A 144,179-nucleotide genomic window follows, 5' to 3' on the forward strand; every position below is an offset into this window, starting at 1 on the left:
GCTATGGAAATAACCTAAATGTCCATCAATGGATGAATGGATTTTTTTAAGTGTGGTATACGTACACAATGTGATACTATTCAGCCTTTTAAAAACCCAGGAAATTCTTTCATTTTTGACAATATGGATAAGCCTAGAACACATTATGTTACATGAAATAAGCCAGGTACAAAGAGACAAATACTGTATGATCTCACGTACATGTGGTATCTAAAAATGTTGAACTTACAGAGGTAGAGTGTAGAATGATGGTGGTTACTAGAGATTGGGATTGAGGGAGGAGTGGATGGGAAAGGGGAGACATTGATCAACATCAGTGAGATAAGAGGAATAAGTTCTGATATTCTATTGCACAGCACAGTGACTATAGTTAACAATAACGTATTGTATATTTCAAAACAGCAAAAAGAAAAGATTTTAAATGCTCTCACCACAAAGAAATTATAAATATTTGAGGTGATGGATATGCTAATTAGCCTAATTTTATCATTCCACAGTGTATAAATGTATTGAAACATCCCATTGTAGCCCATAATTATATACAATTCTTATTTGTCAATTAAAAATACAATAAAACTTTAAGAAAAAAATAGTGATTGAAGAGTAATTTAGAGTAAAGATGACATTTACTTGGTTCATGGTCCATTGATCCCATCTCCACCCATCACATCATCCTTTCCTTGTGAGCAAGAATATGACTTCAAAGCCTTCCCCATCCAGTGTTCCAGCTGTCATTATCAATTGACCAGAGCCGAGATACAAGCTGAAACCTATTTGGCTATCTCAGGGTTGGAGTTGCACCCACTCCAAGTGAAATATATTTTTAAGACATTTCACAAACCATGTGTAAAGGGAGGAGGGGTTACCACCAGTGGTAGGGAGGGATAGTGTAAAAGTTACTAAGAGGATTTTTGAAACAGTGAACTTACCCTAGCAGGAAATTGCGAAAGGTTCACTACGGATAGTCAGAGGGAATTCAGGTTTTCAATAATACCTGAAAGTCCAATAAAAACAAAGCCCACAATATCTCAGAACATCTCAGGCCCCCAAGCTCCCTGGCATGTACCCTCGCTAATGTCTTTTGTGTTTTTTTCCTAAAATGTACCATTCTTAAAAAATGAGAGCCAAGCTCCAGGAGATGAAATTCTACATCTCAAATACATCGAGAGTCTCAGTGCCTATAGCCCCAGCAAGCTGCAGTGATCATGAGTAACATTACAAACTTCATGGAAGACTGGTAGCCTCAGGAAGAAGCTGTCAACCCGAATTAAGACGTCAACGTATCAGATGAGGAAGGTACTGCCATGAAGCCTATTGTTGCATGCGTGTCAGGTGAAGGCCATACTAATTACTGCGTGATCCAAATATGTCTGTTCCCTACTCCTCCCAAACTAAGGTCACTGAGTTATTATGGCCTGGTGGTTTGCACTATTTTGGATTCTGCCAAGTGGCAGGTGGCCTGACAAACATGCGACTCAGCATGTTTTGTTGGGTCCCCACAGCTGTGCTGCCAATCAGTTCAGGATGGCTGCAAGTTAATGCTAATTAGCTTCTGTTGATCTGCATATTCCAACAGCCTCCCAGGATTCCCATTTTGATATGCAAGATTGCCGGTTGGGTATGTGATTGAATTAAGAAGCAAGAAAGATTTTAGTTTCCATGCGGGGATATGCGGATCTGAATCCCCAGCAGAAGCTGTTACCCTTTTGATTTATGGTTGGCAGCTCTGGCCATCAGCATGGGAGCATGGGCTCTAGGCTAGAGGGTGCTGCCCCCCTGCTTATGGAAACAACCGACGCCTTAACCTCCTAGCACTATTAGGAGTAAACATTCTTTCCATCTGCTCTGTGAACTGGCACTGGCAGTTTATTTGAGCAAGGAATCTATAGTTTTCCGTTTGATTCAAATCTATTTAGTTCAAATAATCTAAACAAAAATGTAACAGTAAAGAAGAATTATTTCCTGTGGTGTACAAAAAGTACTAATTTCAAACTGTCACTTTCAAACTCACTGGGTATCTTTGAATAAACTGCTTCACCTTCATGGCCCTCAGTTTCTCGAATGCAATGTTAGGAGGTAATGCTAGAGTCTATTAAATGAGAGAAAGTATATGACAAGGATAACAAAATGTCTGACACATATGAGCTCTTGGATATTTTAATATATTTTTATACCATAAAAAAATAAAAAGCTATACAGTGCCTTCTCTGTGCCAGCACTTTGCACATGGTTGGAGATTCAAATATGAACAAAAAATTATTCACTTCCCTCCAGGAGTACATAGTAAACAGATAATTACAATTTGATAAATAAGGTTCATTCCAACAATGATATTCTATAATTCTATTCCTTCTTTCTTTCTGCTATGACAACATGGGAACACCACGAGCTTCTGGCTTCATAATAGCTTTGTTTTCTTGAGTATGTTGCTTAACTTATCTGAGCCCGTGTTTCTCCTTCTGTAAAAACAATATACCCCACATAACATTGTTGAGTAAGTTTAATGAAATAATGCTTGTTAAAGCTACTGACACATAGTAGACATTCAGTAAACAGTATTTCCCTGATGTTTTCTTTTTTAGTGGATATTATTAGAATCACATGAGTCCAGCAAATTCTGGGGTGAAGGACAGAGGTAGAAGAAAAAGAGGTGGAAGGATTTCAGCCTTGCTAAGAAAGGAACTCAGCAGGAAACACTGCACTATGGGGGCTAATGTATTTAGATTTTGCACCTGTATTTCATCAGGGCAATGAAAATATGATCTCACTGGGTAAACATTACAAAACAATTTTCAAAAGTTTTACTTGGCTACAGCCTTAGAAAGTTCCGCTTCCCTGAAGTGATTAAATAATATTTCTTGGAAAACATTTGCTAAATATAATTTTAAGGAGAAGTTTTTTTCTCATTTTCATATTGTTGAATTTGAGGGTCCCAATTGGGATTTTGTAGGAAAAGTTACTAAAACTGTTGCTATATTTATATTTTATATTTATTACATATTGTATATTTTCATATTTGTGTGTATGTATAAATATGTATGTCTCCATTTTCTATGTATATGCATATAACACATATGAGCATATGTGTCTATATATAGTGTATGCATTTAAATCTGCATCTATGTGTATAGAAATTTATGTTCATTATGATTTGAGAATGGAGTGTATGCATATACATATGCATGTGTTTTATAATATGACACCCATATTTATCATTTATTGTAGTGGTTAAGAGCATAGATGTATAGACTCTGAAATAGACCTGAATTTGAATTTCAGCTCTATCAGTTACTGCTATGTGAGTATAGCCAAGTTATTTAATCTCTGCATCTCAGTGAATTTCTCTGTAAAATGGAGATAATAATTGTACCTACCACAAAGATTGTTGTGAGGATTAAATAGATTAACATATATGAAAATGTTTAAACAAACCTTGGCCAATAAGAAACTCTATTTTATATTATTTTAATAATTGCTATTGTTATTATGACTATTTGTGTTATTGTTATTTTTTCATGCATTTATTTGTTCTGAATCACTTTGACTTTAAGGGTTTTTTGCTTAAAACCTCAATGAAAGGCAATTTTTAAAAAGTAATATCAGAGCTTGTAGAGTTTCTGTTTTGCAAGTGGTAGATATTTTGATTAAATTTTGAAGCACATTATATCTTTGTTTTGAAAAGAATCATCTGGATATATGTATTCAGCTATGCAAATGTTAATGTAACTACTCTCCATCCCACCCCACCTCATCGCCATCCACCTTGTTGGATAACCTGAATGCATATGTTTTAGACTAAATGAAGAAATGTGCTATTTGGCAATGCAAATTAGATGTATGCTTTAGCAAAGCTATTTCCTTGCATACTTTGCTGCTACTTTGAGAGAAATATTTCTTTATTAAGGAATTTAGGCTGCAGATTATTGCTTGTTTTGACCAAGATGCATGATCAAAAGAGATTAGTAACAGAGACTTCATGACTGCAGGAAAAGAAATGCAGCCCCACCGTTTAACTCAAGTTGGGGGACAAATTGGACAAAAGGGTTGAGTGAGCTTGGCACAAGTCAAATGGGACTGGATTTGATGCTTCGCTCCTTCCTTTCCTAGTGATGTGACCTTGGTCAAGTAGTGAATTCAGAGATAAATGCCTGAGTCTTTCAAACAGTATTGATGTTGGACTGTTACCCTGTTGCATCATGGTCTTGTGGTGGCCACAGGGCCACACAGTACCTCTGCTGATGAAAGGTGGAGTTTTCTATAAAGAATGCGGACATTTACACAATCATCCTGGGAAAAATTTAATACTTGGTTTGAAATGAGAACAGGGTAGAAAATTACATATTCTATGGCTCTTGATTTGTTTCTTTAAGAAATCCATTTAACTGTGAAACTAATATTTACTAGATTCTTATTCTGGATTGGACACTAATTGGAGTGGTAGGAACAGGATGTACAAGACATGGCCTCTGTCCTTAAAATGCTGATACTTAAATGAGGGATATAAACGTGTAAACAAATAAAAACAATCAGTTTGATGGATGCTATGGCAGAGTGCAAGAAAGAGGATGAACACAGAGAAGGAAGAAATCATAAATTCTTTCCAGGAATAAGGGAAATCATCTAAAATAAGATAAAGCTTGAGCTGTCTCTTAAAAAAAAAAGGCAATTATAGCAAATGGAAAGAGGGGGAAGGGTGTTTCAAGTAAGAGGAACATTCATGAGGCAAAGGAATATAGCAAATTTGCCACTAGTTTAGTGTGCCTGGATCTTAAGACATAAAGAGAGGAATAACAAGAGCTAAGACTATGGAAGTAGCTACCCAGACCATGATGGCCTATGTCATGCTAACCTCTTGGATTTCTTTTTCTTAGTGTCAATGTGACACCATCAAAAAGTTCTAAGCAGGTGAAGGACTTATTTATATTTTCATTTTAGATAGTGCATTCTTGTAGACATATGACGCAAAAATGAGAAGAGGGAAATAACACAGGCAGGGAATTATTTAAGAGGGCAATATAGTAATAGGGATATGGAATAATAAAGGTTAGAATTAAGGAAGTGGTAATGGGAATAAATACAATTGAGTATATTTTAGAAATATTTAGGGAATAACCATCCCCTGAACTTGGAAATTGGATTTTAAAAGGACTGGGTCAAGGATAGTCCCAGATTTCTTGTTTGGAGGTTACAAATAAGTAAATATTGGAATACGGGTTGGAGAGCAAGTTGAGGAAGGATAGGATAGATGAGTCTAGTTTTGAAAATGATAAGACTTAAATGCTTTGGAGGCATTCAAATAGATACAATACAAATTAGGATAAATCGATTTGGAGCCAAATGGAGAGGTAGGGGCTAGAGGTATTGACAGGTATTCAGAAAGAATTAGAAATGGTAAGTATAGTTATGAGAGTAGATGAGATAATCCACAAAAAACTTTCAAGTGAAATGAGAATATGGACAAAGGAGGAACCAAAGGTAATGGCAATATGTACAAAGAATGATGTCTGTCATCTACTATTTACCATTTAAGTAGCATTGATCTTTCAAGATACCAAATGAATCCCTCGATTTACTGAAAGACCCTAAATTAGCTGTATGATATATGGTGCTCTTGCAGAAGCTGTTTACTTTCTCTGCCAATGTAGACCTATCTGAATCTAGAGGAAATAGCAATCTTGAGCCAGTAGAGAAAAAATAAATTAATCCTAATTTTCAATAGAAGAATTAAAAATTTGGCAACTATTGCTTTGAATGGTATTCTAGTCTGTTCTCTAAAAGACAGTGGGACACTTCACTTTCCTTTTAAAGTAAAGTAACAACCCAAAACCAGGATTCTATTATATTTAAAAAATTGTCCAGACTACAATAAAATGAGACATTAAAAGGCCCTATTTATACAGTAGTAATGAGTAATACAATCATCTCTTCGTTGTTGGTGGTTGGGGCATTTTTTAAGGCCATGAATAAAGGGTCTCCAAGTGATGTGGGCACTGTGGTTTTTCTCAGACAGTTCAATAAATATAAGATAGGACCCAGGGATAATTTAACGAGTAAGCTTAGTAGAGAATTTTGAGTGAGGAAAAACCTTAGGATGTTTCTTATGGATCAAAGACAAGTTTTAATGAATTGGGTGGAGCTGATAGAGCTCTGAAGTTTATTCTCCTTTGTACAAAGGAAATGATCTCACAGTAATAATACAAATGGTATTCATGAAATATTTTTCTTTTTACAAAAGTTAATTATGAATGAACTTCATAGCTCGTTAGATTCAGAAAGCATAATACATTTTAGTAATTGACTTATTCTCTAGGAAGGGACTTTATGAATATTTGGGGAAAGATTTGGTTGAGGATAAATTAGATGTAATGGATTCTTTTTTTAAAAAAGTCATAACAAGCATAATATATTTCTTTACTTTCAAGAATTTGAGGTCTGTTCTCTACTCTGGTGCCAGTTGAATATCAATTTGGTTGCAGTCTTCTGCCTGTCATGCCGAAATCTCATCATTTCCTAAACTTGTCTAAGTCACATGCTGTTCAAACTACCTTGGAAGCCTCCCTCTTTTCTTTCTTGGCAAATTGCTCATCCTTAAAGAACCATCACAATTTTATCTCCAGTGAAGTCTTCTCCAGTTCACACTACTGTTCCAACAACACTTTGACATCATATCCCTATATGAATGTTATCAATTTTCATTACAGTTAGCAGCCTACACATATATTTCCACAGCTGGACAGTGCCTAGCTCCATGCCTGGCACACAGCACACATTCAGGAACATTTTTTGTTATGACTACCGATTATTACCTATTCAATCCTCAATCATTATCTCTCTTATCTAAAGATATGTACATATTTATATCTAGCTATACGTCTATCTGTAATTTACACAGCGAGCTTACATATGTGATCTCCTTTTGAACTTCAAGATTACCACACAGGATTGTAAGAGTAGCTGTATTTAGTGCCATTTTTCAAATAGGGAAGGTGAGAAGCCTGAGACTCAGAAAGTCTTGCCCCATATCCATGAGAAATGAATGGAAGACAGGAAATCAACTCTCCTTTTTTGACTTTAAATCTAGTGGACTATATTAAATTAAGTGGAATTTTTAGACCATCCATGCATTCATAAATTTATTCCTTGGAGCTATTCTTTTACTTAAATAGAGCTCAGGTGTATGAAATTGGATTAATATTATTCTTAGGTTTATCACAGTCATCGATAGTTTATGCATATCCCTAATTTTATGTGTGTATGCATGGATTCATATTTGAATGATATGACTAATACACATGAATCCATCATTCAACCTTATACCTAACATATTGTCATTAGCTATCTATATCTCTATACTACTCTTTTCCCATCTCACCAACCCTTGGTTTACTGCCCAACCCTAAAGTATCCGTATTTTGAATTGCATGTTTACCATTTCTTTGTTTGTTTGTTTGTTTTTACAGTTAGTTTAGTTTTGGTTCATTTTTGCCTGTTTTGAATGTTGTATTAAAATTATATTCCATAGAGTCTTCTGGAACTAGATTTTCTTAATTCAACTTTATATTACTGATATGTATCCATACTGTTTTGATATAGTTGCAGTTTCTTGATTTTCACTCCTGAGTAATATTCCATTATATGAATATACCAGTATTTATTTAATCATTGTTTTATTTATACAAATTTGAGTCATTTCAGTTTTTTCTGTTTGTTTTTGCTGCTATGAATAATGCTGCCATGAATGATTTAACATTTTGAGGGAGCGTAATTGCCAGGTTGTAAATTATATGAATGTATAACTTTACAGGAGAATGCCAAGTTGCTTTTACAAAGTGGTTATAACAATTTATAAACCCACCAACAAAGTATGAGAGATCCTGATGATCCACATTCTCTGCAATAATTATTATTGCCAGAATTGTAATATTTTATCAAGCATGTAGATGTAAAATGGTATCTCATTTTAGTGTTGATTTGCATTTCTTCAATTGTTAATAAGATTGAGAATATCTTCAGATATCGTCCTTATGTATTTTTAAAAATTATTTGTAGAACTTCTTTTTATTTTTGATACAAACTCTCTGTCAGTCATATATATTGTCAGTATCTTTTCCTGGTTGGAATCTTGTCTTTTGAGTCTCCTGGTAGATGCTGTTTTCAAATGAATGTTAACTGTTACCAATTCACAACTACATCCTTCTCAAAAGAACTGTGCCTGGCAAATGGACATGCCTCACCCAAAAGTTTTTGTGTCCTACCCTGGGTTCAGCCTGCAACCAATAATTGATGAATACACAGATACAAGAGGCTGACTCCTTTCCCTCCAGGAAATACTTCCTCTGTGGTATAATTCATGTGCCCACAGTTTTCCATGGGATTTGGCTGACACTAGTCTCCAGCTGAAACCACATCCTTAGTCAACTCCTTCCCCTCCCTGTTTTGCTTCTTTCATTTCCCTATAGGTTCTTCCTGAGGGCATTTCCTCAATAAATCACTTGCACAAAAATCTCCATCTCAGGTTCTGCTTCTAGGAAATCCAACTTCAGATACTTTCTTTGAGGTGTCTTTTGATGAACAGTTCTGATTATAATGAAATGTATCAAATTTTTTATTTTATGGATTTTCTTTTTTAAGAATCTCTATTTACAAATCCTTCCTTACTCCAAGATCAGAAAGCTATCATTATCTGTTATTTCCTGTAAAAAATTGAAAGGTTTGCTTTGACATTTGAGTCTTTATTTATTTTGGAGTTGATTGTTTTGTAAAGTATGAGGTAGAAATTCAATGTCTCTATATGTCAGTAACTATTTTGTCCAGGTTAATTTATTGAAAATTTCTTCTTTTCCCTATCATGTATCTTTTTAGAACACTGATAGTTTAGTCAACATTTATTCCACACTTTTTAAATGCTTTTTATTTTTATTTTTTTATTATTATTATACTTTAAGTTTTAGGGTACATGTGCACAACGTGCAGGTTTGTTACATATGTATACATGTGCCATGTTGGTGTGCTGCACCCATTAACTCGTCATTCAGCATTAGGTATATCTCGCCCCTCCCCCCACCCCACAACAGTCCCCCGTGTGTGATGTTCCCCTTCCTGTGTCCCAGTGTTCTCATTGTTCAATTCCCACCTATGAGTGAGAACATGCAGTGTTTGGTTTTTTGTCCTTGCGATAGTTTGCTGAGAATGATGGTTTCCAGCTTCATCCATGTCCCTACAAAGGACATGAACTCATCATTTTTTATGGCTGCATAGTATTCCATGGTGTATATGTGCCACATTTTCTTTTTTTTTATTTTTTTAATTTTTTATTTTTTATTTTTTTATTATTATACTTTAAGTTTTAGGGTACATGTGCACATTGTGCAGGTTAGTTACATACGTATACATGTGCCATGCTGGTGTGCTGCACCCACTAACTTGTCATCTAGCATTAGGTGTATCTCCCAATGCTATCCCTCCCCCCTCCCCCCACCCCACAACAGTCCCCAGAGTGTGATGTTCCCCTTCCTGTGTCCATGTGATCTCATTGTTCAATTCCCACCTATGAGTGAGAATATGTGGTGTTTGGTTTTTTGTTCTTGTGATAGTTTACTAAGAATGATGATTTCCAATTTCATCCATGTCCCTACAAAGGACACGAACTCATCATAAACTGCTCTTAAGATCAGTGCTTGAGTTCTGTAGATGTCTGTTAGGTCTGCTTGGTGCAGAGCTGAGTTCAATTCCTGGATATCCTTGTTAACTTTCTGTCTCATTGATCTGTCTAATGTTGACAGTGGGGTGTTTAAGTCACCCATTATTGTTATGTGGGACCTAATAGACATCTACAGAACTCTCCACCCCAAATCAACAGAATACACATTCTCCTCAGCACCACATCGCACTTATTCCAAAATTGACCACATAGTTGGAAGTAAAGCACTCCTCAGCAAATGTAAAAGAACAGAAATTATAACAAACTGTCTCTCAGACCACAGTGCAATCAAACTAGAACTCAGGATTAAGAAACTCACTCAAAACTGCTCAAATACATGGAAACTGAACAACCTGCTGCTGAATGACTACTGGGTACATAACGAAATGAAGGCAGAAATAAAGATGTTCTTTGAAACCAAGAGAACAAAGACACAACATACCAGAATCTCTGGGACACATTCAAAGCAGTGTGTAGCGGGAAATTTATAGCACTACATGCCCACAAGAGAAAGCAGGAAAGATCTAAAATTGACACCCTAACATCACAATTAAAAGAACTAGAGAAGCAAGAGCAAACACATTCAAAAGCTAGCAGAAGGCAAGAAATAACTAAGATCAGAGCAGAACTGAAGGAAATAGAGACACAAAAAACCCTTCAAAAAAATCAATGAATCCAGGAGCTGGTTCTTTGAAAAGATCAACAAAATTGATAGACAGCTAGCAAGGCTAATAAAGAAGAAAAGAGAGAAGAATCAAATAGACGCAATAAAAAATGACAAAGGGGATATCACCAGCAATCCCACAGAAATACAAACTACCATCAGAGAATACTATAAACACCTCTACGCAAATAAACTAGAAAATCCAGAAGTAGTGGATAAATTCCTCAACACATACACTCTCCCAAGACTAAACCAGGAAGAAGTTGAATCTCTGAATAGACCAATAACAGGCTCTGAAATTGAGGCAATAATTAATAGCTTACCAACCAAAAAAAGTCCAGGACCAGATGGATTCATAGCCGAATTCTGCCAGAGGTACAAGGAGGAGCTGGTACCATTCCTTCTGAAACTATTCCAATCAATAGAAAAAGAGGGAATCCTCCCTAACTCATTTCATGAGGCCAGCATCATCCTGATACCAAAGCCTGGCAGAGACACAACAAAAAAAGAGAATTTTAGACCAATATCCTTGATGAACATTGATGCAAAAATCCTCAATAAAATACTGGCAAACCAAATCCAGCAACACATCAAAAAGCTTATCCACCATGATCAAGTGGGCTTCATCCCAGGGATGCAAGGCTGGTTCAACATACAAAAATCGGCAAACGTAATCCAGCATATAAATAGAACAAAAGACAAAAACCACATGATTATCACAATATGTGTAGAAAAGCCCTTTGACAAAATTCAACAACGCTTCATGCTGAAAACTCTCAATAAATTAGGTATCGTTGGGACATATCTCAAAATAATAAGAGCTATCTATGACAAACCCACAGCCAATATCATACTGAATGGACAAAAACTGGAAGTATTCCCTTTGAAAACTGGCACAAGACAGGGATGCCCTCTCTCACCACTCCTATTCAACATAGTGTTGGAAGTTCTGGCCAGGGCAATCAGGCAGGAGAAGGAAATAAAGGGCATTCAATTAGGAAAAGAGGAAGTCAAATTGTCCCTGTTTGCAGATGACATCATTGTATATCTAGAAAACCCCATTGTGTCAGCCCAAAATCTCCTTAAGCTGATAAGCAACTTCAGCAAATCTCAGGATACAAAATCAATGTGCAAAAATCACAAGCATTCTTATACACCAATAACAGATGAACAGAGAGCCAAATCATGAGTGAACTCCCATTCACAATTGCTTCAAAGAGAATAAAATACCTAGGAATCAAACTTACAAGGGACATGAAGGACCTCTTCAAGGAGAACTACAAACCACTGCTCAATGAAGTAAAAGAGGATACAAACAAATGGAAGAACATTCCATGCTCATGGGTAGGAAGAATCAATACCGTGAAAATGGCCATACTGCCCAAGGTGATTTATAGATTCAATGCCATCCCCATCAAGCCACCAATGACTTTCTTCACAGAATTGGAAAAAACTACTTTAAAGTTCATATGGAACCAAAAAAGAGCCCGCATCGCCAAGTCAATCCTAAGCCAAAAGAACAAAGCTGGAGGCATCACGCTACATGACTTCAAACTATACTACAAGGCTACAGGAACCAAAACATCATGGTACTGGTACCAAAACAGAGATATAGATCGATGGAACAGAACAGAGCCCTCAGAAATAATGTCGCATATCTACCACTATCTGATCTTTGACAAACCTGACAAAAACAAGGAATGGGGAAAGGATTCCCTATTTAATAAATGATGCTGGGGAAACTGGTTAGCCATATGTAGAAAACTGAAACTGGATCCCTTCCTTACACTTTATACAAAAATTAATTTAAGATGGATTAGAGATTTACAGGTTAGGCCTAAAACCATAAAAACCCTAGAAGAAATCCTAGGCAATACCATTCAGGACATAGGCATGGGCAAGGACTTCATGTCTAAAACACCAAAAGCAATGGCAACAAAAGCCAAAATTGACAAATGGGATCTACTTAAACTAAAGAGCTTCTGCACAGCAAAAGAAACCACCAACAGAGTGAACAGGCTACATACATAATGGGAGAAAATTTTTGCAACCTACTTATCTGACAAAGGGCTAATATCCAGAATCTACAATGAACTCAAATAAATGCTTTTTATACATGAAAGGCCTTGCATGGAGCTGGGGATATAAACATAAAATGATACAACTCCCCCTGCTGTCAGGGGCTCACACTATAGTGGGAAAGTATATATATAGTGGGAAAGTATAGTGGGAAAGTGTGTGCCATCTATCAGCAGGAGGAGTCAGGAAAAACTTCTTAGAGGTAGCGGAATGAAAAAACAGAAATTTTATATTTTAGAGAGGTGGATATTTCTTGGTGTTTCCAATTTGAAGAAAGCGCTGATTGTAAACCAGCGTATATTATTTCAGAATATTGCCTATAGTTCTATGTGACACAAAATGTGTGTACAGAAAAAAAAAGGTGTGTACCAGAAAAAATTTTAGAAATAGGCAGGAGTCGACTTATAAAGGGCTTTTTTTCTTAGTGGAACTTTGATTGTAACTCCCAGCACAACCATCTTCTCTCAACAGGTGGCCTCCACTCTTGCCACTGCCTTGGAGAGAGTAATGTAACCCATAGAGAGCCGAAATAGCCTAGTGTTTTGGACATGGACATTGGTCTATGCTTTGGTTTAAATATCCCCTCCAAAATTCACGTTGAAACTTAATACCCAATACTACAGTATTGGAGGGAAGGCTTTAAGACATGATTAAATGATGAGGGCTCTGTCTTCATGAATGAATTAATCATTCATGGGTGAATGGATTAATGGGTTAATAGATGAATGGGTTATCATGGAAAGGAAACTGGTAGCTTCATAAAAATAAAAGAGACCTGAGCTAGCACATTAGCATTCTTAGCCCCATCTCCATGTGATGCCCTGTGCTGCATCAGGATGCCACAGAGTTCCCACGAGCAAGAAGGCTCTCGACAGATGCATACCCTCAAACTTGGACTTCCCAGCCTCCATAACTGTAGGAAATAAATTTCTTTTCTTTATAAACTGCCCAGTTTCAGGTCCTTTAAAACAGAAAACAGACTAATAGAGTTTAAAAGTGGGCATGTGCTGCAAACAGGTCCGATCGGAGTCCTCCTGTAGGATTAGCATATGGAAGTTACATACCCCTGCAGGGTCTATATTTGCTTGATCATGCCAAGCACTAGGCCTACTCATATCACCTCCCTTCCCTTCCACTCTCCTTTAACAATACACATGACTCAGGTACCTGTGTTAAATGGTGTAATAACACTTTTTAGGATTCTTGAAGAAATGACATTGATATATATTTTTATTCTTGATAAAAATACAAAAAGAATACCCTTTAAAATTTTGGGTTTTTTTGCTATAAATTATTATTAGAGATTATTATAAAATTTTCAGAGAAGATTAAAAAGCATTAAGAAAATTAAAATAATTCACAGCCCCAACAATTAAAGAAAAATACAGTTAAATATTTACCGTCTTATCTTTTAGGTTCACAAATATGCAGATGTACTGGTTTAAAAAATACAATTGAATTCATTCTATTTTATAGCCAAATGTTATACCATTATTAATTTTTTATACAACACAAATTTGAATATTCAATTACCACATTTCATAGTATGGTTATACTACTTAGCCATTAGTCTGTTTTTGAGGATTTTGGTTGCTTTCAATTTTCATAATTTTAAAGAATGCTGCCATAAGCATTCAATATGTAGATCTTCTGCATTTTAGATTTTGGATTGGATAAATTCCTAATGGAATTGCTGGGACAGAGGTTATATACATTTTAGGACTCTTTCCACACGAGAACTTTGCAAATTAGACTATATGTTTTATTTCAGTGGAATATGACAAGTCTGTAGTAACAGATGATCCCAAGTCCCAGAATTTTGCAGTACTTAAAAATGCAGGGCAATCAGATTCAGCCGTACTTCAGCATTTGGGGCATAATGTGATGGGCTGATTTCTGTGCTCACACTACAGTGTTTCAGACTGATACACATTCTCCAAAGCTTCTTTTTCATAGAAACAAAATATTCTAAGATGTGCAGAGCTCAAGATTTGAAGTCTTAGTTTAAATTTTCCATGTTTCTTTGAGGGTGGGGTGGAGGGTGATGTATTTTTCCTTCCTGAAGATAGTTCTACAAATGGATTCTATAGATTGAAGGCCTATTTTTGAGAATTAACTATACCAAGAATTTTACATTTATAATCTCATTTAACCCCTTCCAATACCATTTGAGAATTTAGGTGGTATGTTAGGAAACAATACAGGTTTTGAAACCAGACCAGTTTAACTTGGCGAATCCAGGTTTTATCAATTGCTTGCTGTGTTACTTTAATTGCCTTCTGAAAAGTATTAATTTCTCTAAGGTTTATCTACAAAATCATGCAGGTATGAATAAATACCTTACCACGTATATGTTTCAATTAAATGAGAAAATGCGGGTTAAGCAATCAGCATAGTGTATCTCTGTATTAGTCTGGGATCCTCTGAGATCAGAATCTGAGGCATGTATATGGTTTATTCTGGAAGTGATTGCCAGGAACAGGACTGAAGGTTTAGGGAGGAGAACAGGAAATAAGGGAAAACTGATACAAGGATGTTTTTAAGTTGGGCACTGGTGCAGATGATTGGCTCTGAACCTTCCTTCTGTGGAGTGCTGTGAAATGCATCTTAGAACTCTTTGCCTAAGGAAAAAAAGGAGAAAAATATTTATTCTTCAGCAACCATCCCCCATAGGTTAAGAATAATCCCAGGGCATTACCTCCCCTGCATTTCCAGGTTGTGTGTATCTGTCGAGTTATGCAAAGAAGCCTGCTGCAAGACAGATGAGGGGCAAGGCACAGCTGGTTGCATTTGCACAAAACTAGTCAGAACGGGTCACTACCATAGCAGCTGGGGCAAAAGGTGGAGTCTATGAGGATTTTCAGGGACACACAAGGGGTGTCTGTATTTCCTATTGCTGTTATAACAAATTATCACGAACTTAGTGGCTTAATGCAACATAAATTTATTATTTCACAGTGCTGGAGGTTGGAAGTTCAAAAAGTGTCTCTTACGTGGCTAAAACCATGATGTTGGCAGGACTGCATTCCTTTTTATGGCTCTAGAGGAAAATCTGTTTCTTGCTTTTGCCAGCTTCTAGAGGCTGTCTTTATTCCTTGGCTCAGGCTCCCTTCCAACAGTGGTGTCACTCTGGCCTCACCTCTGTCATCATACCTCTTTCTCTAATCCTGACACTCACTTTTATGTGAACTATTGTGATTATGTTAAACCCAGCTGATAATTCATGATAATCTTCCCAATTCAAGACCCTTAATCACATCTACTAAATCTATTTTGGCATGTTAGGTGACATATTCACAGGTTTCATGGATCAGCACAGGGACATCTTTGGGAGTCATTGTTCCGCCTACCACAGGGTCAGTGTAGGCTTCTAGCACACATTTGTTAAGGTTCCCTTCTCCTACTGCTTGCTGAGTTTCCATCCTCCTCAACCCCAACTGTATTAATTAAGGTTCTCCACCAAAACAGAATCAATAGGATGTATCAATACATAATGAGATTTAATATAGGGTATTGGCTCATGCAATTGCGGAGTCTGAGAAATTACACAGTCTGCTGTCTGCAAGGTGGAGACCCAGAAATGTAGTAGAAGGGAACTACAAATGTGTAGTTCAAAGGCCTGAGAGCCAGAGACCCAGTGGCATAGATTCCAGTTTGAGACTAAGGCCTGAGAACAGAAACAATGAGAGTAGGAAAAGATCAATGTTCCAGCTCAAGCAGTCAGGCAGAGAGCCAGCAAGTTCTCTCTTCCTCCACTTTTTTGTTCTATTGAGTCCACCTACATTAAGAAGGACTATTCATTTGACACAACCTATTGATTTGCATGTTAATCTCCTCTGGAAACACTCTCATAGATACACCCCAAAATAATGTTTTAATCAGGTATCTGGACATCTTTTTAGTCAAATTTACACATATAATTCACTATCATGCAACCTGTATTAGTTCATTTTCATGCTGCTGATGAAGACACACTCGAAACTGGCAACAAAAAGAGGTTTAATTGGACTTACAGCTAGCTCCACATGGCTGTGGAGGCCTCAGAATCATGGTGGGAGGCGAAAGGTACTTCTTACATGGATGGCAAGAGAAAAATGAGGAAGAAGCAAAAGTGGAAACCCCTGATAAACCTATCAGATCTCGTGAGCCTTATTCACTATCACGAAAATAGCCTGGGGAAGACAGCCCCTATGATTCAGTTACCTCCCCCTAGGTCCCTCCCACAACACATGGGAATTCTGGGAGATACAATTCAAGTTGAGATTTGGATGGGGACACAGCCAAACCATATCACCACCTGACATAAATTCTGATAATTCACATAGCTAGTAATTGGACAGGCAAAGCCACAAATCCATATGATGTGGTTGCAAATCCATTGATTTGGGGGATTTTAGAGTCAAAATCTCATTGGTGGGCGTGGTAAAGGACAGGGTTGGTAGTACTTTTGCTAGCACAAGGGCATGTGTGATTCAGGGCTACAAGAATGAGCCAATGTGAGAGAGAAGAAATTTGACCCAAAGGCTGCACTAGAAGCCCCTCCAATTTTAGATTCCATTTCCAGTGTGATGATACTAAATTGTTTTCAATCCACAAGGAAAGAAAATTTACTGTTTTTAAGTTGTCCATAATAGATAACTTTGACTAAAAGATAAAGTTGCTAAATCTAAGACAGATCATTGTTCATCTAAAATATTAAATAAATACTGAATAAGAAATATTTTAGCATGATTTTTAACAGGACAAAACTTTGCTCAGGTTTTTGGTGAAAATCAACACTTTAATGAAATATATGGGATGAAACTAAAATACAGGTGCTCCAATCTGAATATTTATAACAAATGATTTATAACAAATGAGTAAGTGTAAAAAGTAAATAAAATAAACATCCACACAACCACCATTTAGCTTTAAAAAAAATTACATTACCAATACCTTAAGAATGCCCTTGCTTTTCTGATCCCATTCCCTACCCTATTTCCTAACTGTGATCACTACCCTGAGTCTGGTATTTATTATTCCCTTTCTTTCCTTGATAGTTTTTTTAAATAATCTACATATTTCTAAATAATATATTTTTAGTATTGTGTATAGGTGGGATGATATTGTACGAGTTGTGCTATTCAATCATGCTGACTTATATAACTCTATCTGATTCATTTGTTCATTTGTACTGCTGTGTATTAATTCACTCTTGCCAATGGATATTTGAGTTATTCCCTCTTTGGTGATATTTATTGTCTTTTTTTGTTTTTGATTCTCTCTTAAATATTACAAATTATGAACACGTTTGTACTTGACTCTTCATGCACATGTATAAATTTATTTTTTAAGTTTGAATCCAGGAAAGGAATTATTTAATTGTAAGGCAGGCACATGGACAATTTAAAAGAAAATTCTATTGATTATAAAACGTAAATAGTCACCAACAGACATGTGAGTTGTTTTATTCTACATTCTTAGCAAAACTTGATATCAGCAGGCTTTTAAATTATTGTCATTCTAGCAAATGCAAAATAGTATATTTTATGAAATGTTAAATAGATACAAATTTATGTTATGAAAGCACTTCTGTGTCTTGGTTATAAAATTTTCTTCCACCCAAAGGTCATATAGATATTCTCCTATATTGTCTTCTAAAATTAAAATAAAATCTAAAATGACTCACTTTCAAATTTAAGACTTTAACTGGAATAGATTTTTATACACAGAGAGAAATCTAATTTAATTTTTTATATAAATAACTATTTTTCTAGTATCATTAAGTTGTCTTTCCTTTACACAATTATTTGTACTGTAAGTTTTATTATATATCATTTCCATATATTTGTGGGTCTGTTTTTGCTAATTCTCTTCTGATTTAATTGATTTATTTTTCTATCTTTAAGTCAAAATTGCATTTCTAACTAAAGTGCTTTATGCAAAGATCTTGACATCCAATAGGACATGTTTTCTGCTTTCTCCTCCCATTCCTTCAGGGGTGTTTTGGCTGTTGTTAGCTCTTCCTCCTTCACAAAAATTTTAGAATCAATTTAGAATTTTAGAATTAATTTGTCAAGTTGTACAAAAGTCTTGGTAAGTTTTTGACTTAAGTTTTAAGAGAGAACTTGGTAGCTTTAAACTACTGGACTCTTTCTGTTTATGAACGTGGTATACCTTACCTTCCCATTGGTTTAAATCTCTTTTAATGTTATTAAGTTTTATAATTTTTCTTTATGTCATAAAAATCTTTCTTTTATTTCTTCTTATAAGTATACATGTGAATGGAGAGGTGAATACATTGTATTTTTGCTGTTATTGTAAATAATATCATTTTTGCATTAAATTTTCTAATTCTCATTGATTAGGCATGGGAATGCAAATTGAATTTTATATAGAGCTATTGTTTTGATCAACATTGCAAAGTTTCCTGTTCAAGTCTAGTAGTTTATCAGTACATGCTTTACATTTTATATGGAAACAATGTATATGTGAATAATAACAGCAACATTATGCTGTCCTTTTCTAACTTTTCTATCTTCTATAAAAGTATTTCTAACTTTTATATCTTCTTCTTGCTTTGGACTTCCAGAAAATTATTGAAAATAAGTAGTTATGGTGAGCATTTTTGTCTTTTGTCTTAGTCCATTCAGGCTACTATAACAAAAAACTATATACTGGGTAGCATGTAAACAACAGAAATTTATTTCTCCCAGTTCTGGAGGCTGGAGAGTCCAAGATCAAGGTGCCAGCAGAGTCAATGTCTCATGAAGACCAATTTTCTGGGTCATAGAAGATGCCTTCTAACTGTGTCTTCAGATGGTGAAAGGGGAAAGGCAGGTCTCTGGGGCCTCTTTTATAATGGCACTAGTCTTTTCCATGAGGATTCTACCCTCATGACCTAATCACCTCTCAAAAGAACCCACCTTCTTACACAATCATACAGGTGACTATGTTTTCAACATAGAATTTTGGGAAGACACAAACATTCAGGACATGGCATCTTCTATGTATTTCAACATGTACTTATTAAATATCACTTCTGATTCTAGTTTACCGTAAATTTTATCAAGCATGGATATTGAATGTCAGTGAATGCTTCTTTTATACCCGTTGAGAAGGTCATGCATTTTTCTTTTGTAATCATATGCTAATAAAATTAATTTATACTAATTGGTTTTTTAATATTAAACCTACCTTGCAGTCCTGGAGAATCTAAACATTCATAATGTATTATACATTTTTAGATTGTTCATTTATTTTTGCTAATACCATGTTAAAAATTTTAACATGAATAGAAATAATATGTATTTCTTATTACTTCCACTATTTTTAATTTTGATATCAAGTTACTCATTCAAAATTTCTGTGTTGTAAATAAAGAGTAAGTCCACTTACATCAATGGAAATTACTAATTCTACTTTCTACCACCTAATTTTTATTTGTCTTGCTTTTTCCATTTTTTCCCACGTTCTTGTCTCCCTTTAAATTGATTCAGTCTTTTCTCTATTATTAATTCTCTAATCTTCTCCAGTTGGAGAGTATACACTTTTTAGCTGACTTTGTAGTGGCCACTTATAAATATTTTGCCAAATATTTTACAAAGTTTAAAATTATCGAAGGAGGCTGAGGCAGGAGGATTGCTTGAGCCTGGGAAGTTGAGGCTGCACTAATCCATGATTGCACCACTGTGATGCTGTCTTAAAATGAAATAAAACAAAATAAAATAAAAATTTATATATTTGCTCTACTTTTGAACACTGGGAGAAGCTTACAACACTTGAACATCTAATCTCCATCCTTTTCCAAACTATATACTATTTTTGCTGAGGGTTTTAGTTCTATTTCATTTTCATAACTTCTCTAATCATTATTATTTGGTAGTTTTGTGTCGTCATTCTGAAATTTAGGTATATCCTCATATATATTAGTATCTTCATATGTCATGCCATTGCATATTAGACTTTACAATAGGGGTAATTTTCCTTCTTACTGACAATAATGCTAGTTCTGTAATTTAGTAACTTTGTGACCTTGAAGCAAATTACTTAAAGCTTTTGCGCTTCTTCAGTTTTTTCATGAAGTGGAAATAATAATAGTATTTATTTCACATCTACTGAGAAGATTATTTATATGGTTTGGCTCTGTGTACCCACCCAAATCTCATCTTGTAGCTCCCATAATTCCCATGTTGTATTAGTCCACTTTCACACTGCTGATAAAAACATACCCAAGACTGGGCAATTTACAAAAGAAAGAGATTTAATGACTTACTGTCCCACATGGCTGGGGAGGCCTTACAATCATGGCAGAAGGTAAAAGGCACATCTCACATGGTGGCAGACAAGGGAAGAGAGCTTGTACAAAGAAACTCCCCCTTATAAAACCATCAGATCTTATGACACTTATTCACTATCATAAGAACAGCACAGGAAAGTCATGCCCCCATGATTCAATTACCCCCCAACAGATCCCTCCCACAACAGGTGGGAATTTAAGATGATATTTGGGTTGGGACACAGCCAAATCATATCACACGTGGTATGATATACCAGAAAATGTGGAAGAAAATGCTATGTGGAATATTGTCAATCATCCTACTAGAGAGAAAACAAGCACTGGAGGATCTCACTGACAATTAAATGCTTAGCCCAAAGCCAGAGAGACACATTAGTTTCTCTCACAAGACACTGGCCAGAATTGGTCACATGGGAATCCAGGCAGTACAATCTTACTATGGGCCAAGAAGTCAGAGAGTTGAGACTATTCAGTGATCAGCATAAATAAATAGTATACCATCCTTTATAATTTTCTTTCATTTTTGCCTTAAAATTATACTAGCTTAATTTCCTAGATTCTTGCTTTAACTTTTTAAGTTTTTTATTCCTCTTAAGATTTCTTATTTTCTTGCCACTTTGATGGTGTATTCTGAAGTTTCATTTTATATATTATTCATTGGTTTGGGGGGAATTTGTTCATTTACCTTTTAGATGAAAGGCTTTTTTATATATCTGGTATACTCTAGTATACTGCTCCAGAGATAATGAAAATAGAAATTTTACCACTCACTTTCAAAGCCTTGAAAAAAATGATCCAAATCTTAATGGAATCATAAAACCACCTTTCTATGGTGGTCCTATTATCTAAATGTCAGGAGAACTACTCCTCATTCTATTTCTTACTAAATAACTTTGAAACCATGGTCAGATCATTTCCCCTCTCTGGACCTACTTTCCTTAACTATAAAGCATCTAGGTAGTGTAAATGACCTTTCAGGGGCTGCCCCAACATACTATTCATTTATCAGTTTATTTCACAGTAGAACATGCATTCTATAATGATTTTTAACAATCTCAAATTCCAAACCAAATATTTCTTTTTCAATGGCAGGCTTGTTGCTACTTAAAGCTTTTCATGGAAGCTCTTGACTCAAGAATGCTACAAAAATAGGCTCTTGTCCTCTTCTTGCATCTTGCAGATGTACAACATTAGCATAAAGAGATGTTGGAAAAAAGGTGCCCTCTTCTACCATGTAGTTCCTTTGCTGCTACGTGAACCTCATATATTCTCACCTCCTTCTTGAAATACTTGCAACAGAGTACATAAAGGATAGCTGAACATTCTTTGGAGAGGACAATTGTAGTTTAATCCAACCTTTGAAAAAGCTTTGCTCCTCATTCAAATTCTTTAGATGCTCTCAGTGCGTAAACTACATGTCATGGTACATACAAAAGGGAAGAGAAAAACACAATTGTCATGGTCAGTTTGAGATGCTACAACAAAAATGCCATAGACTGGTAGACTGGGTGGTTTAAACAATTACATTTATTTCTCACAGTTCCAGTATCTGGTGAGGGCTCACTTCCTTGTTTGCAGACAGCTACCTTCTTGCTGTATCCTCACATTGCTGAGGGAGGGATCCCGTGTTTCTTCCTCTTTTTATAAGGGCATTCATCTCATTATGAAGGCCTCATCCCAATGACCTAATCTAATCCTAATTACTTCCCAAAGGCCCCACCTGCAAATACCATCACATCGAGGACTAAGGTTTTACTGTATGAATTTTGTGGGGAGGTGAGGAATAGCAGATGAAACACATTTAGTCTGGAGCAACAATTAACATTGTTTTAAAAAACCACCATGTCTTTCAAAATATATGTATTTTCCCCTAATGATTACATTTATTTCTCACAACAATCCTTGAGGTAGATATTGTTATACCTCCTTTTGGATGTGAAAACTGAGTTCACAAAGGATAATTAAGAGATTCAAGACTTCACATTTGTACTGCACTGTCTACCAAAGCTCATCAGTGTTACTGAAATTACATGAGAGATATAAATCTAAGTAAATAGAACCCCCTGCCTCATGGTAATAAGTAGAAGACTCAGGTATAAGGCAAGAACAACTCCGTCAAGATGAGGAAACACAGGCATTCACATACCCGCTGATGCATGAGGATAGAGAGCATGGCCTCTGAGCTCAGGAAGACTGGATTGGTTTAATTCCCAGAGCTGAGGCTGTAGTAGATTTCTTTTTATTTTCTTTAACTTTATTTATTTATTTATTTGAGATAGAGTCTTGCTCTGTGGCCCAGGCTGGAGTATAGCGGCACAATCATAGCTCACTGCAGCCTTGAACTTCTGGGCTTAAGCAATCCTCTTGCCCCAGCCTCCCAACTAGCTAGGACTACAGGTTCATGCCACTGCACCCAGCTAATTTTTAAAATATTTTATGGAGATGAAGTTTCACTATGTTACCCAGGCTGATCTCAAACTCCTGGCCTCAAACAATCCTCCTGCTTCAGCCTCCCAAACTGCTGGAATTACAGGCATCAGCTAGTGTACTCAGCCCTTAGCTTTCTTTCTGACATAATTTTAGATTTAAAGAAAATTTAAAAATAATAATAGAAAGAATTCCAGTATATCTTCTCACAGAGTTTTTCAGTGTTAACACATTACTACATTTGTTTTATCACTCACAAACATACACATATTTTTATTGAAACATTTGAAATTAAGTTACAGACAAGATGACCATTGATTATTCAATGTGTACTTTCTAAAACAAGAACATTCTGTTACATAACCACAGTATAATTACAAAATCAGGAAATTAACACTGATCTACTTCTACCATTTAACTGTCAAATTGCCTTGGTGTTTCACTCCTTGTTCCTATATTGCTCTTTATAACAAAAGAAAAAGTTGGATTATATGTTGCTTTCAAAATAGGCCAGGCACGATGGCTCACATCTATAATCCCAGCACTTTGGGAGGCTGAGTCGGGCAGATCACCTGAGGTGAGGAGTTCGAGACCAGCCTGACCGACATGGTGAAACCCCCATATCCACTAAAAACACAAAAACTGGCCGGGCGTGGTGGCGGGCGCCTGTAGTTCCAGCTACTCAGGAGGCTGAGACAGGAGAATCACTTGAACCTGGGAGGCGGAGGTCGCAGTGAGCCAAGATTGTGCCATTGCACTCCAGCCTGGGCGACAGAGGGAGATGCTGTCTCAAAAAAAGTAAAAAGAAAAAAAAAAAAGTCTGGTGGCTGAGTGCAGTGGCTCACGCATATAATCCCAAAACTGGGAGGCCGAGGTGGGTGGACCACCTGAGGTCAGGAGTTTGAGACCAGCCTGGCCAACATGGTGAAACCCCCTCTCTACTAAAAATACAAAAAGAAGCCTGTAATCCCAGCTACTTGGGAGGCTGAGGCAGGAGAATCTCTTGAACCCAGGAGGCTGAGGTTGCAGTGAGCTGAGATTGCGCCACTGCACTCCAGCCTGGGCAACAGAGCAAGACTCTGTCTCAAAAAATAAATAAAATAAAATAATAGCTTAGTTATTTTTTAGTATACCTCTCATCGTGGGGTCATCTGGTGGTTTCTTATGATTAGTTTCAGGTTATGCACTCTTGACAGAAATAACCAAGAAGTTATGTTGTGTTTTAAACATGCATGAGGTCAGGAGGGAAATGATATTATTTGTCCTATTCGTGTAGATATTAACTTTGATCATTGGTTAAGATGATGCCTGTAGGCCTCTCCAGTGTAAACATGTCATTTTTTTCATTTGTAATAAATATTTTTTTCATTTTATTTTATTTTATTGTTGAGACAGGATCACTCTCTGTAACCCAGGCTGGAGTGCAGTGGTGCAATCTCAGCTCACTGTGGCCTCAACTTGGGGCTCAAGCGATCCCTTCTACCTCAGCCTCCTGAGTAGCTGAGAATACATACACGCACTACCACACCTGGCTAATTTTTTTTTTAGAGATGCGGTCTCACTATGTTGTCCAGGCTGCCATTGAACTCTTAAGCTCAAGTAATCCTTCCACCTCGGCCTCCCAAAGTGCTAGAATTACAGGTGTGCACCACCATGCCCAGCCTAAGTAAGTATTTTTATGGAGCAAAACTTTTGGGGCTAGATAAATATCTTAGTCCCATTAATGTTTCACCCACTAGCTTTATTATCTATTTATAATTCTTCCTTTAAGCAATTAATACTGTGATGTTTGCAAATGATTTCTCTAATTTTATCATTCCTGCCTCATTTATTAGGTGGCCTTTTACTCCAAGGAAGAGCTTTTACTTCTTCCACATTTATGTATTTGTTTATTTGTTTATATCATTCTGTATATCTGTATGGAGTTCATGTTACAAGTTTCCTAACCCTCAGGAACCTCAGTTCCTCCTCTGTAAAATGGCAATGAAAATATTTACCATCTAGGTTTGCTGTGTAGATTAAATAAGCTAATATAGGTAAGGTCCTCCAAATCATGAGAATCACATAAATTGGAGCTACTTATATTAGTAATAATAATAATAATACTTGTCTGACTTTTAATATAGTGAGAACAGTTCAGGGTCATCTTCTGTCAGTACTTTATGAACTTGAACGACCCATTTAACCTCTCTTGCTCTCATTCTTCTCACCTATAAAACAAAAGAGTTGGGTTACATGATCTCTAAATTCAACTACAATTTTAATGTAAGAAACTAAGATTCTGTACCTATAAAATATGTGTGCATAAATTCATTTTTTCCAACACCCTGTGAAGTATTCTGTATTATCTTTGCAGTATGAATATCTTTCATAACTCTTAGTGTTCTTCTAAAATTTCAAAAGACATATAATAATTTATCTCTGAATAAACAGTTTGAGTGTTCCATTTAATACTTTATATTTTAATAATGTTAGTTGGTCACAGCTATTTTCCAACTAAGCAGATGACTTTGACAAAATGTGAAATAGCTAAAGACAGATGGTTTCCAGCTCCAACTGTTTGGGTTTATTTTCCAATGCCAGCAAGGTCAGTGATCCTTCAACTGAGTGTGGCCTTAGACCACATGATGGCTATGATTTGCATATTACAGAAAGAATAGTTCAAACACTTTAAATTTCATTCTAAAACATATGAGTCACATCATAAAATGTGACCAGTATAGCTTGGAAGTTTATTATAGGTAACCTTGAACATGTCTTTGCACATTGTTGAAATGAAGAGTATATTAATAGCCAGCAAATGGATTAATCTCAGTATTAAACACTTCCCAAAGGAGAGGGTGCTGAGGTAACAGAAAGAACCCTTGAATTCCTAGGCTTAAATCTTAGTTCTTACTAGTCCTATAAACTGAGGCAAATAAGTTTCTGTGTCTTTTTACATCAAACTGAAATAACATGTGGTATGGTTTGGATTTGTGTCTCTGCCCAAATCTCATGTCAAATTGTAATTCCCAGTGGTGGAGGTGACGCCTGGTTCGAGGTGACTGGATCATGGAGGTGTTTCTCATGAATGGTTTGACACCATCCCCTTGGTGATGGTCTCATGATAGCAAGTGGATTATCATGAAATCTGGTTGTTTAGAAGTGTGTAGCACCTCACCCCTCACTCTCTCTCTTGTTCCTGCTCCTGCCATGTAAGACATGCCTGCTCCCGCTTCACTTTCTGCCATGATTCTTAGTTTCCTGAGGCCTCCCCAGAAGCTGAGCAGATGCCAGAATCATCCTGTACATCCTACAGAACTGTGAGTCAATTAAACTTCTTTTCTTTATGAATTATTCAGTCTCAAGTATTTCTTTATAGAAATCCGAGAATGGACTAATACAACATGATGGATCTCATAGGGATGTTGTGAGAAGAAAATAAGTCCATTTTAATGAGATCACCTAGCATATAAAAGTTGCCTGTATAGTGTCCAATAAATATGGGGAGAATAAAACCAGGATAAACGAGGTCCAGAATGTATAGTATAGCAATCTTTTCTTTAGGATTTTTTTTCTAAACTGAACTTGGAATTAAATTTGGAAAGTTAAGAAGTACTATGTTCCAGGTTGAGCATCTGAAGACTCAAGAGAGTAACTGCCTTATGACATACCTAGTCCAAGTCCAGCAGCAAGGCTGGGTGTGTCATAATCACCTCAGTGGTACTCAGAGTCATAAATCTTGGGCCTCATGTTGAAAATTATGCATGAGTAAATCTATAGAAAAGTCCAAGTATCTGTATTTTTAAGCACTTACCAGATGAGTTTTGTGTTTCAGAATCCCTGTTCTAGGAGACTTAAGAACAGGCTGGGCATGGTGGCTCACTCCTATAATCCCAGAACTTTGGAAGGCCAAAGCGGGCAGATCATTTGAGGTCAGGAGTTCGAGACTAGCCTGGCCAACATGGTGAAACCCCATCTCTACTAAAAAAAATTAAAAAATTTGCCAGGCGTGGTGGTGCAGGCCTGTAGTCCCAGCTGCCAGGGAGGTCAAGGCAGAAGAATCATTTGAACCCGGGAGGCAGAGATTGCAGTGAGCTGAGGTCATACCACTGGACTCTAGCATGTGTGACAGAGCAAGACTCCATCTAAGAAAAGAAAAGAAAAGAAAAGAAAAAGAACAATGAAAAACATATCAAGTAAGCCACTAGATCATCAAGTGGTACCAAGATTGGGAGCGCCTTATCAGCTACCAGGAGCACACCACTGGTGCTGACTAATGGTCTTTAATACTTAAAATTATTTCGATGAGTTGCTTCACATGTCAGGTGCAGGCTCTAGTCTCAAACTCCCTGGGTTTTACCAAGACTTTACCATTTTCCAGCTATGTCATCTTTGATAGCTAGTTAATATAACATCTTTGTGTCTGTTTCCTCATCTCTAGAATGAAGATTGTTGTAAGGTTTAAATGAGATAATTTGTGTGCAGCACCTAATAAAATGCTGGCACAGACTGACAAACAAATGGATGCTAATTGTTTAATTATCCTGAAGTTCAAATGAAGACATTTTGAACAACTATGCCTTTATATATGCCATTTCCCATGTTTGGAAGCCTTTCCCACACTTTTCCGCTTAGTAGGCTCTTCCCTAGCATTCAAGATTTAAGATTCTATGTGGGAATGTCCTTCTCTGCTCTCTGTATGTCCAGCTCTGCCCAGTGAAATCCTCCCACGAAGCAAATCTTCTTGCTATGGGAAAAAAAATTCTGATCAATTGCCTGCCAAGTCCTAATTAATCTCCACCTTTCCTGCCCTCCATCACACAGTGTATGCATGCTATCTGAATTGACCTTAGATATGTAAGTCTTCCTTGTGGTAATGTCTACTTTCTTTGGGTGAGCTGTTGGTTTCTCACATCTTTAATTGTACATGTTGACGATGCCAAGACCTGTTTCTCAAACTCATACTATTCCCCTAAGCATAAGACCCATATAGCTATCAATCTTCTGAAAATACCCTTCTTTATGTCTTGTAAACACTCCAAATTCAACATTAATAAAATCAATTTACCTTTCAACTACATTTTTTCCTATATTCTCCTTTGTGCCACTTTGGAAAATAGTTTGGCAGTTCCCCAAAATGTTAAACATATAGTAACCATATGATCCAGCAATTACACTTCTAGATATACACCTAGAAGAAATGAAAGCATATGTCCACACAAATTCATAACATTATTATTTGGAATAGCCAAAAGGTGGAAACAAACCAAATGTTCACCGACTAATGAGTAGATAAACAAAATGTGGTATATTCATACACTAAGATAATATTCAGCCATGAAAAGGAATGACATACTGATACACGGTATAATGTGCATGAACCTTGAAAAAATCATGCTAAGTAAAAGAAGCTAGACACAAGTTATATTATTCCACTTATACTAAATTTCCAGAATATACTAATCCGTAGAGACAGAAATAGATTATTGGTTGCCAAGGGATAAAGGAAGGAGGGTATGGGAAATGACTTCTAATAAGTATGAGATTTATTTTGAGGATAATGAAAATAGTCTAAATAGATTCACAGCTCTGTGACTAAATTAACAACCACTGAATTTTACAGTGAGTTTTTTGGCATTTAAGTTATATCTCAATTTTTTTAAAAAAATGATTTCCTATGATTTCCATGTATGACATCATTACTCCATCACTATTGCATTCATTAACAGTTAAAATTTTGGCAACATTTTGGCTTCCTGTCTTCCTAACATGTAAGAACATTGTCAAATACTTATAGTTCTCTCTTCAAGTTGTCCCCCTGATCCATTACCTCCAAAAAAGGGATCATCTTAAATATAAGTATAGGGGAAGAAATTAATATTCCTCTGTACTTATATAAAGCTCTATCCTTCATTTATCAGTATCAAGACATCCCTATAATAATGAGAGAACAAAATAATTGATTTGCCCAAAGGTATATAACCAAGCTGGTTTGATACCCAAGACCTTTGGTTCTAAGTCCCACATTTATTTCACTGCATTACATTGTGCAATGTTACATGAACACATGTGCAATCACTAAAAGTATCAGCAACAGGGAGGACAATCCACTGCATCTAATCCTAAAGGAAGGAAGACAAAGATCAGAGAAATATGGGTAACCTCCCATTCAGAGCTGTTAAGAGGAGAGAGAACGAACATTACTTGAAGGTCCTCTGACTTCCCCCAGCTGGAGAAGTAGGAATTGTTCAAACACCAGTCAGTTGATAAGGAAAGAGCATCCCAGCTTTGCTAATCACTACCTAATAATCACATTTTCTGAATTTCAATGTTTGTTACACAAAGCTATTTTTATATAAATTAATCATCAAAATTCTAGATCAAAGCTGCTCAATCTGGAGCTATTTTGCCCCCCAGGGGACATTCATTAATGTCTGGAGATATTTTTGTCACAATTGGGTAGGGGTTTTTTGAGGGGAGAAGTGCCACTGGCAGATAGTCAGCAGAAGCCAAAGATACTGCTAAAAATCCTACAATGCGCACAACAGCTCCCCAAACAAAGAATTGCCTAATCCAAAACGTCAGTCGTGCTGAGGTTCAGAATCACTGTTCTAAATGCATTTTTCAGTTACTAATAATTGCAAGATGTATTCCCAACTGGCAGACCTCTGTTGTTTGATTGTAGAGGACTTCCACAAAAATAATCTGTGACCCCAAGAGCCTCAGGCTTTACTCAAAATAAAGAGTTCTTGTGGATTTAATTCAGTTGAATTTAAACTCTAATGTTTACCTACTGTGCTGGAAACACAAGGCTATGAACTATTGGGGATATATGCAAATAGTTATAACATGCTCCATACCCTTTGGAAACTTATAATTTATTAAATGTGGCAAGTTCCTAGAGAATGGGGACTATGTTTTCTTAGTACCTACATGATAGGTGTTTTACAAATATTTATTAAATGAGTAAGAAAAGCCTCTCAGTAATTTTTCAAAATCTTCCCCACTTTCATAGATGTCAATGCCCAACTGCACCATCTCATTTTTGTCAGACTGCTTTGCCTTTTACTTGGTAAAGAAAAATGGAGGTTACAGCATGGACCAACTGTAGCCTCTTCATCCCCTCATTTACTTCTGGACCCATATTTTCCTCCTTTCAAGTTTAAGAAAATTAGGTGCCTCTCATCCTACACAAGGCCAACTCTTTCACTGTTTTCATATCCCTCTCTCCTAACTCTATTATCTTCCAGATCTGACCCAGTCAGTAATCAATAATACCTACTTTGTGTAAAGTACATGATTCAGCAATCAAAATATAGTACATGTTCAATGATTATAGCTTTTATATTCCCTCTCCAGTCCAAATTTCTCCAGTCTGGAAATAAAATCTCCTTTTAATCTTGTATCCACCTGTATTGTTTTTCTTCTCTTTAAAGCTTACTTTCTTTGTGTCCCTACTTTCTTATTTCTCATTCATTTTACATTCTGAAATCTTATTCTGCCTCTCCCACTCACTGAAACTACTTGTGAAGAGGCCATTCATTGATGATCTTCATGATGCAAAATTCTTAGCTGATTCTTTGACTCCTGAAGCATGTGCCCTTTCCTACAAAAATGACTGTATATACCCACACAAACAAACTTTTCATAATATTTTCAAAGAATTCACTGAGACAACTATTGATCTAGTTTAAAAGCACTGTAGTTTACAGAATTTAGTCCTCACTGGAAAACTCTGTTGCATTTAACACTGTTTTATCTCCAATGGATGCCTGAGACAAAAGATGAGGAAACATTCTACAATTACTTCTTGAGCAACTATTCCATGCCAGATGTTGTACAGCATACTAAAAGAATAGAGGTAATAGAACAAGGTCCCCCTCTCAAAGGAACTCACAATATGTATTTTTGTGAAGAAGGAGTGAGTAGCTCTGAAATTTCAAACCTGAATGCTTGGGAAAGTGGTGATGCTATTCATTGAAAAAGAGAACCAAGGGAAAGGAGTGATTTAATAATTCAGGTGCTGAGTTTAGCCTTGGACATATTATGATTGAGGAGTAAATAAGATATCCAGATGGAGAAATTCAATATTATTCAGAAATTGGTGCGAGAAAGGGTGTTGGGAGAGAAAGGGTGGTGGTTAGTGCTGTCTGGTGCTCATAAGGAAGATTTGACCAGATAAGGTGAACCTAAGTCAAGGCTGAAACTAGATAAGATTCCAAAGTTCTCATTCTTTAGATAGCCTCCCAGAAAGAAATAAAAATTTGCGGTATTTTGGCAAGAAATTCAAAATATAAGCAGATTGTGAACAAAGCCATGGTCACTGGTGTTAGATGGATGTGATGTATCTAAACCTAAATGCATAAGATGCAATGTCTGAGACCTTGAATAAATATATAACCCCATTTAAGTGCTAATATCCTCACCTAGCATATCATATTGAGAATAAGTAGTCAAATAACACATATAGAAGACTTACTATAATATACAGTACATAGTAAGGAGTAATTAAATTATAATAATATCATTATTTTTAACTATTAGGATTTGATTTAATTAAATGTCCATTTATAATTTCTTGAAGACCTGGAAGCCAAATATGCAAAATTCTCCAAATATCAATATTTTTCTGATTGTTAGACACCATGTTCAGAAAAAAGAGCCAAAAAATCATATTTAATAAAGTATAATTTCCTGGCATCAATTCCTTGAATGTTCTGTACTTTCATCTATATATAGGATGATGATATTTCATGTCCATATTTATGAGCCTAATGCTCTAAGAGTTTCTCAGTTATTTTAAAAGCTGGTTGAAATTAATAAAGTGAGCCATTTATTCATTCAACAAACACTCATTGAATGCATTCTATATGACAAGCATTGTGACAGGTGTTGGGAATACAGGACAGAGAAGACTATGATGTCACAGAGCTCACAACCTAGTAAGGTTATAAATACCATCATTTTACTAATGTGTAATTAGCTTTGATAAGCATCATGGATAAAAAATATAGAGAGTTATGAAATCATGCAGTAAAGAATCTAATCCTTTTGGAGATTCAAAGAAAGTTTCCCTGGAGAAGTGATATTTGAGCTACAATCTGAAGATTCAGTTGGGTAAAAGGCACAAGGGAAAGAGTTTTCCAGGCAGGAGAACATAATACGTTAGGACACTACATAGGGAGGGTGCAGGATAACTTCGATAAAGAGAAAAAAGAGAAAATATGGCTCTACAACTTAGTAAATGTGCTGACACATGTGCCACTCAGATTCCTGTTCAAAAAGACTTTCTCCGAGAAGCATGGCTGACTGGCAGCATCCAGACAAAGCACTCTGGATCCAGCAAAGTGTTCATAGTGAGGCCAATCTTTTGCCAAGTTGCTCCCAGCCAATGACTGAGTGCAGCATGGATACTAGAGCCAGGTCATTACCACTTGACATGAGACATGCCTCTAACAGGCAATCTTTGTTTAGGGACTTCCCATCAGCCTAGCCAACATTTTCTCATAATTGTACTGTGGTGTGAGGCTTTTCCCATTTATCCTCCTTCCTTTCCTTTCTCTTCCTACAGCTTTCAAATCCATGTAGTGATCTGAAGGCCCCTGTTCACTTTCCCTTTATCATGCACACACTTTAGATCAAATCCACATGTATAATTCTAACTTTACAGTAGGCTACCTCTGGCCTAATTTAACTTTAAAAATTGGTGGCTCTGACATAATTAAGCCCATAATGGGTAGTTCCAGAGGCATGTTCTTTTGGTGCCTCAGAGACAAGCCTTATGTCTCTGCTAGGGCCCAGTAACACACAAGGAACTCTTTTTCAAAAGACATATCATTCTCCATTGCAGATGGCATAGCCTTGCTCCAGAACCACACAGGGCTCTGCTGTGATTCTGTCAATGGGGCTTACCATAATAAATTCCATACAACATCTTTTTCCACCACTGATACTCCCAGTAACATAGGGTCTGCAAAAGCAGCAGGGTTGCTTGCACTACAGCTGAATCTGCTACCATTTTCCAAGGCCATCAATAATTCATTAGTGAGAGGGGTACCAACATCACTCCTCTGTAGGCCGGGGCTGACCGGTAGAAAAGAAATCTCAAAGCTGGGCTCCTTAGTAACCCGGGGCATGATGGAGTCCCTATGACTTGTGGTGACAATATTGAAACACCAGAAACCAGACCTACTGTGACCTGGGGATTCCCTTTGACTAGGGTTTGTTCCTAGGTCCATAATGGTGAAATCATCAAACTTACGGCATTTAATTCTCTATTGAAGATGGATGTCTTGTGCCAGGAACTATCTGTCCCCCACATTCCACTCAGGATGGCGTCCTCATTGCCAGCCAGTTAATGAGTGAGCCAGTCCCCAAATCTCTGTTTTCTCAGACCACTCTGGATGTCACCTGGTTTTCCTTTTAGAGCCTCAGAGAAGCAGACCACAAAATGGGATTCCATGCACAAAAAAATTTACTGGGGAAATGTGTAGCTACATAACAGTCAAATCCAGGAGTGGACTCAAAAGACACCACAAAGAGAAGATCATCACTAAGCTATGCGCAGTGAACCTCTTCATCCATAATATGTGGAAGGAAAAGTAGCCTGGAGTGACAATATTCAGAGTTTCTTGGGCAACAGTTATTAGTTAATTACCTGGCCAGATTGTAGACACCTGGATGTAAAAGCCTGCAAGATTAGAGACATGGCAATCTGGAATAGGGGCATGTGGATGGACAGAGAGCCATAGGGGAAGTGAGAGAACATGAAGTAACAAAAGTTTTGTTTTACACATGAACGTACATGAGAAAGCACCTACCATGGGAAAGACACTGAAGAATGAAGTAGACACAATGAGTCAGCAAGTTGACATAAGCCAGCTTCATCATTAGCCACCCCAAAACCGGTGTGATGAACACATAAATGGAGAAGCCACAGAGGCAGAAATGTAGAAATCCATGCACAGGCCAAACAGCATGGATGTTCTCTTACCAAGGCTGGTTAAACTTCTGTTGAGTCTGAATGTCCAACGCATCCAGCCATTTCATAGCAAGTTGGCCATGTTGAGTCTCTTCCATCCTAGATGGCAAGCTACTCTATGGGTTGGTTTCCCTGCTTACAGAGATTTAGCCAGTACCACAATCTGGGGACACAGGGGATGTCTGATTCACAAGCATGGAGTATCAGACAGCATAGCATCTGACAAAGGAGCCACCTCACAGTGAAAGAGATACAGGACTGGACCCATGACTACGAGATTCACCGGTTGGTTAGGAACAAAAAGTAACTATAACACTTTTAAGTACTTTTTTATATTAATGTCCACAGCATTTCCACCCAACAAAACAAAATTCAGCAAGTTTATGTGGCTTTCTAACAATAATCACCTTCCAGTTTCCAATAACATGTTCCTCATTTCCATGTGAGTTTTCACCAGAAGCACCTGTAACATTCATATTTTCACAAATAATCTCTTCAAAGCAATAAAGGCTTCAAAATTCTTCAAACCTCTACTCATTACCCAATTCTGAATTCCAAAGCCACTCCCACATTCTCAGGTACTTGTTACAGCAGCACCTCACTTTCCAGTACAAAACTCTGTATTGGTTTCCTAGGCAACAAAGTACAAAAATATAGGTGGTTTAAAACAACAGAAATGTATTGTCTCACAGTTCTGGGTGCCAGAAGTGCAAAAACAAATTGTCAGCAGGACCATGCAATCATTCCTTCTCTCTTCTAGTTTCTATTGCTTGCAGGCAATCCTTGGTATTCCTCAACTTGTAGGTATATTGCTCCAGTGGTACGGCTATCATCTCCCTGTGTGTCTTCACATTGTCTTTCCTGTGTATCTGTCTCTGTGTCCAAGCTTCCAAATTTTATAAGGATATCAGTAATACTCGATTTTAAGGACACCAGTCATATTGGATTAGAAGAACATCAGTCATACTGGATTAGGGCCCACTGTAATGACCTCACTTTAACTTTAACTCCTCTGTAAAGATTATATCCCCAAATAAGGTTACATTGTTAGTCTAACTGGGAAATAGTATCTCAACGTCTGAATCTAAAGGTACAGCACTGTGGAACTCAATTCAACCCCTAACACTATGTGAAAGACATTATTAGTTTTTTGGGCCACAATTAATGTCCAGTCCTATTTGAACATATGGTTTCCCTAGAAGGCCACAAGTTGAAAATTACTAAACTTCATCCAATGTCCTTCATTTTACAAATGGAGGAAATGAAACAAAAAACGAAACCCAAAACCTTTCATTTGAAATCCAGCCCAGTTGTGACCCTACTTCACTCCCTTGCTTACTCAATTTAAACAGAAGAGACTCCATTCGAGGTCTGTTCTTCAAGTAATTAGAAAACTCAGGTAATAAAATGCAGCATCTCTATGAACTGTAAAAGTCTTTTATTGTATACAAATATTTTTAATCAACTAAATGGAAAAAAATAGTGTTGTAGAATTATATCAGTTACGTTAGGTAAGCTATTATGTAGTAATATAAGACACTAAAATTGTATTGGCTTGCAACATCAAAGATATATTTCTCACTCACATTACATACCTGTCATGGGTCAGCTCTGTCTTTAGTCTAGTACTTTTATCTAGTCTTTTTATCTTTAGTCTAGTACTCAGAGTGAGGAGCAACCCCTTTCTGAGGTATGCAGTTTTCCTGGAAGAAAAGGAAAGGAGGCTCAGATATACAGCATCTACCTAAGACTAGACTAGCAAAATAAAAAAAAAAAAAACACCGCCATCAGCCTAACATGCAACAAGTAGCAAGCAATGGCAATATACCATTGAGGGAGGTGAAAAGGCATACTGAACGAACACATGGCACACAGCGTAGGGAAACCTTAAATGTGAGATTAAAGTAAGTACACTGAGAAAAACACTTCAGCACCACAACTCTCACCCTAAGCTCAAGGCATGTTAGATGAAAGCTTACAGTGCATTGAAGTAATCATAGCAATGAAACCTAAGCCCCATTCAACTCCTAACCAGATTTTCTCAAACCTCCACATTATTTGCCTAAAGGATAAAATGTGCATTCATTTCCAGGAGTAAATAGTATTTACTCAAGTTTCTACTGTTCTGGATGAGATAGCTGACATTTAAGATAAAATTACAAAGACACAAAATGCAAGTGAAATTGACCCATTGTCACGAGAAAAAAAATTTAACAATACAAAAATAAGAAATAACCAAAATATTGGGCTTTAAAATAATTATGGTTGATATGTTCAAGAATTTAGTGGAAAAGGTAGAAAACATATGAGCACTAGTGGGAAATTTTAGCAGACAAATAACAATGGGAGAAATATAAAAGGACTTCATCTGAGATGAAGAATTCCATTGTCAGGCTCATCATTAATTTTACACAGCCAATAAAATAATCAGTGAATTTGAAGATAAGACAATTAGAAATTTAGAAATTACCCGAATGGAAAGGAAAATATTTTTTAAGTGAAAACAAATAAATAAAGGAAATGAACAGAAAAATAGAACAGAGTATGTAAAAGCTATGTGACAATATTAAATGGTCTAACATATGTGTAACTGGAGCCCAAAAAGGAGGAGAGAGAGAGGCAGAAAGAAAAAGCTTTGAAAGAATAGCATCCAAGAATTTTGCAAAATATAACAAAAGACATCAAACCACAAATCTAAGGACCTCAGAGGACCTTGAGCAGGATAAATACTACATGTTATACTCCATTTGGCTTATTATCTCAAGAACCTTGTAAAGTAGGCAAAGTGAATATTCATATTTTATAGGTGAGGAAGGATTAAGTAGGTTTCATCCACATTCACATAGTTGGCCTCAAGGCAGAACTCTGAAAACTTCTAGGGACTTCTTTGCCCCATTTCCTTCTTTTCCTTTCCTTGAATTTTTTTTGCTGCCTCTCCCATGTACTTGCTGGGAAGTCTTGGACTTATCACTTAAATTTCACTTCTTTTTTTTTTTAAAGGACTCTATTAGTACAGGATTGATTCCTGAAAATATATTTAAAGAACCAGGACAGAACTTGGGGAATAATTCTGCACTCTACAATCCCCATGACTTTGGGGTGTGGGCACCATCTGTGAATCTGCTTTCTTTCTGAGTTATGGGCAAGATATAAGCATGGGTTTCTTCTACTCCTAGATTCCATATTTACCAGAGAATTCTATGGTTCCTGTTCCTTATAATGGCTGGAGGAGAAAGAGGAATAGGGCAGGCCTTATTTGGTGATTAACTTTTGTACATTATATTCTCCAACTGTTCTTTTTTTCCCCTAGCTTGGAAAATTATATTTGTCTAGGATATTTGTTTATTAGAGGTGATTATGCGGGAGGAGGTTTGGAGCAAATTTTTCCTTGTCTCATACTCTAACGTCTTCCAAGTATTTCTCTGTTACACCTAAGCTGTTTTTTTAAAATATAAAAATTATAATTTGATTTTTTAATTTTTAATCTTCATTTCCTCCAGTGACAGCCTACCTTTGCAGCAATACTGGTTTCTTATTTCTGAGTCTAAATGGAAAAATGTCACAGAGTAAAACAGATGTGCACAGGAAAAGGGAGAAATAAAAGCACACCAGTTTATTATATTGCATACTATCAACATTGTCATTATTGTCAATATTATTGAATCATAATTAGTTTAATAAACATTTCTTTATTGTTCCTAAAAGCAACCTATGCACATTGTATCCATAAAAGCCAAGTAAAGCATGCTGTGGACACTCTGGCAATCATCTAGCCACCTCCTAAATTATTTATGACATAGCTCCTGTATCCTTTCAGCTCCTAGCTCCTGGCCCTTAGCTTGAGGGCTTCAGGTATCCCTGAATTTTGGTTTCCCTGCCTGGGTTCAGAATACTTACCGCTGAACTATTGACTCTTCCCTTCCTGACTCTTTCAACTAAAAGTCACTACCCTTTTTTTGCCCCCAGGGACGCAAGCCTCAGCACAGATCCTGCCCAGCTGACACACAGACTATTTTCAAGGTTGGGTGATAAAAACATTGTAAGGGAATAAAGAATCAATGGCTCCAGCCAAAGTTTCTCCCGCTCTTTTTGTCTCTTTCTTTCTGTCTGAAAGAAAAAAAAGATGTGCTCCAAAGTATGCAAACATTTATTGTGAAACATACTTCCCCTTTCTGTATAAAACGATGTAAATACATCCGCTAACATATGGGTCCATGTGTTCCTTCACTAAGGTGTGATGAGACTCGGCGCGGCATATCCACCAGGTGATGGGAGCCTGCCGCGGTGCGGGCGCAAGTGTTGCTGTCTCCTGAAGCAGGTGCACGGAAGCCCATGTGAGCAGAAGGCCCTGTGAAGGAAAAGTGTGGTTACTCAGACCCACAGCTTTAACACGGGAGTATAAGGTTCCAAGTTAACTCTGTTTATTTAGCACCTTCTGTTTGAACTTACAGGGCTTTAGATCTTATTAAGTCCTAAAAAATCACCTTACAGAATAAAAATTATAGCCACATCAGCTGAGAGCTGAGGATGCAGAGATTAGGTGAACTTTCTACAGTAGTGATTCTCAAATTTTAACACCTTAAGAATCACTCAGAAGGCTGTAAAATGCAGATTAAATAGAAGAAATAAGCTCCCAGTACAGTAGGAATGATTTAGTTAATAATTTATTGCATATTTCAAAAGAGCTTGAAGAGAACATTTGTAATGTTTCCAACACAAAGAAAAGTTACATGTTTGGAGTGAAGGATATTCCAATTACCCTTATTTGATCACTACACACTGTATACAGGTATCAAAATATCACATGTACCCAAAAAAAGTATGACTATTATATATTGATAAAAATAAATAAATTTTAAAAATACACAAACTCCTGGGTATGACATGGCTCTCCCCCAACCCACGCCGAGTTTCTAATTCAGTAGTTCTGGAGTGGGGCTGTACAATTTGCATTTCAAACATGTTCCTAGTTGATACCGATGCTGCTGGTCCAAGAACCACACTTTGAAAAACACTTCTTTAACACACAATGCACATGACTGAGGTCAAAAACCCTGATAAACTAAAGTCAGAAACACCAGACAGCAGCACTCTAAAAGGTACTATTAATCAAAACCAGAAAAGAAAAGAAAGTCATCATGCTTGGGAAGAGGGACAGGGAAGAAAACTGGATACCAGGCCCATCAGACTGGAGCAGTGCTGTCAATGTTTACTTTCAAATGCTACCCTCTTAACTGCTTTACTCTTTTGTCATATAGTAAACTTAGATAACACGAAAAGATAGGACTTCCAAACAGAAATATTCTGTGTGTGTGTGTGTGTGTGTGTGTGTGTGTGTGTGTGTGTGTGTGTTAATAGGAATAGGTGAGACTCCTTACAGCTCATTGATTCATTGATTGAAGTTCTTCTAAGCATGGGCACCCCATTGGCTATGGGAGAAGCGGGAATGGACTAAAGGTACTGCTCTTGACTTTGGAGATCTCATATTCTAGCAAATGTGTCCACCCTAAATCAGATCATGACACATGCCAGACACAGAGAGAGGATGGTTTAATTAATGCTAATTTGAAAGAGGTGGTGTCAGAAGAGGCTCCATGGAGGAGGTGACATTTAAATGGATCTAGAAGGATGAGCAGGGATTTAACTGGCAGGGACATTTGAAGAATAGCATTTGTCTACTATGTGAAAAGAAAAATAGTTTTCTTTTCCAAGGAAGGAATAATTTTTCATCTCAGAATCATTTTCATCCATATTGAAAGAAACCTATTATTTAATGTCAGTAGGCTTCCAAAATGAAGGTAAAATATAGAATAGAGAGTAGTTGGAATAAATACATTTCACAAAGGCAAAATATCTCCCTGAGTAGAAAGCTTTTTTTTTTTTAATCCTTATCTCTTTCCTGCTGACATGCCTCAAGGGAGCGTTTTATTTAAAATTGTTGAATTTCCTGAATTCCACTGTGTGTTTCAGCAAACTTCTTAGAGTCAGAGTGTGAAACAAAGAAAATTTGTACTACCAAAACACCCTTAACATTCCACAGGCAGCTTATTGGTTGGAAGAATTAGCTATAGGTGTTAATAATAGTAAAATACAGTAATCATAATATGCATTGCTTTATAATTTCCACTAATAGATTTGTATTATGCTGCTTGGGCTGGTATAACAAAATACTGTAGCAGAGTGGCTTAGACAATAGAAATTTACTTCTCACAGTTTTGGAGGCTGGAAGTCCAAGATCAACATGCTGGCAGGGTTGGTATCTGGTGAGACCTTTCTTCCTGGCTTGCAGGTGGCTGCCTTCTCACTGTCCTTATGTGGCCTTTGCGCTGTGTGCACACAGAGAGAGGAATCCCTGAGAGCTCTTCTTTTTCTTGTAAGGACACCAGTCCTATCAGACTAAGGCCCCATATTAATGACCTAATTTTAACCTCAATTACCCCTTACACACCATATCTCCAAATACAGTCACATCAGGGGTTAGAGCTCAACACAAAAATTTGGGGGGGACATAATTCAGTCCACAATAATGCTGTAAGTTTCTCAAGGTTAGCTTATTTTATTTGTCCCCTGTACTTCCTAATCCATTTCCTCATACACAGTAGGCCATTTGACTTGAATGGACTCACATTTACTCCCACAGTGAATTATCCTAGCAGCACCATGAGTTGGGCAGGGGAGCTATTATTATCACCCCAAATTTACACATGAACAATCATGGATCACAGTAAGTATATAGTATACGCCAAGCACTTGTTCAAAGCTCTGCATAAATTGACTATCATTATTCTTCTTTCATTAATGAGGAAATTGAAGCCCAGAGAGGTTAAATAATTGCCCAAGATGACATTTATTAAATGGCAAAGCCAGTATTCAAACCCTGGCAGGCCAGCTCCAGACCCCACAATTTTAGCCATGACGCTATGCATCCTCTCCTGATGGCCACCAAAGTCCTGTGGCTTACCAAAGCTTTCTTATTTGGTGGCTGTATTAGTGCCCTAGGGCTGCCATAACAAGTTACCACAAACTTGGTGGCTTAAAACAATGGAGATTTATTCTCTCCCAGCGATGCAAGCCAGAAGTCCAAAATCAAAGGACTGGCAGGGCCCCATAGCTTCCATCCCTGGTCTCTTTAGCTTCTGGTGGCTCCAGGGAGCTCTTGGCTTGTAGCAGCATCACTCCGACGTCTACCTCCGTTCATACATGGCCTTATCCTGTCTCTGGGACTCTCTTCTGTGTAACTTATGTAAGAATAATTGTCATTGGATTTAGAGCCCACCTAGATAACCCAGGATAATCTCACCTGAAGATTTTTACCTTAATTACATCCACATAGTACTTTTTTTCCAAATAAGGTCACATTCACAAGTTCTGAAAGCAGAATGTGGACATACCTTTTGAGATACCACCATCGAGCCCACTACTGCACAAATAGCAACCTATAATCCAGGAAATGGAGTAATATCAATACATCCTCTGCCTGGCATTTTTTCCTAGAATCTTATCCTCTTTCCCCCTTCCCAGACTCATCCACATGGGTACTCTGGTTCCCATCATGTAAAACATGCCCAACCCTTAGTTATGAGTAGTTGACTCATGGTGCATACTAACTCAAACTTATCTAAGATGTACCTTCCCTAAGAAGTTTCAGCTTGAGACAAAGAGAGAAATGGGACAAAAGCAGGTTTTTTTATTTGGTTGGTTGGTTGCTTTGTTGTTCTTGGAAGCCATGTTTACCAGCAGGGCTGGGCTAGGTTGAGCTGAGACAAGCAAGGGACCTAGGGTACCAAACTTAGGGATTGGCACATGCAAGGCACTGAGAGTGACAGCCTCATTAAATTTGAGGCCTAAGGTGTCTTACTTGCCTCATTCTAATCCTCCTGACCTTGTTTCTTGGCATGAGCAGCAGAGGATTACAGGAGACCCTGGTGGCAGAGGCAGGGGGACAGAGATATGAAAGAGAGAGAGAACTGGTGGTATTCTAGCCACTGGTTCTAGTTTTCTTGAAGTTTAGTAAGATCTCTGTTATTTGGTTCTATTACCTGCTTCAGTATCCATATTAATATATTCTTTTTTCTAGTATTATTAATATTATTATCATGATTAGTTTAAACTTGTTTGAGTTGGTTTTCTATCATTTGCAACCAAAAGAATTCCAAACTAAAGTCTAGGTGTTTTAACCCCTTATCCTTACTTTCCCATTATTTCCTAATATGAGGAGACTGAAGCAAAGAGAGAAAGATGATTTCCATGAAGCCATAGCACCTATGAAAGTGCAAACCCTGGTCTCTGCATGACAACCTCCACGTGGTTAAGAAGGTTCTCTCAAAGACATGAAACTGGCTCCTCCTTGCTTTGGTTTTTCATAAAATTTGTATATTTTGTCCTTTCAGTGTGTAGACAGGTAGAAACTTTAATTGGTGATTTAAGAAAATCTGTATGAGCATCAGTGATCATACTACGCACTTGGGTGCTAATGAAATATATTTGGCCATTTTACCATGCACGAAGTGGGCCAGAATGCTGTGTTTTTATTATTCTACTGTGGCTGTTCATGGATTTTCTTCTTTTCTCATCCGTAGCTTTGAATATACCTGCTGCTTCTAATATGCCATTTTTAATGTTTTAGAAAAATCAAAGGGTAAATAAATTAGCATAGACCAATTAACACTTCATTTTTAAGCTTATAACCAAAACGATATAAATCCCCTCTGGAAACTGTTGATCTCACTCTGACCTCAAACACGTCTTCCTTGTATCAGAGACAGAAAAGAAAATGCTCTAAATAGAGCCACCATAAAATCATCTTCCAATACAATGCCTTCTCCTCTTCCTTCTACAAAATAGAACCTTTCGTAGAAAGATAAAAGGAATTATAGAATGTATTCAATAAGGTCAATTTTCTTCTGTCTCATTTCCTGGTTTTCTTATATGGGACATGGTTTTATTTCTGTCTATGAGCACCATCCCCTTTGAAGTTATCATCATGGACCACATAACGACGTTTCCCTCAATGACAGACCACATATACTACAGTGGTCCCAGAAGATTGTAGTACTATATTTTTATTTTTACTGTACCTTTTCTATTTTTAGATATGTTTAGATACATAACTATTACCATTGTGTTACAATTGCCTACAATATTCAGTACAGTAACGTGCTGTACAGGTTTGTAGCCTAGGGCAACAGGCTGTGCCATAGCCTAGGTTTGTGTTAAGTACACTAGATGATGTTCCCACAACATCAAAATTGCCCAGATGTATTTGTCAGAGCCTACCCACTTCATTACATGATGCATGACTGTAATAGCAATAACTGCCATTTGCTGAGTACCTCGTCTATCACAGGAATTTTACAGTCTCTCTCATTTAACCCTCACAAGCCTCTTATTTAAAAATTAACAGCCCCTTTTTATAATGAGAACTACTCCGGTTTAAGGAGGGTAAGTAGGTTGCTCAATGCCGCAGACCTAGAGAATATTAAAGCCAGGATGTAGGACCCAGCGCCTGCATTCTTTCCATGGTACCAGGCAGGGTCAGAGTGTGTCTGCCCTTTGCAAGCATTTACCTTTTCTCCAAGGGAAAGAATAAAGGAAGTCTTGGGATCTGCTGTGTTCCTGGGCAGTTCACATTGACTGGTCATCTACCTGAATTTATTTCAGAGTAGCCAAGTAATCTATTCTACTCCAACACAGCTGAGAGTATCTTCCCTGCTCCAAAACCAAGCCCAGCACCAGGTTGGTTGACTTCTGCCTGATATACATTAAGTTGATAAATTTTTCCCTGTCTCTTTTCCTGTTGCAGTCCTTAGTGCATTTTTCTTCATTTGCTAAACGTTTAATGTTCTCTTTTTCATTTTCAAACTCTTTCCCATACAGCTAGTATCTCTTTATTTCCCCTGGGCTGTTTTATTTCCCTACATTGTTCATCATATGTGATAATATTAACAATCTGTAACGGGGCTTCAGAAGACTAGCTTCTCACTTTGGCCCTTTCCAGACTGATGCGACTATGGGCAAGTCACTTTCACTCACTGAGCTTTATTGCCCTTGTTTGTTAAATGGAAAATTGCATTTTAGAGTCTCTAAGATCCTTGCCAGCTGATCCGTCTGCCAGTTTCACTACACGGTGATCTGCAAAACCCTCTCTGTTGTGAATAAATAAGACACCACCACGCCACCTCCTTCATTACTCTCTTTCCCAAAAGAAAAGTCTCCCACAGGCTGTCTTCCAAAGGTAAGAGGAGGAATTAACTTATTCTTCATACTCCTGGATGCCTTCCACATCATCATTTGACACTCATTTATTTAACTAACAATTACTGACACCTAACAGGTCAAGCCCAATGACTCTGTGTTGGCACCTAGAGATTCAGATGAGAAAAGTGCAAACCCTATCATCAGAGACACAAACTGGCACATAAGAGAAACACAGAGAGGAGAAAATCTCTCATCATGGCAGGTGCTGGCACTAAGAACATTCTTCCAGAAGTGTTTATAGTGAAGCTAAGTCTCAAAAGCTGATTAGTGAGGTGTTTAAGTGCCCAGACTCTGCAGTCAGACAGATCTAAGATCAATGTCACCTCAAATAATCACTAGCTATATGACCTTGAACAAGTTACTTGACCTTTCTATGCCTCACTTTTCTTCATCTGTAAAATGAAAATCAAATTACTAAATTCTTAGGATTTTGGAGAAGAGTAATATTTATTAACTAAAAACATAAAGTATATACTACTATGCTAAATCCCAAGAATGTTGTAGTAAGAAACACATTATAAATGTATATAATGATATTCAGTCATACATCATATAATGACATTTTGGTCAACAATGACTGCATATACAAAAGTAGTCCCATAAGATTATAATACGGTATTTTTAGTGTACCTTTCCTATGTTTAGATAGGTTTAATACACAAATACTTACCACTGTGTTACAACTGCCTGCAGTGTTCAGTATAGTAACATGCTGTACAGATTTGTAACCTAAGGGCAATAGACTATGTCATATAGTCTAGGTATATAGTGGGGTATATATACCATCTAGGTTTGTGTAAGTACACTCTATGACAGGGGTGTCCAGTCTTTTGGCTTCCCTGGGCACACTGGAAGAAGAAGAATTGTCTTGGGCCACACATAAAATACACTAACACTAATAATAGCTGATAAGCTAAAGAAAATCACAAAAAAACTCACAATGTTTTAGGAAAGTTTACAAATTTGTGTTAGGCCACATTTAAAGCTGTCCTGCTGCATGTGGCCTACAAACCGCAGGTTGGACAAACTTGATCTATGATATGTTCGCACAATGATTAAATGGCCTAATGATGCATTTCTCAGAGCATAGCCCCATCATTAAGCAACATATGAATACATACACAGACACACACATTCTCAAATGTGTGTGTGTGTGTGTGTGTGTGTGTGTGTATAGTCTCAAAAAGTTCCAGGTACGATTATAAACACTTTGTGTGTCTTAATTCATTTAATACTCACTGTGACCCTATGATTTAAGTACTATTATTATTATTCCCATTTTAGAGATGAAGAAACAGGCACAAGAAGAATAAGTGATTACTCCAAGCTGCCAGAGCCTGAATTCTGACCAAGACCGTCTGTCTCTGGAGTCTATTCTCTCAACTACTGTGCCTCCTGCCTCTACTAACCTAACCACAACCCTCTGCCACCTTGATACAGTCCTGTGAGCTCTGAAGTGCAGTAAGCCCTTGTGGAGCTGTCAGTATAGCGGAGAAACACAATCAAACAAAACAGTAATCATGAACCGTGAAATCACTTCCCGGGCTTCTGGGCTCCTGGACTGGTTTAGGACCCAGGCCTGTCCAGTTAGATTACTACATCCTATAGAGATTGGTTCAGCGATCTGCACATGACCTAAACTGACCCTAGAATTGTTGCTAGAATGAATGGGAAAGGAGAGTTCTTTTCAGTAGAGTTGGCTGGAGCTGCTAGTGCCAGGGCCAGCTTGAGCCTGAAGCCAACAGAGAAACAGGAAGAGCCATGAGACCAGGAGAAACAGATCCCTGGCAAGAACCACTCCTGCATCCTGAGCCACTCAAAGCTCTGTTTGTTTAAGCCATTTTGGTTAGGTTTCTGTCACTTTCACATGACTCCTAACACACTCCGGAAAGTATATGTAATTCACTTTACACAGTACCACTAACCACCTGGTAGCTATGTGTACAGCCGTTTTTAAAGAACAAGTAAGAGTTAATCAAATATAGAAGCAAAAATTGTTCTCGGTAGAGGAACATGAATGTGCAATAGCACAGAGGTACAAGAGATCATTGCTTATTAAAGGAGAGTGAATTCCAGAGTAATGCAGCTGTAACATCCAGACCTCATCTTATTATTGTCTTCAACTGACCTCCAGATAATTCACCTTTAATGAGAACTTCAGTAACTGGCCAGGAATTTCCCTCTTCATTTCTTTCCACACCCTGGAAAATTTTAAGCATCTACGCAGATATATTCTAATTTGCTATTTCTCCTTCATTTATAGTGAATTGGCTGAAACTGCCAGATTACTGATCTCAAGGCATTGGGTCTTTGAGATCAGCAATAACACCATGTTTCTGTAAGTCTTACTAAGCATCTTTACCAGGCTGGTCTAGTGCATCCTAGGACTCAGCCCTTCCTGATCAACCTGTCCTTCTGCATGTAAACTATTATGATGTTTATTTCATGGTAAAGAAATAGAGTCTCAGCAAGGTGATGTAGTTGACTTGAAATTGCAGTTTGGCTGTGGTGGTGCTGGGACCTGTCCCACTCCCAAGCCTATGCTTTTTGCATTATGTGGCCTTGGTTAACACTTTGGTCCTCACTGAAACATGAGATTTGGCCATAATACTATCATCCATTGCCATTGTATGATTTTCCAGAGTTCCTTTGTATACATCCTCAAACTCTTATAAAGGCTTATGGGACTGTGCCTTAATTCCACATTGAAGACAGTACAGTATCCCCACCAGTTGCCCACTGGGAGAGATGTCAATGAGAGAAAACGTGCAACAATCGGCCAAACTTCCCTTGTCAATCCCTGGCTGATTGTACTGGGGCCTCTTTGTTGGAGTCACTGGAAATGTCACTTGCAAGGGGCACATTGTAGAGGCCATGAATTTGAAATGTAGAATACCAGGTCTCTTTATGCTGTGTGACTTTCATTTCGATCAGACTAGATATCTGTTTTGTGAGCTACTTAGGAATCCATATTGCCTTTCAGTTCTTCATTATCTCATTGGACCACTGACTGAAATGGCCTCTTCACTGACCTTCCTGCTTCCACTCTTGCTTTGCACATGCCCCTTCCACACTCAAGTCCAGGAGAGCTTTCTGCACTATGATGAATTGCACATACCTTCCCTTCAACCTACTAACCTTTCCCATCTAGGTCAGGGAAAAAAGAACATATGCTGGTTATAGAGAAGCCATTTGTGCCTGAATCTATAGGATGATTCTTTCTTTATAATATAAACCCAAGGTATAGAGGAGACAAAGCAATTCTTATCAATATGTGGCCAGAATTGTTATTTTTCAAGAAATTGGGTCAAAGTCTTAGTAATAGGATAAATGATCAGGCTTCACGGAAATGCAGACTTAGGACATAAAATCTAAAATCCTTACTAATGACTGTAAGCACATCTTTATTGGCCTCTGTACCAGAGGTCACATCTTCCACCACATCCTACCCCTACTTACTGGAATAATTATTGAAATTGCATTGAAACCAGAATTCAATTTGGGGAAAATTGATATTTGTAATATTGACTGGTTTAATTCAAGAGCACAATCTTTCCATTTATTTCAAGTTTCTTTAATTTCTCTCAGTAATATTTTGTACTTTTCTGTGTAAAGTTCTCAAATAATTCATTAAATTTATCTCTAATTTTTTAATTGTTTCCAATTTATAGAAATATAATTAATTTTTGTTTATGGACTTTGAATCTCCCATTATTGTTAAATTCAATTATTAACTTCAACAGTTTGGGCTTTATTTCTCTGAAAAATGAAAGTTTTCTTTTTTCTTTTTAGTCCTTAAGCCTTTTATTGACTTTGGTCTCACCTTATTTCATTGGATAGGAACTTCAGAAAATGTTGAAAAGTGGTTGAAATAACAAATAATCATCTTGCTTCCAATTTCAAGGGGGAAACTTTCAACATTCCATGAATAAGTATGTTTCTAATAGATACCTATAAGTTTAAGTAATATCCTTCTATTCGTAGTTATAAATCTTTGGTTTTCAGTTTGCTAAGAAATTTCTTTTTTATCGTAGGTAGTGTTGACTTTTCCTTAACCTTTTGAGATAACTGTGATTTTTCCCTTTTATTTTCTTAATGCAATGATTGATTTTCAAATGTCAAACAAACTTTTATTCCTACATAAAGCCAACTTGATTGTGATGTATTATCCTTTTTTATGATTGGGAAGTCTGTTTTCTAATATTTTTCTCTACAATTTCTGTATCTCGGTTTACAAGAGAGATTGGCCTGTAATTTTTCTTTCTTGTAATATGCTTTATTGTATCTTGGTTTCAAGGTTATGCTGATCACTGCAAATAAGTTAAAACCAATTCCCCTTTTTCTAGTCTCTGAAAAGGTTTCTTGTAGAAATGATGTTAATTCTGTCCAAAACACCAAAAGCAATGGCAACCAAAGACAAAATTGACAAATGGGATCTAATTAAACTAAAGAGCTTCTGCACAGCAAAAGAAACTACCATCAGAGTGAACAGGCAACCTACAAAATGGGAGAAAATTTTTGCAACCTACTCATCTGACAAAGGGCTAATATCCAGAATCTACAATGAACTCAAACAAATTTACAAGAAAAAAACAAACAACCCCATCAAAAAGTGGGCGAAGGACATGAACAGACACTTCTCAAAAGAAGACATTTATGCAGCCAAAAAACACATGAAAAAATGCTCATCATCACTGGCCATCAGAGAAATGCAAATCAAAACCACAATGAGATACCATCTCACACCAGTTAGAATGGCAATCATTAAAAAGTAAGGAAACAACAGGTGCTGGAGAGGATGTGGAGAAATAGGAACACTTTTACACTGTTGGTGGGACTGTAAACTAGTTCAACCATTGTGGAAGTCAGTGTGGCGATTCCTCAGGGATCTAGAACTAGAAATACCATTTGACCCAGCCATCCCATTACTGGGTATATACCCAAAGGACTATAAATCATGCTGCTATAAAGACACATGCACACGTATGTTTATTGCGGCGTTATTCACAATAGCAAAGACTTGGAACCAACCCAAATGTCCAACAATGATAGACTGGATTAAGAAAATGTGGCACATATACACCATGGAATACTATGCAGCCATAAAAAAGGATGAGTTCATGTCCTTTGTAGGGACATGGATGAAATTGGAAATCATCATTCTCAGTAAACTATCGCAAGAACAAAAAACCAAACACCACATATTCTCACTCATAGGTGGGAATTGAAGAATGAGATCACATGGACACAGGAAGGGGAATATCACACTCTGGGGACTGTGGTGGGGTGGGGGTAGGGGGGGAGGGATAGCACTGGGAGATATACCTAATGCTAGATGACGAGTTAGTGGGTGCAGCGCACCAGCATGGCACATGTATACATATGTAACTAACCTGCACAATGTGCACATGTACCCTAAAACTTAAAGTATAATAAATAAAATTTTTAAAAAAAGAAAAAAATCTAAAAAAAAAAAGAAATGATGTTAATTCTTTTATAGACTTTTGAAAAGAGTTCACCCATAAAGCTATCTAGACATAGACTTTTCTTTGTGAGAAGATTTATAATTTATGGATTCAATTTCTTTAACAAATACAGGTAAATTTTATATTGATTTATTTCATTGCTAATTTCTTTAAGTTGTATATTTAAGTTGTATATTTCAAGGAATGTATCCATTTTGTCTAAATTTTCAAAGTTTGTGCATCAAGTTGTTTATAGTAGCTACTTACGATTGCTCTAATGAATTTATCTGTAGTAAAGTCCCCTTTTATTGTTATTGCTGCTATGCACCTTTCTTTCATTCTCTCTCCTTGTTTTATAAATCCTGATGAAAGTTAATCAGTTTTACTAGTTTTATCAAAAAATATATTTTGGATTGTTTGGTGTTCTGTATTATATAGTTTTATTTTATATTTCAATATTTTTTGCTGCTTATACATATTAATTACTTCCTTGTAGCTTTCTGAGGTCTGATATTATGTTTCTATCTTCTTGAGATAAATACATAGATCATTAGTTTCAGACTTTTTTATGTTGCCATATGAATTTTAAGGGAATACATTTACCCTACTAGCTTTATCTGCATCCTACAAGTTTGACAGTCATATTTTTACTACCATTTAGTTAAAAATATTTTCTAATTTTGGCTGTGATTTCTTCTTTGACCCACGTGTCCTTCAAAAAAAATTCAAATATTTGGTAATTTTTTTTAATTTTTTAAGTTTAGTTTTCATTTTTTGTTACTATTGATTTCTAGCTTAATTCTGCTTCAGACAGTGAATAGCCTATACATAGTTTCAAGTAGATAAAATTTGTTAAGATTTGCTTTTCAGCATAGCATATGGATTAACTTTGGTAAATGTTTCTGTGTACTTGAAAATTATGTGCAGTGTATAGCACATGTATACATGTAGTGTATGCACATGTGTATAGTACATCTTCTCTCGTACTTTTACCTCCATAGTTAATGAGACCTTATACTTAAAATTAGTCTTTTATAAACAGCCTGCACTTGAATATCCATCTTGAGATATTTTCACTTTTTATTGGAATATTGATAATGTAATTTGTGCTTACTGATTTGTGTGGGTTAATATCTACTATTCTACGATTTATTTTTCTTTGTTTTTTGTAATTTTTGTTCTTTTTCTCTTTTTATTGTTTTCTTTAATTTGTGGAACATTCTTTTAAGTCCTTTTTCTCTCTATCAGTGGGCTAAGAATGAATTCTTTCATTTTTCTCTTTATGGTTATCCCACAGTTTACAACACAAATCCTTACGGGTCAGAGTCTTCTAAAAGTTAATAATGTTATCACTTAACAGGAAATTCAAGGATTTTAGAATATTTAATTTACCCTCATCCTATCTTTTTTGCTACTGTTGTTATGAACTTTAACTCTACATCTATGTTAAATAAAACAACCAACTGTTATTGCTTTATACAATCTATATTTACTTAAACCCACTGTATATATTTACGCTTTTTGTTACTTTTTATTCTATTTTGCATTTTCATACTTCTGTCTTAGAGCATGTTCCTTTGCCTGAATAATTCACTTTGGTATTTCCTTTTGGTAGATTTACCTGCAATGGCTAATTGCAATAGATTTGTTTGAAAATATCTTAATTTCACCTAAACTTCTGGAGGATATTCTCATTGTAATTACAATTCTACACTGCTAATTATTTTCTTTTAGCACTTAAAATTGTTACCCCATGATCTTCTAGCTTCTATCAATTAATTCTCACCTGAGTGATCAGCATACTCAACACAACTTTAATCAAAATTCCAAAAGCCTTCTTTTGTAGGAATCAGTAAGCTGAGCCTAAAATTTATGTGAAAATGCAAAGGACCTAGAATAGCTAAACAACTTTGAAAATTACAAAAAAAAAAAACAAAGTTTGAGGACTTAAAAACTGTCTGATTTCAAGACTAACTGGGAAGATTCAGTATTCCAAACAGTTTGGTATTAGCTAAAATATATATATTATTTATATATATATTTATATTTATATATAATATATAATTTATATTTATTATATATTTTAATATATTTAGCTAATAAATATTGTTTATATGTAATTTATATTTATTATATATTATAATATTATTTTATATATTTAGCTAATATATATTATTTATATATAGTTACATATTTTATTGTTATTGGTGATTATATTTATATACATATATATGTAACAGAATAGCGAATTTAGAAGTAGGTCCGCACAAATGTGGTCAGTTGATTTCTGACAAAGATGCCAAGCCAATTAAAGGTGGAAATGAAAGTCATTCAACAAATGGTGTCGGATCAATTAGATACCAATACAAAAGTGAACACCAGATCTTACATAAACAAAATGTACTCTAAATGGATCACAAAACTAAATGTAAAACCTAAAACAAAACCTCTAAAATAATGCATATGAGAAAATGTTTTTTATCCTTGGAGGTTGGCAAAGTTTTCTTAGATAGAACACAAAGAACATGAGCCATAAAGGAAAGAAATAATATATTGAACCTCATTAAGATTTTAAGTTTTGCACTTAAAAATATGTCATTAAGAATGCCAAAAGGCAAGTCACAAAAAAATATTTCCAAAATAGACTGGGTGCAGTGGCTCATACCTGTAATCCCAACATTTTGGGAGGCTGAGGAGGCCAGAGGATCATTACAGCCCAGGAGTTCCAGACCAGCTCAGGCAGCATAGTGCAACCCCATCTCTACAAAAAATTTTAAAAAATTAGCCTGGCATGCTGGCACACACCTGTGGTCTGAGATACTCAGGAGGGTGGAGGGGGCTGAGGTGGGAGGATAGCTTGAGCCTAGGCAGTCAATGCTGCAGTGAGCCATGATTGTGCTACTCTACTCTAGTCTGGGTGACAGAGCAAGACTGTGCACTTGAAAATTATGTGTAGTGTATAGTATGTTTATATGGTACATCTTCTCCAAACAGAGCGAGACTGTTGCACATATGTATCGGCAACATATATATCAAAGGACTTCTATCACAAATATGTAACATTCTTACAAATAAGAAGATTAACAACCCATTAATAAAATGGGCAAAGATTTTAAAAGTCACTTCTAAAATAAAGATATAGTAATTGTCAAAAGGCACTTGAAAATATGTTCAACATCATTAGGCATAAATAATATTCAAATTAAAACCATAATGAAATATGCTACAAGCCTATTAGGAAGACTAAAATTTTAAAAATTAAAAATATCAAGTGTTGATGAGGATGCAGAACAGGTGGATTCTGTTTCGCCATTTAGGGAATACAAAATGGCACTACCACTTTAGAAAACTGACAGTTTCTTAAAAAGTCATACATATACCTACTAAAGAATCCAACCATTCTATTGCTAGGTATTTACCACAGAAAATCAAAAACACAGGTCAACACAAAGGTTTTCACACAAATGTTCATTTTACACAAATGTTCATAGGCAAAAGTTGAAATAGTCCAAATGTCCATCAACAGAGGAATAGATAAACTGTGGTGTAATCATGCAAGGAAACATTACTTAATAAAAAGGAATGAACTATTGATACATGCAACAAAATGAATAAATCTCAAAATTGCTATGCTGAGTAAAAGAAGCCAGGCAAAATACATACTGCATTTCCATCCATATGAAAAATTATAGGATATCCAAACTAATTACAGTAACAGAAAGCAAATCAGTTTTCTGGGGATGGGGTAGAGGATGGTTGGATTACACAGTGGCATAAGGAACTCTGAGGAGTAACAGAAATGTTTGTAATCTTTATTCCGGTGATGCTTTTACATGTATATACATACGTGGAAAATGATCACATTGTACACTTTAAATATGTACAATGTAGCAAACATCAATTATACTGCAATAATATTTTAATTAGCCATCCATCTTATTGTCCATTTGAAGGTAATGTGTCCTTTTTTTTCCTCTGACTGCTTTCAAGTTTTCCCTTCATCTTCGTATGTAGATGTTCAACAATTTTCTGTAAAGTACACACAAAACATCTGCTACAATTCTTTGTATTGATTCTTCTTGAGGTTTACAGATTTCTTCCGTTACTGTGGCTTGATGTCTTTTTTTAAGTTTTGGAAAATTCTAAGACAGTAGTTTTTCAAACACTGTTTTTCCACTGTCTTCTCCCCTCCATCACTCCTCGTCTACTGTGGCTCTAATTACACATACATGAGACCTTTCATCCATGTTCCATATTCTCTTGTACTCTTTTCTACATTGTCCATCTTTTCTCCTCTCTGCATTTCTGATATTTTCTATGAAATTATCTTCCAGTACATTTAACCTTCTTTCCTCTATGTCCAATCTGCTTTAAGCCTAGTCTATTAACTGTTTAATTTCATAAATTACATTTTTCACTGTAGACTTTCTTTTTTAACTTTTATTTTAAGTTCAGGGTACATGCGCAAGATGTGCAGGTTTGTTACATAGGTAAACATGTGCCATGGTGGTTTGCTGCACAGATCATTCCATCAGCTAGATATTAAGCCCAGCGTCCATTAGCTATTCTTCCTGATGCTCTCCCTCCTCCCAGCCCCACCCTCTGACAGGTCCCAGAGTGTGTTGTATCCACCCCATGTGTCCATATGTTCTCATCATTCACCTCTAACTTATAAGTGAGAACAGGTGGTATTTGGTTTTCTGTTCCTGCATTAGTTTGCTGAGGACTAATCCATGAGGATTTGTCCATCTCTATCCATGTCTCTGCAAAGGACATGATCTCATTCATGTCATCCATGTCCAACTCTATCCATGTCCCTGCAAAGGACATGATCTTGTTCCTTTTTATGGCTGCATAGTATTCCATGGTATATATGTGCCACATTTTCTTTATGCAGTCTACTATTGATGCGCATTTAGGTTTTCTGGACTTTCTATTTGATTCTTTTTATAGGTTTGTTTCCCTAATGAAATATTTTATCTTAGATGTCTGGAGGAATTTTATATTCTACAAGATGCATATAAGAAAATACAATCAACTGGATGACTTAAGCAGCAGGTATTTATTGCTCACAGTTATGGAACCTAGGAAGTGTAAGATTAATGTGCCAGCAGATTTAATTCCTTGTGAGGACCCTCCTTCTGGCTTGCACACCTTCTCTCTGTGTCTTCACATGGTCAAGAGAAGCAGCTTCTGCATCTTATAAGAACACCAGTCCCATTCTGGGGCTCTACTCTCATGATCTCATTTAACCTAATTACCCCCCAATGTGATTGGGGCTTGGGGGACAAACAAATGAATTTGGAGGAACACAAACATCTATTCCTTAACAATGCCCTTTGAGTTTAATTTTACTATAGTCAGAGGTTTGTTTCATTGCTATGCACTTAATTCATTCCAAGTGAAAGTGAATCCGAATATATAAAAGTAAGCTAGCTTTCTGATTGCTGATTTTACTATGCTGTTCTCTAAAAAGCTTTTCTTTAACATCTTTTTCTTCTAACAAAAATGACAAACCATTTTGCAAACAAAAATGATTTTCACTATTTCATGTGTCCTGAAATCCTTTGAGTTGCCTCCATTTTATTGGGTGGATAAGCAGACCCATCCACACTTTTTATCCAGTCTTTTGTTGAAGTATACTACAGAAAAAATACAGTCTAACAGTTAGAAGATACAGATTCTTAGTCCCAACTCTGACACTTACTAGCTTTGTGGTCTTCATAAACTCATATAAATTCTATGAATCTCTATCTTAGTGTTTCTCAAATGTGAAAAATTGTATTACTTATTTTTTCCCTTCCGTTTTAACAAAGGTATTTTTGGGGTACATAAGACAAAGAATGTAAAAGTGCTTTGTAAAATCTAACATATCTAAAATAACTATTCAATAAATATTTTGAATAAATACCAGATAATATCCTATGATGTAAAAATGATATAACCTTAGGAAAATTTGGGAATCCAGATCTCAAACACAGATCTCTTACTGCAAAGCCTATAATCTCAGCCATTACATCACACCACATCTCAATGAAGCAATTCTGTGAGATAGGATGTAATACTTTTCCAAATGAACGCCACACAGAATATCTGACAATTGACCCCATACGGAACTATGATGAAAAACCTAAGCAAAGAACTAAAAATACATAGTTTATATTAAATTAACTTTATTGATAAACGATATTTCCTTGCTCTTTTTATCCACCTTCTTTATTATTGCCCTTTTTTCTTGCTCTCTTTAATATTCTAGCCTTGCCCTTCCAATCTGAAAACATGACTCTGGTGCTTTCTTTTCTCCAAATGAAACTCCTTTTCCTGGATATAAATCACATTGCTTTGAACACGATCAGATCCTTTCCTGAAAACATACATTATATGAGAGGAGAGAAGGTAATTGGAGAAGGAAAAAGGTAGAACCTCACTACTGTTCACTATTCTTAAGAGTAAATTCAGGCCAACTCGCTACTGCCAGTCAAGTCATCCCATTTGTAGATGAAGACAGCCTGGAGGAAGTAGACAAGGGTGGAAAGTAGAGGAAATGTTTGCAGATGTAAGAGACAAAGTTTTGCACAGTGATGACTGGTCACAGAGGTTAAAAACCAGATATCCAAAGTCATATTTATTTCTGTGATTCAGAAATCTATCTGCCTCTAGTGATTTAAAACTTGTGGGTTTGAATATGTTACAGGCAGATTGAACTCACTTCTGCTTTTCACAGCCCCCAACAAACCTGACTGAATTTCATCAAAACTACATTCACCCATTTACCTTGATCCTGAGACATGTGAGTTTGTGACGTTTATGGGCTTAGGTGAAACCTGTACACTTTACTTTCTTTTGAAGTTACCTCTTTTCTAACTGGAATAGGATCATATTTTCTGCCATGACCCTGTTCTTTCCAACTTATAGAATGTACAAGTGCCTTGTAAAGTCTAACATATCTAGTTGAATATTATAATACCCTTTTGTTATAAACCACTAACCATAGATACCTTACCTTCTAAATTGATCTAAGTTGAATATTAAGGACAACCATTATGATGTAGAAACTGGCTTTGAGAATAAATACAAAAAGCAAAAGCTTAATTGGATAGTACCAATTTTCCTTGTGGTCCATTTGGTCATCATTTCATTCTGCAGCCCTAGTGAAGTGGTGTGTATGTTGCAGTTACTGTATTTGCTATGACATCATGATGGGTGCATTTTATATTTCACAGACTGCATAATAGCTATTACGCTTTCTAAACAAGTATCTGAAAAGCCCATTCCAGTCAGTTTCTCAGATATAGTACCCCAAAGCAAATTCTTTTTTAAAAAATGGCTCAAAATATGTACACATTTACAGTGTAATGTTTACATCATTTAACATTGTGAACATGAAGAGGAAATCTCCTCATCTGCATTGACTGAGTGTTAAGCATTTCCAAGTTGAGTAAAAGGGTATATTGTGATGAGAGGTTCACAGTTTAGGGAAGTCCTAGACAATCTCCTAACTTTCCTTACTGTAGTTGTCTCTGCTATTGGAAATGAAAGGAAAATTCATCTATGTTGTGTAGTCAGAAGTAGAGATGCTTCCATCTCTGTTTCTGGTTCAAAGTTTCTGTGAAATTCTTAGAAGATCTTCCTGTCTTCTTGGATATAATGCACTGGGGGATGAAAGGAGAGAGGCACGGGGAAGTGGCATACAGGAAAATCCATTTCACCAAACACATAAAAATGATCTGCGTGTGAGCATTCTAAAGGAAATGGAAGCCATATGTTTCTGATTCATTTACATGTAATCCATCAAAATATTATTTTGTAAGGATAGTTAATGTACAAGAAACCTGCCAAGCCTTCTTATAAACATTTTTCCAAAAATCCAGCTGCATTGATGCAGCTGTGTAAGAAGTTATACTGGAAAGATGGAACTTGTTTCAAAGTCTCAAGCACATTTTAAACTCCCCAAGGGGTGCCTGGCATGATAGCAATAGCACAGGCTTTGGAGTTGAATAGACCTGGATTTAAAACCTGGATTATTTCTTTTTTTTTTTTTTTTTTTTTTTTTTTTTTTGAGATGGAGTCTTGCTGTGTCACCCAGGCTGAGTGCAGTGGTGCAATCTCTGCTCACTGCAAGCTCCACCTCCAGAGTAGCTGGGACTACAGGCGCCCACCACCATGCCTGGCTTTTTTGTTTGTTTGTTTGTTTTGTATTTTTTAGTAGAGGCAAGGTTTCACCATGTTAGCCAGGATGGTCTCGATCTCCTGACCTCGTGATCTGCCCACCTCGGCCTCCCAGAGTGTTGGGATTACAGGCATGCGCCACCGTGCCTGGCCAAAACCTGGATTATTTCTCATTAACCTTTTTCATAAAAAAAATATTTCTTGGCCAGGCACTGTGGCTTACACCTGTAATCCCAGCATTTTGGGAGGCTGAGGCAGGCGAATCACGAGGTCAGGAGTTCGAGACCAGCCTGGCCAATATGGTGAAACCCCATCTCTACTAAAAATACGAAAATTAGCCAGGCATGGTGGCGTGCACCTGTAGTCCCAGTTACTCGGGAGGCTGAGGCAGGAGAATCACTTGAACCTGGGAGGCAGAGGTTGCAGTGAGTGGAGATTGCACCACTGACTCCAGCCTGGGCAATAGAGCGAGACTCTGTCTCTAAATAGATAGATAGATAAATAAATAAATAAATAAATATCTCATATATATATATATATATATATATATTTCTCTATATTTATTTGTTTGTTTAGTGTCTAATTTGTGCCAGGCAGAAGATGTGATACTGAATTAGGGATACAGTAGTGGACAAATAGAATAAACTAGATCCCTCTTTTCATTAATCTAGTTACTCAATTTATCTGAGCTTGTATTTTCTTATTCTGAGAAATGGAGATGATAATGCTCATCCTTAAAAGTCTTCACCATTCAGTAAGTAACCCAACTCCTGGCATGAAAAATACACTCAATGAAAGGAGTTATTTTCCATTTTCAACCTTTTTCTATTTGAAGCCACTTTCCCACTTCAATCTGTCTGCACATACACCCTTACAGACGGTCCCTGCTCCTCTAGCACCCACAAAGACCACAATCATTGGAATGCTTCACATTTGTTTGTCTCATTGTCCACTAGGTCAAAGGGCCACTTTCTCTGAAATGCATAGCAATACATGTTAGACTGGAAGAACTAAATAACAATTTGCCTTGGGAATACACGGGGAACGCATATACTTTGGAGTCAGGACAAACTGGACTTAAATTTTCTATTTTCCATTCATAATCTTTTTTATCTTGGTCACATTTCTGAGCTTTGGTTTCTACATCAGTAAAATGGGATTAAAATTACCTAATGTGCAGTGTTGCTGGGACTAATTCAATAGGATAATACATGGAAGGTGTCTAGCCCAATAATGGCAGATCTTATTACTTCCATAGAGAGTAAATCAAAATGTTTTATTTCAAGGGTTTAATGTCCAAAACCATAATATTGCAACCATCTTGGTAGATCATAACCTGTTTAACACTTGAACTGTAGGCAACCTGAAAAACTCATCAACTCCACCCACTGAACACATTTTTTTTTTAATACTTTAAGTATTAGGGTACATGTGAACAACATGCAGGTTGGTTACATATGTATACGTGTGCCATGTTGGTGTGCTGCACCCATTAACTCGTCATTTAACATCAGGTATATCTCCTAATGCTATCCTTCCCCCGTCCCCCCACCCCACAACAGGCCCCGGTGTGTGATGTTCCCCTTCCTGTGTCCACATGTTCTCATTGTTCAGTTCCCACCTATGAGTGAGAACATGCGGTGTTCGGTTTTTTGTCCTTGAGATAGTTTGCTGAGAATGATGGTTTCCAGCTTCATCCATGTCCCTACAAAGGACATGAACTCATCCTTTTTTATGGCTGCATAGTATTCCATGGTGTATATGTGCCACATTTTCTTAATCCAGTCTATCACTGTTGGACATTTGGGTTGGTTCCAAGTCTTTGCTATTGTGAATAGTGCTGCAATAAACATACGTGTGCATGTGTCTTTATAGCAGCATGATTTATAATCCTTTGGGTATATACCCAGTAATGGGATGGCTGGGTCAAATGGTATTTCTAGTTCTAGATCCCTGAGGAATCGCCACACTGACTTCCACAATGGTTGAATTAGTTTACAGTCCCACCAATCAGTGTAAAAGTGTTCCTATTTCTCCACATCCTCTCCAGCACGTATGTATAGCTATTAAGTCTCTTGAAGATGCCCAAGGTTAAATTTTTTTTAGCAAGAATGCAATAATCACTTGACATGTGGTTTGCTATTCTCCATTAATATTTTCATTGCAGACATTACTAATCAATCACAAAAAACTTTTCCACTGAACATATACAGCCTCAAAATTCTTTTCTCAGCATTTGATGCAGCCACTACCAATCATATAGAGCTGGCAAGTAATGTACCCCTATCTGTATACTTGATTTAATACATCAAATAGGTTGCATGATCCACTCTTTTGAAATATCAAGTCTATTTAACAGACATTTATTTAGCACTTACTGTGTGTCTGGTCATGGAGTTATAGAGACAAGTAAACTATCACTCTATCAGATGTACTACAAGTCCAAATGAATAATTGCTAAATAGGGATATGAATTACAACAGAGAAGTGTTGTTGAATTAAAAGAAAGGAGGATTTGTTTTTGTCCTACTTGTTAGCTCCTCTATTCGAAGTGACAAGAATACAACTAGCAAATTGTAAAGCTCAAAAACTATTAATTGAATGAGTGAGAATGTATGTGGTTAGCACCTACTTTGTGCCTCCTGTATCTACTCTGTTCATTTGATATGGTTTTCCTTTCAAGAATGATGCACAGTAGGTGGAAAAGTTGGGGGGTATCAAAAGGAGGATCAGCACAAATGCTGATAAGACCTTATCAAAGGATAAGACCATTTCTGCCAGAGAGAAGAAGGAAGAGATTCATGCTTAGGCAGAAGAAGTGACCTAAGCAAATACAAAGTATGAAAGTTCACAGCCTAACAGTGCTTTATATTTTTGCAGATTTGGAATATATGTCTAGCCAGATCACCTCCTAAGCTTGGACAACCAGATAAGAAACAATGCCTGTGGCCAAGTGGAACAGAGTTACGTCAAAGAAAGTGATGAAAGATGCCAAGGAGAGAAGCTGTTCTTCGTTGTTTTTGGACTTTACTAATGCTATTTTTCCCGGCAGTCACCGCTGCTTGCCTGATCATTAGCACCCAAACATCTTGTTTGTTTCTACCAGACGGAAGTAATATACAATTATGCAAATTATCTTAACTCCAAGTAAGGAATCACAGGCCAGTCAATAATGTTGATGTATTATGAAAGGGCAGCTCCTCCTGGAAGAAATAACATGAAGAGCTGATCATAAGCAAACATTTTGAAGCCTGCAGAGGACTGGTCCCTGCAGCGCAATCTATTATCATATTTCCACATAATTAGTTTGTTTTCCACTTGAAATCAAAAAACGATTCGACATTGCCTTCCCTGCCTCAGGATGGAAGAGCTTCCAGTGGAATTCTCCTGCGAAGGTTCATATGGTGAATAATTAGTGAGAATTAATCTGTGGAAATTAAAGTTTGGAATATTGTAGAACTCATGAATAGTGCATGGGGCAATTGGGTGGAGGAAGAGAAGAGCAGCACTTCATGGTAGACAATCACAGATGACTGCTGGCAATCCGTTTTTTAATCAGTGCTGTGCGAGCCAGGGGGTTGGATATGGCTACAGTCTGTGGAGAAATACTGTCAAATTTTTACAGGCAGGACAAGGAAACATTTCCAGAGATGCCTATCTCTAAGCTCATTTTGGTAGTTTTTACTTGGAAGAGATGCCCTGGAATCAGAGGGATTTTCTCCAACTGATGCTGATGGCATTAACTACTTTCATCCTTGCAACTGCACGGATTTTATTACCTTTGTCTTTGATTTTCTTGTCCCCATTTTACTGATGAGAAAACTGGAGTCACCAGCTTCTAAGTGATCCTTCTGACGCACTGAGATCAGAAGGCAAGTCTTCCTGATTACAAAAGCCAATAGCTAAAGCGTAAAATTCTAGCATGAGCTGGAATCAGAGTGGTGGAGTTTCAAATTTTTAATCCATCTAAGTATCAGTTTCCTCAACTGAAAAGTGATGACATTACATATTTTATAAAGTTTTATGAGGGCTACATGAAATAGTACAAACAAAGCCTTCACATAGGATCTGCACATAATAAAGACACACTATATTTACATGAAAAAATTAATATAAATCCATTCTCCCAGATTACTCTGACACTCAAATATATAAGCGTCTTATTATGCTTTGGAAATAATTCCCTCAAATGATTTCAGGATCAAGTTATAACTTCCTTTCTCCTACATCCCTATGGTGGCAGTTTTCCCAAGCATCTGTTTACCTAAAAATAAATTTAAATGGAAAATTTGCAAGTGATCAGGGTTAATGTCTCCAATTATTAAGTGACTGGAAAAATGGTACAGCAGGAACACACAGCAGGGGAGCATTTTTTAGATGTAGAACGCAAAGAATTTTTTGTAGATTATAGAATGGTTTTATTTTCCAAGGCTGTAGCTCACTTGAGCAATAGTTGCCTGTGATTACTAGAACAATATGGTCACCAGAGCTCAAAATACAGTAAGAATAAAAGAAACAGAGCACATGTCCAAAGAAACAAACAGTTTATTTTTCCCCAATTATAAATGTAAAACTTGATATAGAAGAAAAGTACGTGAAAGTAAAAGAAAAAGCTCACCATAACCTTAAAGATCTTTCCCGTTAAAGTTTTTGACATTTTGTGTGTTTTCTGCCAATTTTTTTTTTCTGGGCATAATTTTCCATAATTGTTGTCATACTGCATCTGCAATTTAAATTTTCCCTTTCACTTAAAATAGTAAGATAAGCATTTTTACAAAGGTTCTAATAACATGAGCATTTTTTAAAAATAAGGCACAATCAATATAAAGAATGATAGTTGCTCTTAAAACAAGGAATTGTTTTCAGATTCAAGGATCACCTTTTGTTTCTTTCTCAGAGAGAGTGGTTTCCAATCCAAATGCACATTTGCCTCTCAGGCATCTGTTGGATTTGGAAGAGGTTCCCAGATTGAGTTGAGAAATGGTCATTACAGTTAAGCTGCAACTTCAATCTTCAAAATGAATGAATGGATCCAGTCCAGTCCTTTGGCTGGGACCCAGTCTTTAAAATCCAGCAGAACAATGAATATGTGGCTTCACAGCCAGCTGGTATCAGACTTGGGCAGGGAGAGTGTCAAAATATTAGTGACTTTTTTACATTTGTCAAAGCTGAGGCCAATACAAGAAATGCAGACAGCTTGCAAATGTGGGTTGTGCACCAAAGGGTTTTTGTGTGTGTGTTTTTTTCAATCCTGCCCACCGGATGTCAACATTTCCTTGCTTTCTGATTATTTCTGCAGCAAAGACAGAGTGAAATATCTTTTACTTTGAATATGAAAACTGCTATAGATTTATCATCAACACATCAACCACTAATTTATTATACTGGGGCAATGTACTCAACTGGAATAAAGGGGCCATCAGCATTTCCATGGCAATTCTTCCTTTTCTTTCCTTGGTTTATAACTCATCTGCTTACTCAGTTGTTCCTGAACCTGGCAGGCAAGGTCTCAGTGGGAGAATAAATATATTTATACAAAATGTTTAAGAAAGGCTGCCCACATTGAGTTAGAAAAATAAGCATATGCTAGTGCTGTCTGGCACTCTCTTTGCAATTCCTGTATCTTTCCAAAAGGAAAAAAAAAATCTACAACAGAACATTTTATTTTATTTTTAAAAGAAACATTGTTGGCAGCCAACGTGCAATATGGGCTTGATGGGATTTTTTTTCTCCTCTTTATCTTTTCCTTTGCCTTTTTCAAAAAAACTATATGGAACAACAAGCTAATTGCTTCCAGAGTAAAATAAATCAATTATTAACAGGCAAATGTAGCTGAGTTATCTCTTTGCCCATCTCTTTTCCATATTCCTTGGATGAAAGTAGATGATTTCATGCACATGACAATTCAGGGTTGTATGCACCTGGTGAGAGAAAGAGTATGGGGCACCCCTGTGTCTGGTATCTAGGATTCATTTAAACAATGTTTCATCCCTTCCCCATTTTTGCTGCATCAAATAAATGAAGAAGTCAGAGCCTATAGAGCTACTAACAATGACAACAAAAAAATGCATAATATTTCCACAATATTTATAGCTTATGAGGTGCTTGCATAGTCATTAGGTCATTCAAGAATCACCGTATCCTAGTGAGCTAGTTATTATTATAATTATTCTCATTTTGCTGATGAGAAAACTGAAGGTCTGAAAAGTTAAGTAATTTTTCCAAAGATACAGCATTTTGAATGACTGACCAGACACAAGAAAAGCAATGATGGTGTTGATATTTGATAATATTGAACTTTACCTGAGCCCTGTGCTCCTGGAAAACAGCAAAAGTTAAGACATTCCCTTATCCTAATATGTACCCCAAGAATAGCTTACTGCAAAGAACTACTCTTCTGCACATAACTTAAAAAAGACCTGTGAATGACTCCTTTTTTGCCTTTGACAAGGCTGGACACAGATCCTCCAAATTCCCACCCTTTGCCTCATAAATGATTAGCTTAACTGTTTCTTTCCACTCACCAACCTGGACAAAATGCCTACCAATTTGATTTGCTTAAACTATACTCAAGTGTCTCACCTCTCCCCAGGTCTCTTATCTTTGATCCTCTGCTGAGCAATGGAACTTGGAGCAACCTCTCCTTACTGTCCCCTCCTGAAAATCAGCTGAAATGGGGAGACAGGGGAAGGGATATCAACTGTCTCATCATGCCACTCACTTACCCACTTTCCACGCCCCATACCTGTTCTTTCTAGCCTTGTTTATTCCTTGCCATAAAGAACAAAAAAAGCTGTCCTCTGCCTGACATTTGAGATGGAGATCTTAGGGTCATTAATCTATTGCAATTGTCTACCTTTTCTATTGCAATATTTTAAAAATAAAATCTCCATTTACTTAAGTCCAGATTTGTTTTTATTTGATATGTTAGCAATAATGATTGTTAACATATGTGTAGTCCTCAGAATTAATAAGCATTTTGAAAAGAATCATAACCTCTATTTGTATAGTGCTAAATGCTTCCCCATTAATTATAATTTCAAAATGACTCTTTATCATCCAGAGGACAATTAATACCCCTTTCTAAAAATAAAGTCACTGATGATGAGAAATAAAGTGACTTATCCAAAGTCACAGAGTCTAGGGAATTGAAGTAAAATGGACAATTCTGACCAAGGACATAAGCCTTCTTCTTCCTGGTTTACTATTCTTTCACTCACCACATGAACATAAGCCAGGCCAGGTTTATACTCACTTGAAAAAGGTCAGTCTTTTGTAGATTGACAATACAGACAATGAAGCTTACTCTGTGGGCTCTTTGCTTACACAGGCCCCTTTCAAAACCTAAATTTTGATTAACACAGTAATTTTTTTCTTAGTCACCCATCAACTGTATAATCTTCAAGTGCCACAAAACCTGGATCTACTCCTGAGAATAATGCCAATATGTTGTGTTTTTAGAAGCATACTCACATGGCTCTACTCACAAAAATCACTTTTTCCAGATAGTGCAATGCCAAAATTTTCACAAAGACAGTTTTTTATTGACTGTTTCTCAACATTTGTTCTGTGTCATGCTAAATTTATTAGATATTAGCAGATGATCCACAAAAAGAGAATTGGCAGTCAAACCAAAGAGTATCAATAAGCAAAGGCTTTTTAAAAATCTGTAGGACTCCTTGGTTCTTTTAATATGTTAACCAGTATAGTGATTCTCAAGAATTATTTTTAAAGAGACCATCTTCTTGTACTAACCTTCCCAAAAGCAAACTTAAGAAATGCTGGATTAAGGAATTGAGTCTCTAAGGAACCTCTGTTTAAAAGGAAATACACAATATAGAGCCATAAAATAAGCTAATAAAAGCCTTTTTAACTTTAGGGTAAGTCAATCTATCAGGCAAATTCTAGGTTCTTAGCAAGAATCTAATGCAAAAGAAGAGCAGAGAAAGATCCATTTTGATAAGTAGCCAATAAGGAGTTTGGACCCAGATGATGCCTTCATGAGCAGGCCAGGTAAAGCCCCCAGTGTGTGGAAGCATTTTGTCTAGAATAAAAAACAAGCCCAAGAAGACACAGGGCACTTGAAAAATAGAAGCCCTCCAAAAAAAAAAGAGGTGACAGTTCAGCAGGCATGGATTTTTCCCACTTGAAGGGCACCAACTAGTACATAAGCAAAATTTTTTAGAGAAAATACAGTTTTTTTCAACTTCTATTTTCGAATCGGAGGGTGCATGTGTAGATTTGTTATAAAGGTATACTGAGTGATGTTGAGGTTTGGAGTACAAATGAATCCATCACCCAGGTAATAAAATGTGTCATTTTTCAACCCTTGCCCTCCTCCCTCTCTCCCCTCTCTAATTGTCCGCAGTGTCTGCTGTTCCCATCTGTATGTCCACGTGTACCATCGTTTTGCTCCCACTTATTAGGGAGAACAAAGGGTATTTGGTTTTCTGTTTCTGCGTTAGTTCACTCAGAGTAATGGCCTCCAGCTGCATCCATGTTGCTGCAAAAGCCACGATTTTGTTCTTCTTTATGTCTGCATAGTATTCCATGATATACATGTACCACATTTTCTTTATCCAATCCACAGTTGATGGGAAACTGAGTTGATTCCATGGCTTTGCTATTGTGTTGTTTTAAAAATTATCATTTGCTTCTTTATAAAGCAGCTGTAGTTTGGGAAAAGAGCACCTGATATAAAGTCCAACAGGTAGGATTTTTAATACCAGCTCTTCTACTTCTAGATGTATGAAATGGAACAAGGCTCTTTATCTTCATTAGCCTCAATTTCTCCATTTGATTGAAGAGACAATAGTATTTAACTCAACAGATGTTTTTAATTCAGTGGGATGCTTCCTGAGAAAGAGCAAAGTTCAGAAACTAACATATGATAGAGCACTAAAAATATATGTGTTGGGTCTGAACTACAACTCTGGGAGGTAGATATTTTATTACTTCCATTCCATAGAAGAGGAAAGAGAGGCTCAGAAAAGTAATGTTGAATTCTTTGTTCGACATTTTTCAGCTAGAAAGCAGAAGAGAAGAGGCTCAAATCCTGACTACTGATTTTGAATCTTCTCTTCTTTCCACATGCCATGTGCTTCTTTTTGTAAGTTTGCCTTGGGTCACTCCTAAAGAAAGAATCATGAAATAACTAAAAGGTGCCTGAAGATGTGGTTTGGATCCCTTCAGAGAAAGGATCAAAACTGGTCATTCAGCAGGTGAGAAGCCTACAAGGTAAAGCCCCCACTCCTAACACCTTAGCGGCAGACACCCCGTAGTCTGGCTACTACCTGCTTCTCTATGTGCTTACCTACCACTTCATCATCTTGTTATTTGAGCTCCAATCATACTACACTTGTGCTTCCCAGAATATACCTGCTCTTTTGCATTCCACTTGGCTTGTTCATGCTGCCTAAACCTGACTTTCTTCTCCCTACCATTTCTCACCAAGGTAATTATTACTTTTCTGTCATGACTCAGTTTAGCTGATGCCTCCTGCAAGCTTCCTCTGACATTCCTAGACCAGGTTTAAGGAACTCCCTCTTTGTTGACATAGCAACCTGCCCAAACCTCTACTATGGTACTGAACACACTGAAGTACAGGTTTTGGTTTGTATGTCTCCCCATCTACATAGCTGTTTCTTATGGAAATGTTGCTGCAAGAAACAGAAGCCTATCGAATTCTCTTAAGACCTCACTGAAATCTAAAAGCAAAAATGAACAATCAGGTCTCAAGAAGGTCAAAAATAAAGCCTTCCCAGAGACCTGAGCAACACAGATGGACATCTGTGTTCTACCATTTACACAACTCAGGGGCCAACTCCCTTACCCTTTATTCCTTTAATTCGAACTTCTGAGAAATATAAACTAACTGCACTGGGCCAGATGTCTAACTATGAACCAACAGCTGTGTCCAGAAGAGGGGATAGACTATTATGAACATGGACATCTGACCCATGCCCTTATTAAGAATGTGGGGCATTTCTGTGAAGTAGTGTGCAGGCGGAACAGGGCCTCTGATCATGTAACCTAGAATTGGAGAACTGAAGAATAGGGACAATCTCTTAGCCATCTCTATATTCCCATTGGCTAGCACAGTGAGAGAACATCATAGGCACCCTGAAAATATAAATAATGGGAGTGATGACTTTTATCATTTAGAGAGCCAGCAGCACTCCATGAGTCCAGCTCCCTTCTCTCCAAATAGATGAGACCTTGAGTTAGGAGAGATTAATTTCATTTGGCCATCAGGCAGGAGTGCTCACTTGGCAATTTTTAAATGCAAATCCAATTGTGGATTGCTCACAAAGTAATTCTGCTTATTTTCTCCTTTTTTTTTTTGAAAGAATTGACTAGGATGCAAATGCAATTACAAGGGATAATGACCGCCACCAGTTATATTAAAACGTCAGATATAAAGTACAAGTAATTACCTGCCCTTCAAGAAAATCTTGATGTATGGACCCCCAAAGTCATTATACAGTCCATTCATCAACATTTATTCAATACCCACCATGTATACAATATTGTACTAAATGCATAGGAAGCTTGCAAAGGAAAGTGAAAACCAGCTTCTCCTCTTAGAAAGTATAGAAAGTTCTGCTCTGGAATAGGTTGTTTGTGACCAGGGAACAGATTATAGTTAACCAATTCACACTGTAGTCACATAGTATACTTTGGTAAATGTTTGAAAGGGTAGGGAGATTTAGCTTGAAGAATAAAACATTAAAGAGAAAAGCAGTATTCATTCAACAAATACTTATTAAGCAAGAATTATGCACCACTCATTGTTCTAGGTACTTGGTGTATTCCTGTGGCCCTTGTATTCTTTTGCAGAAAGGCAGATAATAAACAATCAAATAAACATGATAATTTCATAATAATATTTATAGTGATAAGAGCTACATGGAAACTCGAAGAAGATGCTGCAATAAAACCAACATATTGCTTTAAAGTATAAGTCCTCACTTAACATTGTTGATAGGTTCTTGGAAACTGCAATGTTAAGTGAAATGATGTACTGTATGCCATAGGAATCTAACTCTTTGTAAAACTGGTTTTGTTATACAGTACATTGTCTCACTTAAAATCACAGTTTCCAAGAACACTACTGACGATGTTAAGCGAGGATTTACTGTAGCTGCTTTAGATAGGGTAGTCAGCGATGGATGCTCCGAGCTGACTCCCGCATAAGGAGGAACCAGCCATGAAGAAGTTTCTAGGCTCAACAGCAAGTGCAAAGTCCCCAGTAAGTGAATGAGCTTAGTTTTCAAGGATCAGAAAAAAGACACATGCAGCTAGGATGAATTACTGAGTAGAAAAGTGATAAAGATGGATTCACAAAATTAGGCAATCATCAGCCCGTGTAGTTTGCAGAACACAGTAAGAAGTTTGTATTGTTTCTTAAATGTAATGAAACATCATTGAAGGGCTTTAAGTAACAAAATGACTTGACATAATTTTAGGAAGATCACTATGACTATCTTGGGGAGAATAGATTGTGGATTGTAAGGATTCAAAAATCCAAGCAAGGACAAGATCTGGATGTCTCATAATAGTCCAGGAGAGACATAATGGTGTCTTGACCTAGGGTGGTGATGGGGAGAGGTTGACAGAATCAGGATATATTTCAGACTTACATGTGGATAGGATATGATGGGAGGAGAAAAAAATCATGGAAACATTTTAGAATATGAACTTAAATAACTGAATAGGGAGTGGCGCCATCAATGACAATGGAGATGATTTTGGTGGGGGAATCAAAAATTTGTGTTGAGGCAGGAAAAGTTTGAGATGCCAAGTGGAAACGCCAAGTGACAGCTCAGATAAAAGCCAAGGTCAAGTTATTGACATGTAGATGTATGTAAAGCCACGAAAATGATAATTATCTTCAAATGCTTGCTGCAAAAGGAATTAGATATATTTGTAGTTGCTTGTGGCAATGATACCCAGACATTGGTTGCTTGATAAAGCATTTTGAAATTTTAGATGTCCTGGTTTCATTCCAAGCTTTTATGACTCAGTAGATTTGGGATTTTTATTCATGGTTCAGTAAGTGGTGTGTGTGTGTGTGTGTGTGAGAGAGAGAGAGAGACAGTGAGAGAGAGAGACAGTGAGAGAGAGAGACAGTGAGAGAGAGAGAGAGAGAGAATCACTGTTTTACAGGGAAGATTCAGGATAAGTGAATAAAGTTAATATCCTCTGACCCTTTGGTGAGAATTGCAGGAGCAATTTTAGAATCCCTGCATTAATAGCAGAGAGCTTGAACTAAAATACACTTTGGATACCATTTCTTTGTCTTGGTTCTCCAGCTTAAAACACTATTTTGGCAATTACTCTGCAACTTATTCTATAGCATGCATGGCCACCCCCAGATACTCTGTATCCCTTTTGTACACCTTTTCCATAGGTAACATGATAGATTTATGCAAGAGTCCTAATGCGGAGTTAGCAAACTCTGTCGAAAGGATCAGAGAGTAAATATTTTAGGCTTTATGGGATATATGGTCTTGTCACAACTATTCAACTGTGCTCTCGTAGTGGAGAAAAAAGGCAATAAGTAAATGAATGAGCATGGCTATGTTCCAATAAAACTTTATTTAAAAGATCAGGCATGGACAAAGATTTGACCTGTAGGCCATAGTTGCCAACCCCAGATCTAATGTATGGTGCTGGGTATGAGAAAAGTGCCTAGCGGTAGCCCTTATGTACAGATGATCTCTAAAGCCTGGATTTAGTTGGAGCACTTTGCCAATGTTCTTGAACAAGTACTATATTTTATATGATTTTGACAACACAAAATAAGAAAGCAGGATTAGATAGGCAAGTTCAAATTGAGGATAAAAGCTGATATTGCTCTTTCTGCATATTATGAGCTGTGGATTAGCACTGTATTAGAAAAAAGTTTGAAACTGGGAGGTGATGTACTACTTAGACATGCTGCTCCTTAGTTATGTGGCTCAGGCAAGCTACTTATCTTTTTTAAGTCCAAGTATTTTTTTTCCATTAAGTCTACATAATAATATAACATATCTTACTGGCTTCTTGTGATGATAAATGATACAATAAGTGAAAGACACAACATAGTCCCTAACAGAGCAAATACTCTAAAGTCATAATTAGATGCAGATACAATTGTACACTTAAATATGGAAGGACATAATTATTGGTATATGAAGGGACATAGGAATAAATATAGACATGGATGAATGGTGAAATCATAAGCTAGCTCCTGGTCACTGCAAGTGTTCAAGTGGAGACTGAAGAGTCATTATTTACAAAAGAACAAGTTGTACCAGGAAATGCTCTGAGTTTCTAATTTTAAATTTGCAACGTAATGACAGAGTCAGGATGCTTACCCACTGTTGGATACTTTCAATTAAGTTTTCATGTCAGGGCTAGGTTGGATATTTTGCATCATATGGAGGCAACACTCTGCAGGAAGAAGCATGGACTTCAGCATCAAACACACATGAGCTTGAACTTTCAGCTCTACTATTCTACTATCTGTTGGCATTAAGCCTGTTGATTCACCTATTTTAATTATTCAAACGGGGTCAATATCCCTAAAAGGACTAAATTAGGTAATAAAGTAACTGGCACATAGTAGATAATGACACTTTCCTTCCCAGCATTTTTTTTTTTTATTCTGAATACCCCCTGTACACTCTAAATAAGGTTCTCACCTTAGGTTTTCCTCTTCATCCTTCCATTTTCTTCATCAGGAGCAAAATTAAGTTTCTATCAAGTGCTCACTGACATTACCCTGGCATCTGAACTATCCAATGTGACATACACAAAACTTTAATGTGTAGACATGCTAATCAGAAGGGAAATGTCAAATCTGCATACATTTCAAATGACCCAACAATATTTACCTTAGAGCTACGTCTCCTATTTTTCTGACAATTGCCTCATTGAGGAAGTGACTCATGCAGCATACCAAGCCCCATTCCATCTGAGAACTTTACCTCCGACTGGTTTGAAAGCATCAAAAAGATGAATGTCACTGCCTTGCAGTTAGTAAGGAGGCTAATTTGATTTGACAAATGATGCTGATTTTGAAGGGGTCACTAATCATTAGAACTACCGAGGACAAAGAGTGCCTTGAAGCTGGATAAAAATTGAATATTTAAACAGTTTGTTATGCAAATTTACTTTCTACCTGTCAGGAGTGTGTAAAGCACAGGGTTAGAGAGTTTGTGGTAAGGCCATCCCTAGGCTGATGACTTCTCTGCACAGTCTGTCCTCACCACCCAGAGGTCTAGTGGCCCAAAGCCCTTGGATCTGCAACTCCTGCTCACCCAGGTGGAGGGTGAGGTGAGCACAGCTCCACAAGGAGTTCAGAGCCTCCACTTCTCAATCTCTCACTATCCCTTCTCCATGGCCATCAAAAAAATGAAGAGTGAGCTGAGTTAAAATCCAGTTCACCCGAAATGCCAACTTCCAGATTAGCAAATAACCCCTCATGGCCCCAAAAGAGAGAAATCCGGAGCTTTATGAAGGCTACACTGACATTCTCAAGGAACCTCAGCATTTTGAAGCAACAGGGCCTCCTTCTTGTCTCTAGTATCTACAGAAAAGCCTTTGTCTCCATAGCTACTCATTCTCCATTTTAATTAGAGGCTTTATTTTGTTTTGTTTGTTTTGTTTTGAAGTTTTATTATAAGTTCAGGGGTACATGTGCAGGTTTGTTTTATAGGTAAACTTGCATCATGGGGGTTTGTTGTACAGATTATTTCATTACCGAGATATTAAGCCTAGTACTCATTAGTTATTTTTCCTTATCCTCTTCCTCCTCCCACCCTCCATCCTCAGGTAGGCCTCAGTGTGTGTCGTTTCCCTCTATATGTCCATGTGTTCTCATCATTTAGCTCCTACTTATAATTGAGAACATGTGGTATTTGGTTTTCTGTTTTGCATTAGTTTGCTGAAGATAATGGCCTCCAGCTCCATTCATGTCTCTGCAAAGGACATGAACTCATTTTTTTTTAATGGCTGCATAGTGTTCCATTAACATCCTCATTCCAACTGATCATTAGAGAAATTCAAATCAAAACCAAAATGAGACACCATCTCACATCAGTCAGAATGGCTATTATTAAAAAGTCAAAAAATAACTGATGCTGGTAAGGTTGTGGAGAAAGAGGAATGTTTATACACTGTTGGTAGGAGTGTAAATTACTTTAAGCATTTTAGAAGACAGTGTGGTAATTCCTCAAAGACCTAAAAACAGAAATGCCATTTGACCCAGCAATCCCATTACTGGGTATATACCCAAAGGAATACAAATTATTCTATTACAAAGACTCATGAATGCGTATATTCATTGCAACACTATTCACAATAGCAAAAGCAGGGAATCAACCTACATGCCCATCAGTGATAGACTGGATAAAGAAAATGTGGTTTCTTTTGTTTTTAATCAAAAGTATCCTCAAGGATATTTGCTTCCTCACATATGCCCCACACAGTGACTGCCCCTTTGTACTCACTCACTGAGAAAGTCCTTTGTCTTTTTTGGTCACACTGCAGCCCTCTGTCCACTCTGTACTCTGTGTGACGTGAGGGCAACATTCAGCCCCTTTTCATTTAGGTTTTCTCAAACATTGCCATGAAAATGAAAGGTTTGACCCCAAAGCCCAAACTTAGGTTTCCTGACATTGGGCAATATTCCTGTAACATTGCCTTGAGCATTTCCATATCTGTAGTAGGGCAGAGGTAACACATGTTAATCTCACTTCCCATATTGTGTTTCCTACACTCAATTTATGATCATTGAACTGGTTGTGGAGGGCCTTCTGAGCCATTGTGAGAAATGGAGCACTACCCTGAGTGAGATAGGAAGCCAAGGGAGAGTTCTGAGCAGTTTCTTATTTTAAAGCTTGTGGACAACACTATTTCTTCAGAGGGCCATTGTGAAATAATGTATGTAAAACACATAGCACAAGGCCTGTTACATAATTAGTACACAATAACTGTGCGCTGCTGCCTTTATGAACATTAAATTCATAGCCGCTTTACCTTGGCCTTTTTATTTTATTTTACTTTTTCTTTTGGTGTAAGGGAGGGTACATTATAAATTGAACAAATGTCCTTGCTCTTGTAAGACTGATATATATTTCTGAATAGTCTGACAAAAATCTAACAGTTCTAGACTACACATGCTTTTAGCAACTGAACCAAAGCCAGATTCTTGTTTTTAATATCTTCACTCTGGGAGCTAAAAGAACATCTTGTGACTAAAGGGAAGTTAAAGCCCAGTATGATTGGCCTTTGCCCGTTAATTCAATTAATAAATGTATATGGAACACACCTATAAGGTACAATGGCTTTGAAACCAAAAGTCCTGTTCAAACGTCAGCACTGCTTTTTATGTTATTGTGTCTGCGAACTTGTCACTAGATTTCTCCAAGTCTGTTTCCTCACCTTCAAAATGGGAACACTTTAAAAGAGGCTTCGTTGTAGGAATTTAAAAGACAAAAGAATATAGTATCTCTCAGTGGGCAAGATCAAAGATCATAGAATAATAATAATTTTTAAAGTGTGCCCATCATGTAGGTATCTCTAAATGAACAAATAAAATAATTTGAATCAAAGTTATGCTACCCTAAAAATTTTAATTTTGACAATTCAACATCTATTAGTATAATAACCCTGCTAATCCTTGCAGAGGATATAAACTTAAATAATGTCTGGCTTAGCTAGGGCATTTCAGGGCATGGTCGCAGCTCAGCAAAGCATGCTGTGTAATACATCAAGAGGTAACTCTAGGTTACGACCTCAGGTCTCATGGAGCTGGTATCTAAACCAATCCATCCCACAAGCCCATATTTTACTATTGCTAATCCTTACAACTATTATATAAAGTAATATCATTATCTCTATTTTACACGTGAGAAAACTGAGGTATACTAAGGTGAACTCATTTTTCCCATGTTTTCCAGTTGGAAAGTGGTAGGGCTAAGTGCTCATTTCATTTAATTTCAACAAGGATTTGTACAGTACCTACTCTGATACTGTCCTAGATGCTCTAGTTATAACAGTGAAGGAAAAATCACCAAGCTTTTGTCGAAGATTTCAGCCCAGATCTGACCTACTCCAAAAGCTGAATCTTTCCACCAAGCCCACTGCTTCATTGCATTGGTGCTATATGGAGAGATAAACCTGACCCCAATTCAGTAAGTTACGATGTTCCCATTATGCCATTTTTATTCCCTTTATGATTTAATCAGAACACTTGCTTAAATTAAAATATAGCTTAGTCATGCATCTGATCTTCTTTCCCCTAACATTTTTTTCATGGAGCTGTCAGTTTTGCAAACTGGCTTGATTTACAGATATTTTATCCAGAAATAAATTGAATTAACAATTTAAAATGCAGAACAGAAAAGGCTGCCAGTGTGCTAATAGCTCCATTTCCCTGATTAAGAAGGCTTTCTCTAAGATGGTATGAAGGACAGAGCCCTCTTTGGCCTAAAACTCATTTTGACAACGGTCTTGGAATAAATAGATTCTAGAAGAACACTGCCTTGTCTCAGGAACAGACATCCACCCCAGATCCTGTGGCCAAACTAACCTTCAAAAATATTACCTTGTACGTTTACTTTGGTCATAAGCTTTTGGGGTTTTCTACACTTACAGAGAGAAAAGAAAAAAACCCTAAGATTGCCATTCAAAGTCACCAATTTTTCTCTAACTTCTTTAGTCTTATTCCCTCCCTCCTCCTGCCACCTCCCTGAGTCCTCAGGAGCAGCAGATTGGAGTTTGATGCCCCACTCTGTTACAGATTAGAGGCGCTACCTTAGCCAAGTCACTTTACCTCTCAGAGTTTCAGTTCCATCTTTATTCTTTAAAAGGAGACAGTAAAATTTGTTCTCTGCTCCTCTTAGATCTGAGGAGAGGCTCCAATGAGGCAAAAGGTTTTGTAAATTGTACAATGGATAAGCCACCTTACAGGATCTGCACCACCCATAATTATCTATGCTTTTTTCCATACACATTTCTCTTCCAAGGCATTTCTCCCTTTCTGCAACGCACATGCTCCCTCTTCCCCCATCTATACAAATAAGAGCTTGTCTTTCTTCAGGGCCCAGCTTGAGCCTGACCTCCTAAAAGAAGTCAGTTGTCCTAACTGTCCTAGCCCTCAAGAATCTCCTCCCCCAGTGACTTGTCATGGTTTCTCTCATTTGGCACTTGGCCTTGGCTGCCTTTATGTCCTCATTCCTTAGTATCTCAACAGTTAGCTTGTAAACCCCTATAAGTGAGTCTCTTAGTACATTTTGGGCTGCTATGACAGAGTACTCAAATCTGGGTAATTGATAAAGAGCAGATTTTTATTTCCCTATAGTTCTAGAGTTTGGGAAGCCCAGGATGAAAGTGCCAGCATCTGGGCAGGGCCTTGTTGCTGTTTCCTCATATATTGGAAAGCTGAAGGGCAAGAGAGTGTGTGCCCACTCCCACAAGCCCTTTTTATAGCAGCGTTAATCCATTCTTGAGGGCTCGACCTAAACACCTCCCCAAACACTTCCCAACACTGTTTCACTGGGGATTAAGTTTCCAATACAGGAATTTTAGGGGGCACATTCAGACCACAACAAGGAGAGATTTCATTTTACACTAATTTATATTAATATATAACACTAAGATTCACATTCAGCTAGCACTTACTGAATGCCCACTGTGTGCCTACTCTGTGTCAAGGGCAATTATAGATGCATTCTCATTTGCTGTCTCCTGTACCTCTCATAAGAAACTCATTACTAATTCTTCACATTTTACACAAATAGAGACAGAGGTTCAGAGGAGTTAACTCTTCATTGTTCAGTATCTCACAGGTAGTAAGTGGCAGGACTGAAAACTTATTTCAGGACAGATTTCAAAGCCCATGTTCTTTCCACCAAATTATGCCATCTTTTTTATTAAGTGTCGACTGATCCTAATTGTATGATGGTAGGTAACTGGGGCATCAAATGGGGTCTCTAGTAGCTCAGAGCACTAACCATCTGGACCTGATTATAATTGACCATACGGATTCATATCTGACTATTCATCCTATAAATATATTTCTCTACGGCTTTTATTTTTTACATAGTTAAGCACATAAAAAGCAAGAAACACAATGTAGAATAAAATGTATAATTCAAACCTTAAATTCCCTTCTTATCATCAGTATAATTTTGGTTACTTTTACATCCTTGTGTCCCAGTTCCCTCAAATGAAAAATGAGAATACCATTACCAACCTTACGGGGTAGTGTGAGGATTAATTGAGATGTATAAACTGAAATATACAGTTGTTATAAAAATTGTGGGAAATGCATAGGAATCATGTCCAGTAATAGCTCCCTAATTCTAACTTTGTGCTTGTGCCAATATCAGGTGAATATTCCTTGTAAAATCTCTGAATAGAAAATATTCTAGGCAATAAGAGGGCACAGAAATTTTTATAGAGACAAAAATGGTAAGAACTACTTATGAAAAACCAAACTCTTAGAAGAAATCTGTAAAGATTTGTAAAAAACTTGTATTCTATTCTGCTTTCTGTTACTAGAAGATTTACAATATAGGTTTATATGTTGTCTAGGAGGCTATAGAGGCCATTCTTCAATAGGTCAAATTTACTTACATATTTAACATTACTAAGTACACATGACTAAGTATGCCATTGGCCGAAAGGGGTGGAAGAGACAGGGGAAGGAGAAGTCACAAAGATAAGTGATATCTTCTCTCTGCCATCAAAATAACTCATATTTTAATGATGTGGCCAGCCACGTAGAGTACTTAGAAAGGAAAGGAGTCCTGTGGACTTGGAGAGGAAGAAACTTTCCACTTATAAACACAACATGGGGCCAGCATCAGGAAGAAATGTTTCCATTACAACACCTGGTTAAATTGCTCTACAATTTCATGTTTATCTGCTTCAATTTTTTAACAATTTATATCAAACTCCCATAGAGATAACTCATAGGAGCAGAGTAAATCCAGTTCCAATAGAAATACAGAGACCAGACTTGTCTACTTGACTTCCGTATTAGTCTGTTAGGGCTGCTATAACAGAATTCCACTGACTGAGTGGCTTAAACAATAGGAATTTATTTTCTCACAGTTCTGAAGCTTGGAAGTCCGAGATCAAGGTGTCGGTGGGGTTGGTTTCTGGGGAGGCCTCTCTCCATGGCTTGTGTGTGATGGCCTTCTCTCTGTCTTCACATCATAGCCTTTCCTCTGTGGGCTCACATGCCTGGTGCCTGGTGCCTCTTTCTCTTCTCATAAGGACACCAGTCCTATTAAATTAGAGTCCCAACCCTGTGACCTCATTTAATGTCAATTACTCCTTAAAGGCCCTAGCTCCAAATACAGTCACATTGGAAGTTTGGGTCTCAACATATGAATTTGGAGGGGACACAGTTCAGTCCAGGAGAGCCTCCTCGTTACCTCTCACATGGTCTGTAAGGTGTTTTTCAGAATCCCTAAGAATCTACTAGGGGAAAAAAAAAAAAAACATGAAAATTGCTAGTCCATATCATTAGTAATAACTTTCTCAAATCATATCAAATCTCATAATGGAATGACCATTGTTTCTCATTGTTTGCATTGTTTCTCATTGTTTGCATTGTTTGCATTTCTTTCTTCTTACTTAATCTAAGTCAGAAATGAAGACAGAGAAGTTAGGTCATATGAAATTGGATCAGTAAGAGATCGTTGGCTTAACAAAATGTACCCACTTTGAAGAACATTTTCTCTGGACTTGGCTGGACTGACTAGGTCCTCACAGCTTTTAGACTCTATGATGTTGAGCTTTTCCACACTGTCTGCAACACCCCAAAAATGTCCAGTGTACATAGAGACAGGTGCAAATGAGCTCATTTCACCTTCCTTTCTAGGAGTTTAGGTCAAACTTCTTTATTGGCTGGAAAGAAACATCTTTTTTGACTTACCCTTAGCATCATCCACTAAAATAAGACATTACAGAAAAAAGATGCTCAGTCTTGGTGAAATGTCCATTTTCAAGTATACATACACCTTCACAAGATCTCTCTCTTTCAGTCTCTCTCCACACCCCCTCCACTGTCTGTCTGTCTCTCTCTCTCTCTCTCTCACACACACACACACACACACACAGCTAGAGTCTAAGGCAATATTCAACACATTTAGGAAAAAAACTGTCTAATAAGGAACTCTCTAAGGAGATTACTTAGCTAGTTTTTACCTACTCTGGCCATGATAATTTTGACTATTCAGTTAGTCTCTAACTATACAAAATAATACTTGAAAATTGTTTTTCCCAGAATTTACCAAAATAATAATATGATTTGTTATAGAAATGAGAGTGGGGTGGGGGGTACTCCAGGCAGAAGGCACAACGTAAACAAAGGTGAGGAAACAGGAAACATAGGATGTACACAAAGAACAAGTTTTAACTTTGACAGAAAGAATTGAGGATGACAAAAGGGCAATAATGATTTTTTTAAAATTTGCTTTGAAAGAATGAATAGAGTCAGATCATTAGGGGCCTAGAGGCTAAGATAGGCAGTTTGACTAATTTTTTCTAAGCGCCAGAGAATGATGAAATGTTTTCAGCAAAAGCAGTATGCCTGGAACTCTGCTATAGGAAAATTAACACAGTGGGTATGTGTGGCATTAATCAAAGAAGGAAGAAAAAGTTGAGGAAATCACCTAGAACTCTAATGGAAAATGTGACATAACAGTTAGAAAAGCAGGAAGCAGCAAAGTGTCAGTGGAACCACAACACTGTGAATTTTAACTTTATCATTTTCCACCTATTTATTAGAGACCTGCAAGGTCTCTAGCACAAAGCAGTTTATCATTTTGTTGAGAAATGAATCTGAATCATGTACTCTGTAAGACAGATGTATAGAAATGAACTCTGCAATCTGTTAAGTGAGCCTAGCTAAATGCCCAATAACCATAGCTTAATACAATGTACTCCACATCCTCACATACACAGAGGCAGTAGGAGTTAGTAGACAAATCTTGACTCAGGAACTATGCAAAACAAAAACACAATGACTCCCACTCAGCTGTGCTAGGGACGTCAGGGGCTGATATGAACAAAATAAATATCCCACGATCAGACAGCTTCACACAAAGGCAAAAGAGCTGATTGCTGCCACCAGGTGATTCAAGAAGTTCCAAAGCACACCATTCTAAAAATCTTTTTCTGGCCGGGCGCAGTGTCTCACGCCTGTAATCCTAACACTTTGAGAGGCTGAGGCAGGCGGATCACAAGGTCAGGAGATCAAGATCATGCTGGCTAACACAGTGAAACCCTGTCTCTACTAAAAATACAAAAAATTAGCCAGGTGTGGTAGTGGGCGCCTGTAATCCCAGCTACTCGGGAAGCTGAGGCAGGAGAATGGCATGAACCTGGGTGGTGGAGCTTGCAGTGAGCCGAGATAGCGCCACTGCACTTCAGCTTGGGCGACAGAGCAAGACTCCACCTCAAAAAAAAAAAAATTTTTTTTCCTAACAGCCTGCATGAAAATGTCACATTAAACTCCTTAAGGGAAGGCCCTTGTGAAAATCCAAATCCATACCACTATTTATAAATGACACACTATTTATAAATGACACTAACAGGATAGGGCTGCACCTACGCAACATTTTGCTCAAGATGGCCTGTGGCACATCAGGGAAAGTAATCCCAACTAAGCTAGGAGAGGGTTCATAGTCACATCAAGAAATGGTCAGTTACACACTTAAAGATGGGGATTATATTTGAATGTACTGTCCAGTGTAGCTTGGAAAAAGTGAATTTTTTTCAAATACCACAAATGATGTTAGTATATCAGAGACTCATTTCCATGTCTGTTGATCTCTCTTTTTCCATTCCTTAACTGTCAGCCTTTCATGTCTATGTACTTTGGATGGCCCTTGTAAACTGTATTTATCTTAGGTTTGTATACATAGCCACCCTCATAATCTTTGTCTTTCAAAAGGGGAGTTTAGTTTATTTACATTTACCATAACAATTATTTATTTCAATTTATTACTATGATGTTATTGTGTACTTTCTGTTTGGCAGGGCTTTTCTATGCTTCTTTTAATTTTTTTCCTGCCTACTTTTACACTGATTATTTCTCTCATTCAGATTTTTCTCTCTATACTCTATACATTTCGTTTTTTAGTTTTTACTCTAGAAATGTAACATGCATACTTAGTTTTCCAAAGTCCTAATTTTATCGATAACTTTATGCTTCTTCCTATCACTACTCACCAAATTTATATAGAGTATTTGCCATGTGTTTTCATTTTCCACTGTTTTATTTTAACTCTGCTAAAATATTTTTGTTTTACACTATCAATGTTTATTTTGTTATCAATTATTATTGTCACTTATCATTTCATCTTATAACTCAACCTTTGATTAAAGGTAACTTCTGTCAGCCGGGCATGGTGGCTCATGCCTGTAAGCCCAGCACTTTGGGAGGCCGAGGCAGGTGGATCACAAGGTCAGGAGATCAAAACCATACTGGCTAACACAGTGAAACCCCATCTCTACTAAAAAACAAAAAATTAGCCAAGCACGGTGGCGGGCGCCTGTAATCCCAGCTACTCGGGAGGCTGAGGCAGGAGAATGGCATGAACCTGGGAGGCGGAGCTTGCAGTGAGTCGAGATGGTGCCACTGCACTCCAGCCTGGGCGACAGAGCAAGACTCCACCTCAAAAAAAAAAAAAAAAAAAAAGATAACTTCCGTTTCCTTGAAGTTTGGAATTTCCTGTAATAAGGATCTCTTGGTTAAGATTTTGTTTGAAGATAACTATACTTAGCATTTATTGTTGAAAGATATTTTCATTGGTTATACACTTCTGAGTTGATAAGTATTTTCCCTCAGTATATGAAAAATGTCGTCCCACTGTCCTCCGCCTTCCATTGTTGCTATTCGGAAGTCAGCTGAGTGACTTACTAGTATTCTTTTGTAGGTAGTCTGTTTTCCTCTGGCTGTTTTAAATATATTTTCTGACTCTTTAATGCTCTGGAATTTTACTAGAATATGAATTTTACTCCAGTTTTGGCAGTATGGATGTAGGTGTAGATTTATTTTCATTTATCCTGTTTGAAATTAATTAGGCTTCCTGAATGTGATAATTTTTGTCTTCTTTAAGTTCTTGAAAATTTCCAGCCAAAATTTCTTTAAACATTTTCTTTCCTCATTCTCTCTTCTCTTCTTCTCTGACCAAATATTTGTTATATCTCACTCTAGCCATGTCTTTTCTCCTCTTATCTACATTTTTTCATCTTTTAGTTTCCCTATGCTGCTTCAGATTCAGATATATAGTTTAGTTTAATTCTCTCCTCAGCTATATCTAATGTGCTATAAAATTGTCATTGAATCTTTATTGTAAATGTTATTTTCCATGTTTATACATTTCTTGGGTTCTTTTTCAAATTTGCTTGGTCATTTTTATAGTCTGTTCATAATTAATATTTTAATATCCTCCCTTATTTAAGCTTATTTTAGTAAATTGGATTGCTGTTCATGAAATATTCATTCTCCTCTTTCCCGAAACATGCAGGAGGTTTCTCCTTTGCACCATTGACGCTGGAGTTGGCAATGACTTGCTTTTCCAATGAAATGTGAACAGACATGACATATGCTGTGTTTGAGCAAGGTTTTAAATGTGCTTGCCTTACTTGGCTTGGTCTCTTGCACTACTGCAACCCACCATAAGAAAAGCATGCCCCATGTAGCTGCTATGCCTTTCACCTGAGTCCCAAAATAAGAAGCACATGGAACAGACCTAAAGCCAACCTTCAACTTGAACTCAAGCTCAGAAAATCCCATCAGCTCTCATAAAAACCAAGCAAAGCCATACCCTACCTACAAATCCCTAGCAAAAATATAATAATTCTTATTTTGGCAAGCCTCTGAATTTTTAAATCATTTGTTAGACACAGAAAACAGGTTTATGCTTATGTGTTTTATATTCTCCCTAATAATTGTAATATCTGAAGTGTTTTAGGTTCAGTCTGATTCTTTTATCTGTAGTTTCTGCCAGCTGTCATGGTGTTCATTTGCTTCAGTGTTTTTTAATTTTTAACTGAGAATTTATATTCCTTGAAACTAGATATTTATTAAGCCTAGTTCAAGGACTTCTGCAAAGAGTTGTGACATTTGTTTCTGTCAAGCATTTTTGGATACTATAAATCTAGGACACTTTTAACTTAGTTATCAAATTGAGAGGTTGTTGTTTGTTTGTTTGTTTTGTTTTTAGCAACTCAGGTGGTGTCAATTTTGCCTACACATTTCAATCATTGCTAATTTTTAGTTAATATTCTTAGGATAGATAGCTTTTTTCCCCAACAAACACAAAAGATTAAGACACTTCTCCTTGCTGTTTTCTCAGAGTAAGGAAGTTTAGACTTCATCAAACAATTCACTGCAAGGCATTCTCAGTTATAAGAAGGGAAAAGTCCTCATATTAGGCTTGATCTCTTGTCCATGATGCTTTCAAAGCCATGCAAGTTAAGGTTACCAGTCTTCGTCAATTACCTTCAGAGCAAAAGCAGTAAGCAGAGCTACGTTTATCTTTCTGAGTTCCTATTTTCATGTTGATTTTCATCTCCTTCCTTTCTTGATAGCTAATAAAAAAGACTCACATAAAACCTGTAGCTTCTAGTTGTTTTCAGCAAAAGGGTCAATTAGATTATCTAATCTGCCATATAACTAAAACTGGACTTTCCCACTTGCATTGTCTTTTGTGTATTTGTTGAAATATCTCATCTTCAAATGGCCTCATCTGTTTTCTTTGTGTTGTTCAATTATTCATGCAACAACCATTTATTAAGTGCCCACAAGCAATGCGGTACTTTTTAGGTTCTGGAGATACATAAGCAAACAATGCAGAAGAAATCAGTATCCTCATGGGCTGATAATTTTGGGGGGCGGTTTAAAAATTTAATTCTGTACTATAATTTTATAAAATCCAAGGAAGAAAAGGGAAATAAACATGAGTGACCAGTAAGTGACTGTTAGCTAGAAATTTCCCCAAATGCTATTCAATTTCTACCTCTTTTATTGAGTTTAATACATCCTGTTTGGTATTCACGTTCTTATGTACTTGTTAAATACTCACGAAATATTTCATTATACAAATGAAAACACTTTGTTACCTTTGATTAGCTAAGAAAATATTAGGTATCATTTATATTTCAGTTGCTACTAAGTTATAAACTTAGTAGAGGCATATATCAAAAAAAGTATATCAAAATTATCATGTAAAACAACACTTTTCACTTAGCAAATGTCAGAGAATTTTTTTTAATTAAAAGGCACCACCGACAAGGTGAGGTAAGGCAGAAACATCTGGAGATCCATCATACACTAGAACTGCAGGGACCAGAGCAGAGACTGAACAAAACACCCTCAGTTTACAGATAGATCAAATGCCAAGACCAGAAAGGTGATACTACTTACCCAAGGTCTTATAGCTATTTAATAACACAACTGGGGAACTGGGGCCAATATTTATTTTAGTATATGGAAATGCAATAGAGTTTTTTTAATACTGATTTAGCTATTGTGCTAAAATATTTTATTATTTCTAATATTTTGCCTGTAAAATGCTTTTGAACTTTCAAAGTAGATGATCAGATCATCTGCAAATAATGTAGTTTTACTTCCTAATTTCCAGTCTTTGTGATCTTAATGTATTTTCCTTTATGGGTTATACTGCCTGGAATTTGAATGCAAAATCTTTAACTAAAGAATACTAAATTCATTTTTAGTACTATCGATTTTCAATGTTATTATTGGTATTGATACTATTATAATAGGAAACACCTATATAGTAGTTACTATGTTCCAGGCACTGTTCTTTGTCCTCACAACAACCCTATCATTCTCTCCATTTTACAGGGAAGGAAATTGAGGAAGTACAAATAATTTAACTGACTTCTCTAAGGTTATGCAGTTAGTAAAAACAGAGACAGAACTGAATGTTGGCATTTTGGCTTCAAAGTATATATTCTTGATCTTTAAGTCCACTAGATTTATCCACTTTATTCTAAATTTTGAGAGGCTAAAGAAACCTATCAGCCCAAATATTTTATCATACTACATAATCTTTCATATCATCTTCTCATGTTTTGAGGTTGACTTTGTAGCTTGCTTTAAACCGCGTAAAGACTGGAGATTGTTGTTTCATCAGTAACTTTATTATTCAAAGAAGTTCTAACACAGCCAGAGCATACATTTCAGTTGTATTTTACATGTCTGCATGGTAGCTAAGTTATTTGGTAAGAATTTTTCATTTTTAGTTCTTAATATAGTTGAAGACCTTTAAATATGAAGAGAATCTAGAATTGTTCTATAGACTTCAGCCAAACAAAACCTCTTATGTACAGTAAAAGGATACATTTCCAATATAATCCTTTTATTACAGAAATGACCACACTCAATTTTATTAGTGTGTTTACACATTTATTTCTGAGACAGTGATTTTTCTGGGGGCCTGGGTTATATCTTTCATGTTTCATCCTTGATGTCTATCATATAGTGCCTGGCTTATGGCAGATACTCAATAACTTTGCTGAATGAATAAAAGGCAACAACCTGTGGCACATTTATAATTATCCCTATTTGGCAGATGATGAAAAGAAGTTTACTAGAATTCATGTGACCTCCAAGGTTACAGAATTTGTCAGTAAGCAGAAACAGGATTCAATCCTCAATTTTCTACCCAAAGCCACACTTTTTCAACTAAACCACAAAATGCATAGAAAAGGATTTACTGTATATATTCACAGCTAGTCCATGACTAAAAATCTTGTGGCTTCCTGTGTCATTTGCATAATAAAACTAAAAGTATAAAGAAATAGAATGGAAATACTAAACCTTATGTCAAATTTATAAACTGATCTCTAAAACCAGTTTATTTTGTAAATATAGTAACATATGTCAGAAAACCGCTCAGGCTTCTTTTTCTACTAGAAAAGTCTTTATGTTTTTCTCAAAAATGACATCCTTTGCCAACTCTGAATATGACATAGTGTTAATGAAAATCTATGCATATAAAAATTTCAAATTCATACTTACATGAGAAAATCATGAAGAATTGGAGATACGCCAAAATAGCAAAGGCAGGCTAAACTTGGTCTAATTTCAAAGCAGAAGAAGTAATCAAATCCCAAGAAATTAAGATGTGTACGTATAATTTTATTCCTGGCAAGAGAAATGGTCATAAACATATTTTATTAGCATGCAGAAAAAGTAAGTTGATCACATGGAACCATTATGGGTTCACTTGGAATAGATTCTCTCAAACCTCAGGATAATACCATAGAGAAAGTGAACCTGACATGTAACATGATCTCTGACATGTAACAAAATATCCCAGAATCTGTCATGTAACAAAGTCTAATGCCACATTACAAAGCCTCTCATGATACACCTGTGAACAAGATGAGGCCTTCGGAATTTGCTATAACATTGAATAATAGTTGGTGCTATAACTGTTATTAACACCATAATAATAGTTGGTGGTATACAAGGAGTTAACAACAAACTTATTGCTATTAACTCCTTGTTGTCATAACCATTAGGTCAGTGGATCCAGCTTTTCTGGGAATGAAGAGAAATAGTGAAGAGGGGAAGGAATTTTCAAGAAAATAGCAAAAATATGGAGTGAAACTAGCTGCTTCAGGGACTACATCAAGAGGCACATCAGTTCAAAGCAGTTCTAGATGAAATATCAAGAATCAGAGAAGTATTACCTTTGAGGACTGACAGGGTTGCAACTTCAGAAGCAGAGAGGGGAAAAGGTAGAAGATTTCAACACAGACACATATCCCATCCAGACACAAGTCACAAGATAAAAAATGCCAGTTGCATCCACTTCCTCCCAACTCCCATCCTAGAAAACTGCTGTGGTATTAAACAGAAAAGTCAGCTCTCCATAATAAAGAAAACACTATGCTCATCTCCATACTCATGAATCTAACTGCTTACTCAAACATCTAGACCTCTATCCTCATCTCTATACTCATGTATCCAAGTGCTTACTCAAACATCTCCACTCGGATGTCTGGCAAGCATCTCAAAATCAATATGTCCAAAACTGAATTCTGTTTTCCCCCTGAAACTTGCTCCATCCACAGTCCTTCCCATCACAATTCTAACAACTTAATCTTTCCAGTTGTTGATGTCAAAAACCTTGAAGTCATGCTTGACATTCCTTTCCTTTCATGTAACAGCCAATCTGCCAGGAAATCCTGTCAGATCTACATCCAAAATGCACCGAGAATCTGGCTAGTTCTAATTACTGTTATCATCCCCAACCAAAGCACCAAAAACTTTTCTTGGGACTCTTACAACAACTTCCTCGTAGATGTTCCTGCATCCAGGCTTGTTTGCCTATAGTATGTTCTCAGTACAAGTGCCAATGCGATCCTTTTAACACTTGAGTCAGATCATTTCATTCCACTGTCCACTTTAACAGCTCTCCATTTCACTCAGAGTAAAAGCCCAAAGTCCTACAAAGCCTATAAACCCACATAGCCTGGTCCCTCATTAATTCTCTGACTCCTATTACTCCCCGTCACTGACTCTGCTCATTGCCAAGGTGCCAGTCTCACTCCCACTTCAGGGCCTTTACTTCATTCCTTCTGCCTGGGATTCTAGCAAATGATTTTCATGACTCACTCCTTCACCTTTAAGACTTTTCTCAAATGTCACCTCATTGAGGCCTCCTTGGTCAGTTTACTTAATACAACAATCTGTCCATCCAGCTCCTGAACATCTCTTATCTCCCTTGTGCCTCTATTGTGCTTTTTCCCATAGTAATTATGACCTTCTAAGAAAATACATTTTTTACTTCTTGATTGCTTTTAGTGCTTACTATCTATCTTCTGCTAGGTAAAGGTCCATGAATGCAGGATTCTTTTTCTGTTTTCTCAGTGGTGTACCACAAACATTTAAAAGGGTGCCTGGCACACAGTCAGTGGTCAATAAATGTTTGTAGAATTAATGCATTTTAGAACTTTTCCACCTACACCTTGTCCCAGTACCCAGGGGTAAGGCAATGAGAAAGCTGCACTCTTTCACCAGGACAGAGAAATTCCTAATATTGAAGAAATCCAAGCAAAAAAGACCAGGACATGAGAACAAGGCAATTCTGGGCTAGTTGCCAGCTGAGAGCATCAGAAAAGCCCTTTAATCCTTTGGCCAGGGAGTGCCAATTCTTTCTATATCTACAGGGTATGATTAGAAATATATTTACACAATGCCTGATTGGTTGTTCCTTGGTCTGGAGGCAGGGAATCCTACACTTGCAATTAATTAATACTCCTTCCCAGTAACTGAGATGAAGTAAGGACCCAACCAGATTTGGCAATATAAAAGATGATTGATTTGTAATCCCAGTACTTTGGGAGGCCGAGGCGGGCGGATCACGAGGTCAGGAGGTCGAGACCATCCTGGCTAACACGGTGAAACCCCGTGTTAGCCGGACGTGATAGCGAGTGCCTGTAGTCCCAGCTACTTGGGAGGCTAAGGCAGGAGAATGGCGCAAACCCGGGAGGCGGAGCTTGCAGTGAGCCGAGATCGCGCCACTGCATTCCAGCCTGGGCGACAGAGCAAGACTCCGTCTCAAAAAAAAAAAAAAAGATGATTGATTTGTGTGTTAATGTCAACTATTTCCATCCAGTTTTACTTCCATGAAAAGACATTAGCACACTCACACAAGATGAACTTAGAATGTTCTAAAAAATCTCTCATGACCACCTACAGTTTTCCTAGGGAATTTCTAAAGACTTACCTCTATGAGCCTATCTCTATGAGCCTAACTCACTTTTCCTAGTTTCTTCTCCCCACATTGGCTATGTTCCTGGCTGCTTCTTTCTTAGATGCCCTTGGGCACTGGCCTTGTCCGTTTTAGAACAGGACCTTATTATCTCTTTTCTTGGATAGCCTCTTAAACATTACCAAGAGGAACCACACTATCCTTAAGTCATATTGGATATCTGAAATTCCACCTTGTCATAATTGTTCCACATCCAGCCCCAACTGGATGAGAATAAGAATTTGACAGCCGAGAAGCCATATTCCAGTGGTTTCTACTATCTTTTAATTTGGTCCAGTCCCTTTCAACATCTTCCCTCAATGACTTCTATAATTACATAAATAACATGTTTGTCAAATTTTTAGGTGACAAACAGTTGATAAAAATATCTAATATTTTAGATAATAGGCTCAAGACTCCAAAATAACTCCTGCAATTTAATGAACAGGCCAAAATGAATAAAATGCCTATTTATGGAGATAATTAGGCCAGTGTGTGATACATAGTGGCATTCTATAAAAGTTTGTGGAATTATAAAATGAATAAATTGATGCAGACTCTTCTACTGAGATTCTAAAAATTAACTGCACAAGTTCAGGATGAAGAATAACCTAGAATAAGAGCAGTTTCTGAGAAACCAGATTTACAAGTTTATTGGATACCAAGTGCCTTATAAGTCAGTTCTGTCAGAAAATAGGGCCATTGCTGTTGAGAGCACACCAACAACTAATGTGTCAGTTTGTGAGCTTCACATTTTTTAATTGATATTGACAAATTTGAGAGATACCTGAGAAGAATCATTGCAATATTGAAAGATTACTTGACTTATTCATTCATTAGGTAATCTTGAATGCCTACTCTTTGATGAGCCTTGGAATAGTCATTAAGGATAAATGGTGTTCATATAAGGAGTGACTGATAAAATGGAATATACTGCATATTTTATTTTTATTATTAATATTAAAAAGAGTATTACAGCATTTTTAGTTAATATATATTATTGGTATATTATAATAATACAATAATTACTATAATAAATAAAACAATATATTATGATTTAACAGTATATTATTTTATGCCATATTATGAATATGACAGTATTTCATTTTACTCCATGTTATTAACAAGTAGTAATATCATACGCATAAGTCCATTTTATATGACAATCTTTCCTGTATTAGAATTCCAGTGGAAGCTAGAATGTAACTTTCATAACAGAAAGAATCCTTTATTTCATGTAATTTCCAATTAAATAAAAACTTTCAAATATTTGAGACATAATCTAAATGGCTGGGCGCAGTGGTTCACGCCTGTAATCCCAGCAATTTGGGTGGCCGAGGTGGGTGGATCACCTGAGGTTAGGAGTTCTAGACCAGCCTGGTCAACAAGGTGAAACCCTGTCTCTACTAAAAATAGAATAATTAGCCAGACACAATGGCAGGTGCCTGTAATTCCAGCTACTTGGGAGGCTGAGGCAGGAGAATCGCTGGAACCTGGGAGGTGGAGGTTGGAGTGAGCAGAGATCACACCACTGCACTCCAGCCTGGGCAATAGAGTGAGATCCTATCTCAAAAAAAAAAAAAAAAATATATATATATATATATATATATATTTGAGATATAATCTAAATATGGAATCCTTCCAAAATTTTGCAAATTTCCTGAATCATTATAGTTCTCTTGTTTATACTTTATTTGATGGTAACTCTTTTGTATGCACCTCTATTGAGTTGTTCTGAAGTGTTCAACCCACTTTCATTGTAACAAAAACTGTCCTTTCTTAGTAATATTTTATTAGCTTATAAAATACTTACTCAAATTATACATCTACACTAAGAACTGTAACTGGCATAAATAATTTGGTAAGTAACCCAAGTGACTCTGAAAACATACAACTCCACTCACTGGAGCACAAGTACATGAAAGTACTAGCACCTGATATCGATCAGAATGTTTTACAGAGGGAATGAGGGACAGTATTTAATCCTCTAAATTGGTTAGTCAATTGGTTAAGTGGAAGCTGGTTAAAATAATTCTAACTGAACACTAACCCAGTCTTCTTAGAGATTCCAGAGTTTTCTCTCTAGAAAATGTACCTCAGTATTACGGTCCCCTCCTGAAAGCCCGTTAATGGCCTCAAGATAAAACCAAGCTCCGTGGACAGAATGATATTTGAGAGATGAAATTTAACTTGTCAAGGAACACTTCCCTTCAGGTTATTTTTGATTGAGTTCTGAATATTTTAGAGGAAAATATTAATTATGGAAATAATGCAGGCTTGGATTGATGTTTCCTGCTCCAAGGAGAATTTAGATTTGCCTCTGGCAGTGGCTAGGGGCACTAGCAATGAAACTTCACATTAGGCCGTTTATAGTGATTGAGTCCCTAGGACAAAAGACTATTTCTGGTTCACTGTCCCATCTTGAATGGAGGCCTTAAGGTCCCCAGTTCAAAGCGTGTATGGTTTACTGTGGATCCCCATCCACAATGGGTCTTGGACTCACATCTCATCCTCTCAGTTGTCTCTTCCTGGATTGGCAGGTGTTTCTGGGTGACAAGCTGCTATACCTGCCAGGCTCACCCCTCTGGGTTTTCTCCCTAATCTGAGCCTGTGATTCTTCAATGCAATGAGAATGTTTTTATTCCTTCAGTCAGATAAGATTGTTTAATATTTTACCCACTTAAGTGTTGATTTTCATCACTTTATTCCTGTATTATTGAAATCATCCCACCCTTATTTCTTCATAAATAAAGAAGAACCAGGCCCCACATTTGAGACCAGAGGACCAAAGCATTATGTCTGCCTCTGTTCCTTATTAGATATGTTACCTTGGGCAACTTTCTCATAGTCTCAGTTTTCTACAAAGCAAACACAAGAATTTTATTCATTGGTGTATGTACAATTCTTTGAGATGCTGCATGGAAAAGCATTGTAAACTGTAAAATATGACTTAATATCTAATTACATTAATATGTGCTCCTAAACAATGTGTGTGTGTGCTTTAATTTGTTATGATACAGTGTGCAGATTAATTTATCCTTTGTCAATATCAATTTTTTCACTCATCCGTTTATTTTATTCACATTTATTGCATGCCTGCACTGTGCTAAAACTGTTACTGGGCCTTGTTGATACAGCAATAACACAAAATAATGCCTCAATCCAACAAAATTCTGAAGGGCTTCCTCAGCCCCTCCATGACCAGCCCCCACCCCCCCAATTATACAGTCTCCTGCTACTCTTAGTCCCCTGTTATAACCTAACTTCAGGATATTCATCACAATTTTACTTCTATTTTTATTTTGTATTATTTGTTAAATGTCTGTTTCATCCACTAAACTGTAATACCCTGAGAGTCACTAACATGGCCACATTATAATCTGTAAAATATTGTTAAATGACATGAAAGAGATAAATGAATGACTAATCGTATGGAGTCTGTAATGCCTGGTAAGATTTGGTAGGAAATAAAACTAGAAAGGTAGATGGGGAACAGTTTGTGATGGGGCCCTTAATGTCCTGCTGTGTAATCAAGACTTTATCCTTTAAGCAGTGAGGAACCATGGGAAACTGAGATAATAGCATGGACAAAGGCAAGAAGACACAGACATTCAGCTCGTTAGAAACGTTGCCTCAGGTCACTGACTTAGAGAAGGGCAGATAGAAACACCGAGTCTCTTCTTACAACACATGGGCTCCTCAATCTGGTGAACCACTTTGCATCACCTGACGTTATAAGATATTCTTCTAAGAACAATAGCACTAATTGGGATCAAAACCCTGGGGTGAGGTCCATCTACTGAGCCAAAGCTGGGTGGCAGGGTGCAATAAAATTTTTATGTGTCAACGTAAACATTGTCTTTTAAAAAAATCATTGTATACATATTTACATCTACCATTATTTCATTAGACTAGATTATCGAATGAATGAGTCTCCTTGGGAATTGAAAGGGTGCATTCCACCACATCTTTATAGAATTATTATACATACTTTAATTTTGTCTTTGCTGGTTTCACATATTAAGTATCCTTATAGGAGCCTTCAGGTCCTTTGCAGCTCCTGTGACTCTAATTCAGTTCACTGAAGTATCTACCATTACTCCTTCTACCCAATGAGACCAAACAAACAGAAAAAAATTGGTTCCTTCTCCGTTTTGACAGCCCATGAGATATCTGAGGAGAGTTCTCATGTCCTGAGACTTCTTTTTACCCATAAGAGTAAATGCCTCCAACTAAGGCTATTTTTCAGAAACATACAAGTTTATAAAAAATGGCCCAAAACTTTTTGTAGAAAAATTTTAAGTTTGAACATTGGGAGTTCCAGAAAAAAAAAAAAGGCTTCTGTCCAACACTTTTCACTGCTGGCTATATCATAGTTCCTCACTGGAATAAAGAATATTCTGTTTCCTAGTGGAATGGAGAATTGAAATCAGAGCCTCTGGATAATAACAGTAACAATTACAATCATAAAGATCATAGCTTACATTTGACTGCTTGCCGTGTGCCAGGCATTTTTCAAAGAGCTTAAAGATATTCTCCCCATAATCTTCAAATAATGCCATGAAGTTTGTACAAAACTGCTCTTATACAAAGTTAAATCCACTTGTTTCAAAAATAAGGAAAGGGAGAAAGAAAAAGGATAAAGAAAACCTATATTCACTAAGTCCTAATAGGCTATGCTATGTATCCATTTTCCATTGTTGCTATAACAAATTACCATAAACTAGTGCATAAGACAACAGAAATTTATTAACTTACAGCTCCGAAGGTCATACTCCAGTATTGGTCTCACTGAGGTAAAATCAAGGTGTCAGCATGACTGCATTTTATTCCACAGGCTCTAAAGGAGAATCCATTTCTTGCTTTTTCCAGCTTCCAGAGGCCATTTGCATTCCTTGACTCGGGTTCCCCTCTCTCCATCTTTAAAGTCAGCAACAGCAGTTTTAGTCCCCTCACATTGCATCTCTGACACTTTTTCCATCATCACATGTCTCTCTGATCATGGCCAAAAAATATTCTCCATTTTTAAGGACTCATGTTACTAGATTGGACCCACTGGATAATCCAGTAAAACTTTTCCATCTTAAACTTAAACCATCCAGGAAAACTTTGCCATTTAATGTAACATATTCACAGGTTCCTAAAACATCTCTGGGGTGAACATCTCTAGGGTACCAGTATTCTGCATATGAGGACCTATATATGCAATTCCATGTATTCTCCCCAGGAAATAAATCCTCAAGATAATTATAATAGTTATTTATTGTTGTGTAATAAACTACCTCCAAAATTAAATAGCTTAAAATGACATTTGCTTTCTCACAGTTTCCTCAGAGGGTCATGAACCTGGCTGAGGCTTAGCTGTGCCCTCTGTTTCAGGTTGTCTCACATGGCTGCAACCAAGGTATCTGCTTAGGCTGCGGTCTCATCTGAAGGTTCAGCTGATGATAGATCTGCTTTCAAGCTCACTGCTTGGCTGCTGGCAAGATTCAGTGTCTTGTAGACTGTTGACTGAGGGCCTCAGTTCCTTCTAGCTTTTAGTGAGAGAGCATCCTCAGTTCCTTTCCATGCAGGTCTCCACATATGGCACATTCCTTCATCAGAGTGAGTAAGCAGAGAGAGAGAGAGAAAAGGTGTCAGGAAGGTGGTTGTCATGGTCTTTTAAAATCTAACCTCAAGAGTGCCATTCCTTCACTTTTGCCATATTCTATTAGTTAAAAGTAAGTTACTACATCAACAAGACCAGCCCACATACAAAGAAAAGAAAATACACTATGGAGTGACCATCATGAGGAAAGATCATTGGGAGCCATTTCAGAAGCAGTCTATCACAGTATTTGTATCATTTTGCTATTGCTGCATGACAAGTCACCACAAACATAGTGGCTTGAAATGAAAATTCTTCTCTCTTATTCACATCTGTGGGTCAACTGGGACACAGCCAAACAACTCTGATTCAAGTTACCGGTTCCCCTTTGCTTGAATCCTTGTTGTGGAGTGAGTGCAAGTTTGCTTCATTGAAGTTCAAGCTGGGGTGCCTGTAAAATCCTAGGGCAGTTCTTCTCACAGCAATAGCAGAAGTGCAAGAAGGAAAGAGAAACATGTGATAACTTTTAAAGCCAGGATTGAGGCCTATTGCATGGTTACTTCCCTCCTCCCTACCCCCAGGTACCCTACTGGCCAAAATAAGTCACATGCCTGAACCCAAAATAAAAGGACTAGAAAGTATATTCTGCCTCTAGTGGAAGCAACTTCACAGTCACAAGGTAAAGGTCAAGGATCCAGGAAGAGGTGAAAAATTGGGGCCAAAAATTCCATCTCTCACAATATTATCACTCACATTTTACTGATAAAGAAATTGTGGTGCAGATAAGCTACCTGACTTGCTCAAGGTCACAGAATTCAAATTCACATTTGTCTGACTTCAAAACCCGTTCTTCATTGTTTTATACCACCACGACTCAAGATACATTCTCTCTGAATCATTTCCTTCTGAATAAAGGAGTTCACAAATTGGTATCTAAAAATTCCTTTTGCAAACAGTCATCAGAAATTTCACTTTGCTCTTCTGCCTCCTGTTTCACTTTATCAGCCTAAATTTGTAACATGGGCAGGAGCGTGGAGATAAAATCGTCTCTGAAAATGAGAAAATGGATTTTCTTGCCATGCCTTTGCATTACAAATGGGCCCAGTCCACGGCAATCATGGCTGCACCTGGAACAGTGCACAGGGCCCATGAATAATCCATGTTCCTTACACACTTGTCTCCCTGCGGTGCTGACTCAGCAACTGCTCTCCTACTTTCTGCAAAGTAAAGACAGCATATAGGTCAGATGAAGTCTAAGAGTGTAACAACACTCTGAACATTTGGCTGAATCCTGAAGGCCGACAAGGGACTTAAAAATTTCATTAGAATTTAACCAGACTGTGATTCTTCGCTTCTCAGAATTTCATTTCTTCAGGGTTAAATCCAGATTTCATTATCTTCAGGGTTAAATCCAGACTTCTTTATATGGCACACAGGAGCCATCATGATTTGACCATTACTTACCTGACCAGAACTTTATCCCCGCCACCCATCCCCTGCCCTTCAGCTTGACCCCTTTTTCCACCTCCCTCATCTTCAACCCCAGCTATACAAAACTATTTGTATTCCCCAAAAAGAAAACACATTTATCTGCAATCATTGGCATTTGTTGGTCCTTTTTCCTAGAAAGCTCTTCCTCCCCTTGGTCACTAATCTAAATTAAGTTTCTTCTTTCAGAAGTAGCTCAGGGGCTCCTTTGCACAGAAACCTATTCCTAACCTCACCCTTACCCTAACACCCAGCTCACTTGGGGTTAGGAGTTTTTTGTTTAGGAAACAGTTTGTGCTTCGACTATAGCCCTTCTCAACCTATATTAGAATCACCTATTTATTTTTCAATCTCACAAACACTGAGCTCTTTGAAACTAACAATATTTTGGCTCTGAATGCATATTGTTCTTGGCATGGTGCTCAGTAGTCATTACATGATTGCAAAAAAATAAAAGGAATGGGAAGGGAAAAGAAGGGAAGGAAAGGGAAGACAAGGGGAGAGGATCACAGGGAAGGGAAGAGAAAAGAAGGGAAGAGGAGGAGAAGGGAGGAAAGGGGATGGGAGGGAAGGGGAGGAAAGGGAAGGGAATGGGAGGAAAAGGGAGGGGAGGGGAGGGGGAAAAGGAAAGGGAAGGGAAGGGAAAAGAAGGAAAGGGGAGGGGAGAGAAGAGGACAGGGGCGGGGGGAGAAGGGAGGGAAGGGAAGGGAAGGGAAAAGAAGGAAAGGGGAGGGAAAAGAAGGAAAGGGGAGGAGAGAGAAGAGGACGGGAGGGAAGGGGGAGAAGGGAGGGAAGGGAAAGGAAAAAAGGGAAGGGGAGGGGAGAAGAGGGGAGGGAAAGGAAGGAAGGAGAAAGAGAGGAAGAATAGAAAAGAAGTAGGGAGAGAGGGAGGTAAGAACGGAAAGAGGTAAGAAAAAGAGGGAAGAGAGGAGGGAAGGAGAGAAGGAAAGAGGGAAGAAAGAAAAATCAAGATCATGTTTGAGAAAGTATTTTGTAAATTTCACATGGCTTCATACAATCAGGAGCCCTATTCATTTCACCTGGAATAAGCTAACGTACAAGGCTAGCTACTCTTAGGGAAAGCCCGTTTTTCCTTAAATCCTTTGACTCCAGCAGATCAGACCCACCTACATCCTCTGTAAACTTAAGTGAATGAACTTTGTAAAGAGTGTTGCCTCTTAGCCAGCTTCTCCATGTACTCCAGTGTAATCAATAACCAATCCAGAGAGCAAATTAATGTTAAATACAGCTTGAAGAATGGTGGAAAAAAAAAACAGTAGGGGAGCATTAGCAGAGAGCCTTCCCAGAATTGTAGTCTCAGGGACTGTAGGTTGGTTCAGAGATTATCATAATCTGCAAGATAGGAGGGCCCTCCAGAAATAGAGTTATCATTCCTGCTATAAAAATTGTGCCCCTGAATTAACACAAACAAGAATTTCCAGATGACAGTTCCAAATGCCAATTGCTGCTATTTTCACTTCAACATCATAATTGACTGAGTGTGATTGCTTGGTGGTTTTGAAGCTGTCTTTGCACCCTAATAATTGCACTTTCCAAATTCCATCTGAGGCATTACCATACCTGATAAGGCTCTTAACTGATGTTTTAATATAATGGCTTGGAACATACATCTTTGGAAAGAATAGTTCATATAGAAGATAGATCAAATATGTTCTAGGATTATTCTTTACAGTCACTATAATAAGTGTTTCTTCTACTTTCCCTCCCACCACACACCCCCATAAAGTCAACAACTTTATGGCATTAGGCTTCAAAGAGTTGCTAAAACTCTGGAAGCTTTGCTCTTCTGAGAAAAAAAATCTTATTTCATTTTTTTCCCTGTAAAATCGCCATAATATTTAGGTGGGGAGGAGATATGCAGCTGTTATGATTTAGAGTTGCTGAGCTTCTGACCCTTGTCCTGGCTAAAACAGTGTTTGGATTTGAGTAGAAATAGCAATGAACCTAGAGCAACTTATTAGCTGAAACTCTGAGTCTCAAAATTTTTTCATTTATAAATAGCCCAGTGAAAATAACTTACATTTCACTGGCCTATTGTGAGAATCTAATGAAATCTGATGGATAAAAAGCAAGGCAAAAACTAAACTATTCTGTATTGTTGGGGAATTATGAATTAATATTATTGTTATGGCCTAAAATTAGTTGAATAGAGCCAGAAAACAGAGTAGATGTGGTGCATTAATCTACTTGAGCTACCATAACAAAATACCACACGCTGAGTGGCTTAAATAATAAAAATTTATTTTCTCACCATTCTGGAGGCTGGATGTCCTAGATCAAAGTCCAGCAGAACTCAGTTTCTGGTAGACGCACTCGTCCTGGCTTGCAGACATCCCCTTTGTCTTCACATAGCGTATTAGTCCATTCTTGCAGTGCTATAAAGAAGTACCTCAGACTGGGTAATTTATAAAGAAAAGAGGCTTAATTGGCTCATGGTTCTGCAGACTGTACAGGAAGCATGATGATGGAATCTGCTCAGCTTCCAGGGAGGCCACAGGAAACTTAACAGTCATGCCAGAAGGTGAAGAGGGAATAGGCATGTCACATGGCCAGAGCAGGAGCAAGAGAACGTGAAGGGGGAAGTGCTACACACTTTTAAATGACCAAATATCATGAGAGCTCACTATTGTGAAGACAGTACCAAGGGGGATGGTGCTAAACCATTCATGAGAAACTTGCCTCCACTGGGTGGGGGGACCCAATCTCCCCCCACCATGCCTCCCCTCCAATACTGAAGATTACATTTTGACATGACATTTGGTTGGAGGCAACATCCAAACTGTATCACATGGCCTTCTTTCTGAATGCACACAGACAGAGACACGTTCCAGTATCTCTTCCTCTTCTGAAAAGTGCAACAGCTCTATCAGATTAGGGCTCCACCCTTATGACCTCATTTAAACTCTACCATCTGCTTATGACCCTATCTCCAAATACATTCACATTGGTTGTTAGGGTTTCACATATGATTCTGGGGGTGGGAGAAGGTACAAACATTTAGTCCTTAATACATGGGTTATCAAAAGGACTCCTTTTCAAATGTTATCTTTTTTATCATTAACAGAAATCACATGCCACTTCAGATTAAAATTATTATATTTTGGGCTGGTTTAAAATGTTAGCTTTTGGGGAATGAAAGACACTGGGGTCTACTTGAGGGTGGAGGGTGGGAGGAAGAAGAGAAGCACAAATAATAATTATTGGGTACTGGGCTTTTTGCATGGGTGATGAAATCAGCTGTACAACAAACCCCTGTGACACAAGTTCACCTATGTAACAAACCTTCACATGTACCCCCGAACCTAACATAAACCTTTAAAAAAATGAAATGAAATATCAGCTTTTTAGCCAACAAACATATGAAAAAATGCTCAGCATCACTAATCATTAGGGAAATCCAAATCAAAACCACAGTGGAATACCATCTCTCACCAGTCTGAATAGCTATTATTAAAAAGTCAAAAATAAAAGCTGTTGGTGAGGATGCAAAGTAAAGGGAATGCTTATACACTGTTGGTGGGTATGTAAATTAGTTCAGCCACTTTGGAAATTTCTCAAAGAACTATAAATAAAACTATCATTCAACCCAGCAATCATATTATTGGGTATATATCCTACAGAAAATAAATCATTCTGCCAAAAAGACACATGCACTCATATGTTGTTCACCGCAGCACAGCACTATTCACAACAAGAAAAATATGGAATCAACCTAGATGCCCATCAATGATGGATTAGATTAAGTAAATTTTGTACATGTACACCATGGAATACTATTCAGCCATAAAAAGAATGAAATCATGTACTTTACAGCAATATGGATGCAGCTGTAGTTATCCTAAATGAACTAACACAAAAGCAGAAAATCAAATACCACATCTTCTGACGTATAAGTGGAAACTAAACAATGGGTACATACAGACATAAAGATGGAGACAATAGACACTGGGGACCCCAAAAGGGGAGAAGAAGGGAGAATAGAAATGGTTGAAAAGCTATTTATTGTGTACTGTGTTTACTATTTGGTTGGTGGGTTCCATAGAAGCCCAAATCCCAGCATGATGCAATATATTTATGTAACAAACCTGCACATGTACCATCTGAATCTAAAATTTAAAAAAATTTTTTTGAAAAAATAAAAAATAAAATGTCAGCTTTTCAAAGAAGTCTCCTCTGCTGCCCGCTCAGGACTAATCCCTACCCCCTCCTTGCACCTACTGGAACCCTTCTCTCCAGTAGTACTTAATTCATTATCATATGTCTGTCTGTCTTAGGAAGAATGAAGATTTCTCTGAGTCAAAAGACATGTTTTTCTCTCAATTTTATATAACCATATTATTGAGGATTCTCAATATGATGTGGTAAAAACACGAATATATTTTCTTTTTTTGCCGTTAACACCTTTAGCCACATTCTGACAAATCATCCTTTCCAATTTCTTTGCAATATCTTAGGTAGATTTTATCATTTCTAGTCATTTTTCATTACTAAATGTACAACTTAAACTTTAATCTCAAAATTGATTGCAAACTCATCCATTCCCTCTTTTCCCAGCAGAAGTCTTGTGCTGTGATGCTGGCTTATCAGAAAAAAGGATCAGAGATGAGGCTGCATAGACTTAGCTATGAGATTTGTGCAGGCCAACCACATGAATTCACACAGGATATGCAATGCTCAACCCTAGGGAGCAAGATTCATATGGTATACCATGTTAACCACTCTCCCTATAGTTGTCCAGTGCACAATTTCCACAACCATATAAGAAAGCTCTGAATTACATATGCAAATCTTATATGCATAACTGTATAAGAAAGCCCTGTAGTCTTACATTTGCTCTTCCAAGTATAATTATTCCAGAGTTTAATAAAGATCCAAAAACAGTAGAGGAAATCAAAGTCTTCTTGTATAAATGGTTACCTTATAGAAAAGGGAAGCCATCTTTGATCTTATCTATGCTATAGACTGAATGTTTTTGTTCCCCCAAAGTTCTTAAATTAAAATTTAATCACCATCATGATGGTACTAGAAATGAGAGCTTTAGGAGGGCTCTGCCCTCATAAATAGGATGAGTGCTCTAATAAAAGCGACCCGAGGGAGCTCCCTGGGACCCTCAGCTATGTTGAGGACAAAGCAAGAATATGGCTGTCTGTGAACCAGGTAGCAGGCCCTCATCAGACACCAAATCTGCTGGTGCTTTAACCTAGGACATCCCAGCCTCCAGAAATGTGAGAAATTTATCTGTTGTTTATAAGCCACCCCATCTATGGTAGTTTGTTACGGCAGCCCAAATGGATTAATACACCCTGATTTTGTCTGTTTATCTTCTCCTGGTGATGTCTACAAATAATTACAACAATTACAAGTATAATTATAATAATGTATTAGATAATGTTTCTGGAAAACTCATCACCATATTTCATAAATTCTAATATATGTTCTTTCAGGCATCAACATTTCTGAAATAACGATGTGGTTTTCAATAAATGATATATCATGGTTTTATTGTAAGCATTTTTCCCTCTCTTAGTGGTACATAAACCCCATTGTCAATATTAGATGGATCAATGAGACAGAAAATTAACAAGGATATTCAGGAATTCAACTCAGCTCTGGACCAAGCAGACCTAAGAGACATCTACAGAACTCTTCATTTCAAATCAACAGAATATACATTCTTCTCAGCACCACATTGCACTTATTCTAAAATTGACCACATAATTGGAAGTAAAACACTCCTCAGCAAATGCAAAAGAACAGAAATCATAACAAACAGTCTCTCAGACCACAGTGCAATAAAATTAGAACTCAGGATTAAGAAACTCACTCAAAACAGCACAACTACATGGAAACTGAACAACCTGCTCCTGAATGACTACTGGGTAAATAACGCAATTTAGGCAGAAATAAACAAGTTACTTGAAACCAATGAGAACAAAGACACAAGGTACCAGAATCTCGGAAACACAGCTAAAGCAGTGTTTGGAGGGAAATTTATAGCACTAAATGCCCACAGGAGAAAGAGGAAAGTTCTAAAATCGACACATTAACATCACAATGAAAAGAACTAGAGAAGCAAGAGCAAACAAATTCAAAAGCTAACAGAAGACAACAAATAACTAAGATCAGAGCAGAACTGAAAGAGATAGAAACATGAAAAACCTTTCAAAAAAATCAATGGGCCGGGCGCGGTGGCTCACGCCTGTAATCCCAGCACTTTGGGAGGCCGAGGCGGGCGGATCACGAGGTCAGGAGATCGAGACCATCCCGGCTAAAACGGTGAAACCCCGTCTCTACTAAAAATACAAAAAATTAGCCGGGCGTAGTGGCGGGCGCCTGTAGTCCCAGCTACTTGGGAGGCTGAGGCAGGAGAATGGCGTGAACCCGGGAGGCGGAGCTTGCAGTGAGCCGAGATTGCGCCACTGCACTCCAGCCTGGGCGACAGAGCGAGACTCCGTCTCAAAAAAAAAAAAAAAAAAAAAAAATCAATGAATCCAGGAGCTGTTTGTTTGAAAATATCAACGAAATAGATAGACCTCTAGCCAGACTAATAAAGAAGACAAGAGAGAAGAATCAAATAGACACAATAAAAAATGATAAAGGGGATATTGCCACTGATCCCACAGAAATACAAGCTACCATTAGAGAATACTATAAACACCTCTATGCAAATAAACTAGAAAATCTAGAAGAAATGGATAAATTCCTGAACACATACACCCTCCCAAGACTAAACCAGGAAGAAGTCAAATCCCTGAATAGACCAATAACAAGTTCTAAAATTGAGGCAGTAATTAATAGCCTACCAACCAAAAAAAGTCTAGGACCAGACAGAGTCACAGCAGAATTCTACCAGAGGTAGAAAGAGCAGCCGGTACCATTTCTTCTGAAACTATTTCAAACAATAGAAAAACTCATTTTATGAGGCATGCATCATCCTGATACCAAAACCTGAGAGAGACACAACAAAAAAAGAAAATTTCAGGCCAATATCCCTGATGAACATCAATACAAAAATTCTCAATAAAATACTGGCAACCCAAATCTAGCAGCACATCAAAAAGCTTATCCACCACGATCAAGTTGGCTTTGTCCCTGGGATGCAAGGCTGGTTCAACATACGCAAATCAATAAATGTAATCCATCACATAAACAGAACCAATGACAAAAGCCACATGATTATCTCAATAGATGCAGAAAAGGCCTTTGATAAAATTCAACACCCCTTCATGCTAAAAACTTTCAATAAACTAGGTATTGATGGAACATATCTCAAAATAACAAGAGCTATTTATGACAAACCCATAGCCAATATCATACTGAATGGGCAAAAGCTGGAAGCATTCCCTTTGAAAACCAGCCCAAGACAGGGATGCCCTCTCTCACCACTCCTATTCAACATAGTATTGGAAGTTCTGGCCAGGACAATTAGGCAAGAGAAAGAAATAAAGGGTATTCAAATAGGAAGAGAGGAAGTAAAATTGTCTCTGTTTGCAGATGACATGATTGTATATTTAGAAAACCCCATCATCTCAGCCCAAAATCTCCTTAAGCTGATAGGCAACTTCAGCAAAATCTTAGGATACAAAATCAATGTGCAAAAATCACAAGAATTCAAATACACCAATAATAGACAGAGAGCCAAATCATGAGTGAATTCCCATTCACAATTGCTATAAAAAGAATAAAATACCTAGGAATACAACTTACAAGGGATGTGAAGGACCTCTTCAAGGAGGACTACAAACCACTGCTTAAGAAAATAAGAGAGGACACAAACAAATGGCAAAACATTCCATGCTCATGGATAGGAAGAATCAATATCATGAAAATGGCCATACTGCCCAAAGTAATTTATAGATTCAATGCTATCCGAATCAAGCTACCACTGACTTTCTTCAGAGTTAGAAAAAACTACTTTAAATTTCATATGGAACCAAAAAAGAGCCCATATAGCCAAGACAATCCTAAGCAAAAACAACAAAGCTGGAGGCATCACACTACCTGACTTCAAACTGTACTACAAGGCTACAGTAACCAAAACAGCATGGTACTGGTACCAAAACAGATACATAGACCAATGGAACCGAACAGAGGTCTCAGAAATAATGCCGCACATTTACCACCACCTGATCTTTGAAAAACTTGACAAAAACAAGCAATGGGGAAAGGATTCCCTATTTAATAAATGGTGTTGGAAAAACTGGCAGAAGGTTTCAAACTTCAAAAGCTAGCAGAAGACAAGAAATAACTAAGATCAGAGCAGAACTGAAGGACATAGAGACATGAAAAACCTTTCAAAAAAATCAATGAATCCAGGAGCTGGTTGTTTGAAAAGATCAACAAAATAGACCTCTAGCCAGACTAATAAAGAAAACTGAAACTGGACCCCTTCCTTACCCCTTATACAAAAATTAACTCATGATGGATTAAATAATTTAAACATAAGACCTAAAACCATAAAAACCCTAGAAGAAACCTAAGCAATACCATTCAGAGCATAGGCATGGGCAAAGACCTCATGACTAAAACACCAAAAGCAACGGCAACAAAAGCCAAAATTGACAGATGGGATCTGATTAAAGGAAAGAGCTTCTGCACAGCAAAAGAAACCATCATCAGAGTGAACAGGGAACCTACAGAATGGGTGAAAATTTTTGCAATCTATCCATCTGACAAAGGGCTAATATCCAGAATCTACAAAGAACTTAAACAAATTTACTAGAAAAAAACAAACAACCCCATCAAAAAGTGGGCAAAGAATATGAACAGACACTTCTCAAAACAAGACATTTATGCAGCCAGCAAACATGAAAAAAAGCTCATCATCACTGGTCATTAGAGAAATGCAAATCAAAACCACGATGAGATACCATCTCACACAGTTAGAATGGTGATCATTAAAAAGTCAGGAAACAACAGATGCTGGAAAGGATGTGGAGAAATAGGAACGCTTTTACACTGTTGATGGGAGTGTAAATTAGTTCAATCATTGCGGAAGACAGTGTGGTAATTCCTCAAGGATCTAGAACAAGAAATACCATTTGACCCAGCAATCCCATTACTGGATACATACCCAAAGGATTATAAATCATTCTACTATATAGACACTTCACACACATAAGTTTATTGCAGCACTGTTCACAATAGCAAAGACTTGAAACCAATCAAAATACCAATCAACAATGATAGACTGGATAAAGAAAATGTGACACATATACACCATGGAATACTACGCAGCCATAAAAAAGGATGGGTTCATGTCCCTTGCAGGAACATGGATGAAGCTGGAAACCATCATTCTCAGCAAACTAACACAAGAACAGAAAACCAAACACCACATGTTCTCATCATAAGTGGGAGTTGAACAATGAGAACACATGGACACAGGGAGGGGAACATCACACACTGGGGCCTGTCAGGGATTGGGGAGCTAGTGGGGGATAGCATTCGGAGAAATACCTAATGTAGATGATGGGTTGATGGGTGCAGCAAACCACCATGGCACGTGTATACCTATGTAACAAATCTGCACGTTCTGCACATGTATCCCAGAACTTAAAGTATAATAAAAAGAAAAAAAAACATGGGGGGAACTGCAATCTTTGTCCTCAGTGCAGACTCTATTCATAATTCTGGCACATAATTTGTGCTTCAAGTTAATGAGCAACTTGCCAGTATTTGAATGGTTTCAAGGTTTTCAACAGAAATTTAGGATCCTATATGATGTTGCTCCTACCTAACTGGAAAACCCTGCCTTCCTGCACATTTCCCAGTATATCTTGTCTCGGGGTCTTTGTTCATGCTATTCCTGTGTCTGGAATTCACTTTCCAAGCAATCCCTTTCTCCATATCTTAGCTAACGCCTCAGATCCCCAACAGGATTAACTCTCCCTGCTCAGAGCAACAACATTCAGTAACCAATCAATACTCTGTCACATTAGGTTTTTGTCAATCTGAAATATTGTGTAGCGGAGTCAAACCTCCCTTTTAAAGAACCTGCTGTGGGGAGTGTAGTTGACTGGCAGCCTACTGTTGCCACACTTTGGAATTTGATGTGATATTGATTTGGCTGTGATGCCATACTTCCTCTAAGCTGCTCTTAGCCACTGACTGAGCATGGTAGGAGAGATATGAGATTCAGGTCTTTAATGCTCCCAAACAGGACTTTTCTAATGGGCAACTTTTGCGTGGCAACTCCCAATCAGCCTAGCGAAATCCCACTCAAAGATGTGCCCTGTCTGAGGCTCTTCCTGCCTGAGGCTCTTCCTGCCCAATCTTTCTTCCTCTCCCTTCATAGTTGTTGTATCTGACTCACAGTCTGAATGTTTCTCCTGCCTTTTGCTTCCTCCCTTTTTACCTTTCGTTAGCATTTCCCGCAATAAATCTCTTGCACATCTAATTGTCTGATTCTCAGAGGACCCACACTGACTGCCTGGCAGAGTAGGAAGTGTTCAACAATCTGAAGATTGCATAGAGTTTTGTCTATAAAATACAATTAACTCCTGAGAAGAATAAGATGTATATCTGTTTTCAAATTTGACATTGATAACCACTCACTACCTTCTTCTTGAAGTCCCTCCCTCAACTTCTGAAACAACTGGGATCTGTAGAGAATTACGAGTAAGATTTCAGGGACTTCATGGACCTTCTGAAACTTACCCATTAAGAGCCTCTGGTCTGCAAGACAAGGTCAAAATTCTTAATGTGGCTTTTCAAACACCCAGTAAGCAGCCCCAGCCTACCTCTAGCCATACTGAAGTGCTTGGGTTTCCTGGGGATGCCAGGCTCTTTCTCATCCTCCTGCCTCTGCACTTGCTGTTCCCTAACCTGAAATTCCAACTTGTCTCCTTGCCCTTTTCCCTAACTCACACTGGCTATTGACCTGGAAAATCCCTACTCCTCTTCCAAGAGTCAGCTAAAACAACAGCACCACTTCAAAATCTTTTCCATGTCCCCAGCACAAGCACAAAACTTCTTTGTGCCACCTGCCCCCTTACTCTGTCCACAGCTCTGTGATAAATTTAAATGTATTTTTCTTATGTGGCTTCCAAAACAGTGGTCTCCTTGAAGGCAGGAGCTGTTGTACTTTTCTTGGCTTCCCAGCACCTAGTACAGGGCCTGTCCCACAGTGGACACTCAATAAGAGTGTTGTTCTTGCTGTTGTTGCTGTTGTTGTTACTTTCAATCTATGAATACCCACACTGAATGCTGCACCCAACCAGCTGTGTGACCTTATGGGCTCACAAAACAACTCTGAGCCTCAGTGTTTTCTTCCGTAAAGAAGGGATAATAATAATGATGACTTCTGGGAAGTGCTATCACAAAGATCATGAATACAAACACAATGGAGGCATTTCAGTCCTTGCTTACTGGCCCTTTCCAGTTCAGCACTGTTGATGATGCCCTCCTTCTGAACACTCTCTGTTCTCTATTCCTTTTGTATTTCTCTTACTTTATTTCATTATAGTCACCAAGTCACCCAAGTCAAAACCTGGGTGTGATCTTTGAGTCCGCCCTCCCCCTCATTCACTAGTTTCAATCAATTACCTATCAAGTCCTGTACCTTTTGCCATCTGAATAGTTCCTCTACTTTCCCACTGACTGTGGACTAGTTTAGGTCACCATCACCCCCTGGGGCTATTACAATATTATATCAACAAATAACTAGTCTCTCTGCATCTGACCCTCATGCCCTCCAATCCATTCTCTACACCAATGGCATAAATCTGACCATGTCACTCTGCCACTGAGAATACTTCATGACTTCCTGATGCCTAATAATGCATAACTTTTAATGAATGCTTGCTTGCTCCATGGCTAGCAATAAAAAAGTTGGGTAGGCATCATTATTATTCTATGATGTGAATGAGGAATTTGAAGCACAGGAAGGATAACAATGAGCAACTTGCCAATGTTTGAATGGTTTCAAGGTTCTCAATAGAAATTTAGGATCCTATATGACGTTGCTCCTACTTAACTGGAAAACCCTGCCTTCCTGCACATTTCTCAGTATATCTTGCCTCGGGGTCTTTGTTCATGCTATTCCTGTGCCTGGAATTCACTTTCCAAGCAATCCCTTTCTCCATATCTTAGCTAATGCCTCAGATCCCCAACATGATTAAATCTTCCTGCTCAGAGAAACAACATTCACATTACATATATTTGTCACGTATTTACCATGATACATAGAGATATAGATACAGATACAAATGTAAAGTTATGCACCTCTCTCTCCTGGCATAGACAGACTGATAATTATGGATGATAATAGCAGTACTTATAATGCTAACTGCCAATAACGATATATTAAAGAACTAAATGACACAACCTAGAAATGTGCATAAATTAACTCCCAAGAAGGTGAACTTTAACCAGTGAGATAAAGAAAGGAACCAAGCAAGTAAAATGTCTCTCCTTCTGTCCTCTCTGGGAGTGCTCTGAAATCTGGGCTCTTTGTACATCCTGCTGAGAAATGTTTCATGGGGCCAAGTGGACCCAACTGCTGAGAGATCTGAGGTCAATATTTATGGTGTTTGTGAAGCAACCGATGATGAGTAACACATCACCTTGCCTTGCTTCCCAACTTCCAGAATATGGAATATGTACTGAATCAAAAAAAACTATACATGGCACTGAATCTACAATAGCTACAGTGTATGGGTCAGGTATCAAGGGGTGAAAGTAAGTATGCCCACTCTCACATCCAGGGACCTACTTGCAAGATTGTGCTTCCTTCTCCCACAACTTTGTTCTTGAGTATAGGGTACACATCCACCAGAGAATTAAATAATGGTTCCACTAAACTGGAAACACTGTAATTATGACGTGCCTACTTTAAGCACATCTTTTCAGTGGAACTGTAGACAAAGAAAGACGTTACTATGTCATAAACGCAGCAGGGAAGAGTATATGTGGAACTCAGGCAATTCACTGAAGGGTCTTTTAATATTTCCATGCTGACTAATAATCATCAATGGGCAATGACAGTAACCACAAACCCCACCAGAGTTGGGCAAGTAAGGGCTTATTTCCATCAGCAATGAGGGTCTGTCTTATCCCAACAGGCAACTAACTGGACTAACTGAAATATTGGCCAATGGTGAGGGAAATCTAAAATGATAAAGGATGGAGATAATAAATGTCGTTCACGGCCTCAGCATCAGTTTCAGCAGCAGAAACTATACTTTGTTTCTGTAAGCTTCGTGGCTTAAGTCTTGCAGACAACAAATGACAAACAATCTAGAGGAGGATTCTACCAGTGATTGGACCTGTTCTTCCCTCTTTGGGAAGGAATAAGAACACCAAAAAAAAAAAATACTCGGGGGAGACCCCATATTGTAGTACAAGAGCCAGATATAAGAGGGCAAGGGGGGATTGGAATGGCCCAGGAGGGGAACAGATGGGACATCTTGGGTCAGATTTAGATTCCCTTGGCTTCACCCATCTCAGAGGCCTTTGGATATTTGTTTTGCATTGGCATTGTTGTATTGACACACTTAGTACAGGTCTGTGTGGTTCTACCAAATGAAGCTAAACATATACTTGCTCAGGAAAGCTGGACTCTCTTCTGTAACAGACACCACACAACCAGGCTGACCAGCCATGTGTCCAGTGTTTCTGTCTCTCCAGCCATTTCTGCCCTTAGATGAAATACCCTACCATAGAATTCAGGATCTAGTTTCCCAAAAGCCACCCAGGAAGACAAATAATGTACCTGGAAAGCGCAGAGGAATTGATATCTTTGGGGGCAAAGTTTGAATAGTAGGGAAAAGGAAAAGATTGGAGAGAGCCAAACAGATAAACTCCCTCTTCCTTCTTCTCAAGTACTGTTCTCTGGTGTGCTTTCTCTTTACAGCCTCTCCAGAGGCATTCTGCAAGGCCAAACAAGCACCTCCAACAAGCTATCTGCTGAATACATCACACTGCACTGCTTCCTATACTTCCCTGACTCAATTTCTTTTCCCCCATTTTTATTGCCCTATCTTTACAGCTCCCAGAGAGAGCATCAGCAGTTAATCTTGGCCCAGATGCTATTTTCTGGGGGACCATGGAAAAGGCAGATATAACAACAAGAACAACAATATGAAATTATTATTATTATTATAGCAAAACTTACTTTTATTGGGTCCTACTCTGTGCCAAGCACTGTTCTATACATTAACTCATGTACTCCATTAATAGCAGGAGTCATGGCTTATTAATCTTTGTAACCCCAGTACACAGCACATAACAGGGCAGATGGTAGGTAGTCTCAGAAAATGTTTGAGAAATAATACATGTCTCCATAACAGAGCTTTGAAGCTAGTCATTTGCAAGACCTCCATTTTAATTTAGCTGCATTTCTCAAAACCAGTCCTAGTGAGCACTTACCAGGCACCAGAAATTTCCACATATTTTGTCTCATTTAGTACCCAAAATTGTCTTGTAATATAACATTATAATATGTTCTATAGATGATAAAACTGAAACCAGTGGAGGTAGAATTGAATCTCAGAATGGACATTTACTTACCCTAAGTTAGAAAACAATATTAAATAAATTATTTAACAAGTCTGAGCCTTTTAAATGGTGATATTAACAAGAAATGCCCTACTTTCTTAAATGGCTATTGGCAGGGTGAAAAGTGAATTGTTCTACAGGTGCCAATTTCCAAATATTGATGAGGAAATTCAGGCTCAAAATATTAAAAGCCTTGCTGAGTGTCCTACAAATTTCATAGTACACACATGGGAATTTTCTCTGAATCGACTGCCAGAACAATTTATATTATACCTTATTGTGGATCTTGGGTAAAAGTAGAGAACAGATTTCAGATGTCCTCATTCTACCCATCTGTGTCCCCACAACACATTTCCAAAAACAGCAGGTAGGAGTACAGCAGGCAGGATTCCCTTTAGGGACTGCATACCATGACAACTTTCAAGAGACCGGAGCACAGGGGATTATCAGTTTGCCAATGTGAAAACAAAGCTTTCCTTATTAATAAGTCCTTGGCACTTGATAATTTTCCCAGGGCTTTAATTTCTGTTAATGGTTAGTTTGTAAGTTTAATAATATAACTTAGATAAAAGAAAAAGGTGCGTGTGCAGACAATGCGGCAATGTCTACTTTTAAAGCAAAACAATATTTGGGTTGTTGAGTAGAGTCAGAAAAGGAGCCAAGGATAATAGTGAACAGCAACAACAAATCCTGTCCACTTAGTAACTTCAGGGTTCAGGTTAGGGACACAATGTAGCATTCTATGTCAGAGATGTGGGAGCAGCACTTACGCACATGGCCAGACTCTTCACTTCTAAGCAATATGTTCTTCCCTGAGACTATCAGCGGTGGTTTAGCATGGGTTAAAGGAAGATGATCTTTTCTTTTTCTTTTTTCTTAACATTTTAATTAACATAAAATAATGATTATTTATATTTTTGAGGGTATAGTGTGATGTTTTGTACACATTGTGAAATGACTATATTAAGCTAATTAACATGTCTATCCTCTCACACACTTAATTTTTGGGGGAGAACATTTAAAATCTACTCTCAGCAATTTTCAAATATACATTATCATTAACTATAGCCACCATGCTGTACGTTAGATCTCCAAAACTTATTCCCCCTATCTAATGGAAACTCTGTATCCTTTGACAAGCACCTCCCCATTCCCCTGAGTCCCCATCTGCTGGTAACCACCATTCTACTTTCTGCTTCTGAGTTTGATTTTTTTAGATTTCACATATAAGTAAGATCATGCAGTATTTGTGTTTCTGTGCCTGGCTTATTTCACATAGCATAATGTTCTCCAGGTTCATTCATGTTGTTGCAAATGACAGAATATCTTCTTTTTTAAGGCTGAACAGTATTCTATTTTGCATATATACCACTTTTTAAATGTATTAATCTGTGGATGGACACTGATCTTGGCTATCGTGAATCATGCTGCAATGAACATGGACATGAAGTTATCTCTTTGGGATACTAATTTAATTTCCACTGGAAGCCCAAAAGTGGGCTTGCTGGATCATATGCTAACTCTATTTTCAATTGTTTGAGGAACCTCCATACTGTTTTCCTTAATGGTTGTACTAATTTACATTTCCACCGACAATGTGGAAGGTTCCTTTTTCTCCACATCCTTACCAATACTTGTTATCTTTCATCTTTTTTATAATAATTATCCTAACAGGTGTGAGATGATGTTTCATTGTGGTTTTGATTTGCATTTCCCTGATAATTAGCGATGTTCAGCATTTTTTCATATACCCACTGGCCTTTTGTATGTCTTCTTTTGAGAAATGTCTATTCAGATCATGTGCCCATTTTTAAACTTTGATCTGGTTATTTGTTTTATTGTCAATTTGTTGAATCCCTTATATATTTTGGATATTAACCCATTATCAAACGTATGATTTGCAATTTTTTTTTTTTTTTCTGAGACAGGTTCTGGCACTGTCACCCAGGCTGGAGTGCTGTGGCACGATCTTGGCTCATTGCAACCTCCACCTCCTGAACTCAAACAATCCTCCTGCCTCCGCCCCCCAAGTACCTGAGACTACAGGTGTGTGCCATCAAGCCCTGTTAATTTTTGTATTTTTTGTAGAAATGGGGTTTTGCCATGTTTCCCAGGCTGGTCTCAAACTCCTGAACTCAAGCAATTTACCTGCTTTGGCCTCCCAAAGTGCTGGGGTTACAGACATGAGCCACTGCTTCCGGCCAGGTTTGCAAATATTTTCTTCTAATTCATAGGTTGTCTCTTCACTGTGTTAATTGTTTTCTTTTCTGTGTAGATGCTTTGTTTTTGGTGCAATCCTCTTTGTCTATTTTTGCTTTTGCTGCCTTTGCTCTTGGGGTGATATTGAAAAGCCCTTGCCCAGACCAAAGGAATGAAGGTTTTCCCTTATGTTTTCTTTTAGTAGTGTTACAGTTTCAGGTCTTCCATTCAAGTCTTTAATCAATTGTGAGTTTATTTTTGCATATGGTATAAGAAAAGGGTCCAATTTCATTCTTCTGCAAGTGGATATCCTGTTTTCCCATCAGCGTTTATTGAAGAGACTAACTTTTCCCCATTACATGTTCTTGGGGAAATAATACATTATAACACCTTTGTAAAAAATCATGACTATATACATGTGGGTTTACTTCTGGGCTCCTTATTCTGTTTCATTTGTTGCTATGTCTGGTTTTATGCCAGTATCATGCTGTTTTGCTCACTGTAGCTTTGTAACATATTTTGAAATCAGGTAGTATGATGGCCACCAGATTTGTTGTTTTTGCTCAAGATGGCTTTGGCTAGTAGAGGATTTTTATGGTACCATGCAAATTTTAGGATTGGTTTTTTTTCTATTTCTGTTAAAAATATCATTGGATTTTTTTAATTGGAATTTTGATAGGGATTGCATTGAATCTATAGATTGCTTTGGATAGTATGGACATTTTAACAATATTAATTCTTCCAATCCATAAACATAAGATATCCTTCCATTTATTTGTATCTTCTTCAATTTCATTCATCACCATTCATTTTATAGCTTTTAGTATATAGACCTTTAACCTCCTTAGTTAAATTTATTTATAGGTATATTTTGATGCTATTATAAATGGGATTATTTTCTTAATTTCTTTTTAAGATGCTTCGTTTTTACTGTACAGGAATGCTACCGGTTTTGTATGTTGATTTTGTGTCCTACAACTTTACTGAATTTGTTTATTAGTTTTATCAGGTTTTTTTGGTGGAGGGTTTTCTATATATAAGGGTTTTCTATATATAAGATCATGTTGCCGGCAAAGACCATTTAACTTCTTCCTTTTTTATTTAAATGCCTTTTATTTATTTTTATTACCTAATTGCTCTGGCTAAGAAAAATGTGCTCTTGAAGCATAACATTTAGAATGTATCTGTGGTCACAGAGTGGGATCTTGGCATGTCTCGTCAATAAATGGTGTTGAGAGGAAACTGGAATTCAAGAAGTCCTCTGTAATTTTTGCAGTCCTATGCAATTGCAGAGCTAGAATTCGTAAAAGCTATAGTAACTTGAGCAAAACCACAGAGGTTAGGTTTTCCATATTTTGTTAGGCCCCATTTAGCTAAAGCATATGGTATGGGAGGTATGCCTGGAAATGTCGCTTTTGGTAAAATTGCAAGAGGACTTTGAATGCTTTGTGGGCATTTGTGAATGTTCAGGAGGCTATGAGAAATTAATTAAGATTCTTGACAAATGAAATAACATGACTTGAAATTTACTTCAGAAAAATTAATCCTGCCACACTGTGTAGGTTGAATTGGAGTAAAAAAAAATGCAAATAAATGGGACAAGCAATTAAAAAGATGATTATAGTAGCTCAGAAAAAGAAGAAATGAGACGTCCCAGGGATTTATTTATTCTCAGTTCTCAGACTGTGTTATGGAACTTTCAAGTTGCCAGGTAAGAGCCTTCCAAATAAAAAAGTAGGTGTCCTTGTCATTCCCAGGAATTCTCATGGTAAAAGGAAAAGACAAGTAATTCTAGATAAAGACATTTCTGGGGAGAGGAAAGAGAACTCTAGCTCTCTGGGGCAGAGGCTGCTGAATACAATCTCATAAACATTTCCCCCTTCTCTCATTGTAATAGAAGCCTCAATTATTTGAGACAGCAATGAACCTAGCTAAAAGACTGCGTTTCCTATCCTCCTTGCACCTGACTGTGGTAAAATGAAAAAGATCTAAGTAATGAAAAGTGGTAGAAATAGCAGAAAAGCTGCTAAAGGAAACCGACTTGACTGGAAACTGGGCCCTTTTGTCCTATCCTCCTCCTTCCTGTTGCCAGCCTGGAACAATGATGTAATGTTCCAACTGCCATCTTGGACAATGAGGTGACCTTGAGAATGAAAGCAATATACTGATGGTGGTAAAGCAGAAAATGGCCCTGAACATCTTTTGCATGAGGGGCAAACTCCTCTCTTGTTTGAGTCACTATTGATTGTTTGGTGTTTCCTATGAATATTATACACAGCTAAACCTAGTCTTAAGTAATACATCCACTTTGCAAACGTAAACTTTGGGAGCCTGGGACTTAGAGTTAGACTTGACTCTCTTAAAGTAATTATTAATTTATTAAAATAAAGAATCCCAGAGATAGTAACTACTATAATCGCTCACTTCCTACAGGGGTCCAGCTATTAAATCTACTCTGTATAGCCTCCATCCAGATGGCATTATTTTCAATTGTTTCCTAAAATTCTGCACAACGTGCATCTTCCTTTTCATCCCTACCACCATTGCCTTAATTCAGTCTCTCTTATTTTCTGTGCCTATTGACAGAAGCCTCCTCACTTGTTTCCCTGTCTCTAGTTTTATCCAGCCCTCACTCCACCCACATTGCCTACCTGTCTTCCACACTGACAACAAAATGCCATGTCCAAACCCAAAGCCAATTACATCATTTCTTACTTAAAACCTTTGTATGGCTCCAGATAACCTGGCACTGAATTTTTTTGTTTCAACTTTATCTCCCCATGATCTACTCCACATACTCCATTTCCCGTTTGCATCTCTTCTTAAACTCCTGAAGTCACACTGCCTCATGCCTCCTGTCTTTTCACTGGAATGCTCTTCCATCTCTTACCCACCTGGCTTGCCTTTGTTCATATTTAAAGACTGTGGAGGGTATCTAAGGCAGGAGTTCTCAAATGTTTTGGTCTCAGAGTCAGAGTCTACTCTTAAATATTATTGGGGACTGCAAGATGACTTGCTCATGTTATTTATATCTATTAATATTTACCGTGTAGAAATTTAAAATGAGAACAATTTTTACTATTTACATGAAATTCATTTTCAAATAACAGTAATATGTGCTAAAATATATAAAAATTTTTCATTTAAAAATATATTTTCAAAAAATTCATGAAAAACTGGCATTGCTTTACATTTTTGCAAATTTCTCTAACGTTTGGTTTCATAGGATACAGATTTTAATATCTGCATCTACATTCAATCTGTATTGCTATGTTGGTTTGGTTGAAGTATATGAAGAAAATTTGGAATAATCTGTGGGTATTAATTCAATCTGCACAAAAATTCAACAAGTGATAACCTCTTATTAGCTGCAATATGGAGTCTGAAACTATACTGATGAACTTTTTGTATTGTGTTACATTAAAACCCATTGGTCAACCTTAAATGAGCCTTTTATTTATGTGTGATCTCTATAGCATCATGTGTGGGTCATTTGAAAAACACCCATTTACTGAGCCATGTAGATCATCCAAAAATTGATACATTGACCACACAATATCAAAAAAATTACATTTTTCACTGTCACCACAAATCTTTTCAGTAAAGGCTTTAAGTATTAGGAAACCATCAAATTCCCAGTGGCAGATTCCAAAATTATGATTTTTGTGTGAAAGCTCAAATTTTATCATGGCCAACAAATAGTGTTAGTTGTTTTCCTTAAATTAATATACTTTCTTTAGGAATATGTCTGCCTAACACCCAGATCTGAACAGCCATAGTTTTTCTATGTCATTCTTCCAAATAAAAAGATTTTTCTGTGAAAAAAGGCAGCTAGTTCAGCTTGCAACTAAATTACACAACTACTTTTCTTCAAGGCAGCCTTTGTACTTTAGTATGAGCAAAAAACCTTCATGGCACAACTACTTTGCCCCACAGATGTTAAAAAGGTGTTATACAGGGTTGACATTTAATAAAAGTAATATTTTTTACTGATTATTCGAGAGAATTCTTAAAGAGAACTGGCATTGTTTACTGTGAGTACACGGTGTTAAAGAATACAATGACTACTTACATAATTTGGTACTGCTTATCATGCTCTGGCACCTGTAGTTTTACTTACCATTGTTTTTGCACCATCAATACAAATGGTAACAGAGTGAAAAAAAGAAAATAATAGCTTAGGTTTATTAAGAAAAGTGTTTTGACCTCATGAACCCCCTAAAATGGCCTTGAGATCTTCAGGGGCTCAGGGACTATACCTTGAGAACCACTTGTCTGTGAGTCTAATCGTCCCCTCTTTGAGGAGTTGCCACCTTTCCACTCCTTTGATGAAGCTCCTGTGGAAGCTGCCCATTTCTAAGTAAGCCTGCCCCACCGCTACTTCTGACTGATTGGTCTCAGAGAGACCCAGTGAATCCTTTCCCCAGGAAATTTGGCCTTAGAACTTTGAAAAGTGGACAGTTCATCGAAGCAGCCTCTTTTAGTGTCTGAGGCTATGAGATATAAAGCTTTAGAAGTGTCAGTGACAATACCTCCTGTCAAAGTGACCAAGAGACAGAGGAGACCATCTGCACTGAGTGAAACAGAGATGAGAAATGGAGAGAAATCAAATGTTAATGTTCAAATAAATGGACCCAGATTTTCCTTAGGTCCAGCCATGTTGCCATTCTTGATGTTAATACCCCAGAATCTCTACAATAAAAGCCCCTCTTTATATATTGTTTATATAAATTTATATATTGTTTACATAAATTTTCTGTTACTTAAAATTAAAAGCATCTGGCAAAAAAAATCGGCTCAAGAGACTCCTCATCTGTGAAGACTCCTTGACGCCATCCTCTAAGCAGAATTGATAATGTCAAATCAATTGGTTTGCCAAAATTAAAGCTAGCCCTCATCTTTAGTGTAGCACCTGCCTCACTGTAATCTCACTGTACTGTAATGGTTTCTCACTAGAATGTTCCCCCAATACACCGCAAGCTCCAAGAAAGCAGTAAAAGTATAGGACTTTTTAAAAACTCAAATCTTAGCAAATTAAATATATAAACGGATAAGTAGGGAAAACGAGACAGAGAAAGAAGGAAGGAATAAAAAGAGCACATTCACACAGACATAAAATCTTGTTATATTCCTTCCTGGCTGAGTCATTTTGGCTTTCTGAACCTGCACCAACCCACTTGCAAAATACCTAGGCCCCTAGGCTGAAGCTGAAATTCAGACACTTAAATGACTTCACTAAGTAAAATTTTCCTAAGTTATGGAACTTTATCCTTGCTGGCTCAGTTTGAAACACTGATGTTACGGAAACTATATTTTTGGTCATTCCTCTAGGAATCATGAAAATTGTGACATTTATAAAACTTTGTATTTATAAACAAAACTGTATAAATTGGAGGCATCCAACTAGACCCCACCCATCTTCCCCATTTAACTACTTAGTCAAGAAACTTGAAAATTAAGTCCCACAAACCACAAATATAATAACCAAATATAAATGTTATAACTCTTTGACAATCTTTTAATATTCATTTCCTCATCTGTAAAACAGGGAAAAATATCCGACAGAGTTGACATAAAGGTTAAATGAGACAGTGTCTTTCTAGCAATGTACTAGCATGGGGTAAGCTAAGTCGATTATTTTACAAGCTTTTTCTTCTCTCTCAGAAACATTATGTACTTTAGGCTTCCTCTCAGGAAGTTCGGATTGAAATAACATTTATAGATGAGCTAAGTCAGAGGATTGGCCTAAATTCACATAGCTTAGTAACTGCCACTGCCGGGGGCCCAACGCGGGCTTCCTGACTCCACATCCTGCTCGTCCATTACACCTGTGGTCTCTCACCTTCAGGCAAAGAGTGCTAAGATTTCAGTTCAAGTATTTTATTCTACTTTTGGGTATTTAAGCAAATGAATTTTGTAAAGAATTGAGAAAGAACTGAAAATAACAGTGAACATTTGAAGGCATTATAAGATGTGTAAAAGTAATGACAAGCAAATTTGAAATAACAAGACATGAATTTTGGTTGGTGACTGCCCTGACGCCAGCTTGGCGAGTTGGGTAAGTCAGTTAAGCAAAAGGCACAGCAATTATGTTATGTGCAAAGCGGAATTTTTTTCTTGTCCTACAGGAAGAGGGAATGAATTCATTTTCTGAGCACCTATGTTCAGGCACTTCACAAGCATTATATTAATTAATTCTTATAACAGTCCTGCTCCGTGTGTATTATTATCCCTATTTTTTCTGACAAGAAATCTGGGGTCTAATAATTTAATTTGTCCAGGCTCACAGAATTAGTACCTGCGATTCCCACTACCCTAGACTGTTCTACCTGCCTTAAAAGATCACTGTGAGATAAAATGAAATAAGAGATGAGAACAAACATGTCACACTGTCCAAAATGTGGTACTACTGGTGAATAGTCCTCAGCTGCGAAGTCAGTAAACTTGACTTTAAAGTTCTTACCTCTCCACTTACTATTAATAAGTGTACAGGTTTGTCAACATCACTTCACTTCTCTGAACCTCAGTTTTCTCAACAATAAATGGGGCACAAGATTACAGGCATCGATGCCTGCCTTACAGACTGTTAGGAGACTCCAGCAAGACAGCAATTGTAAAAACCCTTTGTGCTCTGTAGAGCCCTATACAAATGTGTGCTATTATTATTATTGCTATTACCATTATTATTACACCATGTTCTTTGGGCAAGACATTTATGTTAAACTGACACAGCACATAATTGGAGTGCTCAAGTTAAATAAATGAAGTCAGCTGTCTGACTCCTTTAAGATAAATGATGTTATTATAACATAATTGTATAACCCCATATAGCTTACAGCAGCAAAAGGATGTGTATTTCACATGCCCTCCTATAATTACATCCCCATTATAATTTTGCAGTTAGTTGCGATGAGCTCTGGTCATGAAAACATGCCAATTTTGTATGGGATTGAAGTCTGCCTAATTTTAGCAAATTGAGAGTCACACAAAAGAAAAGAGATAAATACTATGTTGTTATTTTTCATTAGAGAATTGCTATATTAAGAGGCTGCGATCCAGCTGTGTTTGTTTAAATAAAAGTGTGATTTGAATACCTCCTACAGCTAATGTTCCTGCCAATGAATAAAAGATAAAAATGCGGCTCTCGTTGGATGGGAGTCTCTGCGTTCTAGCTGACTCGGAGATTTATTGTTCCACATAAGGAAGTTGAAAGCGTGGAGGGCAGACCACACGCAGCGGCCTTTTGTGTATTGTTTCAAGCCGTATCACTAATAGATTTCTTCCACCGAGGCTCCCAGCAATTCAGCTGTGCTCAAATGCTCCACTTAACTGTGAAAAAAAATAATAATAAAATAGTAATTATGCCTAAATGGCAAATGCAGCCCAGCTCAATGCCACAAGGAAGAAAGTAAACAGGAACAAATACTATTCAGAGAAGAAATGCTGTATTTTAATGCTGGTGATAATGGATTTAAGCCTCATTTTTCTTTCAAAGACTCCTCTCACTCATATCCCAGTGCCTCTCTTTCCCCTGTGTCTCCCCTAAAAACTAGCAATATTCTCCTGACATTCATTCTCCTCAAGCCAGCCACCTCAGAATGAAAGAAATGTGATATCCAGGCTATAGTGCAATTCCAAAGCGTGTGGAGTGATATTCTAGGAGCTTGGCATACCAGGATATAAGCAGGGTTAAAATCTCCACCCTCAAGCAGATCACAGTCTAATGATGGATGTAAGATATGCGTTCCCCATTCTCCAAACTGCTATCTTTTTGAAAAATGTCATTATCTCACTGCTTGCTCTTGACCACTCAATTCCTGCCAAATTCCACTTTTCATCTTAAAGTAGCCATAGCAGACTTCTTATAGACACACACACACACATACACACACGTGCGTGGACACACAGCATGCTATCTCTTACCTCAGGCCTTTGCAAGCACTGCCTACCTTCTCTACTGACTTTTCTTCCCTCCCTTACCCATGTAGCAGACTCCTACTCATTTTCATGATTCAATTCAAACACTGTTTCCCAGAAATCTTCCCTGCTCCACCCACGGGTGCTCCAAATGTGGGATGAGCAGACCTCCTCTCTGTTGCAAAGACGCACTGCATAATCTGTCTTGCTGATCCTCAGCTCAGGAGGCTGGAGTGGGCTGGAGAGACATGCATCATGTGTTTCCCAACCCCATTCTGGAGCACAGGGAGCATATTTCTTCCTTTCTCTCTTTTATCTCCCCACCAATCTTTATCATCCACCAGAATCACAGCCATCATGAGCAACTGTCACTGATAGGAGTGCATTTTCAGATGAGTTAGAGCTGGAATAAGGAGACCTATAGTTGACTGAAATGTTCTGTTTGTTTCTCTGTCTCCCCATTAAGCCTCTGAGGGTGGAAACTGTATCATTTCACCCCTACAACTTCAGGGCCCCTAACACTGACTAGAAATTTATAGATGTGTAGTATGATGGATGGATGGATGGGTGAATGGATGGATGGATGGGTGAATAGATGAATGGATAATAAAACATAATTTAGGAAAGGAGACTGGTGACATACGAAAAGTGAAAACAACTGCAATGAGAGCCAAAATGAGGGACAGTTCATTTACAGAGGGAAAATAATGAAGGATCCCTACAGAAAGAGTGACCGCAGAGGTAAGACTTAAAAGATCTTGTGATTAGGAACAAAGCATCCCAGGCAGAGGGTACAATGAAAGTAACGACTGAACAAACACACAAGAACCTACACTATCCAAAGGGTCCAGTTACTTTAGAAATCAACACTTAATTTTTTCCAGTAATAACCAACCTCTGAGAACTTAAGAAACAATCTTCAAGACCTACCTGCATAGATAATGAAAAAAAAATCAGTTTCAGATGGTTTTGTTTCACTGTTTTTGTAAAACCCAACTCTGGCTAACTAGCTTGATTTTCCACCTTTCTGTTCTTTCAAAGGCTGAATACATATGATTCACATCTACAGTATGTGCTCAGTATACTGAATGAAGTGACTGAACTAATAAACTCAAAATTACCATCACTGGAGACAATAAAAGTGTCACATCACTTCATCAGAGTCACCACTTCATGGTGAAGAAGAATTGCTTGGTTTGAGGTTGGGGGAGAAGTCCCCCTTATTGACTGCTTAATTCTGTGCACATTATTTAATCTTGCTGAGCTTCCATTTCCTCTTCTACAAATGACATTAAAAACAGTTGCATCTAAGGCTATTGTTGAAATCAAATGAGACAACTATTAGGTTAAACCACATGAAATTGCCATTTGATAGGTGAAAGAGCAGCAATTTTATGTGGTTCAATCTAATGGAACAGTGATTAGAATATGATAAATGCTCAATTTATGTTAACAATAAATCTTTATTGTGTATACATGATAAATACTAGTTTAAACCCTATTTATATCATTTAGAAGCAGTTAATCAATAAGTCACTTATTGTTCTAACTGAATAATAAGTCCCTGCAAATACCCAACTATGTGTTATGGGAACAGTTTAGAAAACATTGTATCCTATTCATTTCTTAACTTTTTCTGTTGGCATCTGTCAAGGATATTGAAAAGGTATATTCATGTTCAAAAGCCTTCTTTAATTTTCATCACCAGTTCACTAGTAACTTATTGTTCATCTGTAAAATGAAGTTGATGATATTTGCCTTATAGGTATACTGTAAGGGTAAAAAGAAATTCAAATTTCCAATGCAAAGAAGGTACTCAACAAATAGAATCCTGTATGATTGCAAAAGACCAAGATCTATAAAAAGAGTAAAGTATTTCACACACACAAAAAAATGACAGGGAGAAAGTTTATTCAAGAGCAGGTTACAGCCATAGGTATTCTGGCCTCGTGTTAAAGTATTTTTTTAATTGAAATCCTATGACCTTGCATGTAATTCTAAGGAACTGGTGTGTTGGGGCTGACTTAGTTAAGGCCAACTGGAGGCCTGAGTGGCTGCTTACCAGAAGCCATTGAGTCTTGAAGGCCCAGGAATGTCAGGGAGTCTAGTTTATACTGTCTGAGTCAATTTAAATAACCAGAATGCCTAAAGTCTTAAAAAATCTATTCAAACAGTAACTTTCATGACCAAATTAAAAGTACATGTTTTTTCTCTAAGGATATGGCATAGGGATCAAAACTAGATATGAAACTACTCAGAAGGATCTGATTAATAGCAGAGGTTTCTGACCTAGAAGTACATGAAGAATGTGTTCATTTTTACCATCAGAAATGTTTATTATCCTTATCAGCAATAATAATAAACTAAGTTACAACAACACACTAAGGTGCTTTGCAGACATGGTTTTTATCAAGTGAAAAATACTAATATCCATCCAATTAAGCAATTCATTTTGGTTACATTTTGGAATATCTGAAAGCTAGTATGTGGGGATTGCAAGAGGATACTGTCGGGAATGTTCACAGGGTGTACACAGGGGCATGCTATAACAATGTTCAGAATGCACACTTGGGGACATTAGTCTCACACACTAAATTTGGAGGGCACATCCTAATGTGATGCTGAAAATAATCACCGAATCTCAAAACGCTTCTTCACTTCGAAGAATTTAGACTAGGAATGACGTGAGATATCCTAAGGGAATTTCTTGGAGATTATCCTTTCCAGAAAGGGTTGGGGGGGGAATCAAAGCAAAAGAAAGAAGGCATTCTAAACTACAGTGTGAGGCATGCAAATGGGAAGAGGGAAGAGGGTTCTCTCTCAAAACTAGCACTGGGATGTCATGCAGGTTTGGCACCAAGAGACAATACGGGGTGACGACTGACAGTGCAGGCTCTTGGGGTCATCTTAGTCGTGTCCACTGCCAGTTCCGCCACTCTGAGACCTTGGACAAATGATCTTACCGCTCTGAGCTTTCGTTTTTTCATCTGCTGAGGAGGCTAGTAATCTCTGCCTGGTAGGAAGTAAGCAGCACAGAGCCTCAGAGAGTCTTTGGGCAATACGTGGGGCTAGCGGGGGCCTTCAGTTTGCTCCACCCCTCAAGGAAGACTTTCAGTTGGAAAGGAACAAATGTCAGGACCCTTCCAAGGTGTCAGGTACCCAGGTTCCTTTCCAGTGGAGCTCCATGGTTCCAAAGAGAAAGGGAAGGAACGCTACATGGGTAGATTCTTGAGATTTTGAGCATGGGAGCAGGCTGAGCTCGGAGGAGATGAATTTGATCTGGGAGTGATGGTCAGCTTGGAAAGCTCCCAGCCCCTGGCCTGGCCTGGCTGAGGCTGTGGCACTGAGCAGACTAATCAGCTCCAGGCTGTGGTGTGATTGCTGCAATACTGGGGGAAATGATAGATTTTCTCCTATCGGAGTCTGAAATCAATTTAGCATGAGATTTTGGTCATCTGAGAAAGAGTCCAAATGAGAACCAGGAAAAGTTGAACATGAACATATCTTTTCAATATCCTTGACAGATGCCAACAGAGAAAGTTAAGAAATGAATAGGATATAATGTTTTCTAAACTTCCCAGAACACACAGTTGAGGTATTCACAGGGATTCTACCAAAAAAAAAAAAAAAAAAAAGTGTTCTGTGGTCACATAAGTCTGGAAACTGCTATACGCTGTATTTATATTCATCTAATACATGTAATTATATTCATATGATGCATATATTAATTATATTCATCTAATATTTCCCATTAGTAAATCAAATGCTCTGAGAAAGTCTGTAATAAAAAGGTTTTTATTTTGTTCAATCTTGTGTTTAACCCCTGTGTTCGAGTGTGGTTTTATTTTGCTTTCTTTTTAGAACGCAATACCTATGAACACCTCTCAAAACACCAGTGCTCTTATGAAGTCAAGTTGAGAAGGATAGAGACTAAAAAATGATCATGTTAATTAACTATTTCTATGTGCGTCTTCCAGGGTTCTAACTAATCCCTCCCAATGTGAAGATGACTCCCATGAGGCACCCTTCTCATTTTCTTCACCAGGAAGACTTACCTCTTGGAAGCCTTCTTTGAATTAGTTTTCACCACCAGTTCAAGTTAGGAGGCTTCCCCTGTACTCTCAGAGCCCTCAGGTTTAGTACATGTGACAACATATTCAAATCTTTTAGAGTCTGTTGTCCCTATTAAGCTGTGAATTCCTTAATGACACACTTGTGTCTGAGATCCCAGCAACTATTCAAATACCCACCAAACATCTTTCACATGATTGTTACAACTTTGCTAAGCTAAACTTCAAAGGTTGGGCAAAAATCTCTATGCTCAGTGTGAAAGGTCCAAAGGTAATTGCTTATTCCCATGTTGGCTGCCTGCACAGAATTAGAGAATCTTACAAGAAAAGGAACCTGGAAACTTAGCTTACTTAGCTTGTTGCCTTCCAATTGAGAGACTCATCCATGCTGTATTAACAGCCAACAAGAAATTTCATTCCGTTAGGTTGGTGCAAAAGTAATTGCTGTTTTTGCCATTAAAGATTTTATCTCGACATTAGGTTCGGGATATATCCAGGCTACTTCATTTCCACCACCTGTGTTCTGGTTCCAGCATTTAATACCTATCACGAGTGACATTACATAGGAATCTACACTGTTCTTTCTTCCTTCATCCACCTTACACAAGATTTGTTACTTTCCTTATCAACAATGGGTACCACTTCTATTGCAAATCATGCAACGTATTTTCACCTTGTAATATTATATAATATTTCCTGCTCCCCAAAAATTACTTCATAGAACCTCATGCCAGCAAATAAATTCCAAAATCTCATATCCTATAATTCAGCATCATCTAAAAACTGGTCCATATTTTATATTGGTTGCAAAACTGATGTTGATAGTTTTGGTGTTTATGTTATTAAATCTTCTTTGTCTAAGGACTCAAATAATAAATTTTAGCATAATTTAGTTTCTGAATGTATTTGCTTTATTAGATAGCAATCTAATGTGCTTTGATTTTTTACTAAGCTGCTAAACAAATTCAAATATATTGCACAGGTGTTATATTTGTTGAGCTCAGATATCCAGAAGTATCAATTTCTGCTACTTCACTCAAACATATTCAGTTCTGAAATATCCCTAAATGTCTATCTTAACTGTATCTTTACTAATCAATTTTACTGATATGTAATTTATATATAATAATATGCATCCATAAGTGTACAGTTTGATGAGGTTTGACATATGTATACCTCAGATAGCCATTGTAGTAATGAAGAAATATAATGTATCCCTCAAAAATGTGCCCTCATTCCTTTTAATAGTCAATTCCACCCTCCCTTTGTCTTTGGCAACTACTGATCTTATTTCTACCACTATAGATTAATTTGACTTTTCTGGAATTTTGTGTAAATGAAATATTCGACATATACTCTTTTGTGTCTGGCTTTTTTCACTTAGAATAATATTTTTGAGATTCATTCATATAATGCACTTAAAAGTATTTCATCCTTTTATTAATAATTGCTGGGTAGTGTTCCATTGTGTGACTATGTCAAAAAATTGTTTATTCCAGCCAGGCGCGGTGGCTCACACCTGTAATCCCAGCACTTTGGGAGGCTGAGGCAGGCAGATCACAAGGTCAGGGGATCGAGACCATCCTGGCTAACACGGTGAAACCCCGTCTCTACTAAAAATACAAAAAATCAGCCAGGTGTGGTGGCGGGCACCTGTAGTCCCAGCTAGTTGGGAGGCTGGGGCAGGAGAATGGCGTGAACCCGGGAGGCGGAGCTTGCAGTGAGCTGAGATTGCGCCACTGCACTCCAACCTGGGCGACAGAGCAAGACACTGTCTCAGAAAACAAAAAAAATGTTTATTCAGTGAATATATCAAAAAATTGTTTATTCAATCTCGCATTGAAGGGAATTTGGGTTGTTTCTACCTGGGAACAATTATCATTAGACCTGCAATGAACATTTCCTTACACAATGTGTGAGGACATGTGTTTTCATTTTTTTATTTCTTTTGGTTAAATAATTGGAAGTGGAAATGCTGGGATCTGTGGTTAGTACATGTTCAATTTCATAAGAAGCTGCCAAACTGTTTTTCAAAGTAGTTGTTACTTTTTACATATATATCAGCAATGTATAAGATATTCAGTTCCAAATTCTTACCAACACATGGTTTTGCAGTCTTTTAAATGTTAGGCATTCTAATGAATATGTAGTAGTATCTTGTTTTGATTTTAAATTGTATTTTCCTGGTGATTAATGATGTTGATCATCTTTGTTTATTCTTGTTGGCATTTATATATCTTTCTTGATGAACGCTTCATGTACACTTAAAACTTTTGCCTATTTTTGAGTTGTCTGTCTCTCTATTATTGTAGAAGTTCATTATGTGTTTTGCATGCAAGTCCTTTACTGGACATATTTATTATTAATACTTTTCCCAACTTTTACTTGCCTTTTCATTTTCTTAGGTGTCTTCAAAGAGCACTGGTTTTTAATTTTGATAAAGATTATGTCTTTTTTCTTTTATGGTTTTAAACTTTTTGAGTCCTAATTTAAAAATATTTTCCACCTCAAATTTGCAAAAATGTCTTCTACATTTTCTTCTGGAAGTTTTAAAGTTTTAACTGCTACATTTAGGTCTATGGTCTACTTTCAGTTAATTTTTGTGTAGTGTGTTAGGTAAGAGTCAAAGCTGTTGTTTCTCCCACAACATCCTCCAGCAGGTTTTGCAGAAATGACTCTCATTTCTCCAATTGATTGCTTTACAACTTTTGTTACAAATGAATTAATATAAAGGGTACATCTATTCCTGGACTCTCTACTCTGTTTCACTGATGTAATTGCTCTCCTTACAAGAATATCACACTGTCTAGATCACTGAAGCTTCATAATTAGTCTTGACATAAGGATTGTGTATCTTCCAACATTTTTTTTTCAAAATTGTTTTGGCTGTTCTAGGCCCCTTTGTATTTTCTTGTAAATACTAGAATCTTATTATCAATTTCTCTATTTTAAAAAGCCTGATGATATTTTGGTCAGTATTAAGTTGAATCTCTAGATCATTTTTGAGAGAAATGGCTTCTTATAAAACTTTAAAGATGCTGTTTTCCTGTCTTCTCACTTGCAGTGTCTCTAATGAGCAATATGCTGTCATCTTTAACTTTTTTCCTCTATATATATGTTTTTTATCTGATTGCTTTAAATGTTTCTCTTTATCACTGGTTTTGAGCAATTTGATTATAATATATCTTGGAGTAATTTTCTTCATATTTTTTGTACTTGATATCCATCGATCTTCTTGATTCTGTGTGTTTATAATATTCATCAAATTGAAACCATTTTGGTGATTATATCTTCAAATATAATCAAATGCAATCATATTTTGTCTGTCCTTCTCCTCTGTTAGTCTTCAAGGACTCCAACTATATCTATGTTAGGCTACTTGCAGTTGTTCCATGCTTATTTTTTTTTTCATTTTTAAAAACTATTTTTTCTCCCTATGTTTCATTTTTTCTAGCTTCTATTGCTACATCTTCAAGTTCACTAACCTTTTGTTCTGCAATGTCTCATCTACCATTAATCCTCTCAAATGTATTTTTCATATCACACATTATAGTTTGCATCTCTAATAGTTTGATTTGGGCTTTTTTATTTCTTCCATGTCTCTGCTTAACATTTTGAATGTATGAAATATATTTAAAACTGTATTAATACATTTGCCTGCTAATTCTACACCTTTGTTAATTCTAGGTCATATCAACTGATTGATTTTCTTTGCGTCATTATGGGCCATCTTTTTCTTGTTCATTTCATGCCTGATATTTTAAAATTTAAAACCAAATATTGTGAATTTTACCTTGTTTTGTGTTGGATATTTTTTGTATTTCTATCAACAATCATGAGTTTTCTTCTTGGATGCAGTTACAGTCATTGGAAACAATTTGATCCTTTCAGACCTGGCCTTTGAGATTTGTTAGGTGGGATTGGAACAGTGCTCAGGATGGGGCTGTTCATTCCCCACCACTGAGTCAAATTCTTTGGATAATTTACCTAATTTCCAGTGAATCATGAGATTTTTCCAGTCTGACTGGCAGAAATAGTCACTTTCTTCAGTCCTATGTGAGTGCAAGGCACTATTCCTTCTATCCTTTTGGGTATAGTTCCCCCTAACCTCAGGTAGATGCCCTATGAACATTAGTTGCATACTATGTTGAATACTCAAGAGGAATCTTCTGCAAATCTCTGGAGTTTGCTCTCTGTGCAGCTCTCTCCTCTCTCTCCTCTCTGACCAGCAAATTCCAGGTACCTTTATATCCCTAGACTCTAAGCTCCATCTCCTCAACTCAAGGGATCCAACAGGCTCCGTGAGGATTCCTGTTCCCTATGCAATGGCCTGGAAACTCTCTCAAGGCAGTTAGATGCAACAATAATGAGGTTCACTTAATTTGCTTCCTGTCTTTCTTAAAAATCCTTGGGATTTTTTCTTTTTATTTTGAAGGTTTTTTGTTTGTTTCTTTCTTTCTGGTTTGTTCTAGGTGAGAGAGTAAATCTAGTCCCTGTTATAACACCTTGATAAGCAGTGGAAGTCTATCTCTGTTCATTAGTTAACCTTTTTCCTCCCTGCAGTTCCACTTGAATACTTCAAGTTTGTTCACCTTCCTTCTACATTTTCCAATTTACTCTTTAATTCCATTTCATAAATTTCTTTATTTCAGACATTACCTTTTCAACTCTTGATGTTTTATTTCATTATTTTTATGTCTATCATCCATTTCTTCATGTTATTCATATTTTTAAGTCCTTGAGCATATTTTAACATTTAACAATTTAATAATAAAAGCTGTTTTAAGATTCATGTCTGTCATTTCTGGTTCTGTTCCTATTGACTAATTTTTCTTCTGATTACCAAAACTTGCTCTTTCATTGCATGCCTAGAATATTTTGTATTGGATTCTGGATTACTGAATGTTTGGATTTTGGTATTATCTTTTTATAGATTTGAAGGCTGTTTTGGCTTAAAGTAGTTATTGAAAATCACTTTAATTCTTTCAAATCTTATTTTAAATATTGCTAGGGATAATGTACCTCTTACTATTACTGTTATTCTATTAGCCTTCTGAGGTCTCGGTCTCTAGTGATAATTGTAGTGTATTCAGCAAAGTCTTTCTACTCTAGCCAAACATCATTCAAACATCTCCCAGTCCAGTGTGAGATCTTGGGATTGTTTAAATCACATTTTAATAGTGTTTGATTTTGGTCAACATTGTGAAACAGTACTCTATTCCTGAATAGATTATAATACAGCCAAAGTCTCAAGGGTACCTGCATGCAGTTTTCTGGAACTTTTCTGTACATAGCTCTCTCCAAACGACTAGCAAATTTCTGCTACTCCTACCTTCCCAAACTCATAGCCATGTATCTCCAACTCAGTGAGAATGCCATGCTCTGTGTGGGAGCCTTCTCCCTGCACTGCAGTCCTGAACGTTCTTCCAGAACAATGATAGAACTCACCTTATTGTTCCCCTTCTCTCAGAGATTACCATCCTGCAATACCTGTTGTCCAATGTGTGAAAAATTATGTCATGTATTTTGTCCAGTTCCCTCCTTGTTTTTTGTGGAAAAGCAAATCTACTCTCAGTTACTCCACCACGGTGGATTATGGAAGTCCTCTTGTGTTTCCTCTCAGCACTTAAAGATGTTATTCCATTATCGTCCAGTGTACATGGGTCTTGAATGCTCTGCCATAATTCTTATTTTTTGTTCCTCCCTATGTAACATGACTATTTTTCTCTGACTAACTTCAGTATTTTCCCATTTTCCTTTGTTTTCAGCAGTTTGAATATGATATGCCAAGGTGTTTTCTTTTGGGGTGAGAAATTGTTTTGTTTTGGTTATCTTGTTTGTTTTAAGGTGGGGGCTGGTTTGTCAGAAGGTTTGCTTTTCAATGTCTACCTCACCCTCAAATTTTGATTTTCTCCATATGCTGCACCTTATATAGAGTCTATCTCTTACATGTCACTTGTTACTTAGTGTTTTTTAGCCTAGCAGTTTGGGGTGGTAGTCATGCTCTTCTATTCTGGTAAACTCTCATTCTGAGGCAAGTATTAGGTTCCTGGGTGTAGATATGAGCTTAACACATATTTCTGATCCTCCATCCTTTGTGTTTTTATCCATATGCTACCAAAAATCTTTTCAAGAGAAAACTAGCATTATTAGATCCTAGCTACGTGACCTTAAGCAAAGGCATCATTTCTCTGGACTTCAGTTTTTTAAATGTAAAGTGTAGATAATAAAACTAAAGAAATTAAATATTATAAAAATAAAAATTTAAAAAGGGCAGGTGTGGTGGCTCACACCTGTAATCTCAAAGCTTTGGGAGGCCAAGGCAGGAGGATTGCTTGAGGCCAGGAGTTCAAGACCAACATGGGAAACATGAAAAGACCCCATCTCTATAAAAACATTTTTAATTAACTTATTAGACAATTAGCTGGGCATGGTGGCATGCACTTATAGTTCTAGCTACTTGGGAAGTATATTAATCTGTTCTCATACTGCTATGAAGAAATATCTAAGACTGGGTAATTTGTAAAGAAAAAGGGGTTTAATGGACTCACAGTTCCACAAGGCTGGGGAGAAAGGCCTCACAATCATGGCAGAAGGTGAAGGAGGAGCAAAGGCATGCCTTATGGGGCATCAGGCAAGAAAGTATGTTCAGGGGAACTGCCATTTATAAAACCATCAGATCTCATGAGACATATTCACTATGATGAGAACAGCATGGGAAAAACCCACCCCTATGATTCAATTACCTCCCACTGGGTCCCTCCCATGACTTATGGGGATTATGGGAGCTACAGTTCAAGATGAGATTTGGGTGGGGACACAGCCAAATCATATCAGGAAGCTAAGGCAGGAGGATCACTTCACCCCAGGAGGTTGAGGCTGCAGTGAACTATGATCATGCCACTGCACTCTGGCCTGGGTGACGGAGACCCTGTCTTTTAAAAGAAAAAGCAACTATGTCTGTGACATAGTGTTGTATACATATTTTATGATTAACTTATTAATAATAGCATGAGAATGAATGCATTGGAGCTTTTATTAACCAAGCAAAAGTTACACTTTACACTTAAAACTCAGCTTGTGGGAAAAGAATCTATTTCATCAGTTACTATCCAGAATGAAGATGAAGAATAAATGTTTATCTCTCAGATATGAACATGTGTCAGAACATAAGGAGCTGAAAACAGAAACATACCAGGTAATGGATGAAGGGAATAGAGTCAAGGGGAGCCCTCAGAGAATGAAGTAACTTTACTAACTGTAAATAGCATTCAGTGAAATTAAGTAACTAGAAGATGCAGTGGGATGACATGTCAGACTAAGAGCACCCTCAGAAGTCAGGCAATGCTGAGTTTAAATCCAAGATCTTCTATTTATAAGACATCATAATTTGGGAAAACTAATCTCTCTAAACCTTAATGTTTTTATCTGCAACATGGCGATAATAGTGTCTCTCTCACAGATTTGTTCTAAGGATTAAATGAAATAATATATGTGAAAGAGCCTGAGAGATAACAGGAGACTCTGTTTGTTCAGAAAACACATAAAGGTGGGCCGAGACCCAGCCATCACTGGCAGTCAAGCATAGACAGAAGCAGCGTCATGGACGCTCTGCCTCAGCAAGTAAAAACAAACAAACAAACAAATAGATAAATAAACAGCACGTCTACTAACCAAAGAGAAAGCTATCTACAAGGAAACAGTAACATGAGCCAAAGGCAACACAGAGCCAAAACTCAGAAATCTAGGAGAGAGATGCCAAACCGGAAGCTCAGATGCCAAGATTAGGTGGCAAGGGTAAAAGTCAGGTAGCACCACACAAGTGTGCAGGAACAGAAATAGCCAGATTTGACGTTAAACAAGACAGTGTGTTTGAAGCAGGTGGGGTGGGACTCTAAAAGGAATTCCAATCAAAGTTACTTCTAAGGAGACTTCCAACTTTAGAATTTTAGAATTCCATGGTTTTGCTTAAATATTTCTCATTACTAGCTCCCAGTTCTAGCCTTGGAGGCAGCATGTGAATTCCTGTGTCTTAGCAAATGCTTACTGGATAGCTCTCAGCATCATGACTTTGGCTAAGTTACTGGTAAAGGACACTTGACACTCCTTTCATGACTTATTTTTCTATCCCCCTTCCTATGTTTGGAGTGTTCCCCATCTTATAAATATTGAATGGGGCAGAGCCTAGTTCTTAGCATAGAAGATAAAGAAGTTGATGCTGCTTAAGGATAAACAGCTAATGCATGTGGGGTTTAATACCTAGGTGATAGGTTGATAGGTGCAGCAAACCACCATGGCACATGATTACTTATGTAACAAACCTGCACATCCTGCACATGTATCCCAGAACTTTAAATTAAATTAAATTAAATTTTAAAAAAGAAGTCGATGCTGCTTTTGCACCCTCCACAACAGACAGGGCTCAGCCATTTGAATCTGCTGATCAGCAGCATCCACCATGGGCTTTGAGCTGAAAGCTCATAATCCAAATAAGTAAGGCCATGGAGAATCCTCTTCTGTAGAAGTTACCATTGCAAGATAGTGTTCAAACTTTAATGTTGGCCTCCAGCATCCACCATGATTGTTAGTTCTATGGTGGCAGCATCACAACTTTCTCTCTAACCCAGCTTTCTGAGGTAGATTTTGGGTAGTGTTTTGCCGAGCAAATGCCAAACCTGATTCTCCAATCAACCTGATAATTATTTTAATAAATTCTCTTTTTTGAATCAGACAAAGTCAGTTTCTTCAGTGCTGTGATTACATTACTCTTTAGAACCAGTTACCTCATCTATAAAATGGTAGAATACTAATTTCTGCCAATAGAAAGCTATGATAATTTACACTGAGAAAGGCATATAATATGTTTAAAGAAGATCCTGAAATACAGTTTTCTGTTTGTCAGTATTAGCTGTTATTATTTAGGTTTTTGTGCTTTACAGGGAAATTTGACAAATCTTGTTATTGAAAGCTCACAATAACTTACAAGATATTAATTGTACTAATCTGGGAACTCAGGTCCATTAATATTAAGCATACAGAATGAACAAAATGAGAAGTACTGGGAAAATTTCTAGGCAAAACTGCCATTAAGATGGCTTATGAAACAGTAGGAATCATTAAAACCAGTGAAAGAAACTGAATGAAACTGAGAAGAGAGTACCAAGGTCTCAGTAACTCTAATGTTTAAAGGTTTAGTAGAGATGTTAGCAAGAAACACTGAAAAGAAAAGGACAAAAAATTAGGAAAAATTGAGATTGGCCAAAAAGCCAAAAGAAAAAATATATTTCCATAATGAATTGGTCAATTATACTTCAGCTTCCAATTCTTATCCATTTTCCTTCTAAAGGAAAAAGAACTATGTAGGGCTGGAAGGAATATGAATAAAACAATTGTGTGAAAGAGGAAAATGGGCTATGCTGACAAAGAAGGCAACTGACACCTGTGTTTGGTAGTTCCTAAGCAGAGTATCCCACCGTTCAATATAAAGTACCCAAGAGGTACTTTATATTGGGTACAATATAAAGTGGAGACTGCCCCAGGTATATAAGAAAGAATCAATATCAAGCAATATCATAGCTGGGGAGGTAGCTACAGGAATCTCCAGAGAGAGTACTATATTTGAAGTCAAAGTAAAGAATTATTCAGAATCTGGTTACTACGTCTTTCAGAATATGATCCTGGTTTATCATTTTTGGGGGTCAGGAACAACATCCAAACTCAAAAATGCGGCCAAAAAGGGGATGTCTGGTCACTAACCAAGGAGGCTGAGTGTCAAGCCAGGACTCACACATAGCATGGGCCTGGAGCAAAAAGGAGGAAACCAACATAAGCACACCATCAAACACACAGACAACAAACAGCTATTAGTACAGGGCCAAGGCATATAGACAAGTTAGGTAACTGCCAGGGCCTCAGTGAGCACATATTACCAAGAGCCACCCCCAACCATGCTATAGGAGAGGATTTGTGGGAACAGAAGAGCAAGGAGAATGAGGCTTCTGCTGTGCTCAGAGAAACCTATTTCATGAACCTGCAGGTGAGCACTTTCAGGGATCCCAACTGATGAGGTCTGGAGAGAGGGAAGGAAGAAGGAAAGGGAAGAAGAGGGTAAGGTAAAGAAGGACACTTGGAGAGTAGAAGAACTGGAAGAAGAACTTGGAAGGAAAAAAGGAAACAGGAAGAAGAATTTGGAAGGACAAAAGGAAACAGGTAGAGGGATGAAGGAGGCAGGTGGAAGTGAGAGAGAGAATGAAACAGAAAATTAGGAAGAGAAGATGTATATGTTAAAGCAGGAAGAACACGACTAAATATTACAGGAGAGGGTACAAGAAAAAATGTTTGAAATATGTGTAAACTATAGTTCAATTATTTGAGATCAGCCATAACACGGAGAAAAAAATCACATCAGGTTTTAACCGCCATAAGTACCAAATAGTTATGCTTCCTGCATTTATAAACAGATATCTTTTGGCAAGTGAATCAAAAAGGCCTCTACAAGACATGCAATTCTGGGCTTCAATCCATTCACTCTGTGAATTAATTGACTTTATTTGAACTCTACTGTTTTCAGTTGGAGAATTCACTGTGAACATGTTGTACATATCTCAAATATCAAATAGCAAATGCACTGCAGCCAGATTCTGAAACAGAGCCAGAAATTGTTTATTAATCAGACAGGGGTTTCTCCATGATTAGGAAAGACAACTAAGGGATAAATACATAAAATAAACAGCTAAACTCTGGAATGTCTTCCACATTTCTCCTTTCACTTTGGAAGCAAAAGCTCCACTGGAAACCAAGTAATTGTTCTCACTAGGGGCAGGGGGTGATACATGACACCTGCTTTCAAAGCAACATTTGCCCCTAAACCTCATTTCCAATCTGTTTTTCATATATTACTCAAAATAGTAATTTGCCAGCAATAGATTCATAAATCCAGTTGTCTTTCTTCTCTTACAACACCAATAATGTTACATTTTAATCTTTTATTGCAAATAAAAAGTTTCTTCGAGCTGACAGGCCCAGAAGTGAATATTCTGGTTAATGTCTAAAGCTATTACATTAAAACGTTAAAGCATATAGTGTTCTAAGCAGGATTTATCAGAGCTAGCAAAAGATAAATACTCTGGGTCTCTTAATCAAATAAATTGGTTACATAGATAGACAGATAGATAGATAGATAGATAGATAGATAATATAGATAGATAATAGACAGATCACGCTGGATAATAGCCATAGCCAAAGGCAAACCACAGGTCTAGTCTTGGCCACCTGCCACTGCTACTGGAACTGTGATGAATCTGACTCCATGAATGTTTCCTCTGTCTCTGTTTTACATTCTCAGATCCAAGATCCTCTAATTGTTTTTTCATCTCCCTTTCATGACCAATCCATGGACTAGGCAACACAGCACAGGATCACTGCCTTCAGACTAGACAACACAGCACAGGGTCACCACTTGGAAGATTCCCTAATGGTAAGGGTCCCTACAAAAGGAAGGAGAGGTCAGCAAATAGGAAATGGTTAAGCCTGGATTGCAACCCCAGAGGCTGTCCTCATCACTAATAGGTAATTTGAAAATCACAAGCAGGAGTCCAGATGTCAACCTTCTTCTAGGTACACATTGGTGACTAAAGTAACAGAGAGTCTCAAGGAAATGTTAGTTCATAGGGGGAAATGATGAGATATTGAGAAAGATCAATAAAGGGAAAGAAATACTAAAAACTGAACAATGTATAGCAGTGGCAGCAGAATAAATGAAGCAAACAGAACAATAATTATTAAAAGTATTATTAAATATTTATACAGAGAAAGAAAGAGACATTATAGAGAGCATAACAGATGAACAAATCAGGAATAAGCAAATATGGAACATAATTATTTGGATTTATTGGTAATAAGAACACCATTACTATAATAAAAAAATTGATAGGCTGAATTACAGAATATAGTGCCAAAGTTATTTAGTGGGTCAAAGATCCACGTGAAGAATTATCACTGGAGGTATTAAGAAAGTTCAAATAAGAACAATAAATAAAAAGTTTTGTAGAAGAGATATGTAGAAGGGTCAATATTTAATATTAATCCCAAATGACATAAGTAGAAGTAAAAAATGTATTTGAGGGAATAGTGACCAATAATTTGACAAAATGAAAAGATTTATGACACTTCAAATTCAAAAGGATCTAGAGTTCAGTACAGGATAGATTTCTTCAAGCCCTACCTCTATTAAAAAGAATTTTTAAAGCTCCCAAGACTCAAAGATAAATTTTTAAAATATTAATTCCAGAATATTAAAACAATTTTCTAAAATAGTGAAGAATCAAATTAATATCAAATTCTAAATAGCTACACTACGTATGAGGAGAAAATGACATAAAATTTTTGTTTTGAAGGAAAAGACCTTGAGTCAACTTGAATATCTAGTTGAATTATAATTTATATATGAGAGTAAACATTACCCAACTTTTGAACTAGTAAAAAAAAAAAATCTTAATAAAGGGAATCAAAATAAAGAAGGAGAAGGGAGAGGAAAATTAAGAGAAAAGAAAGAGAAAAAATACGTCAATTGATATATAAAAATAACATAGTAGGAATAAGTACTGATGCTATTTATAATTAAAATAGATTACTCCAAGGATACATATTTCCATAATAGTTTTATAAAAAATTCAGCAATGTCGAAGATAAGAGACTTGAACTGAGAAGAAACTAAATGATTGAAAATAAACAGATATGCCAAACAAATACTGAAAAACAGAATGCTAGAGCTTCAACTTTCATATGAGGCAAAACAGAACTTAAAAACAAACAAGAACACTATGAGATATAAGTAATAATTCACAGAGTAGGAATATGTAATAAATCATGAACACATATGCACCTAATAACATATTTTCAGGATATACAAAGCAACAATTTACATGATGATGCAGCAGATAAAATTAAAACTTTAGCTGGAAATGTTAATGTTTTTATCACAGACACTGAAAAAATGAAGTAGACAAAAATGTAAACATTATAGACAATTTGAAACATAAACAAAGCTTTACACTGATTAAATAAAGGTTATTTTTTTTTAAATGTGCTTGGAAAGTTTATAAATTCAGCCAAATAATAAAGTCTCAGCAAAAGCAAAAAACGTTTATTATGTAAACTATGTTATCTAATTGTTATACTATAATATCATAAATAAATTACAAAAGGATAATTTTGAAATTCCATATGTCCAATAATTAAAATAATACTACTAAATCACAGGTAAAAATTAAGTCAGAAAGGAAATTAGTAAAATTTAGATCTGAAAGACAATAAAAAGCCAAATGACAAAATTTGTGAGTTACAGCTATAGCAATATTTAAAATAAAAATTATAAATACATTTATTTTAAAAATAAGGAAGATTAAAAACTAATGAACTAAGAATTTTTAAAAATGTATAAGAGGATTACCAGGAGAGGAGCCAAGATGGCCGAATAGCAACAGCTCCGGTCTACAGCTCCCAGCGTGAGCGACGCAGAAGACGGGTGATTTCTGCATTTCCATCTGAGGTACTGGGTTCATCTCACTAGGGAGTGCCAGACAGTGGGCGCAGGTCAGTGGGTGCGCGCACCGTGCACGAGCCGAAGCAGGGCGAGGCATTGTCTCACTTGGGAAGCGCAAGGGGTCAGGGAGTTCCCTTTCCGAGTCAAAGAAAGGGGTGACGGACGCACCTGGAAAATCGGGTCTCTCCCACCCGAATATTGCGCTTTCGGACCGGCTTAAAAAACGGCGCACCGCGAGATTATATCTTGCACCTGGCTAGGAGGGTCCTACGCCCACGGAGTCTCGCTGATTGCTAGCACAGCAGTCTGAGATCAAACTGCAAGGCCGCAGCAAGGCTGGGGGAGGGGCGCCCGCCATTGCCCAGGCTTGCTTGGGTAAACAAAGCAGCCGGGAAGCTAGAACTGGGTGGAGCCCACCACAGCTCAAGGAGGCCTGCCTGCCTTTGTAGGCTCCACCTCTGGGGGCAGGGCACAGACAAATAAAAAGACAGCAGTAACCTCTGCAGACTTAAATGTCCCTGTCTGACAGCTTTGAAGAGAGCAGTGGTTCTCCCAGCATGCAGTTGGAGATCTGAGAACGGGCAGACTGCCTCCTCAAGTGGGTCCCTGACCCCTGACCCCCGAGCAGCCTAACTGGGAGGCACCCCCCGGCAGGGGCACACTGACACCTCACACGGCAGGGTATTCCAACAGACCTGCAGCTGAGGGTCCTGTCTGTTAGAAGGAAAACTAACAAACAGAAAGGACATCCACACCAAAAACCCATCTGTACATCACCATCATCAAAGATCAAAAGTAGATAAAACCACAAAGATGGGGAAAAAACAGAACAGAAAAACTGGAAACTGTAAAATGCATAGTGCCTCTCCTCCTCCAAAGGAACACAGTTCCTCACCAGCAACGGAACAAAGCTGGATGGAGAATGACTTTGACGAGCTGAGAGAAGAAGGCTTCAGATGATCAAATTACTCTGAGCTATGGGAGGACATTCAAACCAAAGGCAAAGAAGTTGAAACCTTTGAAAAAAATTTAGAAGAATGTATAACTAGAATAACCAATACAGAGAAGTGCTTAAAGGAGCTGATGGAGCTGAAAACCAAGGCTCGAGAACTACGTGAAGAATGCAGAAGCCTCAGGAGCCGATGCGATCAACTGGAAGAAAGGGTATCAGCAATGGAAGATGAAATGAATGAAATGAAGCGAGAAGGGAAGTTTAGAGACAAAAGAATAAAAAGAAATGAGCAAAGCCTCCAAGAAATATGGGACTATGTGAAAAGACCAAATCTATGTCTGATCGGTGTACCTGAAAGTGATGGGGACAATGGAACCAAGTTGGAAAACACGCTGCAGGATATTATCCAGGAGAACTTCCCCAATCTAGCAAGGAAGGCCAACGTTCAGATTCAGGAAATACAGAGAACGCCACAAAGATACTCCTCGAGAAGAGCAACTCCAAGACACATAATTGTCAGATTCACCAAAGTTGAAATGAAGGAAAAAATGTTAAGGGCAGCCAGAGAGAAAGGTCGGGTTACCCTCAAAGGGAAACCCATCAGACTAACAGCGGATCTCTCAGCAGAAACCCTACAAGCCAGAAGAGAGTGGGGGCAAATATTCAACATTCTTAAAGAAAAGAATTTTCAACCCAGAATTTCATATCCAGCCAAACTAAGCTTCATAAGTGAAGGAGAAATAAAATCCTTTACAGACAAGAAATGCTGAGAGATTTTGTCACCACCAGGCCTACCCTAAAAGAGCTCCTGAAGGAAGCGCCAAACATGGAAAGGAACAACCGGTACCAGCCGCTGCAAAATCATGCCAAAATGTAAAGACCATCGAGACTAGGAAGAAACTGCATCAACTAACGAGCAAAATCACCAGCTAACATCATAATGACAGGATCAAATTCACACATAACAATATTAACTTTAAATGTAAATGGATTAAATGCTCCAATTAAAAGACACAGACTGGCAAATTGGATAAAGAGTCAAGACCCATCAGTGTGCTGTATTCAGGAAACCCATCTCATGTGCAGAGACACACATAGGCTCAAAATAAAAGGATGGAGGAAGATCTACCAAGCAAATGTAAAACAAAAAAAGGCAGGGGTTGCAATCCTAGTCTCTGATAAAACAGACTTTAAACCAACAAAGATCAAAAGAGACAAAGAAGGCCATTACCTAATGGTAAAGGGATCAATTCAACAAGAAGAGCTAACTATCCTAAATATATATGCACCCAATACAGGAGCACCCAGATTCATAAAGAAAGTCATGAGTGACCTACAAAGAGACTTAGACTCCCACACATTAATAATGGGAGACTTTAACACCCCACTGTCAACATTAGACAGATCAACAAGACAGAAAGTCAACAAGGATACCCAGGAATTGAACCTCTGCACCAAGCAGACCTAATAGACATCTACAGAACTCTCCACCCCAAATCAACAGAATCTACATTTTTTTCAGCACCACACCACACCTATTCCAAAATTGACCACATACTTGGAAGTAAAGCTCTCCTCAGCAAATGTAAAAGAACAGAAATTATAACAAACTATCTCTCAGACCACAGTGCAATCAAACTAGAACTCAGGATTAAGAATCTCATTCAAAACCGCTCAACTACATGGAAACTGAACAACCTGCTCCTGAATGACTACTGGGTACATAACGAAATGAAGGCAGAAATAAAGATGTTCTTTGAAACCAACGAGAACAAAGACACAACATACCAGAATCTCTGGGACGCATTCAAAGCAGTGTGTAGAGGGAAATTTATAGCACTAAATGGCTACAAGAGAAAGCAGGAAAGATCCAAAATTGACACCCGAACATCACAATTAAAAGAACTAGAAAAGCAAGAGCAAACACATTCAAAAGCTAGCAGAAGGCAAGAAATAACTAAAATCAGAGCAGAACTGAAGGAAATAGAGACACAAAAAACCCTTCAAAAAATTAATGAATCCAGGAGCTTGTTTTTTGAAAGGATCAACAAAATTGATAGACCGCTAGCAAGACTAATAAAGAAAAAAAGAGAGAAGAATCTAATAGACACAATAAAAAATGATAAAGGGGATATCACCACCGATCCCACAGAAATACAAACTACCATCAGAGAATACTACAAACACCTCTACGCAAATAAACTAGAAAATCTAGAAGAAATGGATAAATTCCTCGACACATACACTCTCCCAAGAGTAAACCAGGAAGAAGTTGAATCTCTGAATAGACCAAAAACAGGATCTGAAATTGTGGCAATAATCAATAGTTTACCAACCAAAAAGAGTCCAGGACCAGATGGATTCACAGCCGAATTCTACCAGAGGTACAAGGAGGAACTGGTACCATTCCTTCTGAAACTATTCCAATCAATAGAAAAAGAGGGAATCCTCCCTAACTCATTTTATGAGGCCAGCATCATTCTGATACCAAAGCCGGGCAGAGACACAACCAAAAAAGAGAATTTTAGACCAATATCCTTGATGAACATTGATGCAAAAATCCTCAATAAAATACTGGCAAAATGAATCCAGCAGCACATCAAAAAGTTTATCCACCGTGATTAAGTGGGCTTCATCCCTGGGATGCAAGACTGGTTCAATATGCACAAATCAATAAATGTAATCCAGCATATAAACAGAACCAAAGACAAAAACCACATGATTGTCTCAATAGATGCAGAAAAAGCCTTTGACAAAATTCAACAACACTTCATGCTAAAAACTCTCAATAAATTAGGTATTGATGGGACGTATTTCAAAATAATAAGAGCTATCTATGACAAACCCACAGCCAATATCATACTGAATGGTCAAAAACTGGAAGCATTCCCTTTGAAAACTGGCACAAGACAGGGATGCCCTCTCTCACCACTCCTATTCAACATAGTGTTGGAAGTTCTGGCCAGGGCAATTAGGCAGGAGAAGGAAATAAAGGGTATTCAATTAGGAAAAGAGGAAGTCAAATTGTCCCTGTTTGCAGACGACATGATTGTATATCTAGAAAACCCCATTGTCTCAGCCCAAAATCTCCTTAAGCCGATAAGCAACTTCAGCAAAGTCTCAGGATACAAAATCAATGTACAAAAATCACAAGCATTCTTATACACCAACAACAGACAAACAGAGAGCCAAATCATGAATGAACTACCATTCACAATTGCTTCAAAGAGAATAAAATACCTAGGAATCCAAATTACAAGGGATGTGAAGGACCTCTTCAAGGAGAACTACAAACCACTGCTCAAGGAAATAAAAGAGGATACAAACAAATGGAAGAACATTCCATGCTCATGGGTAGGAAGAATCAATATCATGAAAATGGCCATACTGCCCAAGGTAATTTACAGATTCAATACCATCCCCATAAAGCTACCAATGACTTTCTTCACAGAATTGGAAAAAACTACTTTAAAGTTCATATGGAACCAAAAAAGGGCCCGCATTGCCAAGGCAATCCGAAGCCAAAAGAACAAATCTGGAGGCATCACACTACCTGACTTCAAACTATACTACAAGGCTACAGTAACCAAAACAGCATGGTATTGGTACCAAAACAGAGATATAGATCAATGGAACAGAACAGAGCCCTCAGAAATAACGCCGCATATCTACAACTATCTGATCTTTGACAAACCTGAGAAAAATGAGCAATGGGGAAAGGATTCCCTATTTAATAAATGGTGCTGGGAAAACTGGCTAGCCATATGTAGAAAGCTGAAACTGGATCCTTTCCTTACACCTTATACAAAAATCAATTCAAGATGGATTAAAGACTTAAACGTTAGACCTAAAACCATAAAAACCCTAGAAGAAAACCTAGGCATTACCATTCAGGACATAGGCATGGGCAAGGACTTCATGTCTAAAACACCAAAAGCAATGGCAACAAAAGCCAAAATTGACAAATGGGATCTAATTAAACTAAAGAGCTTCTGCACAGCAAAAGAAACTACCATCAGAGTGAACAGGCAACCTACAAAATGGGAGAAAACTTTCGCAACCTACTCATCTGACAAAGGGCTAATATCCAGAATCTACAATGAACTCAAACAAATTTACAAGAAAAAAACAAACAACCCCATCAAAAAGTGGGCGAAGGACATGAACAGACACTTCTCAAAAGAAGACATTTATGCAGCCAAAAAACACATGAAAAAATGCTCACCATCACTGGCCATCAGAGAAATGCAAATCAAAACCACAATGAGATACCATCTCACACCAGTTAGAATGGCAATCATTAAAAAGTCAGGAAACAACAGGTGCTGGAGAGGATGTGGAGAAATAGGAACACTTTTACACTGTTGGTGGGACTGTAAACTAGTTCAACCGTTGTGGAAGTCAGTGTGGCGATTCCTCAGGGATCTAGAACCAGAAATACCATTTGACCCAGCCATCCCATTACTGGGTATATACCCAAAGGACTCTAAATCATGCTGCTATAAAGACACATGCACACGTATGTTTATTGCGGCATTATTCACAATAGCAAAGACTTGGAACCAACCCAAATGTCCAACAATGATAGACTGGATTAAGAAAATGTGGCACATATACACCATGGAATACTATGCAGCCATAAAAAATGATGAGTTCGTGTCCTTTGTAGGGACATGGATGAAATTGGAAATCATCATTCTTAGTAAACTATCGCAAGAACAAAAAACCAAACACTGCATATTCTCACTCATAGGTGGGAATTGAACAATGAGATCACATGGACACAGGAAGGGGAATATCACACTCTGGGGACTGTGGTGGGGTGGGGGGAGAGGGGAGGGATAGCATTGGGAGATATACCTAATGCTAGATGACGAGTTAGTGAGTGCAGTGCACCAGCATGGCACATTTATACATATGTAACTAACCTGCACAATGTGCACATGTACCCTAAAACTTAAAGTATAATAAAAAAAAATAAAAAAAATAAAAATAAAAAAGAAAATATGGGAAAGGCTAAAAAAAAGAGGATTACCAGAGTAAACATAAAGAAAAAAAAATGGAAGTAAGAACAGAAATAATACACAGGAAAGAAAGA

The 144,179-nt window shown here is 37.4% G+C and overlaps 2 long non-coding RNA genes across 2 annotated transcripts; both read right to left on the reverse strand.

The window, feature by feature from the left end:
* Window positions 1–13,741: 13,741 nt before the first annotated feature.
* On the reverse strand, window positions 13,742–120,711 carry LINC01748 (long intergenic non-protein coding RNA 1748). Its single transcript, NR_146508.1, has 8 exons — window positions 120,523–120,711; window positions 98,153–98,276; window positions 93,564–94,399; window positions 86,063–86,188; window positions 40,323–40,437; window positions 38,275–38,459; window positions 26,945–27,275; window positions 13,742–15,064 (listed from the first exon to the last, which is right to left on the reverse strand). It is a non-coding gene; the product is annotated as a long intergenic non-protein coding RNA 1748 (long non-coding RNA).
* Window positions 120,712–135,224: 14,513 nt separating this feature from the next.
* Window positions 135,225–138,529, reverse strand: LOC124904193 (uncharacterized). Its single transcript, XR_007066141.1, has 2 exons — window positions 138,298–138,529; window positions 135,225–138,152 (listed from the first exon to the last, which is right to left on the reverse strand). It is a non-coding gene; the product is annotated as an uncharacterized LOC124904193 (long non-coding RNA).
* Between the last annotated feature and the right edge of the window lie 5,650 nt (window positions 138,530–144,179).

Source organism: Homo sapiens, chromosome 1, assembly GCF_000001405.40.
Source record: "Homo sapiens chromosome 1, GRCh38.p14 Primary Assembly".
In the NCBI taxonomy this organism is placed as follows: Eukaryota; Metazoa; Chordata; class Mammalia; order Primates; family Hominidae; genus Homo; species Homo sapiens.